Source organism: Ambystoma mexicanum, chromosome 4p (assembly GCF_040938575.1).
Source record: "Ambystoma mexicanum isolate Mex_15411 chromosome 4p, UKY_AmexF1_1, whole genome shotgun sequence".
In the NCBI taxonomy this organism is placed as follows: domain Eukaryota; kingdom Metazoa; phylum Chordata; class Amphibia; order Caudata; family Ambystomatidae; genus Ambystoma; species Ambystoma mexicanum.
The window spans coordinates 39,440,149-39,584,327 of record NC_090927.1 but is presented as its reverse complement, the minus strand read 5'-3'; the positions used below and the strand labels follow the sequence as shown (position 1 = coordinate 39,584,327).

Below are 144,179 nucleotides of genomic sequence, written 5' to 3'. Positions count from 1 at the left end.
CAATTAGCAGAGCATTAGGTTTAGAATGGCACCAGCGTACCAATTAACATCTTGGATCGGAGTAGCGCATAAATTCAGAGTGGCACATAGATTCAGAATAGCGCCTGGATTGGGAATAGCACCTAGGTTCAGAGTAACACTTAGTTCAAGATAACACCTAGATTCAGAATAGCACTTAGATTAAACGTGACATGAGTTTGCAGATTAAGCACAACATTGAGTTTAGCGGCTATAAAAATATGTTGCGTGAGGACACTTTGGGCTGTAGGTCAACAGATCTAGAGGCAAGATCAGCGGAACAAAGCAGATGGTCACAATGCAGTTAAAAATGGCAACTAGAATTGCATAGGGTAACAGAGCAGCAATGAGGCACAGTGCAGTTATATGTTACAGGGCTGATTAACGACACAATAGTCTAAGTACGACTGAGCACCTATGTACTGGAAATGGCAGCAAGGGCATGGCTTGCTCAGAACCTTACAGGCAGACTAAATACTAATGTGCAGATGAGCTTAGATGAGGTTTAACAGTAATATTGAGTAAGTAAAGCAATGCCATGCAGAGGTGTGTAAGGCAAAACCATGCGATATAGCATTCGGAGCGGCAGTATACAGAGTTGCTTAGTCAGTGTGATCCATCCGTACATAACGCCGGACACAAAAGGGTTCCTGGAAGTAGGTAAGGCGGTGCGAGTATAGCACTAGGCTGCATTGTTTATGAAACGATCTGCTGGAAGAATGGGAGGGGCTTCTGGTTGGCTGTTACAGATTTAACTTTAATATTGTTAGTGGGGTGTCTCACCGTACTGTCTTCTGTATTCGTACTGGCTTCTTCATTGTTGCAATCCATGTCAGCCTTGTGATGTGTTGGGACCATATTTGCGCACACATGGGGCCTCATTACAACCCTGGTGTAAAACCATGGTGCTATTAGCACTATGGTTGATGCCGGAATCCGGCATGGTGAATGGGGGAATTACCACCCCATTCCAAGGTTGGCGGGGCGGTAATTCCCCATTCACCATTTGCCCTTCCCCATTCCCATTTCTGCCCCATAGGGCTGAATGGGAATGGGGAAAGGCGGTAATTATGGTACCGCAAATTGCAGTACCATAATTACCGCCAAGGTCCCTTTGCGGGTCCCTGCAATAACGGCTGGTTTCAGCCACCGTAATTGGAATTGGGCGCTAAGGGATTACCGGTACCAGTACCCTTACCGGTACCGTTATTCCCTTGGTGCCTGGGTTGTAATGAGGCCCAGGGTCTTTATTTAGGGATATTGGGCCTCATTACGACTCAGGCATTAAGGGGTTAATTGCGCCATAAAAGGTTAGCGCCATTAAACCCTTAACGCCTAATTACAAGGTCCCTTTGCGGGTCCCGACCTTAACGGATGGTTTTACCAGCCGTTAAGGAAGGAACCCGCAAAGAGACTTTTGAGGTAATTACCGTACCGCAATTTGCGGTACCATAATTACCGCCTTCCCCATTCCCATTGAGCCCTATGGGGCAAAAATGGGAATGGGGAAAGGCCAATGGTAAACAGGGAATTACTGCCCCGCCAACCTTGGAATGGGGTGGTAATTCCCCATTTCACCATGGCAGATTCGGTAAGTTACCGGCGTTAACCATGGTGCTAATAGCGCCATTGGTTAACGCCAGGGTCGTAATGAGGCCCATTGCTTCTCCACTGTACTCGATCAGCCCATCTGCCGGCACATCACTGTGGTGCCCTGCCATTTGTCATTGTCATTTGAGTAACCTCCCAAGGAAAAATACGGTCCTTGTAGACACTGGCGGCATTTTGTGTTGCCACTACATAACGCTGGGTCTAGACCAATGCTCCTCAACTGCACGCTATGTGCCTGGAATGTGCCCTTTAGCCCGTATAGAGCAAGATGTACCAAGCATTGTGCCTCTGTAATTGGGAGTGGATGTGGAACTAAATCCTTAGGAGCCCCTTATGCGTGCGGGATAAGTGCACACACGTAACAGCTTTCATTGATAACATTCCTTCCTATAATGTGCATATCAGAGTACCAGCTATTCAATGTTTCTACATTGTGGACGTCAGAAATAGTGTCAAAGCCCAAGCCCTTTTATAAATCATACATCATTCATAGTTCCCATTTCATTCGTCTAAGAAAACTTGTAGGGGTGGCTGACAAAAAGTGAGCCATTTTGTATTTCCTTTTTTATACACATATTAGCATTTTTTCCAACTGTACATCCCCCACTTTTATATGGCCACCCAATATAACAAACATACCTTCACCCACCGCAACAACCACAACCTGTTTCATACAAAACATGATAATACTACTACATTTCTAGACTAAATAACCTCTTTACTATCATTATCCCTACATAACAGAGAGGTCGGTCAGCCATCTTTGCTTATCCCTGGAGAGGAAAAAAAAGGTTATCAAGAAAGAGAGAGAGAAGAGAAAAAGAAAGAGAGAGAAACAGAGAGAGTGAAAGAGAGAAAGAGAGAAAGAAAGAGAGAGAGAGAGAGAGAAAGAGAAATAGAGAGAGAGAAGGAAAGAGAGAGAGAGAGAGAAGGAGGAGAGGTAAAGAGAGAAAGGGAGAGGGAGAAAGAGATACCCTTTTTCCACCAGGGCTGACTGGGTTCTAGACCTGCAAAAAAATTGACAAAAGATAAAAAAACAAAGAAAAATGAAAAAATGAAAAAAAAGAAAGGAAAAAGAATAAGTCAGGCGTGTGCCACTGCACAACACCACCCTGGCATGAATCCTCAAAAATGTCTCTTCTTTGGCTATGCACTTACTAATCTTTGCCTTGTCTAAGGTGCTCTTCGGACATCTGAGAGATGCACCCAATATCTTACTCCTTCATACAGACGGCGAGAGGAGTACAGAACACCACCTCATATGGACCTTTAAACCTGGGGCTGATCAGTTCACCAGATAATAATGGTCCAGTTGTAATATGGGCAATGATGCGTATGGACCTGTGGTCTTGCTTTCTACAGGGGTGTCACTATTTCTCCCACCATACTGCATGCCACTACCGCCCCTGTGTGCTTCCGTCCCGTCCCCAGGTCAATTATTTATGACCCATCAACATATAATGGGCCTCATTACGAGGTGGGAGGTAAGGGATTACCGGCACCGGTGCCCTTACCGGTGCCGGTAATCCCTTACCTGCCTACTACGAGTTCCCTTTGCGGGTCCTTCCTTAATGCCTGGTTTTTGCAGGTGTTAAGTCGGGACCTGCTAAGAGACCTTGGAGCTAATAACGGTACCGCAATTTGCGGTACCGTTATTAGCACCATTCCCATTGAGCCCTATGGGGGCTCAAATGGGATTGGGGAATAGCCCTGGTGAATGGGGAATTACAAGTCCCTCCGACCTCGGAATGGACCGGTAATTGCTCCATTCACCTGGGAGGAGTCAGAAGGGTTTTGGAGGCAGCCATGGAGCTAATAGCTCCATGGCTACCTCCAACCTCGTAATGAGGCCCAATATTTCCTTCTGTCAATGCATGAGCCATTCATCAGAGTGGAAAAATATATAAAACTCCTGTATATAATCCGGAGTTGCTAAAATAGGGGCCGTGCAAATAGCTTAAGTCCTGAAATTGTCTAGTCATTTTGTCAGTCCATTCAAATGTACTTTTAAGTCCTCTTTCCTTCCCTGAGACTTTGTAACAGTCGACTTGTGTATACTGCGTAGTCTAGGATCCATGCCCTACAATAATTACATAAGCCCAAAAAACTGCTACATTTCCTTCACAGTACTGGGCCTAGGGGCGGCGTGTACTGCTGCCACCCTATCAGATAATTGTTTTGCACCCATTACAAAAATAGGTTGTCCCAAGTATAGTCCCTCCTGTTGGCTGTATTATAGCTTCTTTTTATCTGCCTTCTACCCTTTGTGAGCCAGCAATTACAATAATGCAACAGAACCCCTCCTGCACTGATGTCCCTTTTCACTACATACCAACCGATCATCCACATACTGGATGATTTGTGCTAAGCACCTTACTTCAATGTAATCTGTACAGTGGTTACATCTCTCACACCATCACGCCCTGGCCAGCTTACATCCCCTTCATGCTCACACTCAAGGGAACACTCTTATCCTCATCCTACACTCCCAACTCTGCTCTCTATTGCCCCTCTTCCTCCAACACTCGCTTCAATATCTACCTCCCCACTGTGAGAAACCTGAAGATGTCTCACTTACTAGTCCCTCTGGGATCTGTCATCCAGGTGGCCAGGACACGGCCATCACTATTGGATGGGGGGGCTCCTCTGGGAATGGAAGGGGGACACCGACGGGTGAGACGCAGTATCCCCCTTCTTCCAACACCTTTTCCCCATCAGACCACGTAGGACATTCAGGAACACTGCCCCGCCCCCTTTTTTCCACACAAACACTTTTGCACACCAAGACAACGGACTAACACCAGAGCCGTTTACCTGACATGTCCCAATACAAGGGTCAGGTAGAGTCAGACAATTGACCTAAATCACACACACCTGACTGCCATTCTCTTTCATCATAGGGATAAAAGGTGGAGCAAGAGAGCACAGTACGAGCAAGGCAGACTGCACGACGAGACATCTATCCAGGCATGGTAGTTTCAGAGAAGGAGAAAGGCAGTGAGAATCAAGAGGGTGCAAAAGAGAGAAGTGACCTTGCCCTTTCCTAACCAGACCCGTGAAAACTTTGAAGAAGACGTAAGCCTGAGAACAATAGCCATAGAGTCTTGCAGTAGATGTCAACGGTACTCGGGGCATGCCTACGTTGATAAGCCAGAGCGAGGGAGAGTCCTGCGACCATGGTACCGGCCTTGACTCGAGAAAAGCCAAGCGGTTCATCACAGCCGGTGAGTCGAGAGGAGAACTGATATGAACCGGGCTGTGTTGAATGAAAGTCGCAAAGTGGTATTTTGAGAAAAGCTCAAAGAACTATGAATTTTTAAAAAGGAAGACCAGCTGAAGAGGGCACCGGCAGCACCTTGGTGCTGTCCCGAGAAGCCCTGGTTTATCCCATAAATCGAAGACTACAGATACCAGAAGGCCGTAGAAAAGCCGGCAAGACAGGTCAAAGTGGTCATACAGGAGGTCTAGCAAAATTCCCATATAATCGAAAGCCTTTGACCTATAAACTGTAGAGAAACCAAGGGAAGTGAATCCTGCAGACATATAAGTGAAAGGAACTGTGAAACAGCAAGGGTGAACCCGACAGAGGGACTCAAGTAAAAGGGGGGCAAAGTCCTAAAGTCCTGAGAAACAGTGTGTCGAAAAAGGTAAACCCGGCAGAGGGATGTCCACTGGAACTGTTTAAAAGACAACAAGATTTGTGAAAGCCATACTAAACCTAGTGGAGCGAGGCTAAAAGTAAAGACGAGTCAGTGGCCGGAAGAGGGAGACCCAAGGGTAAGGAATCCTCATCCTAAGGAACATAAGGAAATGAACAATCATTTGTTAAAGGAACTTTTATTTTGTTATCGTGAATACATCAGATTCTCAAAGGCAAGAGACTTTCAAGTGAAACAAGACTTGGCAATGGACAGGCCCTGATAAACTGAAAGCAGAACTGTCATCTCGTGCTGGCGAAACTCGATAGTGTACTGTGCTACACGATCGTACCTTACCCTGTGCTCAAAACGTGGGGACACAGGCTGCCCCATCCTGACATTTTATTTGTGAACACTTCTTTCTTTTCTTGAAAACTATCCCACACCCTTGTTGTATTAGTTGTAAGGATTGGCAATAGTTTTTTTTTAGTATATGCCCTTTTTATTCGACACAACACCACTAGGACTGCCTTATTTTTCATTTGATGGTCGACGCTTGCTCCCATCTTTGATTTAGGGTTACATTAGGAATTTTTCCAACCTGCATACAGTTTAATAAAACCCTTGAACTGTGATAACTTGCATCTGATTTTACTGTTGCCACCATGAGTTCCTTACATATGGTGTCAGGAATGGGATGTGACTGAATTGAAACAAATTTGGGAACCCGACACTTTCAAAAACGTAGTCAGAGAGCCTCTAACTCTTCCATCGCCACCAAGGAATCAATAGGGTTTGATATCTGTAGCATTAGGGAAGCTATTATCCCCTCTGGGAAAAGAGGAATGATTCCTATGGGTTTCGTTCTGATAGCCCCTCTGGGGTGCTACATATGATTAGCCCCAAAATCTGGCTTAGCCTGGGAGTTCGGGATAGATGTCATAGTGGGCGTAATTGACCCTGACTTCCGGGGAGACGTGAAGGTTCTCTTACAGAATCATGGCAAAGTCCCTTTTGAGGTACATCGGGGAGACCAAATTGCACATGGAATTTTCGAGAGAGCTCTGTTCTCTCAATTCAAAGAAAGGGAACCAGATAAATCAGAAAGAGGTAACTTAGGCTTTGGGGAAGCTGATAAATCTCTTAACATCGACGAAAGGAAAGAAGAACCCACCATCTATCCCAATTTAGCCTTTGCCTAGTGAAATGATCCAGCTCTCGCTGAAGCTTTTTTACAAGCAATTCCAGAAGAAGAAGGCATAGAGAAGGGAAGTCCCTTTTTCTTCTTAAAACTTGGGTTAATTTACAGAAGATTTTTTATAAAAACCCAGCTGGAAATACCTAAGAGCCACTAAAATGTTGCGCTAGAGATCGCACATTCCCATCTCACAGGAGGGTATTTGGGACAAGTTAAAACCCAGGCGCATATAAGTGGAAAGTTTCATTAGTCAGGTATCCACGCCGATATAAAAACGTTCATACAGACATGCGAAATATGTCAAAAGCCCAGCCTGCATATCCCATTAGCTGCCTCCCTAAACCCGTTGCCGATCATCGAAGTCCCCTTTTCAAGAATTTGTATGGAGATAATGGGACCTCTAGAAACATCTAAATAATACCCCTCAGCAGATCCTGAAACATCTTCTAATATATTTCTCTAGGGTGGGCTTTCCATAAGAAATACTAACGGACCAGGGTTCAAATTTTATGAGTAAGCTTATGGCCTTGGTCAAAGAGCTACTCCACATTACCACCTTGTGAACTTCTGTGTACCATCCTCAAACCGATGGTCTAGTAGAAAGATTCAATAAGACCCTGAAACTAACTCTACGGAAACTGGTAGACGAGGATGGGAAAGTCTGAGACCGATGTTCCCATGGGCACTATGTGCAGTGAGAAAACCCCCAAGCTTCCACGGGTTTCTCTCCCTTTTACCTACTTTATGGAAGAGAACCGAGAGATGACCTGTACATGCTCTGGTTAACCTGTGAAGAACAAGAGCAGGCCCCCATTCCAATATCACAAACCGCCACTAGAATGTGAGAACACATGAAGTTGATTCAAAACTTAGTTTGTACTCATATGGGAAAGGGCCAGAGCCAACAAAAGGGCAGTTATGATAAAAAAAAGTATATTTGGGATCCTATTCTATCGGACAGAAAGTACTATTCCTCTTATCCACATCAGAAAACAAAGTGTCTTCAAATGGCGCGGACCTTATGAGATAATAGAATGAACTGCAACCTGCAAAATAGCCCAACCAGATCCAAAACAGAAGGTCCACTTATATCACATAAACCTCTTAAAGGAGTGGAAAGAGAACCTGTCAGCCACCCATGCCAAAGTACTAGCCTGCCTGGTTCCCGAAGACATAGATAACTTTGATTTACTTCCTTCTGAGTTATCTACCCAACAACAAGAACATCTAAAAGATGTAGTGGTCTCATTCCCTGATGTATTCTCAGAAAAACCAGGAAGAGTAAAAGGTACATATCATTATATCCGAACCCCTAAAGGCAAAGTGGTTAATCTAAAACCCTATCGTCTACCAGAGGCCCGTTGTAACGCTCACCTGATTCCCACGGAGGCGCTGGTCTTGGCAGGAAGCTGTCTGTGACTCGAAAAGTGATGTGCAGGACTCGATTGGCTTCTGGGGTCGAACCTCTTCGCACTGTGTGTCGGACTCGAAGAGTGAGGTTTCTGCAGGTGAAAGAATATGGGGGTTAATGGTCTGGGTAGTTGAATGTCCCTCTCTCCCTCTCTCTTCCCAGCTTTTTCGTAGAGCCCCCAGGTCAACGTGCTCACCTTATATAGGTGAATGCTGGGCTCTCCATCTGCGTCTGGTGCAGGGTGCTGTTGCCAGTTCCTTCACTGGTGAAACATAGACCTCTTGAATTCAGAGGATGGTTACCGTCGTTGTCTGCACGAGCGGTGAGTTTCTGGACCCCTTTTGTCTTTATAGTCTTTAAATGCGTGGCAGGTTTATATGCAGACTCTATATAATGCTTTTCCCTTATGTATTGCAGGGCTCTTGAGATGGAAGATGAAGTAAAGCGCCTGGAAGTTTGTAAGTATGGCAAGCGCTCTAATTGTCTCTTTCCTTGCAGCTTAGTTCGTGTTAAAGAGACGCCGGAGTATTTGCAGGCGTTTTATTGCGACGAGCGGGATGAACGTAAGTAAATACCTGCTTAATGTCTTTTCTTTTGCCTTTCAGATGTTGGTTTGCAGCGCCGGAGTCCGCGGAATGCCAGTAAGTTGTTAACGATGCTTTGTCTTTACAGGCGGCAATGCAGAACGAAGAAATCCGGAATCCACAGCGTGCCGGTAAGTATGGCAATGCTTTTGCCTTTGCAGGTGGAGATGCGGCGTGACGAAGCGGCCGCAGCCGATGGATCAGGTGAGTAAGTACTGCGTGTAAAGTTCGCCTTGCTAACCTGTTGTTTCTGTTCTTTGCAGGTGCTGATGATGTCTGGATACTGAAATGGTAAGTAGGATTCTTGCAGGTCCAGGATCAGAAGAAGAAAAGCCGGAGCAGACTCGTTGAGCGTTCTGCTGCAGATGCAGAATAACGCGAAGCACGCTTCATCTATCGGGTGTGGTTTAAATAGCCTTGGAGTGATGAGGCGTCTTCTTCCACGGCCCCGCCTAGGTAAGAAAAGAGTTCCAGTTTCCAGAAGAGTTCCAGTGCTGTATCCAGGGAGTGGAGCTGCCCCACCCAGGTAAGAAAGTAGTTTCTGTTCTTAGATAGCTTCTAAGTGGCTGGTAAGTAAGCAGCATGGTCTGCTGCAGGTAAGTCCACCCAAGCATCCTCACACCTATTATGAGCCCGGCGCTTCCAGTGCCGGGACCAATGGTTTTGATGAGCCTGGTGCCACCGGCGCCAGGACAAGGTCCAAAAGGTCCCAGTGGGGACCGGCTGGTGCCTAGGATTAGGGTTAGGGGCCTGCTTCCAAGGACGTTGGGCTGGTCCTGGCTCCTTGGAAGCAGTGATCCTGACAGTACCCCCCCTCAAGGCCCCTCCTAAGCGTGTCTTCTCTGGGGGTTTCGGCTTGTCGGGGTGATTCAGATGGAATTTTTTGACCAGACGAGGTGCGTGGACGTATTCTGAAGGTTCCCAAGACCTTTCCTGGGGGCCGTAACCTTTCCAATCAACCAGATAATATAACTAAGATTTGGAGATTTTGGAGTCTAGGATGTTCTTTACTTCGAATTCAAGTTCTCCATCTACTAAAACCGGTTCTGGGAGTTCAGTCAATCGGGTTTCTGGTTGCACAGGTTTTAATAAGGAGACATGGAATACTGGGTGTATTTTCATATGCGTAGGTAACTCCAATTTGACAGCCACCGTATTAATTATGGCAGATATGAGATAGGGTCCAAGGTATCTCGGGATGAAGGTGCGGGGTCCCTTTAGAGGCAGGTGCTTAGTGGATAGCCAGACTTGATCTCCTACAGCGTAATGAGGAGCCTCTTTACGGTGTCGATCTGCTCCTCTTTTGAATTGAGCTTTAGCTCTTTGCAGATGGGTCGAGGCTTCCTTAAAAGCACGGGTGATCTCCGAGTGCAAGTGATCCACAGCAGGTGCTTCGAATTCTTGGGGAGGATCCAGGTTAGAGGTTCTGGGATGGTGTCCGTATAGTAAGAAGAAGGGAGTCTTCCCTGTTCCAGAATGAATCGAATTATTGTAAGCGTATTCAGCGATCCAAAGAATATCCTTCCAGGGGTTTTCAGTTTGTTGGAGCATGCAACGTAGATATTGCTCTAGAGTTTGATTTGTCCTTTCGGTTTGTCCGTCAGTTTGGGGATGGTGACTAGTTGAAAGTCTTACATCAATTTGGGCTAGACGACAGCAACTGCGCCAGAAGTGAGAGATGAATTGACTTCCCCTATCGGAGACTAAAACCGAGGGAAAACCGTGTAGCTGTTAGGCGACCCTCAGCACATCAGGCCTCCCCACATCAGGACACTGCTCACATTCCCCCAACATCTCCACCCCAGCTTCGAGGCTCAAGGGATTCGGTGAACCCACAGAACCGAAAACACCGTACCTTCTTTGGTGTACGGGCTCGATTACAACCTTTTCTGCATTGGCAACTGCCTTGGAGGATATATCGCAGAAGGGGCGGCGTCACGTCATCACGTCAATCACGTGATACAGTGTGGCGTTCCTCACGTGATCTTGGTGGACGTCACATGACCCAGAGACGTCACATGACCCAGGGATACACAGTATAAAGACCTGGGAGGCAGGACGATCATTGCTTCTCAGCTGGCTTCGGACCCTGTTTGGCGTTACTACTTGCTCCTTGCTACCTCGATCACGGAACTCTATCTTGGACTCTCTTGGACACCCCTTTGTACCTCTGTTTGGAACTGTTTACCTGTTGCCGGATTTTTGGACTGCACATCGACTTGTCTTTGGATCATCCCTGAGGGTCTTGCTGTACTCCTACGCCCGAGTCAAGCCCTATCTTACAGGTGGCCTACCCGTATCCACGCTCACCTGCGGTTCTACCACTCCAGGGACCGCTGTATCTTTTTGAGCCTCGAACCTCCCTACTAGGTTACCTGGGTCTCCAATACACCAGATAGGTAAGACACTTTAGATTCTTTTGTTTACCTTCCAGTATTGTGATTGCCTGGTGCTTAACCTCATTCCTTCTTGACAGCAGCATCGGTGTTCCAGAGGCTCCGTGGATCTGGGAAGACATCTCTCACCTGTGGCCTCAAGGGTCGCACAGCGGGTTTCTATTTGTTCCCCTGTGCGTCACTTGGGGACGGAGGTCTCATCGGTCTACACGACACTCAAGTCAGAACAGACTGAGAAGCCGTATAGTCGTGTTAGACGATGCAGGGATCCACGGACGAACCCATAACTGCTTTAGTTCAGGCAATTACAATATTAAGGGCAGATATGGCCGCCGCGAACACAGTGATCCATCAAAGGTTGGATACCATACAGAGCGTTCAGCATTCCCTTCCTGCAGACCCTGAGTTTGGAGATGGCAGCTCCTCCACTACACCCCCTCCCTTGGCTACTTCTACAGTTCCGACTCCAATAATCCTCCCAACTCCTTCCCCCCTGGCTGCTCCTGAACGCTACCAAGGCGATCCCAAGAAATTCAGAACCTTTGTTAACCAGTGCAAGTTACATTTCTTATGCAGGCCTTTGGCTTTTCCCACGTCCACTGCTAAGGCCGCCTTCGCCCTTTCCCATTTAGCTGGAACAGCTGCCGCTTGGGCTAATCCCCTGTTAGAGAACAATAGCCCAGTTCTTTATGACTTTGATTTGTTGGTCCTAGAAATGTCCCGAGTATTCGATACCCGACACAAGGCACAGTCTAGGGATTTGGAGTTGTTGGAATTGACTCAGGGCAAAAGGACTCTGATAGATTACATCACCCGGTTCAACCAGCTAGTTGCGGAAACATCATGGCCAGAAAACAAGCGGGCGGTGGTCTTTTATAGGGGGTTGAGTAACACCATGAAAGACGCTTTAGCAGTGATCCCTTCTATGCCTACTCAGTATCAGGAATTGGTTGATCTCGTCCTGCAAGTAGACGCACGACGATCGGAGCGTAGAGCTGAATTGGGGGCCCCTTCCTCTCCTACTCTTGTTAGTTCTCCCGCTTCCAGTACTGAAGAACCTATGCAAGTGGGAGGGTTACGCAGCCCTATTACAACATCTGAGAGGGAACGTAGAAGGGTAGATAATGCATGCTTTTATTGCGGCACCTCTGGACATTTCGTGAAAGAGTGTCCTCGACGTCCCAAGAAGAGTCAGGTTTTTCGGATGGCTCGACCTTAGAACCGGAGAACAGGTCGAGTGTCCCATCATCTTCTCCGGGTACCCCTCTTGCCTTTGCTCGTGTTCAACCCATCTCCGTAAAGGCTACTCTATGTCCCTCTACTGGCCTTCTTCATGCAGTCAATATCATTATTGATTCCGGTGCCACTGGGAATTACATAGATATTGATTTGGCCCATTCCCTCAATCTACCCTTAGTGGTAAAAACACGACCAGAACACGTCCAAGCCGTAGACGGCTCCGCATTGGTTTCTGGTCCTGTCAGACATCAAACTGCACCCCTCTTGTTGAACATACAAGACATACACACAGAAACCTTAAGTTTTGATTTGATCACCGCACCTCAATTCGGTATCATACTAGGGATTCCCTGGTTACGTGAACATAATCCGCTGATCAATTGGCAAACAGGCACTGTACTCTTTGAGTCCGATATTTGTCAGGATTACTGCCTCCCGGTCCATCAAGCCCCTGACACACCCTCTCGGGTCTTGGGAGCCTTAGCACAACTCACACCGGCCGTTGACGATCCAGTAGTCATACAGTCCCATACTGTTGGGGGGTTGATGTCTGGGATTCCGCCAGAATATCGGGCTTTCGAATCAGTCTTCGATCGAGGCTCGTCTGAGGTACTTCCTCCACATAGAACTCGAAATCAATCGAATTGCTTCCTGATTCCACCATTCCTTCGGGCAGGATCTACTCTTTGTCTCCTTCGGAGGAACTGGTGCTTAAAGAATATGTACAGAATGCCCTGCGTTTAGGACACATCCGCCCCTCCACTTCACCAGCAGCAAGTCCTATCTTCTTTGTACCCAAGAAGGAGGGGGATTTACGTCCTTGTGTGGATTATAGGCGTCTTAACGCGATCACCAAGAAGGATAGATATCCCATCCCGTTGATTACTCCACTCTTAGATCATTTAACACATGCTTCCATTTTTACCAAACTTGATCTACGCGGCGCATACAATTTAGTACGCGTTCGCGAGGGAGAAGATTGGAAAACGGCTTTCTGTACTCGTTACGGCTTGTACGAATATCTTGTCATGCCCTTTGGCTTATGTAACGCCCCGGCCACGTTCCAACGATTCATGAATGACATTTTCAGGGATATTCTGGATGTGTACATGGTTGTGTATTTGGATGACATCCTGGTCTTCTCTCGTGATCTTGATGACCCTGTGAAACACGTCCGAGAAGTATTAACCCGTTTAAGAAAACATTCCTTATTTGCCAAACCTGAGAAATGTCAGTTCCATAAGACCTCTGTTGAGTTTTTGGGTTTCCACATCACCCCTGGGGCGTTATCCATGAACGATTCTAAGGTCAAAGCTGTCTTAGATTGGCCAGTACCTCAAACACTCAAGTCCTTGCAGGCCTTTTTAGGATTCGCCAACTTCTATAGGCGTTTCATATCTTCCTTTTCTACGATTGTAGCCCCACTCACGGCCCTGACTAGTCCCCGGGTACCATATCAGTGGCAGAGAGAACAACAGGAGGCTTTTGAGACTTTGAAAACCGCCTTTATTACCGCACCGGTACTCCAACATCCCAATCCTGATCTTCCGTTCATAGTCGAGGCAGATGCCTCTTCCTTTGCCCTCGGGGCGGTACTGTCACAAACATGTCCTAATACAGGCAAATTACATCCAGTGGCATACCACTCCCGTAAGTTTTCCAGTACTGAGTCTCATTATACCGTTACGGAGAAAGAACTCTTGGCTGTCATGGACGCTTTCCGTGTTTGGCGCCATCATCTTCTAGGGGCTAAACATCCCGTCACAGTATACTCCGATCATCGGAATCTACAGGATTTGGCCTCTCTGAAATGCATTAATAGCAGACAGGTCCGATGGCATCTTTTCTTTTCCTCTTTTGACTTCCGTATTATGCACCGTCCTGGAACGGCACATGGGAAGGCAGATGCCTTGTCACGTTCCCCGGGGGGGGTCCAATTGCCTACATTCCCCGACACTGTTCTCGGAAAGAGCCATGTGATTTGTCTCTGCACTCCCTCATTGTCACTGATAGACTCGGTTCGATCCTGGACTAGCAATCATTCCGATCAGTTGCGAGAATGGGACCCAGTGTATTCTGATGGACTACCGTTCGTACATGAACGCCTGTTCCTTCCCACACCTGACACACGTAATCTGGCCCTTGAGTGGTCTCATGACGCTCCCTTTAATGCTCACCCCGGACAAGAGCGCACTTTGGATCTTCTCAAACGTTGGTGTTGGTGGCCTTCTATGAAGCGCGATGTTGAATGTTATGTTAGATCATGCGCAGTTTGTGCTCAGGCTAAACATCAAAGGGGTCGACCGATTGGGTTGTTGCTTCCGCTTCCGGTACCTCCTAGGCCCTGGCATACGTTGACGATGGATTTCGTTACTGATCTCCCCAAGTCGAAGGGCTTTGACTCCATCTGGGTGGTGGTGGACACGTTCACTAAAATGGCCCGTTTTGTTCCTTGCAAAGGTATCCCTTCGGCTCCTGTGTTAGCGGATTTGTTTTTTGAACATGTGTTCATGCTATTCGGCCTTCCTTCGGTCATTATATCTGATCGAGGGTCACAGTTCACCTCTCGGTTTTGGAGATCCCTGACGAAGCTATTGGGCATTGATACCAGGTATTCTTCGGCCTATCATCCTGAGACCGATGGACAGACCGAAAGGACGAATCAATCTATGGAACAATACCTTCGTTGCCTTATATTGCAACATCAGACCTCTTGGTTGGCCGCTTTACGGCTTGCGGAGTTCGCATATAATAATGCGGCTCATTCAGCCACTGGTTATTCTCCTTTTTACGCCCTCTATGGCCAACATCCCAAGGTCTTGCCGGTCCCTGATGCTTCTGGTTCTGCGAACCCTGCGGCCACGACATGTCTTAGGGATCTTTCTGCCTTACACGCTAGTACAGTGGTTCATCTCACTGAAGCAAAGGCTGCTATGAAGGCCCGTGTGGATGGCAAACGTCGGGCTGCTCCCCCTCTGGTGGTGGGTTCCAAGGTCTGGTTGTCTTCACGTCATCTTCGCCTAGTGGGTTGTCGGAAGTTGCTACCTCGCTTTGTCGGTCCTTATGTAATATCAAAGGTTGTAAATCCGGTGGCTTTCCGTCTAGTGCTTCCCAGCTCTTGGCACATCCATCCTGTGTTTCATGTCTCCCTCCTCAAACCTTGTCCCGACTCTGTCCGTCTTCGTACCCCTGTTGCGCCAGTGTCCTTGACCTCTCCTGATGTTTTCGAGGTGTCGGCCATTTTGGGCTCCAGATGGTTTAGGGGTAGGATCCAGTATCTGGTGGATTGGAAGGGTTATGGCCCGGAGGAACGTTCATGGGTTTCCGCCTCTGACCTGAACGCCCCTCGCCTGGTAGCCCGTTTCCATTTAGACCATCCATCCTGCCCACGGGGTCGTGGGCCGTTGGGGAGGGGCTATGTTAGGCGACCCTCAGCACATCAGGCCTCCCCACATCAGGACACTGCTCACATTCCCCCAACATCTCCACCCCAGCTTCGAGGCTCAAGGGATTCGGTGAACCCACAGAACCGAAAACACCGTACCTTCTTTGGTGTACGGGCTCGATTACAACCTTTTCTGCATTGGCAACTGCCTTGGAGGATATATCGCAGAAGGGGCGGCGTCACGTCATCACGTCAATCACGTGATACAGTGTGGCGTTCCTCACGTGATCTTGGTGGACGTCACATGACCCAGAGACGTCACATGACCCAGGGATACACAGTATAAAGACCTGGGAGGCAGGACGATCATTGCTTCTCAGCTGGCTTCGGACCCTGTTTGGCGTTACTACTTGCTCCTTGCTACCTCGATCACGGAACTCTATCTTGGACTCTCTTGGACACCCCTTTGTACCTCTGTTTGGAACTGTTTACCTGTTGCCGGATTTTTGGACTGCACATCGACTTGTCTTTGGATCATCCCTGAGGGTCTTGCTGTACTCCTACGCCCGAGTCAAGCCCTATCTTACAGGTGGCCTACCCGTATCCACGCTCACCTGCGGTTCTACCACTCCAGGGACCGCTGTATCTTTTTGAGCCTCGAACCTCCCTACTAGGTTACCTGGGTCTCCAATACACCAGATAGGTAAGACACTTTAGATTCTTTTGTTTACCTGCCAGTATTGTGATTGCCTGGTGCTTAACCTCATTCCTTCTTGACAGCAGCATCGGTGTTCCAGAGGCTCCGTGAATCTGGGAAGACATCTCTCACCTGTGGCCTCAAGGGTCGCACAGCGGGTTTCTATTTGTTCCCCTGTGCGTCACTTGGGGACGGAGGTCTCATCGGTCTACACGACACTCAAGTCAGAACAGTAGCCGAACAATGTTTTCTAAGAATTCTCGGGCCAATACTGAGGCTGATGGTAGACCCTTTAGGGGAATGAAGTGAGCCATCTTGGAGAATAGATCCACGACTACTAAAATGGTAGTATACCCCGAGCATGGAGGTAAGTCCGTGATGAAATCCATGGACAGGGTATGCCATGGACAGGGAGGGATGTCTAGTGGCTGTAGTAGGCCTGCTGGTTTTTCCTTCTGACTTTTATTCTGGGCACACACACCGCAGGAGATTACAAAGTCTCTAATATCCTTTTTCCATGACGGCCACCAGAAATGTCTTTTAATCTTTTCCATGGTTTTGGTAATGCCAGGGTGACCCTCCATTAGAGAGTCGTGATAACAGGAGATTACTTGTTTTTGTATTTTCCCACAGGGTAAATGCAATCGTCCTCGGAAATATGGTAGGTCTTGATCCACTGAAAATTCTTTCCCCTTTAATTGCCAATCTTGTAAATCGCCCGGAGTTAGGAGTGATTTGACCATGGTCTTGATGTCTTCAAAAGATTGAGCGCTGACCAAACCCAAAATTATTTGTTCTGGAATTATGGGTATTGGTTCTGGATTGGTCAAATGTTCATCTACCCCCATCCGGGAGAGGGCATCTGCTTTTCCTTTCTTACTGCCTGGTCGATAAGTAATTATAAAGTCAAATTCGGCTAGAAACAGAGCCCAGCGAAGCTGTCTGGAAGATTGAGCTTTGGCTGTCTTTAGATATTGTAAATTGCGGTGGTCCGTCATTACGGTGACTGTGTGTCTGGCTCCTAGAAGATAATGCCGCCAGGCTTTAAAGGCCGATCTGATGGCCAAAAGTTCCTTGTCTGTAATTGAATAGTTGATCTCGGGAGGCGAAAACTTGCGGGACCAAAAGGCAACAGGATGTAGTTGGTGTGTGACCGGATCTCTTTGTGATAACACTGCCCCCATAGCAAGACTAGAAGCATCCGTTTCCACGATGTAAGGAAGTTCTGGGCGAGGATGTTTTAAAACAGGTGCAGAAATGAATTTAGCTTTTAAATCCTGAAAAGCTTGTTCTGCTTCAGAAGAACACTCAAAACGTTTGTTCTTTTTCAACAGAGCGGTGATGGGCTGGACTATCCGAGAAAATTCAGGAATGAATCTGCGGTAAAAGTTAGCGAATCCTAACATGCTTTGAACTCCTTTTACAGAGGTTGGTGATGGCCACTTGATAATTGCATCAACTTTCTTTGAATCCATATGGACTCCGACAATATGAATCCCAGGAACTCGACTTCCGTTACGTTGAAAACGCATTTCTCAAGCTTAGCAAAAAGATTATGTTGACGCAATCTCTCGAGAACCTTTTTAACGTGTCTCTGATGTTCTTCTTCAGATGATGAATAGACGAGGATGTTGTCAATGTAGACAACAACACACACGTCTATGAGTTCTCTAAGGACATCGTTCATAAAATATTGGAAAGCAGCACGAGCATTACACAGTCCAAAGGGCATCACTTGATATTCGAATAGCCCGTACTTGGTGCGGAAGGCCGTTTTCCATTCATCGCCCTCTTTTATCCGTACCAAGTGGTAGGCTCCTCTGAGATCCAGCTTTGTGTATACACATGCATCTTTGACTTGGTCCAGGAGTTCAGGGATCAAAGGTAACGGGTATCTGTTTTTAACGGTGATCTGATTCAGGGCGCGGTAATCTATGCAAGTCCTAAGGTCTCCTTCCTTTTTCGGAACGAAGAACAAAGCCGATGAAGCTGGAGATTTTGAAGGACGGATAAACCCGTTAGCTAGGTATTGGTCCAGGTACTGTCTGAGGTGAAGGTTCTCTGGCTCGGTGAGGGCATAAATCCTGCTGCAAGGAGGAGTTGTTCCAGGTATCAGATCTATTTGACAGTCGTAAGACCTATGAGGAGGCAGGGTGTTAGCTTGATCCTTCCGGAAGACGTCTTGGAATTCCTGGTATTCGGGAGGTAATTTGGGAACCTCCTCAGAAGAGATTGCCGCCAGTGAAACATCAGACCGAGGATAACAGGTGGTAAAACACTCTGGAAACTGAACCGTCTTTGCTCGCCAATCGATCTGAGGATTGTGCTTCTCTAACCAAGGGATTCCCAGAATGATCTGGAACTGAGGGGCCTTGATTACATCGAACACGATTCTCTCCCGGTGTCCATCTTGACTCACTAGCGTCACTTCTTGGGTGGCATGCGTTACTGGTCCGGAGGCTATCTCCGTGCCATCCACAGTAGTGATGACGTCTTTTAGTGCTTTAGGGACAAGGGGTAGATTCATCCTTGATACCATTTCACGGTCCACATAGTTACCGATTGCTCCGCTGTCAATGTAAGCTTCAATTGCATGCAAACGATCCGGACGTTCAGGACTAATGAGGACCATGGGTATCACGAAATGCGAGGTCACGGGACAGATCTTAACGCTCGGCAAGAGGACCTCTACTCTTGTCGGGCGAGGTCGTTTCCCTGCTCTGACTTGGTGGTACAGGTATCCGCGGCTCCTATAGTCTTCTTAGTTGGTTTCACTGGACAGTCCCGAAGAAAGTGTCCTGAGTTTCCGCAATAGAGGCATCATTGCAGCTGCCTTCTTCTTTCCCGCTCTTTCTGGGTTAAAGGTCCTTTCATGCCCCCTATTTGCATGGGTTCCACAGTGTCAGCTCCCTTATTCGAGGTCTGTGGTTTAGAAAACACTCCGGTATCAAATCTGGAACGATCTGCCTTCCTGTTCTGTAGTCTATGGTCCAATTGGACAACTAAGTCAATATAATCAGAACATTCTTGTGGAGGATTCACAACTTGCGCTAACACATCCTTGAGCTCTCCATGCAGGCCTCTGTAGAAAAGCGTTATTCTCTTGTCCTCGGGCCATTGTGTTTCCACTATGAGTCTATTGAAGGAGGCTATATAAGTCAAGAGGTCTTGATTACCCTGTCGTAATGAGAGAAGTTCATTGTCCAAGGCCTGCCCTTGTGCATGTCTTGCGAACAGTTTCTCCATGCTGGACTGGAAGGCCTGAAAATCATGTAAAACCGGATCATCCTGGGTGACTAACGGGATCGACCAATCTGCAGCGCTGCCACTGAGATAAGAAAGCACGAAAGCCACCTTGGTCTGGTCTGTTGGGAATGCAGCTGGTCGACATAAGAAGTGTAGGCGGCACTGGTTGATGAACACTGCGAATTTCTTTGGATCACCAGAAAAGCGTTCGGGCGGAGCCAAGGGCACATTACCGGGCAGATTGATTTGCACTGGATTTGAAGCTGATGCAGAAGGATAACTCCCTCCTGGAACGGGCAAAGGTGTCTGTCCTGCCTGCGTTTGTAACAACTGCCTAGCAAGGTCCTCTGTTCGCTCCTTGGAAATGATCAGTTCTCTTCTTAGAGAGTTCGTTTCCTGACGAGCTGCATGTACTTCTGCTCTTAATTCCCCGAGCAACTGGGCTAGTCGATCAGTGTCTGAGGTTTCCATTGCGCCTGGGTAGGAGTTTTGTGGTGGGCTTCGCGTTCTGTAACGCTCACCTGATTCCCACGGAGGCGCGGGTCTTGGCAGGAAGCTGTCTGTGACTCGAAAAGTGATGTGCAGGACTCGATTGGCTTCTGGGGTCGAACCTCTTCGCACTGTGTGTCGGACTCGAAGAGTGAGGTTTCTGCAGGTGAAAGAATATGGGGGTTAATGGTCTGGGTAGTTGAATGTCCCTCTCTCCCTCTCTCTTCCCAGCTTTTTCGTAGAGCCCCCAGGTCAACGTGCTCACCTTATATAGGTGAATGCTGGGCTCTCCATCTGCGTCTGGTGCAGGGTGCCATTGCCAGTTCCTTCACTGGTGAAACATAGACCTCTTGAATTCAGAGGATGGTTACCGTCGTTGTCTGCACGAGCGGTGAGTTTCTGGACCCCTTTTGTCTTTATAGTCTTTAAATGCGTGGCACGTTTATATGCAGACTCTATATAATGCTTTTCCCTTATGTATTGCAGGGCTCTTGAGATGGAAGATGAAGTAAAGCGCCTGGAAGTTTGTAAGTATGGCAAGCGCTCTAATTGTCTCTTTCCTTGCAGCTTAGTTCGTGTTAAAGAGACGCCGGAGTATTTGCAGGCGTTTTATTGCGACGAGCGGGATGAACGTAAGTAAATACCTGCTTAATGTCTTTTCTTTTGCCTTTCAGATGTTGGTTTGCAGCGCCGGAGTCCGCGGAATGCCAGTAAGTTGTTAACGATGCTTTGTCTTTACAGGCGGCGATGCAGAACGAAGAAATCCGGAATCCACAGCGTGCCGGTAAGTATGGCAATGCTTTTGCCTTTGCAGGTGGAGATGCGGCGCGACGAAGCGGCCGCAGCCGATGGATCAGGTGAGTAAGTACTGCGTGTAAAGTTCGCCTTGCTAACCTGTTGTTTCTGTTCTTTGCAGGTGCTGATGATGTCTGGATACTGAAATGGTAAGTAGGATTCTTGCAGGTCCAGGATCAGAAGAAGAAAAGCCGGAGCAGACTCGGTGAGCGTTCTGCTGCAGATGCAGAATAACGCGAAGCACGCTTCATCTATCGGGTGTGGTTTAAATAGCCTTGGAGTGATGAGGCGTCTTCTTCCACGGCCCCGCCTAGGTAAGAAAAGAGTTCCAGTTTCCAGAAGAGTTCCAGTGCTGTATCCAGGGAGTGGAGCTGCCCCACCCAGGTAAGAAAGTAGTTCCTGTTCTTAGATAGCTTCTAAGTGGCTGGTAAGTAAGCAGCATGGTCTGCTGCAGGTAAGTCCACCCAAGCATCCTCACACCTATTATGAGCCCGGCGCTTCCAGTGCCGGGACCAATGGTTTTGATGAGCCTGGTGCCACCGGCGCCAGGACAAGGTCCAAAAGGTCCCAGTGGGGACCGGCTGGTGCCTAGGATTAGGGTTAGGGGCCTGCTTCCAAGGACGTTGGGCTGGTCCTGGCTCTTTGGAAGCAGTGATCATGACACCCGTAAACAGATGGAAATCGCAGAAGTCAACAAAATGTTGAAGGCCAATATCATTGAGCCGTCCTCAAGTCCATGGTCCACTCCTATTGTGTTGGTCACTAAACCTGACCATTCCTGGAGATTCTGCATAGACTTCCGTCAAGTTAATGCCATACTGGACTTCGATGCCTATCCCATGCCATGCATCGATGACCTAATTGATCAACTCGGAACAGCCACCTTTCTATATAACCTACATTTAACCAAGGGATACTGAAAAGTTCCCGTCCATGGGCCAGATAAGGAAAAAACTGCGTTTTCAATGCCCCAAGGATTATTCCAGTTTAAAGTCCTCCCTTTGGGCCTACACGGTGCACCAGCCATGTTTCAACGCCTCATGGATAACATCCTACAGCCTTATTCTGATTTATGCAGAGTTTACATTGACAATATCGTCATTTATAGTAAGAGCTGGGAGGACCAGCTCTTTCATCTTTATACCATCATGAAAGTCCTCAGGAATGCTGGCCTAACTGCTAATCCGGCTGAATGCAGATTGGCCCAATCAGCTCTGAAATATATTGGCTTTTTCGTAGGGAATAAGAATGTGCAGCCCCAACATGAAAAGGTAAAAGCTGTCTTGGATACCCCAACTTCCAAGACCAAAAGAGACCTGAGAGCGTTCTTTGGGTTAATAGGATATTACCATAGGTTTACCCCAACTTTTCAGACAAAATGGCCCGGCTGACAGATAACTTAAAAATGCTGAACACCAGAAACTTCATTGGAACGTTGACAACGAGGTATACTATAACATTCTAAAGCAGACGCTATGCCAAAACCCCATCCTAAAGGTAGCCAACTTCTCAAAGGAGTTTGTGTTACAGACGGACGCCTCCCTTACAGGGTTAGGAGCTGTCCTCTCCCAAATTTACAACGGACTAGAACACCCCATAGTATATACCAGTCGTAAATTGTTCCCACATGAAAATCATTACTCTGTGGTGAAACTAAAGGCCCCAGCCATCAAGTGGGCCATTATCCATCTTGGGTTCTACCTATTGGGACAGCCACTCACCCCTGGTTTAGATTATCCAACGCAAAGAGTCCAATCCTTGCGTCATGCGATGGTTTCAAGACCTACAACCCTATTGTTTCACAGGGGAACACCGGAAGAAAAAAGACCAGGGAACCATGGATTTTCTTTCCCGGTACCCCTGTGAAGCAAATGTAGCTACATTGCATGGAGGAAGGGTATGTGAGAAACCTGAAGGTGTCTCCCTAGCTAGTCCCCAGGGATCTGTCATCCAGGTGGCCAGGACACAGCCATCACTATTGGCGCCAGTTCCTGGGGGTAGACCAGGTTCCCCATCCTCTCACATAGGACATTCAAAACACTGCTCCCCACACTCCCCTTTTCTGACAGAAACACTTTCGCACACCACGCAAGAGAACGGACTAATACCAGAGCCGTTTACCTGACGTGTCCCAATACAAGGGTCAGGCAGAGTCAGACAATTGACCTAAATCACACACACCTGATGGCCCTTCCATTTCCCTACAGGGATAAAAGGTGGAACAAGACAGCACAGTACGAGCAAGACAGACCACACGACAAGACAGCTATCCAGGCACGGCAGTTTAAGAGAAGGCGAAAGCGGCGAGAATCGAGAGGGTGCAAAGGAGAGAAGCGACCTTGCACTTTCCAACACAGACCCACAAAACCTTTGAAGAAGAAGACGTAAGCCTGAGAACAATAGCCATACAGTCTTGCAGCAGATGCCAACGGTACACGGGGCATGCCTATGCCGATAAGCCGGAGCGAGGAAGACTCCTGCGACTGTTGTACTGGCCTTGACTCGGGAAAAGCCAAGCGGTGCTTGTCAGCTGGTGAGTCGAAGGGGAGCACTGATAAGAACCGGGCTGTGTTGAATGAAAGTCGCAAAGTGACATATTGAGAGAAGCTCAAAGAACTATGAATTTGTAAAAGGGAAGACCAGCTGAAGAGGGGACCGGCAGCACGTTGGTGGTGTCCGGAGAAGCCCTGGTTTATCCCATAGATCGAAGACTACAGATACCAGAAGGCCGTAGGAAAGACAGCAAGACAGGTCAAAGTGGTCATACAGGAGGTCTAGCAAAATCTGTGTACAATCAGAAACCTTTGACCTATGTACTGTAGAGAAACCAAGGGAAGTGAATCCTGCAGACATATAAGCGAAAGAAACTGTGAAACGGCAAGAGTGAACCCGACAGAAGGATGCCATTAAAAGGGGGGCAAAGTCTAAAGTCCCGAGAAACAGTGTGCCGACAAAGGTGAACCCGTCAGAGGGATGCCCACATGAACTGTTTAAAAAGACCATTAGATTTGTAAAAGCCATAGTGAACCCGGCGGAGAGAGGCTAAAAGTAAAGAAGGGTCATCAGCCGGAAGAGGGAGGCCCAAGGGTGAGGAATCCTCATCCTAAGGAACACAAGGAAACAAACAATCATTTGTTACAGGAACTTTTATTTTGTTATTGTGAATACATCAGGTCCTCGAAAGGCAAGATACTTTCAAGTGAAACGAGACTTGGCCATCGACGCCCATGATAAACTGAAAGCGGATCTGTCATCTCGTGCTGGGGAAGCTTGAGAGTGTACTGTGCTACAATATCCTACTTTACCCCGTGCTCAAAATGTGAGGAGGGGAGACTCAGGCTACCGCATCCTGACATATTATTTGTGAACACTTCTTTCTTTTCTTGAAAACTATCCCACACCCTTGTTGTATTCGTTGTGAGGATTGGCAATAGGTTTTTTTTAATGTAGGCCATTTTTATTTGACACAACGCCACTAAACTGCCTTATTTTTCATTTGATGGTCAACGCTTCCTCGCATCTTAGATTTAGGTTTAGATTAGGCGTTTTTTTCAACCTACCTATATAGTTTAATAAACACCCTTGAGCTGCGATCACTTGTGTCTGTCTTTACTGTTGCCACCATGAGTTCCTTACAATTGGCAATAGGTTTTTCTTAGTATAGGCCCTTTTATTTGACACAATGCCCCATAGGACTGCCTTATTATTATTTGATTATCGAAGCTTGCTCCCATCTTATATTTAGGTTTGGATTAGGTGTTTTTCCAACCTACCTATACAGTTTAATAAACACCCTTGATCTGTGATCACTTGTGTCTGCCTATTCTTGATACCAGGCCTTCTTTACACTCCGGTTCCCTATATACACCATGCTTGTATTTACAAAAAGTGATCTCATATCTGGCACCTCACATAAGTATGGGAGGGGAAGCCCTACTATGAGAACAGGCCATTAGCTATTCGGCCATTTGGGGACCTTTCACCTCAGAAGGGGATAAATACTGCGTCCCTCCTGCATCCCTCCTGCGGAGTCACCACATTCTCTTGATGCCCTTCTCCTCCCACTTGATCCACCCATCTAAAACCACCCTGAGGGTTAGGTTCAGGTAGTGGCTGCCTTCCCCTGGCCACATGGGAGGAGGCATTAGGCTGGGATTCTGTGAGGGCTCTGCAGGATTCATCACAAGGCCCTCGACCAAGGTTACCTCAAAAGGCAAATGTGAATGATCTCGTAACTGTGCCTTTTTCACCTGTAGTATTGTGATCAATGTTGGTTTGTGGGAGTAGTGCGAGGACGAGGAGGCAATGGAATGCTTTACAAATCATCGGAGGATGGACACAGAGAGCAGTAGTAATTGTGTCTGTCTTTCTCTCTCCCATTTTATCCCTTTCACTTTCTATCTCTCTCAAATTGGCCTGAGGCCTGCAAATTCAACATGCTGAGGGATGGCGCCAGACGGTATTCACAGAAAGAGGAAAAGGAACACATACTGACTTGCTGATTACTTGCACATCCCTAAACACTCTTAGGCATCGAAGGGGACTCAAATAGAGGAGTAATAGACAGCAAATAACTTCATATCAAAGGAGTTCTGTACGTTATTTAATATTAAGAATGTTTCATTTTAAAGATATATATTAATTTGCTACTGCACAAGTAAGACCGCAGGCAAACATTTTTTTTCACGGATTGTACGGCAGAAGTGCAAATGTTCGCAACTCCCTGAAAAAGGTGCAAACTTTTGCAATTCTGTTCTTTGTATTTTTTTAATTCTAATTATTTTCTTTATCTGGAGGTTACCCCCCCCCTCCATAGTCTCCATCCCATGAAACCCTTTGTCTGTATCCCGTCCCCCGTCATACCCCATTTTATTTTTACATGTTTACCTTTTCTCCAGCCTTTCCTTTCCATAACAAACCATTCATATCCGTCTTATGTTATTTGTCTTGTATGCTGTGAAAATCACCACTTCCGGCCTTGTCCCTGCAGAGGCGATGCGGGATCCCGCTGAGGGCTTGTCACAGCAAGATCATGGTCTGTGGGTGAAAAAGAAACAGGGTCAAGGAGATCAGGAAAAGGAAACAGTGTGAAAAGTCAGGAAGACAGAAGAATACAGACTTAATTCACAACATAAAAAAGGGGGCAAGCAGGTTTGCAATTATCCAGTGCACTACTCCAAAATGATTAATTCTATGTAATAATATTGTACTAAATACTGCAAATTTCCAAAATTATTTCAAAATCAAAAATGATGTGGGTGCTTATGTGCTCCATGTGAGTGAACGCATGTTGGAGAGTTCCTCTGATGTCTGAGAGGATATGAAAACTGGTGACGAAGGTGGGATTCAACACCTGCTCCGATCCTCCTGATAATGACCTCCAGTCAGTGCTCCTTCTGCTGAGCTGATGACCCCCTCAGCTGAATCCTCTGACAACATGATTGAGGGAGCAGCCAGAGAAAGTGAGGCACCAAGAAATGATATGATATGATATGATATGGTATTTGTAACGCGCCTATACACATGTGTTTCAAGGCGCGACGAGGCAGGGAGGGGGGGACAAGGGGAGACAGACAACGATCTTACTAGGCCAGGTGTCATTCAGATCGCGCAAGTGCAGGGGTGGGGGAGGGGGGAAAAGTGCAAGGGGAAGGGGAGGGGGGGAAGTGCAGTACAAGGTAAGTAGCGTAACGTAATAAATAAATAAATAGGGCCAGCTGGTGGCAAGTGTGAGGTAAGTGCAGAACAAGTGCTGGGGGAGGGGGGGGGCTGTAGGGATACAGAGACAGTCCCGCAGTGCAAAGGGGTTCCAGGGCATCAGTGCAAGTGGAGAGTGGCAGGGCCCAGGGCCGAGGCCGTTTAGAGTGGTCCAGTTGCAGGATCAGTGCAGTTTCAGTGAGGAATTAAATTAGCTGTTCAGCAGGGGAGAGAGAAAGCAGAAGCAAAGAGGAAGGTTTTGAGGTGCTTCCGGAACCGGAGATGGTTCTCCTCAAGTTTCAGGGAGGCAGGAAGGCTGTTCCAGAGGGAGGCCCCTGCCGCGGAGAGAGATCTACCCCCAGCTCGTTGCTTCGAGAAGCGGCTAACCCTGAGGGAATTGGAGGCGGATGAGCGAAGGGCTCGGGAAGGAAGATATTTGGGAAGAGAGAGTTGAAGGTATTTAGGACCCAGGCCCCAGAAGGCCTTGTGGACAATGCAGAGGGTTTTGAACTTTATCCTCGCAGCCACTGGGAGCCAGTGTAGAGATTTCAGTCCTGGAGAGATACGGTCCCTGGGCTTGAGGCCAAGGACAAGTCTCGCAGTTCTGTTCTGGATGAGTTGCAGAGGGCGGAGAGTGGAGGCAGGCAGATTAAGATAGAGGCTGTTACAGTAGTCCAGCTTCGAGAGAACCAGGGCTCGGGAGACAGTGAGCTTCTGGGGGAAGGAGAGGAAGGGAAGAATACCTCTGAGGAGGTGCAGCTGGTAGTGTGACCTCTTGGCGACGTCAGAAATATGAGGAGAGAAGGAGAGTGTGGAGTCGAAGATGACCCTAAGGTTTTTTGCCTTGCAGGTAGGAGCAGGGAGGGGGCCAAGGGAGGCAGGCCAGAGAGCTACAGGGAAGGAGGGAGTGGGAGTACCGATGAGTAGGATCTCAGTCTTACTGGCATTAAGGCAGAGGTCATTGGCGGCACACCATTCTTGGATAGCAGACAGACAGTCAGAGATGAGGGAAGGAGAGGGGGAGGCTGAGGGTAGCCTGAAGATGAGACCTCTGATGAATACGGGCCCAGCGCAGCCGCATTTCGCCGACCAGGCCCATTCGACATGGGGGATCAGCTGGCTCCGGGACAAAGATCAGAAATATGGCTCTGAAGATTTGAAAAAATACTTGGCTGTGCATGATGAGAGTGCCCAGACAGGTTTGCTAGGAGACTACTTCTCAGTCTGGTAGGAGATGAAATAGAGGACCTCATCCCTACATTCCCATCTGATGAGGTGAAAACATACAAGGGACTCAAAGAAGCACTAAGCACCTATTTCGTCCCACAGCGAAACGTTGTTCATGAGAGACACATTTTCAACACGCCCAGTCAGGCGAGTGGTGATATCATGGACGTGTTCTCGACTGCGCAAGCTGGTAGCCCATTGTGATTTCCACAAGTTCACAAATAAGGAAGCCATTAGACTACGAATTATAAGAGGATGTCTCTCGTCCACCTTCGGAAAGAAACTACTATGGGAGCCTCTACCCCTCGTCACCATTCGACAGATGGCTTGGACCGAAGCGAGGGCAGATTCCCAAGCGGCGCAAATAGGAACAAGAAAATGGGCTGTGAGAGAACAAGCATACCAGGGGGAAGAAGCACTCCAACGGTCGAAATGCCATCATGAAGGTACGGGACAACAGGAAGATGTTACAGATGTGGCCTACCATTTCCACATGAGGAAGGAGTAAGATGCACTAATTGTGGAAGAGAAAATCATATGGCAAGAGTGTGCAATGTGCAACCAAATCGAGTGCAAGCAAGTGGCAGCCCAGGTGGCAGACCTGATTACAACACACCTGCATCAGGGTCCAGAAGAGACGTGGATGCAAGAAGAGACCTGGTGAGTCACGCCCGACAGGTCACAGGACGATCTCCGTCACCCACACATACACAGGAAACGATTCACCAAGATAATGCGCCTATAGACAAGTGTTTCAAGGTCCAACGTGCCTACATGATGACTGATGTGGTGACTGCTCTAGAAGGAGACATTGATATTCAAGTGGTGCAACATCCTGCCAAGTTAGTAATCGACACCGGAGCCATCCTAAACATATGCATATCAGAGTTACATAAAATGGTGCACCCTTGACACCGTCAGCACTCAAGGTATTCCAATGGGTCGTAAGAGGACCTGTTCAAAACCATGTTAAATTCTCAATGGAGTTAAGCTACAAAGGACAACTCGCCATGGCAGAGTTACACATTCTTCAGGGAGAAGTACCAGGAAGCAATCTCCTGGGTGATCGATAGCTGTCGAGATGGGAATTGCTGCTGTAACGTATGCCATGAGACATGAGGTGCTGGTCCGAGAACGATTCCCGGAGCTGTTCAAGGGAATTAGATGCTTGAGAGGGGAACCAATAACGCTTCACATCAATGGGTCAGTCACCCCAGTTGCCCAACATCCCAGACAGATACTAATTCACTTGCAACCCCAGGTGGAGAAAGAGATCATGTGCCTGCTAAAGGAGGATATCATAGAGCCAGCCTGCTGTCCCGCTCCGTGGATCTCGCATGTGGTGGTAGTGCCCAAACAAGGTTTATTTGACAAGATTCGTCTATGTGTGAATATGAAGCAAGCAAAGAAAGTCATTGGACGTCAACGACATCCAGGCATGCATTTGGATGACATGATTAGCATGCTAAACGGAGCCATGATATTCACTAAATTGGACCTATACAAAGGGTATCATCAGATTCAACTTGATGAACAGTCACGTTACATAATGACATTTGCGACTCATCAAGGGTTATTTCGCTACAAACGACTTAGCTTCAGGATCTCATCCGCAGCTAAAATCTTTCAGGAGAGCATCAGGAGAGTGATTTGTCATGTTGAAAACTGTTTTAATTACAGCGTCAACATCCTGGTTTTTGGAAAGGACATGGAGCAACCTGACCGAACTCTTCATGAAGTATGTGTAGTCCTATCTCAAGCAAGGTTGACACTAAACCCAGAGAAGTGTGTGTTTCACAAACAATATCTCAAATCCTTTGGACATGTGTTCTTACCAAAGGAATGAGCCCTGACCCGGGAAAAGGTTGGAGGCCATCACTGACCTTGCGCCCTCACATGATGTGAGCGTGTTACGGTCATTCTTGGACATGGCCAGCTATTGCAGCCGATATCTGAAGAACTTTCGGGTCAGGAGAATGCATGGCCTACTTCGATCTGACCAAGTGCACAGAGTTAACGGTCGATGCTAGCCCGGTGGGTTTGGGTGCCATTCTAGCCCAGCATAGTGCAGCGAGAGAAAGTCAGAGAGAGGTCATTGTATATGCATCTAAGAGTATTTCAGAAGGTGAACAAAGATACTGACAGCCTGAGAAGGAAGGACTTGTAGTAGTCTGGGCATGTGAACACTTTCAGATGTTCTCATTAGGAAAATGGTTTACAATTGTCACCGATCACAAAGCACTGACCACCATATGCTGAAATGCCAAATGCAAGATGCTTCTGAGAATTGAGCTGAGGGGATTACGACTGCAGGAATTCAACTTCTCCATAATTCACAAACCAGAGAGAGAATACAATCCAGTGGATTTCATGTTGCGTCACCCCCTCGCAGAACAGAGAAGTGAGCTGTTGAATGCGGAGGAGTACACCTATTTTCTCGCTCAACAGGGACCTCCAAGATCCCTCACGATGAGCATTATGTGATAGCACACCCACAGAGACAGAATCCTACAGAAAGTAAGAGCTCATAATCTCTCAACGGTGGAGAGAGTTGGATGCAGAAGGTCAAAGGGTGACCAAGGAAGACATGCAGGCTTTCAAAAATGTAAAGGAGGAGCTGTCAATGACTGCTGTGGAAATCATAATGTGAGGGATTTGCATGGTCATATTGACCGAGTTACGGCAGCAGGTGGTGGATCTGGCACACGAAGGCCATCGAGGGATGGTTGATTCCAAGCGACAGATAAGAGACACCATGTGGTTTCAGGTATCGATGCCATAGTAGAAGACACGGTATGAAGGTGTCACCTGTCTCAGTGCACAGATAAACCCAATCACCCAGAACCACAGAGGATGTCCGAAATGCCCCCATCAGGAGGAGGTGTGAGAAAGCGACTGCATGGCTCTGGAGAGAGAGGATGCTGTCAAGAAACAGGAAATGAAGACATATGCAGATGAGAGGAGAAGGGTGAGAACATCCATTGCTACAGTCGGGGAGACAAGGTGCTTGTCCGTCGCAGACAGGAGAGAAATCGTGAATCCAGATTTGAACATACTCACTTGGTGATATCTCAGATAAAAGGGTTGATGGTCACGGCCCGATCTCCAAGATGTGTGATCACACGAAACATATCCCAAATCAAGCTATATCGTTAAGGGGCGAAAGAAAAGATCGGGGAGGAGAATGAGCCCGAATAAGAGCAGGATGTATCGTGAAGAGAGGAGTTAAAGGTCCGAGAGACTGGTCCGGAGCCTGAGGTACATGAAAGAACACAGTGGTGTATCAAAAGGCCCGTGTGACTGATAGAAGAGATCTAAAGGTGAAATGTGAGTAGAGCATTTTTTTTGCCCACAAGGGGAAGATGTCATGGCCAGAGAGGACACGGTTAACAAGACGTGACAAGGATTTGTCACGTCGCATGGACCACAGGAGAGTGCGAACATGCGCATGGGCAGGAGAGGTTGCCACGTACTAGAGCAGTGTAAAGGGGAGAAGGAGAATAGATTGACCAATTCCCTCTAGATCCGCATCCGTCATTATTTGCGCGCTTTCCCCTCTGTGTGATTGAACGCATGTAAGAGAGTTCCTCTGATGTCTGAGAGGATATGAAAAGTACCAGAGGGCCACCATCTTTGTAAATGCCCTGGGCCATTACTCATCCCAAACAGTGGTACTTTGAACTAGTAGTTCTCCCTCTTCACCGAAAAACCACAAGAAATCGGGTAACGCCGTCTGTTTGGGAAATCGTAATAGGCAAACTTCTGCTTCTGCGCTTGGAACACTTCAAATTGCTTTTCTTATCCATCAATTACTGTTAGACCATCCTTGTGTTCTTGCTCTTGTTCCTCTGGCTGTGGTCAGATCAGCTCGATTCTGACTGAGTAGGGAGTGTCTTATACTCTATTTGATACTCCCATTATTCCATACTGATGGCCAAGGCATCCGAGGACAACTAGCCCACATCCTGAAATGTGTTTGAGCCTGCCGCTAGCTGACCAACTAGGGTTGTCAAGACTTATGCATCTTGACTGGTGACCTTTCCTTTCCCTTGATTGGACCAACCTTCTCTCTAGTCTTCTGGCCAATTGTGGGCTTTAATGCTTCCTGGCCTTTCACATAACCACACATCTCTGGTGTCTTAGGTCTGTAGGAAGATCTGCTCTTCTTTCTCAGTTTGTCAGTGTGTTTATCCACTTTAAACACCTTGTGAATGTTTTCCTCAAACAGCCTGCTCCCCTCTACTGACATAGCACAAGAGCCTTCTGAGTCCCTGCCTTGTGCCACTCACTTATGTGGGCGTATCTACATCAAAGCCTGGGGCCCCCATTACTATAGCTGTTCCTCTATGGTCATCTACCAAAGGGCAGGAGGGTGCAGTGCAGGGGGAACATAGCAGGCGGGCACAACAGAGTGGAAGCAGGTGGTGTGGGGAGGGCCGAAAGAGGTGAGCAGTAAGGGGGAAATGTGAAAGCGACCTTGCAGGGTTTGGCATACAGATGGCCGCCTTCCACAAGGTCACTCTTTAGGCAGCATCATTTACACATAGATACAAGGAATCAGAATTAGTCACAGCAGGTCAACAGTAGTATGGGGCAACCACTGGCACATCCTCACTCTCAGCCAGCCTCTCACCCACTCCCAATCTGAGAACATTCAGGCACCTCACACACTCAGCATTCCATTCATAGAACACTCATCCAGCGCAGTAAACAGGAGACAGAGGAATACGATTTTGGTATCCTTCAGGATATCACGCTGTTACCTTTCCGATAACACTGACACAATGAGAAGTGGACACAAGTTGGAGGGAACAAACACCTGTCTTTATTCTAACATGTCCCTCATACTAACTCCTCCTCATCTGCTACCTCCCCCACCCTGTGACCAGGCCGGGCCCCCAACACGTGACATGGGTGCCAGCTTTATAGAGACATAACAACCCCCCCTTTCTTAACAAAATGTTACTATTCAGTCCATTTCTTTCATGAGTCTCTGGGGCTTGTTCCTCGCCCACTGGGGCCTTTCCGTCAGGTTCAACTGCCGGTGAACATGCCCCTCCCTCATGAGTGAACTGGCCTGTTCTTCCCTTGAGTCCTCTCCATCTCCTTCATAGGGAGCATCCAACTCTTGCAGACCAGGGGCACTTGTCATGACGATCCCAAGCATCCTCTTGAAGTGTGAGGAATTCCGGGTCATCTCTCTCCTTTCCCCTTCAGCAGTGATGAGAGATCCCTTTAGCCGGGTTGACAGTCAGTGGTTCCTTGCCAAAAGCGGTGGTGTGTTTGTGGGCCTGTGGCTGGTGAGCAATCACAATGTCACCCACCTCTAGATCATTTGCACAAGCTCTCCGGGCCACATCAGCTCACTCCTTCATACTTTCTTTGACACAAATGTCCCGCTCCTGCATCTCAGGGTCTGCGGCATAACCCTCTCCTGGAACCAGGACGTGTGGAATTCTCCTATGTTTGTTCCACCCAAACATCATTTCCAATGGTGCTTTGCCAGTGGTACTGTGGGGTGTGTTATGATAATCTCGAAGTAGCTGATACAATGGGCCTCATTACACGGAAGGCGGTAAGGGTTAACGGTCACCGGTAATGCTACCGGTGACCGTTAACCCTTACCGCCTTACTACGAGGTCCCTTTGCGGGACCCGACCTTAACGGCTGGTGTAGACCAGCCGTTAAAGTAGGGACCTGCAAAGGGACCTTGGTGCTAATTACGGTACTGCAATTTGCGGTACCGTAATTAGAGCCTTCCCCATTCCCATTATGCTCTATGGGGCAAAAATGGGAATGGGGAAGGGCCATGGCGGCATGGGGAATTACCGCCCTGCCAACCTCTGAATGGGGTGGTAATTCCCCATTCCGCCATGGCGGAATCGGTAAATTACCGGCATGAACCATGGTGCTAGTAGCACCATGGTTTAGCACCTACCGTGTAATAAGGCTTTTAACTGGTTCTCCTGTCAGGCGTGCAATTTGAACATTTCTCTTGATGTTACTCATGAAGCATTCCAGTGTTCTGTAGTCCTGCAGCCATAACGGCATAACTCGTCTGTGTGTGAAACCCATGTATTCTGCAAACGTTTTAAGTCCTGTCCCGTGAAAGGAGGTCCAGTATCAGATTTAACTACTCTCGGGATCCCATATGCAGCGAACATCCTGCCCAGCGCGGTATGGTGAGGCAGGGAGCGGTGGAGGGCACCAGTTGTAGATCTGGGAATCGAGAGTGTTCGTCCATTGCCACAAATATTTATTCCCCTCCTTCCAGGGGTCCAAAAAAATCAACTGCTATCTCGTCCCATGCTTTCTCTGGTAGGTCTGTCATGCGCAATGGCTCAGGTCGTGTGTGGGGACTGATGACCGCGCACGTGGGGCATTGTCAGAGAAGCGTTTCCACCTGCAAATCCATCTGCAGAAACCATAATTTCTGCCGTAGCCTCCTCTTAGTGTACACAATCCCACAGTGTCCTTCATGTGCAAGTTCCAAGACCTTCCTGTGTAAGGTCTGGGAAATTACTATTTTGGTTACCTTGAGTAAGAACCCATCTTCTGACCTGGCCAGTTCATCCCTCATCACTGTTAGACTGCAGAGGTCTTCTTGTGCGTCTAGGCTGGCGCACTCTCCCGCCTGCTTGGCTTGTCTTCATTGACCTTACTCGATGCATCTGAAGATGATTTGCTTGGCCTGGTCTTTCTCAGTTTTCTGTGCGATGTGTGCCAGGCCAACTCCCTTTGGGGTAGTTGCTTGTATGATGTAATGTATATATTGGTCTGCAATTGAGGGTGTAGGCATGGAACTCTTACGCAAATGTCTGGCTAGGAAATCAGCAGGATTGTCATCCTTCCCAGGGCGATCAATGATGCGGAAACTGTAGTCTTGAAGTCTCAGACCCCCTCGTGTAATTCTGGGGAGCCTTTTTGCTTGGGGGTTCTCATAGATGAAAAGCAGTGCTTGGTGATCGGTGACCGCGGTGAATGGTTTCCCGTAAGGAATACATGAAAATGTTTGCAATCCCACACTACGGCCAGTCCTTTTTTTCATCCTGTGTGTAGACTTGCTCGGTCCTTGAAAGACTTCTACTGGCGCATGAGACAATGTGACGCATTCCGCTGTCTTTGGGATCAACCTGCATCAAGTTAGCACCTACCCCTATGGGTCTGGCATCCACAACCAATTTGATCCCCCTTGAGGTATTCAAATATGCCAGGTTTTTGGCATCCGCTATGTGTTGTCAAATTGTCTCAAACGCCTGTTGGCATGCATCAGTCCACATGAACGTTGCTTGCTGATTCGTCATGGCTCTCAACGGTTCGCTCACTAATGCGAAATCCTGGATGTACTGGGTACAGTAGCTGGTGAGTCCTAAACTGGAACACAAATCTGAGACATTTGTGATATTTAAAGAATATTTATTCAGCAACAATGGTCAAAACTACTAGCTGCATAGTGCAGTAACTCATCAAACTGGCCCACATTAGCCAAAAAATTGGGCCGTTTTGACTGGCCTACACTAGCATTTTGCATTTTTGGTACGGGCATTGCCCTATTGCCCTATAGGCGAGTCCGAGCCTGGCAGCTCATCCATAAAGGACGAGGGTACATCCACCCAGTGGCCTCCTCACCCATTATGGAGGAGCCGAGGAGCCAGCCCACTAAAACACTGAGCACTCCCTCAGCTGCATTTTCCAGGTGAGGGGGTGCACCTTGGTTGGCTGAACTGTGAAAGGGAAACGCTGCACAACATTTTGACCCATTATTTTAAAAAAAACCATGGGTGGAAAACCCCCCACGAACCTCCATTGATCGGTTCGGGTTCCCTCGCTGCGCTCGGTCGCTATGGCATTTTTGTGGGAAATATTTATGCCCCTCTACTTAAATAATTCACAAGCTCCCACTAGGCCTCGGACTGTTTTGGGAACGGGGTGAGGGAAGCCCAGGGACTGTGGTGGGAGCAAGATGGGCGGGAGCACTTGGATAGTGGTGGCAGCAAGGTGGGGAGAGCCTAGGGTCTGTGGTGTGGTGGGGAGAGCCCAGGGACTGGGTAGGAGTGGGAAGAGGGAACCCAGCAACTGTGATGGGAGCAGGTGGGGGAGCCCAGGGACTATACTGGTAGTAGGGTGCGGTGACAGCGTGCAATAGTTCATAGCCATTTGTACATACTGTCCATTTGGCATTTTTGGGGGGGCCCGGCCTGCCACATTTTGCTCATGGGGGCCTAGGCTAAAAAAGTTTGAATACCACTGCTTTACATGGTAGTGGAGTTTTCGATCCATATGGGTAGATGTTCACTTCAGCAGGTCATACTCAGGGAGCATGTGGGAGACTGTTGAAGACTTCTTCGCTTATGATGTTCACTGTAGCGCCTGTGTCTACTAAGAATTCAGCCGCCACGTCATTTACTTGGAGGAGCAGGATCGGACTTTGTTCATTAGCTGTTGGGTTTCCCAGTGCGTAGAGGTAGCCCCTATTCCATGCTTCATCACAAGGGGGTTCTCTTCTTAAGAGTCTTCTTAAGACGATGCACTGGACCTGATGTCTGTCTGTGACTGTTCAACGAGGTAACAAATGTATCTTTTGGGTCTTTGCCTGCATCCTGCTACTGTTGTCTTGTTCAACCACCATTCTACTGGTGCTCTCTCCTGTGGCTTTCCTTCTTACCTTCTGTCTCTCTGCCATCGATGAGGTGGTTCAAAGGGAAACTTGCTGTTCCTGGGGGTCTCTGCATCCATCTATCCCTGCCTTGTGTTAGTCTCCCAGCGTTTCCTTCACCACGTGCCTGACTGCGGTACATGCAACACACAGCTTTGAAGTGATTGTCTCCCCAACAAGCTGAGCATTGTTGCCCTATGGCTGGGAAGGTGCTTTCATGGGGAAATTCATACCCACAACGATAGCAGAACGGTTCTCTGTTACCTTTGAATGGTGGCATTGTCTCCAATTTGTGGACGTTTTCCGATTTCCTGTGAGAGATTTTGATTTCACTCAAACCCTCCACTTGAAGAGCTATGCCTGCGTCTGATCTTGGCAGGCATAAGATCTAGTCCAGGGATCAAGGCTTTTGTAGCAATTTCTTTCTGAAGTGAGCACATTAGCACCCTGCGATGATCTGGGACCTAAGCGCTTCGTCATTCGAGTAGTTGCTGTAATCACAGTGTTTAAGTCGAATGCATAGCCGCATCACGTATGTGTCCATGCATTCCCCTTTTTGCTGCTTCGTTGTGTGGAACACGTGCCGTTCATAGTCCACATTGGTGTGGGGTGTACAGCAGTCAGTGAGAGCTGTCCTGAGGTTGGTGTAGGTGTCCGTGGATCCAGTTGGCAGTTTGTCAACTATGTTCCGCACATTTGGTCCAATGAACAGGGTTAGTAGGCTATGTTTTTTTTCTTCTTCCAGAGATCCTATGGACATGATCTAGACCTCTAAATCCTTCATCCACCTTCTCCATCTGGGACCCAGATTGCTGGTTTCTGATAGGTCAAAATGGGTGGGTAATTGTGTGATTAAATTATCTTGCAGCCTCAAGGGCAGAGCTGCAGGTGGTGTGACAGGCACTGTCAGCTCCTACTCTCCTGACACGGTGATCCTGTGTCTGGCAGTGGTGGACTGTTGAGTAGCACCTCCCTGCCTGAGGTAAGAACATTTTGCGGCAGGTAACTCACTGCTGCCTTGACTTGCTGAGAAGAGCTTTAAATATTAGTTTTAAATGCTTCGTTCTGGTGTGGTAGCTAATGAGGTGGCTGCATGAGCATTGCTTAGTGCCTTCCCAATCCGTAGCAGTGTATTGATGTGCACTGTGTGCCAGACTTCCTCCCTCGCTGTGATGCTTCAGACAGATTCCCCTGGGGATGCAGAGCCTTCTGCTAGCTTAACGATCATACGCATGTGTGATGAAAGTGGACCTGCGTAGGCGGCTCCGGCCTTGCACTCGCCCAGACAGACATATGCGTCTCCTGCTGCGCCCTGCCTTGATTGCCGCTCTGGCGCTGTTACTCTGTGTGGCAACGATATGTGGCTCACTCTTTCCACTGTACTCCACCTTTTTCGTGCCGGATGCACTTCCTGCCAACTCCCCCGACCCTGGATCGCAAACACGCACAGGTCGACCCTCTCGTCTCCAATTTGGTATCTTTCAGGATATCACGCTGTTACCTTTCCGGTTCACCCACACAACTCCTCATTGATAACACTGACACAATGAGCTGCTGAGCCCTCCCCTCTGCTCCCCTTCCCTCCCCCCCACCTCACGACCCGGCCGGCCCCTCACAACGTGACATGGGTGTCAGCTTCATAGAGATATTACAAAGATCACAACAGGTCTTTCTCCTTTTAGTCAGCGTAGTGTGGACATGATGCACGGTAATTAAATACTCTCACACCTTCATAGTATGTTCCTGGTATCTGAAATCAGAGGAAGACCCGTTTTAAAGGACAAGGAAGTTAGAGAGAAGAGGGATAAGATGCCTCCAAACTCTACCTGCTCATTGTCCTCTTCATCATCATCGTCCGGCCCTATAGAGGACAGCACTGCAGCCCTCTCTTCCAGCAAAGGCATAGCTCTCAACTCTCCCGCTTTTGGCGGGTGTCACCCGCCTTGTAAACAGCTGACTCACCCGCCAAGCCTCCAGCACGCCCATTCATTTCAATGGGCGTCTCACCCGCCAAAACTAAAATCGGGTGTTTTCACCCGCCTTCGCGACCCAAATGGTTGAGAGCTATGGCAAAGGTCCCCTCTACTCCAGCCGTGTCAGCGCTTGGCCTAGTCTCATCACTTCCTGGGCCTAGGGGAATGTCCTGTCCCAGGTGTGCAGCCTGTTGAAACGTTCACCGGCCCTGTATAAATCCATAGCTCTCAACTCACCCGCTTTTGGCGGGTGTCACCCGCCTTGAAAGCAGGGGAATCACCCGCCAAGTCCCTCATACGCCCATTCACTTCTATGGGCCTCTCACCTGCCAAAAAGAAAATCGGGTGTTTTCACCCGCCTTGCTGACAAAAAAGTTTGAGAGCTATGATAAATCACCTGGGCCATAGTATTCCTTAAGTGTCTGAAGGAGACACATAAGGCATAGCGCTCAACCTTTCATTGGCCCTGGGCGGGTGAAAACACCAGATTTTGTATTTGGCGGGTGAAAGCCCATTGATTCCTATGGGCATTTGGGAAGGTTGGCGGTGAGAGAGCTGCGCCAAAAGCGTGTGCTTTTAAAGGTTTAGGAGCTATCCATAAGGTATCCTTTTCCTTTGCACTCTCATCCCCTAGTATTTCTTGTTTTTAGGAAGGGAGCTGCAGCTGTCACAAATTAAAGCCCAATAACAAGGAGTTGATGTAGGTGAACTACATTTGGAAATGTTGTTTCTATCACCAGGTTGCAACAGCGCAGGTAAATACTGGGACGAGGAAGAGTGACCTGGAGGTCATGAGGAACCAGCAACACAGGTCTGCGCATGAGCCATAGTGGAGACGAGTACAAACGCGAAAGGAATGTCACGGTGCGCGTGCGCGATACTGTTCCTGTGGCGAGGCTGTTGTGAGCATGCGCAGACATGAAAACGGCCGTAGCGGTAGCGCTCGCGGGACTCCTGTATCTGCGCATGCGCACCAGGAGAGACGCTCGCTCACGAGGGCGTCGGACCGCACGCGCGCACGGATACGCAGTCACGCGCGCTCTGCTCTCAGGGCAGGTAAGTGAACTGTGTTTAAAGCAGAAGAATATGCAGTGCGCGCGCCCGCCCGTGACTGGCTCTCGCGTCACCAGTGCACGGGAGCGCCCAGGGGTAGGGGGGCAGTGGAGGGCTGCTGGAGCCCCGGCTGACGGCCTGCTGGGCCAGAGGGGCCCCCTTTCTCAGGGCCCCTGTGCATTCTTGGGCTTGTGGTACTGTGTTTAGAATGCGGAAAGCACATGGTAGCTGTGCGCATGCGCCGCGTGAACTGGGGCATGTTCATATGAGGGGGGAGGGGGTAGCCTGTAAAATGAGCAAGTGCTGCTCAATTTAAAATGGGAAGATACTCTCATTAATAGAGCACCCCTTGGAGGGGGTGGCAGGGGATCCTGTTGCAGAAGGCTGCAAAGACAACTCAGCAGGTTTAGGCGGCTGTTGCTGAGATGTTTCATGTTTAGACCTTCCTGTAAATCATGCAGCTTTTTTTCCTATTCCTGCTGCAAAACATGTTGTTTTGACCTGGCGATGGGTACACCTCCTTCCCGTCACTGAGTGTGGGGATCTCTGCCCCCGTAGTGAAAATCAAGATATACACCCATTAATATATGCACAGCAAGTGAACATATCTTAAAGTGAAATATACAAATTTAGTTCAATTGACCTTCCCCTTCACAAGAAAGTGCAAAAGACAAGTCAATCAAACTTTATTTTGCAAACATGCCATAAAAGTCAGAGATAAAAACATACATACATTTTTTTTTTACACACAAAGTTCATTACAAAGCAGGAAAGTACAAAGTATGCAATAAAAAAACAATGAAGCAATAAAGCAAGTCTCTGTAGCATCCAGGAGGGAGATTATAATCCTATTCCTACCAACCCTTACTAGAAACATTGACTATTATCCATGTAACTTTATCACATAGTTACACCGTTTTTCGCATTACTATAGACTCATCCGGTTTGGTCTTAGAAGACAAGCACTATAGACATATTAGGCAACACAGGTCAAGATATATGGGTTTGAGGTTCCTTTGCATAGTTCCAATGCCTCAGCAGGGGAGCGGTCAACAGCTTCCCTGAGCAGAGGGTGTGAAAATCTCACTCTCTATAGTTTTGAGACAGTGCTTAGAAACAGAAAATGAGCCGCTGTCTCATCTCCTGAACCACATACAGGCCTAACCTTTGAACCTCCACCGGCCCAGTGTTTGATTACAGGAGCAATTGGTAAGGTACCAAACCGCAGTCTTACAAAGAGCAATCTTGCATATAGGAGGGTTGGGGGGCGCAGGGGTAAGTAGTTAAGATAACGTTCTAGGCCAAATTCAAATTTAGAGCTGAGATACACCAGACCACAGTGCAATCTGCCTGCATTTTCACTCAGCTTTTTCACAACAATAGTTGCTCTCTTAATTCTTGAGAATTGCCTTTCAAGAAAGTAAATCACTCGGGGGGAGGGGGGAAATTATCGGGCAGAGGAGAATTTCCAATGAATTTGCTGGCAAAGTACATAAGGACGTTTTAAACCTAACAATTTCTAATGACATGGTCCATAGAAAACAAAATCCAAACAGGAGAAGGGTGCTTTAATGACACTTTTATGTGGTCTTGTGGGTAATCTGTTCTGGAAACCTGGCAACCTTGGGTGAAATCTTAGTAGCCAAACACTTGAGCAAGCACATTTTTTTTCTTAATGCTGCCCTTAAAATTAAATCCACCCAACAGGGAATGCAATGCATCTACACTCTGCAAAAGGTGGATGGATGGTGTCCACACACATGCATCCTCGACTTGTGCCCTGAAAATCAGCACAGGCCAGAACCAGAGAAAATAACCCACCAGTCTACAGGATGTTAACCTCTCTTGCCACATCCCAGGCAAACATTCTTGACTCACTTGCCCCTCATCCTTTTCCCTCTGACCCCTATGTTTGGGCTTTCAAAAATGCTCTGTATTATAAAGATAACTTAAAAAGTATAAAAACATAGCAAAGTACTCGCACAAAATATAGAAATATGCTAGGAAAATAGTAAACTACCAATACCCGAATGCAATTCAGCAGAAGTAAAAAAATTGCCGGTGTATTTTGAAAATGTACTTTCAAGGCATGCTTTATATATAATGTGAGGAAAATGGTACCTCAGTAGGACAAACAGAAAGGGAGCCTCATACATGAAAGCAGCACAGCCCGTTTTAAAAACAATATTCATTGATATGCTGGAGGCAGGCAGCTGATGCCTGGGGCAGCCTGTGGTCGCAGGGTCCTGTCCAGCCGCACAGACTGCCCGTTCCTAAGGCCGGCGCTAAGCCATTGATGGTACTGTAGGCATTGGTGTGGGGTGCAGGCATTGGTGATGTTGGTGGCGGTGTTGAGCGGATGCTATTCTGTAAGCAGTGCAGAAGTACTGAGCCAATATAAGGTTGGGCTTTTAATGGGGAGAAGGAGGATTTAAGGTGTACATGGCTTTTGAGTCATGGGTGTTTTGGGCAGGCTCATGGTGGATGGGGGCGATGAGCAGCTTGTCTGAGAATTGAGCCCATTGAAGAGGTCCTGTGTGCCAATTTGTGTAATATCATGTCTGCTGAACGGTTCCATGTCACGATAGCCCTGTCACTCAGTATTGACTTTAGACAAAAGCACCTTTGCACGCATGGACCTAAAGGCTTTTCTTTTAATGGGGAAAGCCAAGCTGCTAGTCCTAGAGGTGCACCTAGATAAAAACCCAGTACTGGTAGAGAGAGGCTATTTGCAGCTGAAGTAGAAGTGGATGGGCTCTTACTATAAGGTGGGTTGGGAGCACATTTATGTAATGTGGACTCTTATGTTTTCAGAAACAGAGCGATTAGCATGTAGGCGCCTGTCTAAGGATGTGGACCAAATGAGGGTCAGACCCTTTATAAAGTAGGGTAATTTAAGAGCTCAGTCATCCAGGTCGGTAGTGAAATGTAAGGAACACCAACTGAACTCAGCAATTGAAAACATAAATCCACCTACATTGCGTAACTCGCCCAAAGAGGACTACTTGGGTAGGACAGCATATTCTAACTCTATGTGGGCTAAAGGCCATGCTCCAAAGATTCTACTCTACTGGGGCAAGTGACTCATAAAGGAAGCGGAGCCCTTCGGTACAAGGTACCTCAGTCAAACCTCTAATTCTGTGCCCTTTACCGTGTTCCCTATAGGGTTCCACGCTGCTCCACTGGACTTAACAGCGATGCAAGTGACAAAGATGGGAGAAGCCATGTTCAGCAGATTTCTTGTGCGGGATGCACTCTTGGCCATTGTACAGTGGGTGTCCATGGGGTGGAAAGTAGAGATAAAATAAAACCTAAAAGAGACATTCCCCCCCCCAGTAAATGATCTGACTCTGCATTATCATAAAATGCACTATTATGTATGTATCTAAGCCCAGAGAAAGAGGCGCAGCGTCTGCATCAACTAGCCTCTACTAGTCCCAATGGTCCCCAGCGATGCATTGCAAATATAAATGCCACCTCTTTCCCATCGTCACGCTGGACTATACATTGGATGCTTGAATCATTAATCCGACTACACCGCGATGGCAGATCAGACATAACGGCAGACGCTATACAATTGATCCGTGCACACAGGGTGCTATAAAAATATAATTTCTTATATTAAATTCTCAACCTAGAAGATAAGGAAGGTAAGAACGACAAAGAATTGGGAACTATTAGGAAACACTGCATGCATGGTTGTAGAGAGAATTGCTTGGAATATCTGCCAGTAGATTTAAAATTGAGATCTGCGGCAGTAGTCCATACTATAGTGTTAGTAACCCGTTCCACCGGCTAGACTGGGGGTAATGGCCCGGCAGTCGAGTTAAAGGCCTGAGTGTAAGTGGGGGTAGATGGCGGGCTGGGGACCCGGCGGCTTGGAACGCTGGCTAGATCGGGAGTATCAGCCCACGTGTCTTGCCTCCAGATTGGCTGGCTCCCACCTATGGGGCGCTAATATAATGGAATCAACTAGGACCGATGAGGAAGTTCCCTTGCTTCGGAACAATAAAACTGAAGACAACCATTGCTTACTGCGACGGCATCAAAGTGACGTCTATTTTGTTGATAGTAAAGAGCTTACGTTAGAAGTTATGAGTGTGTACATAGGCGAGAGTGAAGGAGGCCACACGCGTGTGGCGCAGGGTAAAGAGTCATTGGAGATAGACCAATAATAACATACCCACTCTAAGAGTTTCAGAAAATGTCTTTAAAAGGAGCAGTACAGAAAGAGTTGAGGTCAGTTAGATGGGTGGACAGCTCAGACCAACCTGCTAGTGAGGCACAAGAAAAGAGTAATACGCAGAGTTGAGGTCAGTTAGGCAGCTGATGTAACATCATGGAGCACCTGTCCAGCCCATTAGGATCTGATAAAACAACATCACTGAAACGGGATAAAATGACACAAGGCACTGTTAGTTTATGCAAAATGGCCAGGAACTGATAAATGTGATGAAAATCTCGGCTATTGAAACATTTTGGCAATTCTTGGGGAAAGTAGAAGCTGGACAGGCGATGGATCAGAAGCCCCCGCTTTCAGAGTAGGCTTTGGAGAAGCACTATTCTAGGCTACTTGCCAGTGAAGGTGGAGAATGGGAAATTGAAGAACTGGAAGGGATGTTTTTCTAAACAACCATCTTTGTTGCCCACAAAACATTGCTAAGTGTGACCAGTGAAGTATTCGCCAAAATGTTAAACTTCTTGATTTATAGGCAGTCAAATGTGGGGGATTTTCGTTTTTTCCTATATACTTCAAGTCACACGGGCATAAATTAAATGACCTGCCAATCTTTTAATAACAAATATGAAAAGGAATTTAGATTTTTGGACACAGAAAACCAAAAGATTTCTTTTTTTGGTGTACAGAGATGTTACAAATAAAATCCAATTTCAAGTCATAGTTACCATCAGACAGAAGGACCCGCGATGGGACCTGCAGGAGCCCCCAGTGAAGCTAGCCGTTACCATCAGACAGAAGGACCCGCGATGGGACCTGCAGGAGCCCCCAGTGAAGCTAGCCGTTACCATCAGACAGAAGGACCCGCGATGGGACCTGCAGGAGCCCCCAGTGAAGCTAGCCGTTACCATCAGACAGAAGGACCCGCGATGGGACCTGCAGGAGCCCCCAGTGAAGCTAGCCGTTACCATCAGACAGAAGGACCCGCGATGGGACCTGCAGGAGCCCCCAGTGAAGCTAGCCGTTACCATCAGACAGAAGGACCCGCGATGGGACCTGCAGGAGCCCCCAGTGAAGCTAGCCGTTACCATCAGACAGAAGGACCCGCGATGGGACCTGCAGGAGCCCCCAGTGAAGCTAGCCGTTACCATCAGACAGAAGGACCCGCGATGGGACCTGCAGGAGCCCCCAGTGAAGCTAGCCGTTACCATCAGACAGAAGGACCCGCGATGGGACCTGCAGGAGCCCCCAGTGAAGCTAACCTATTTGTTAATTGTTTTGAATAAGACATATTTATGGTAATATTTATTCTTATTGTGCTGCGGACGCGCTGAATGGATATTTTTATTCATCAGGGAGGGCAATAACACTATGGCAGACTCATTTAATCAATGGCTGCTTAGTGTAGACAGTCACATTCTACCTCCACTATTACCGACGATCATTTAAACCTTTTGGAAGACCATATATCGCAAAAGAGGCAAATTTATAAGACTGGTTAGCAGCTTACCGAGGGTCGGCCCTCTGCAGCGGGAGCAGGCTTAGCTCGGTCTCAGTAAACAAGCCCCAGGCACGCTGCCCAGGCACGCTTTCGAGTTCATGTGCAAGGAGCTTGCCTGTGTCCAGAAGGGGCAGCCAGGGACAATTAGGGTGGTTCAGCCCAGCATTGTGTGGGGGACTCGGGTGGGTGTTTCTGCATTGCTAAGCATGCTGCATGGGAGAGGTCAATGCTGAAAGGGCAGAAGGAAAGGAGGGGGTCCTAACTCAAGTGGTGTGACAAGGAGAGGAGTTTCTGTCCGTGCTCAACTGCGTATGCAAGGGGAGAGGCACTTTGGTAAAACAACATCCAGGGGGCACATATAATTGAGGTGATAAAGAACACACTAGCTTTTATTTTTCCGTTTGCAATACAAGTAAAAACCAATTCTGGACTGGTAACATCATGGTTTGTGCTGCAAGCAAGTTGTCTGAAAGTGCTGTCATCTCATTGTCGGGCCATTCATATTCTAGTGACATTCAGCATCAGACAAGCCAGTATAACATGAGATTTATACTTCTCTCATAGAAATCAAGAATCTGCGTGGGGTAATTGTTAAAAAGGCGTGCCAGAAGTTGAATAAGAATCACAGCAACAGACTTAAAGCAACATCATTCCGAACCTTTGCTTGCAATGAAATCTTTCATGGTAACATTTTGCCCTTTTTCCTTGCATGAGCCTACACACAGCATTGAATAATGCTTTGAGTCTCAGGGTTACATTTCTTATTAATATTAGCATGTTTCATATAGTAAACTACTATTCGGCTCCGGATGAATACTTAGGACAACTATTTGGTATTCGGCCGAATAGTAAATGTAGTATTCGGTACACCCCTACATCGACTACATTGATACTTCCATTTTGGCATTGGTCAGTTCTTAATTGGTAGCTAAATTGCCTAACAGTCTGCTCTCAGGTTTTATGCGGGGCTACTGTGCCGTTTTGGATCTATAGGTAGGCAAAATGATGCTTCCATGGTATCCAGCAAGCACACCTGGAGTAAAACGTGCTGTTCAGTGTTCAGCTGGCTGCCGGTGCACCTACTCTCTTCTTCTCCAGCATGGGGTCTAGCATGAATTCACATGCTCATGAATATTCCCAGTCGTCAGGCTGGGAATCCTCAGTAAAGAAAATATCAGTATCAGTTTCGTTTCTGATCTGTCTTTCTTAGTAGTAACCAATCACTGGTCTCTGGGTCATACTTCCCCCAGCCAATGACTTACCTTTCGGAACACTGGAGGCAGACAGGGTGCCTCCAAGGGATCCGGTGGCGGCTCCTCGACGTACCGCCAGGCGGCCCGCTCCTCGACACAGGAGACCTACAGAGGACACGGCAAGTCAGGAGGATCTCGTCGTCGTCGCCAAGGAGGCCAAGGCGGCAAGGCCGCGTCCAAGCAGGTCTGAACCGGCCGTAGCGTCGGGCCCCTACCTGAGCAACCTGGCGGGAGGCCGGCTGGCGAAGTTCGTCAGCGTGTGGGAGTCCATCTCCACTGACCGTTGGGTGCTGGATGCCCTGGCCCACGGGCACACTCTCGAATTTCAAAAGAAGTGCCCCCGCATTCCTCCCGTGGGCAGGAAGGAAAATCACGTCCCTCAACTACTGTTAGAAGTAAGGGCGATGCTCAAGAAGGGTGCCATCGAGCTCGTTCCAAAGAGGCTCTGGGGCTCCGGAGTATACTCAAGGTACTTCCTCGTCAGAAAGAAGACAGGCGGTTGGCACCCCATCCTGGACCTGCAACGGTTAAACAAATACATCAAGGCACAAAAGTTCAGGATGGTCACCTTCCAGCACGTGCTGGGACAGCTGGAGGAGGGCGACTTCCTGTCGTCGCTGGACTTGGAGGATGCTTACTTCCACATCCCCATTCTAAAAGGACACCGAAAGTTTCTCAGATTCGTAGTCCAAGGGTGGCACTACCAATTCAAGGCCCTGCCATTCGGGCTGAAGTCGGCACCCAGGGTGTTTACCAAGTGCCTTGCACCAGTGGCAGCGCGGCTGCGCCTGCGGGGGATCCACATCTACCCCTACCTGGACGATTGGCTCATCCGGGCAAGGACAAGAGAACTCGCCGTCGAGCACACAGCGGAGACCGTCCAACTGCTCACTGATCTGGGATTCTCCATCCACTACTCGAAATCCCACCTGGTCCCGTTGTAGGTCGCACTGTTTCTGGGAGCCAAGCTCGATACAGTGGCACGATTGGCCTCGCCGTCGGAGGAGAGGACAAAGGCCATCTTGGGCAAGGTGCAGCGCCTGCTGGCCATGGATGTGGCCAGAGTGAGATCCATCAAGTCCCTGCTCGGAATGATGTCCTCATGCAGCTACCTGGTGCGCCTGTGCAGGCTGCGGATGCGTCCTCTACAAGAGTTCCTAGATGCCCGTTGGATACAAGCGATGGGCAGCTTCGAAGACAGGATCCCACTCAACGAGGTTTTCTGTCGAGGGAATCGATGGTGGGGCACCCATGCGCATCTCGCGGCGGGAAAGGACTTCCAGACACCGGTACATCAGGAGACGGTGACAACGGTCGCCTGCCTGGAGGGATGGGGAGCAAACACTGGAGATCTGCATGCGAGAGGCCTGTGGCTCCTGGAGGAGAGGTCACTCCATATCAACATCCTGGAACTCCGAGCAGTGTTCTGGGCCCTCAGGTCGTTCCTCCCGTCCCTCAAGGGCAAGGTGGTGAGGATCTTCACTGACAACACCACCACAATGTTCTACATCCGGAAGCAGGGAGGCACCAGATCCCCAGTCCTGTCCAAGGAGGCCCAGGATCTGTGGCACTGGGCCGTCGCCCAGGGGATGTTTCTGGTGCCCTTCCATCTAGCAGGAATAAAGAATGTCATTGCCGACTCACTCAGCAGGGAGCTGCGCTCGGGTCATGAGTGGGAGATGCATCAGGATCAAGTGGATCGACTTTTCCAGCAATGGGGCAAACCGCAGATCGACCTGTTTGCGACGGCGGCGAACTCCAAGTGCCAGAGGTTCACCAGCAGGTTTCCCCAGCCGAGGAGCATGGGCGATACTATCTCGTTCCCCTGGGATGGCCTGTTCCTGTATGTGTTCCCTCTGTTGCCGTTGCTGCTCCGGCTCATCAACCAACTCAAGAGGTCCCGGTGCAGGATGATCCTCGTTGCACCGGCATGGCCGAGACAGATCTGGTTCCCGGACCTTCTGGACTTGTCAGCGTCCCCCCGCCCCCAGTCAAACTGTCGACGGACGCAGATCTTCTCTCCAGAGAAGGAGGCGCCATCCTCCATCACAACCCGGTGTCGCTGAACTTGGCTCCTGCAGCATTAGAGTTTGGAGGGTACGATATCCCGGCAGGCTGCAAGGAGGTGTTTGCAAAGGCCAGGGCGTCCTCAACTCTGAAGTGCTACGTACACAAGTGGAAGAGTTTCTCTGTCTGGTGCCGTGCATGGAAGATTAATCCTCTGCGAATTACGTCCCCCCCAAGTGCTGCCGTACCTGCTGTCGCTGGCCAAGGCGGGGCTAGCTCACGCTTCCATCAAAATCCATCTCACAGTTATTTCCCGTTACACCAGAACTACGGGACGGTCATCCCTGTGGTCTCATCGCCTGGGGAAGGAATTTATGAAGGGACTGCTTCGATCGTTCCTGCCGGTGAAGGCTCCGGCCCCGGCATGGGAGCTCAACGTGGTGCTGACCAGGCTCATGGGACTACCATTCAAACCTCTACATTCGGCACCGTTGAAATTTCTGTCGTGGAAAATAGTGTTCCTGGTGGCCATCACCTCCGCACGACGAGTGGGAGAGATCCAGGCCCTATCCTGCAAGCCACCATACTTGACTTTCCACAAGACGAGGGTGGTGCTGAGGACGCACCCCTCCTTCATGCCCAAGGTGCCGTCGGACTTCCACCTTGAGCCCTTGGTGTTGTCAGTTTTCTTCCCGTCGCCTTCGTCGCCGGCCGAGGGGAATTTGCACTCGCTGGATGTAGCTAGAGCGCTGAAGTTCTACGTGGACCGCACAAAGAGTTTTCGGAAGACATCACAGCTTTTTGTGAACTTTGCACCTGTGAATCAAGGGAAGGCCCTCTCGAAGGCTTCCATTTCCAGATGGCTCTCCGGCTGCATCATGCACTGTCATCGGTTGGCAAACTGACCATTGCCTGGCCGTCCGAGAGCCCATTCGACCAGAGCGATCGCTGCTACTACGGCGTTCTTGTTGGGTGTGCCCCTGCTGGACATCTGCAGGGCTGCTACGTGGAGGTTGACACACACCTTCACGAGATTCTACTGCGTCCACCGGGATTCCAGGGAGGAGTCCAGAGTCGGCCAAGCAGTGCTGCGCAACCTGTTCGCCTGAATGTGGGCCTGGTGAGGAGGTAAGCTTTGCTTAATGTTGAGTTTATGTAATGCTTAATGTTGAGCCTTGCTTCCTCCCGTGGTTGTGCATGTGTGTACTGCTATGTATTCTTATATTCATCAGCATGTGAATCCATGCCAGACCCCATGCTAGAGAAGGAACAAGTTACTTACCTGTAACTGTTGTTCTCCAGCATGGGTCTGGCATGGATTCAAATGCGAACCCTCCCTCCTACCCCTCTGCGGCTCTTCACTTGGTCATACTGCCACTTTTCGTGCTACCAAATCTGAGGATGGCTGCCAGGGGCGGGGCTTAGGGAGAGGGCAGTCATTGGCTGGGGGCAGTATGACCCAGAGACCAGTGATTGGTTACTACTAAGACAGACAGAACAGAACAGAAAAGAAACTGATACTGATTTTTTTCTTTACCAAGGATACCCAGCCCGACGACGGGGAATATTCATGAGCATGTGAATCCATGCCAGACCCATGCTGGAGAACAACAGTTACAGGTAAGTAACTTGTTCCTTGTTTGGGTTCGTTGCAGAATACTTTCAAACCACCTTGTTTCACTTCTTTATTTTATTTTTATAGCGCAATACAAAAGCCAAGAGACATGGGGGCGCTTAACAAGACGAACAACAAATACTCTTGACACCTCCTTTACATTCTGGGCTTTTCTTGTTGATTTAGAATTTTACCATGTGAAGCAATCGCAATGGCATTGCTCTAAAGGTTAACTCTCTTGGGGCATGCTGGAACCTGAATACCATTTCATTCACCCTCTGAGAGTTGCAACTGGACCAACCCGGCCCCCTGTGGCTTGGTCCACTCACGCTGAAAGATGGAGAGTATCTGCACCTCCCCACAACGCTTACATTTGCTTTAAAAGCCTACTGCTAAGGCCCTATATAAACATAACAAGCTGCATGTTCACCTCACTAACAATCGTCAGAGGGACTGGACGCTCGCAAGGAGGATTTATTTTATTCTCGCTGATATCAGTGAAACATAAATTTGATGAGGAGGTCAGTGTGTGACGTCAACTAACGTGCCTGTGCTGACTGCACCATTACTCACAATTTTTTATTTATTAGGTGTGTGTCCTTTTTTCTGACAGATTGTATGGTTCCTGGTAAAGCTGGAATCCAAATAGGCTATGATTTTGAGAGTTATTGTAGGTCCCTGGTGCATATAATTAAGAGTAGAATGGGTTCTCCTTGCAGATAAGACATCTGTGCACCATTGGACTTCGTTCTTGGTGTGGGTAAAGGAGAGGTGACTAAAACAACCTGATGCATTGTTTTTTAATGGCCATATAAATCAATGGTGCCAAGACTGATGAAAGCATGCAGGCGTCTACTACGGAAAGGCAACCGAAGGACTGATCTTGGGTATTCCTCAGACGATGAGGTCAAAGTAGTTCACCTGCATATCACCTCTTCAAAAAAGGGGCGCATAAGTAGCTTTAAACTATTACTAGTGTGAACAGAATTGCCCAGCACTGTAAGAGGTGATGGTGTAAAAAGGACGAAACTGCCAAAAACTACTCTGAGATTGGCTACCAAAATGGGCCACCCAGCCTCATTCATTTCTACCCTATCCACCTTACCTCATCCCTCTGTACCCCACCCCATTGCTTCCTTCTCTACCCCCACGCACTGTGTTAGGTCAAAATCAGGAGACGGACACAGTGTCATTCTGGTTAACCTCTTTCTTCATTCACAATAAACCTCCCGCCCTTATCCCTTCTTGGCCCTAACCTAGGAAAGGAATGACGAAGGCTAATGGGTGCTAGTAAGGATATCTAACAAGGTGATCTCTGTCCTTACCACTACAACAGCATAAATCGAGGGTCTCTTTCCCCATAGGTGAATACCAATTGGCTTCTGGCCCAGAGATATCTCTTTTTCTCAAGAGGAGGCCCCTGACCACATCGCTCAGCTGGCGCAACCAGGCACCAGATTGTCTCTTCCACCGTAGGCTCGCTTTAAGTCAGTGAGGCTCATTGCGGTTTTGGCAGTATTCTGGTGGTAAATCCACAGAATACCACCAAAGCAAATTACTACTACTGTCACTTGGTCCTACGTATTTACTGCGTGATTACAAGTGGTGGTAGGGTGGTGAAACTGCCCATTTCTGGACTTGGAGCACTCCATGGGCATTTGGGTGGAATTACCGTCAGCAGTAGTTTCACTTCATTTTTGTGTGTGCATATTTTTGATGGGAAGGGGGAGGATTTATCCCCAGCTTTTTGTTGGCAGTTTATCATCCACCTTACCCCCAAACCTATAGTACTATGGTGCGGTAATGCAGCAGTAAAGGAGTACTCGCAAGGAGGCCCAATGTCTTTTCTTCCTTCTTTGGATTTGGTTAGATGCTCTACACCAAACCCAGTTCTCTGATACTCGTGGGTGAATGGGGCTTGAAAGTCTTGTTCCAGGAACTCCACTGCACTCACTTTCCAGTAATGACAATAACCAATTCTCTACTCTTTTTGTCAATTCCCCCTCCCTGGTTGGGTTGTACACTTCAACCTGGGCATTCTTTGTGTTTGGCTCAACTTGGTCTTGAACTATTCTTACCCCACTTTGTGTTCTTTCAGCTCTCCTGCTACCCTGTAGTTGCGTGGTTCTTACCCCTGGTGTCATTTACCTCCAGTCCTCCCCCATCTGGTGTCATTTGGCTTTTACCCCCACCCTGGTGTTTTTTGTCTCTCACCCCACACTGAGGTTGCCTGCTTCTCAGCCTGCCATAGGGTTGGTTTCGACCTTGGTGCCCACCTGCCAGATTCCCTGAGCGTCCGCGTACCTCTTTCTCAGGATGGTGGCATGCTCTCGTTTGGTCGGCTTCTTTCGTCTCGGCTGGAGCAGATGCTTCCTTACCGCCAGCTCCTGGCGGGCTATTGGCGATAGATTTGCACCTTGGTGGACCCAGCTCTCTTGGCTGAGACTCCGGTCTCTGCTTCAGTGCTGAGGCCTCTTTGCCCAGCATTCCGTGGCCTTCACCAAGGTTCAGCACACCACTCTGCATACAATCTTGTCTCCCCAGGTCAGCCTCCTAGGAGGAGGGTTCGCCCTCATGACTGTGTATGTGTGTCTCTCGCTTCACTTCAGCCGATGCAGATTGACTCCCCCCTCACCCCCTTGACAGCGAGAGCGTGTGTTTTAGTGACTGAGAATGGTCAGAAACCACACCCGCCACGCAGTGGTACCTCGTTACATATGTCCATTCCCATAAAACCAACAAACATATTGTAACCTTGAGGCATGGTGGGTAACACATATCCTTATCTAGGGATTGCATGTCTCTAAGGGGGGGAGCCTCCCCCAGTGGGATCCTGCTTTCCCTGTTCCCTAGGGGATGTTAAGCTTAGCAGGCTTACCTCGCTAGTCACTAAAGAGGTAGCGCCCCCTTGGGGAGAACGGGAGACATTCTCTGGATAAGTGACATAATCCTTCCATTGCCTTTGGGCCCTCATCTAAGTGCCCTAGGGGATAACGACTGAAGAAGACTACATTTTCCTATTCTTTCCACTTTCAATAACGTGTCTTTTCTTTGGTATATCCACATTAGAAGTGAAGGCACTGCAGTGAGTCAGAACATTCGGCCTACTAGATAATAGTGCAAACTAGTAATGGCCCATTTTATCACCAGGGCTTCCAGTTCAGTAGTTGCATGGATTTGCTCATGAGAAAAAACCTTCGGCTTGTGTATAATACTGGATGTTGGCCATCATGCAACTTGGACAGGACTGCCCCCAGGCCCAGTTTGGATGCATCCGTTTGCCACAGAAACTCCCCGTTGAAGTCCAGGCATTTTTAGGACAGGTTCATAACAAAGTATCTTTTTCAGGCACTCAAAGCTGTTTTGGTCTTGGTGAGCCCAGACAAGTTGTTGGGTTGGGCAATTTGCGACAATAGTGGAAGAATTGAGAATTAATCTCCTATAACCAGTCAGACCCAGGAAGGCTCTACGGTCACTCTTGGTCTTAGGTGGAAGTGTCAGGGACATTGCCTTTATTTTTTCCATCAGTGTCCGTATAAGACAGTTCTCTATAAAATATCCTCAGTACTTGACAGCGTTTTGGGCTAGATGACACTCTTTGGGATTAACCCAAAGCCCAGCTCTTCTTAAGGCACAAGTGACCCTGCAAAGGTGTTTAGTTGCTCCTCCCAAATATGGCTATGGATCACAATGTCCTCTCGATAATCCCCGATGAACAAGGCATAGGGCCTTAAGATTTTGTCCATCAATTGTTTGAATTTGGCTGGGGTTTTATGCAGGCTGAGGGGTAGGAACCTCCTGTGATATAAACCCTGGGCGTGTGTATGCTGCTCTTCTCCTATCGGCTGTTCTTAAGGGTTCCTGCCAATAGCCCTTTTCGAAGTCCAAGGTGGAAATGATCTTGCCGTTTCCCAGCATCTCGATCAATTCGTCTATTCTGGACATTGGATAGTTATCGAAGGCCGAGATGGAATTTAGCCTTCAGATGTCAATGCAGAACCTGCACCAATTATCTGACTTGGAGACCAGGGACTCCCCGAGGGTTCTAACATCAACATTTTCATTATTTCATCAAATATGATCTTACTTTGGACCTCCATGGATGTGATATGGTTTTAAATTCACTAACTGTCCTCAAGGTGTTTGAATGGATTGTTAAGAACATCTCACGGCTCTCGACCATTCTGGAGTTCAAGGGGAGAATATTCTAAAGCGGACTGCTGGGTTTTCCAGACTGCAAACCAGGCCCATGGTATCATGAGGTCCCAGTTCTTCACCTCTATCTCAACTGACCTTTTCATTATGCATTTTAAGGTTCGGTTAAAGCACTCCACCAACCCATCCGTCGCAGAGTAACAAAGGAAAAGCAGCAATAACGAGACAGAATGCTGCAATGTAGTTACTGAGGTGCAGACCGCAATTGCCAGTCCCTCTTCATTAGTTTGACTCAAATGGTGGTGTAGCCAGTCCCAGCCTCTTGTTGTTCACAGAGACGGAGGCCGGCTTGGTGGCTTGATAGCTTGAGCACCAGAAAGGAGTATCATACTTAGGCCCACTGTCATTGGGCCGCCATGTTATTAGCAACTGAAACATCAGGAACAGCTCGGCTCTGCCCCAGATTCCACTCAGCAAAGAAAAGACAAACACAATCCCACAGGGACCAGCAAGGGCCAGACAAATCTAGTGCTAGCATTGCAAGTGTACCCATGTGCACCAGACGAAATGGGCAGAAGAAAGCCAGCATAGAGGTGGAGTAGGGACTGCAGGGAACTGCGTGCTTCCCGCTGATGCTCTGTGTTTGTAAGGAGCGTGAGCGCGTCACGGCCCAGCACACCACCTCCAACCCTCTCGGCTCCTCTCCTCCTCTGGACACAATACACTGCGGGTACTGCCCGCTCTGCTTCCCGCTAACGTTCAAGGTGGTTGATGGTAAAATTGGTAGCATGAGTGCTGCTCATCACAGCAGCTTCACCACTCTCATCTCCTCTCCCCTGGATACAGGACACTGGGAGCTGCCTGCCATGCTTCCTGCTGACGCTCAGGGAAGTTGTTGGTTAAGAGCGTTCGCTTGAGCACGAAGTGTCCCAACCCAGCACAACAGCCTCATCCTTCTCATCTCGTCATCACTACCCTTGGATGCCAGGCACTGCGACAACTGCATGCTCCACTTCCGCCTGCTGCTCCAACATATATCACATGAGGTTATGGACTGCTCTCCAGGATAGAAACAGGCGGATGTTTTAATGAGTAGTGCAGGACTGGAAAAGGGGGTTTGGTAAGTGGTGCTAGGGCCTTTCCCCTTATCTCCCTTCGATTTCCTCTCTAGCCCAGTCTTCCCTAACCCCAGGTTAGAGCTGCTGACTGGTAACCCCTACCTCTATTTTTGTCTTGGGCTTCAGATGACTCCCTAAGACGCTAGCTCTTTAAACTCCCTCATGGACTCCCTTGCTCCCTACTCTACCACTTAGTGTTCTAAGCGAGTGGTGTCGTGCCTTGAAATTTCTCCAAGATTTTCTTGGTTTCACTCACACCCACTGTTACCTTACCCTTCTACTCTCTGCCTTCTCTCCCCTCCAATCCTCTTTCTCACTGATGTTTCACTCCTTCTCTCATGCCTCCACCTTTTAATGTTCACTCTCCTCTCCCTCCTCCCACTGCAGTATTAACACTCTTCGACTACTCCTCTCACGCTACTACTTTTCATCTTTCCACCCTCCCACACTACTACCACCACCACTACTGCTCCCCTCCTCCCACTCCACAAACAACCTTCTTTCACCCAATACCATTCAATTCTCATTCACTCAATACACTAACTTCTATTCACCTGCCACACATGCACGCACCGACCCACTCACTCTGCAGTTCCCATCATGCTTACTAAGCTAATACCTCACCTTTCTCCACTAAACACCCCCACACACTGCTGCTTCTCCCTTCCTCCCGCTGTTCTCTAGGTACTCCACCGCCTATGACCTCACCAGAACAACCCACATTTCTTGTTTCCTGTTCCTTTTTCATATAGATCTCCCCTCTTTATGAATGGCCAGGGATTGATAGCCAATCTGGATGGCTCCCCCTGCCCTGCGGAGTGCATGTGCATGTCAGAGCTTTGAAGGCTTGCTGCATACTTACCATTGAAGTGCATGTGGTTCATGAGACCCATTCACGGGCTAGGCTACCTCCTCCGTGAGGCGTAGGTAGGGATTTGAATGGGCCCCTGGTTGATGGTTTACCAGGGTTGCAGTCATGTCCTATAATCTTTTAGCAATCATTGCTGGTTCTGGTTGGCTAAACCCTGTATGGGGAGTGTGCTCCGCTTCAGCATCTCCCTCCTTGTGGGAAGCTACGCTATGTCGCGTCTCTGCCGTGGGATTGTGCACGGGCAATACTCTCTCTCTTTTCTGCTGGGTGCAGCAGTCAGATTCTTCAGGGGATGGGGCTTCTTGGCGAGGATTTTCAATGTCCCTTGGCATGGGGACTACCGCTGCAGCCTCATCTGGATGGACAGTACTTTGCCTCTGTCTGTAAGTCCCTGTAAAGGAAAATAAACATGTTTTCAGTATTATCCATTTTATTAAAATGAAAAGGGTTTGGATAAAGGCCTAACTGTCCCTATCTTAAAGAGGGTTTAGCTGCCTAGAAAACTAAAACTAAAGCAAGCTGATGTACGAAACTCATGGTGGCAGCAGTAAAGACAGGCACAAGTGGCCACAGTTCAAGGGTGTTTATTGAACTTTAGAATGGGTGAGATAAATGCCTAATCTAAACCTAAATCTAAGATGCGAGCAAGCTACGACCATTAAATACTAATAAGGCAGTCCTAGTGGCGTTGTATCAAATAAAAGGGCCTATACTAAGAAACCTATTGCCAAATCCTTACAACCAAGTTACAAAATAGTGTGGGATAATGTTCTCAAGGAAAGAAAGGGTGTTTACCAAATGATGTCAGGATGGTATGGCTGGGTCTCCCTTCCCCCCCTTTTTAGCACGTGAAAAGGCGGGACTCTTGAGCACAGCACACTCCTGGGCCTCGCCAGCACGAGGTTACAGCTCCTTTCAATGATGCCAGGACCTTCCGGGGCCAAGTCTATTTCCTGCAAAAGTCTCTTGCCTTGGAAGGCCGGCTATACCAAAACAATAACAAACAAAAGTTCCTTTGGCAATCTTTTCACGTTGGGCGACTGCTCTTTGCCTCTTGGATCCCCCTGAGATGGACGCTGGTCCGTCTTACAATGTTAGCCTCCCTCAATCGGGTTCACTACAGCCTTTCACTCAAAAACATACCACTTAACAGTCTCAATGTCCTTTTCACCAATTATTCATTGTGGACATCCCTCAGCTGAGTTCACATTTGTTGTCACAATGTTCATGGGTACGTTACTATTTTCCCTTAATTCGCTGGCATCCCTCCGTCGGGTTCACATTTACCATATTTCACATAATCTCTGGCTCTTCTCTTTATTTAAGCTCAGGTCTTAGCCCCCAGTCTTGCTTCACACAGTCCTATTAGCATTGGGTTCTTGGATGTGTCCCTGGTTGCTTGTCCCTGATTTGTAGGCATCCCTCAGTCGGGTTCACATTTGCCAATTTCACAGTTCACTCCAATTATGTTTCATAGACTTTCGAGTGCACAAGGAGTTTTGCTCGACCCTCGTCGGACCACTTTGACACGTTGGCGAGGTTGTCATCCTCTCTCAACAAGACAAGGGTAGTGGCTATGTCGCAATACCTGCTACCCTCCCACGTTGATCTTCATAGTTTTAACCAAACAAAACACAATCCACAAAGGTTTCAGTTATAGTCCTTCAAATGAGTGCCCCTGAGATGCCTGACCACTCTACTCTTGAACCTTTTACTAGGGTTTCTTTAAAGTTAAATTACTCAAGTTCGTTGTTCAACAAGGTTGCCGTCTGCAACCTTGCACCCAGCACAGTTCGGTTTCACTATCTGTCTTCTCTGACTCATCGGCTATGTTGAACTGTTGGAGTCTCTTGTCTCGGGAGTTAAGGAGGGCACCACAGTGGCAAGCGCTTCGCCCAGCTTTCACTACCAGTGCGGGAGGGCCCTGTGTGCCGTTGACACCTGTCACGCTACACGCCAGCTGGACTTCCCGGGCTTATGATTTCCTTTTCGGAAGCTTTGCGGATCTGAGGTGAAAATGCCAAGGGCGATTCCCTTCTTGTCGTCCCTCCCGGTCTCTCTCCTCCGTTTGAACTGCCAGTCCAGAATAGCTGCTTCCTCGTGTGTTCGGCCTTGCTCGAAGTGTGCTTTCGTGCTCTGCCTTTTATCCCTGTACGGAAGGGAAAAGGCCGTCAGTTGTGCATACATTTTGTCAATTGCCCGACTCTGCCTGACCCTGGTGTTGGGACATGGCAGGTAAACGGCTTGGGTGTTAGTCCGTTGTCTGTCAAGGTGTAGGAAAGTGTTCGTGTTGGAAAAGGGGGTGGGGAAGAACTTCTGAATATCAGTCGGTGACCCACGTCCACTCCCCGAGGACCCCCCACCTAGGTGATCCACCCCCAGGAACTGGATCCAATAGCGATGGCCGTGTCCTGGCCACCTAGACGAGAGATCCCCGGGGACTAGCGGGTGAGACACCTTCAGGTTTCTCACACTGACCTTGTTTCCGAAATGTATCTGGCCCTCACACTAAAACATACCATCAAAAGGTGCAAGGTAAATGTCTGCTTTAAATTCATCAGAAAGTGGGCAAAAACAAATATGTAAATCCAACAAAACAATCCTTGCATCCAGTGGATGATTCCCTAACCCCTGAACTGTCTCGGGTAGAACGATTAGTGGAAATGTCTCTTTAACACAATGCTTAAGGGTGATGAAAAGTGTCTTTTCCAAGCAATGTCATTGGAAAGGATAGCAGCAGTGTCTTTACTACACATCCGCTTCTTAAAGGTGATGTCCTGGTGTACTCCCCTGCCAGGAATCCCCCTTCTGGGCTTTGCAGATCCCCTGGTGTACTTTCCTGCCAGGTATCTTACCCCCAAAGGCTCACTGCATGATGTATCTCTTTCATCAGGTCGTTTTTACAACTTCCTTCGTATCTTTCAGTCTTTCTCTTTAAATAGAACACAGTTGTATTTCTTCACTGTTTATACTCTATTGGCTCCAGGTATTACTTGTTTCAACTTCCCCCATGTAGGCATCCCATATATGGAGACTTGTTCAAGCTTTGCTTGTCAACTTCATTATTGGTGTTCGTTGGCGTGTGGCAATACTTTTTCCAACCTTCCCCTTATTGACTTCTCATATATGTACAGATGTTACCTTGCAGTTGCTTTTTAAATTTCATTTGCTCATGCCAACATTATTTCCAGCTTTCCCGATATCGACATCTCGGCCATGATGACTTGGGTAAAATCAGTCTTTGTCAGTACACCCCGGGGCTGCCAGTACACTTGGGCAGACTCACCGGTGTTTGCTGGCATCTCATACTCAAGGCTTCAAGCTCCGGCACACTCTGTGGTGCAAGAAAGCGCTTACCGCTCTTGCGGTTCTCCTGCCAGCCTTTTTTTCACTTGCCGCTCCTCAACTTGACCGCATCCCGACAGTCGTCCCTTCGTGGCCGCTCCTCAGCGGTCTCCCGTCGGCATGTCTCTCTCCTTCCAGGTAGGAAGTACCTGCCTCCTTCAGTACAGCCCGCTCACGTGTGTCTGCCTTCGGTTCTGCTTTCTACTGCGCCCGTTCTCCTCCTCCTTATCTTCAATTAGTCTGCATATTGCGAAGGTGTATTACAACAACTAGTCTGCATATTGTGAGGGGTAAGGAATGTGTGACGGACAACTTTGTGAAGATTTTTCAAAAGATGCAATTTTATTAACTCAAAAGGTTTCATTAACTCAAAAGGTTGGATAAACACCTCACTATCCCTACTTTGACCTGAAAAGATGAGAGATCTACCCCCACTCTCTGCTTGGAAAAGCATCTGATATGCAGAGAGTTGAAACTAGAAGCCCCAAGGGCTCTAGCAGGGAGGTACTTAGGAATCTAAGTGACTTCAATCCAGCAATCCAACTAAGTCAATGCCTAGTCTGGGATGCCCAATGGAAGCCCTTATTCATATATTTTTATGTCAAATTCTATGAATCTGGATGATGAACCCTTATATAACGCCCCTCTCTTTGAATCCCCCTGACCTCACTGAGCCAAGAAGTAGGTTTGTTTTGCAAATTAAAAGATTTATTTGAGGAATAATACTCATATATATATATATATATATATATATATATATATATAGCACTCTGAGATTTTTTGGTGTCTATAAAGTCACCTGCGGTCCAAGAGGGGGCGATAATGAGAAACTGTTACGACAAGAGGAGACCAGATATATTATAGACTTTGAGAGCAAAACCCCGATCGGTCACAATGTGGATGAAGAACTGTACACTTTCTTGGGAACCTGAAATGTGCTAATCAGCCTTTCCCTTTTTTACTAGTTCACAATATTGTTCAAGTAGCATAACTCCAACAGGCTATGAACTATTTGCCTGGACTTTGTGTATCTCTCCCAGTCAGCGCTTCAATGGTTTCCTCCCTTTGAATATTGTATTCATGTTTCAGTTTCCTGACCATGTCCCTATGTCTCCTTTTTGCGTTCAGATGCCTTTCTTCCCCTTAGGTTTTTTGCGGGCAGATTTTTTAACTTATATTTTATTTATGTTTTTTTCACATGTCGCCCATGAACATAGCTTATAATGAAATATCAAATAGAAGTGCATTCTTTTGTAATATACAATACCTGTTCATATATGACTGTTAAATAGATTAGATTCCAGGCATATAAGGTCTTCCGAGCATTTATGAATTAAGAGTATGTTGTGCTATGTAGGAGCATTGATTTTAAGTAAAGCACTTGCACTTTAATTGATGGTTACAAGACAATGTCTGGTCATCGAAGTATGCTGCTAAAAGATTGCACTATGCACTAGCACTTTAATACTAAAAAGCTGCTATGCACTTGCACTTTAATCATAAATTGTCTTTTATGCATATGAACCTACATAATGCCACACCATTATTCTGTATAACAAATTTCTTTGTTATGTAGCTTTTTGTAAAAGAGCTTGAAATACCATACCATACCTGCATATGTCCTATTAACAACGTCACTACAATGCTTATTTAATGTTGAATGCTCGAATCTGACTAGGTGTATTACACCTTAACAAGTTTTTCCGAATTATTCTTGAAACTAATATGAAACTAATATGGAATGTATATCTATACAGGGAATCTAAAAATCTATAATTTGTCAGGCCTTGAGCAACATTGTCTATATGCAGACTTGGTTTTCGAATTGCATTTTGCATTGTACAAGATGGCCGAATGTAAAAACGTCATCTTTGTTAGTCACCTTTTCTATGTTCATGAGGTATGCCATGGGTTAAAAGAGCTCCCATAACAGGGTGGAGCTACTGTGAACAAGCCACAGGAGTGTGGCGAAACGCGTCAGGTAGCCTTCTCTCTGCTACTGGGAAGCCGTTTTTCTACTGCATATTACTTTTTGAATTAAAATTTATAACTTTTTAAAAAAACAAACTTTTGGCAGTGATTTATTTTTCGGCGTGCATTTGTTGCTGAACATTGATGGATTTCGTTTACCAAAAGGGAGTGCAACTTCAAAAGGAACTCGACCTCGCGGTCTGTGTTTACCTTTCAATTTCATATATATATATATATATCACACTTTTATGAAAAATATCTGATAGCACACTTATGAATATGACAGTGATCAACAATGGATAATATTACAATAGCACAATTCTTTAATCACTTAGGAGTTGGTATAGAAAGAATAAGGTAGCAGAGAATACTTTGTATGGTTTCAAGGAAATGCAAGATGTGTAAGAATGCAACACAGAAATAAACTCGATATGGTTTCAACAAGAGATAATATGATCACTTTTTCCCTTGTGACAACTCACTCCCCCCCCTATGCAATACGAAGAGATGGAAAGGAGAGCACACAGGTTTCAGGAATACAATCGCAAATGCAGTTCAATTTCCGTTCCCCCAGCAAGCTTAGAGAGATAGAGAGAACCGGTATGATTTTAAACAGGCAAAAATACTTTTGAATATGATTTCAATGGATGGAAAAATATGCTAAAATGATTTTAATTCACTAAAGAAGATTCAGGATGAGTGATAGCTACTTTGGATTAGTTCAGATCAACACTAGCAATGATTCATTAGTGATTATCAGATTGAAAACGAAATTCAGCAGTGGAAATCAAGAGACAGCTATTTTGACAGAAAATGAAATGGAGCTAAATCGCAATTCGCGGCACTTTTTCCGCATGCGTAAATCGCGATTACGGAAAAACTATAATGAATGTTTTGGGTTTGTTGGAAAGCTTAGGATCTTAGCTTTAAAATGACAGTTACATTTTGCTTCTAGGACGTACGCTTCAAAAGTTACGGATGTTTTTGTGGAGGTAGATTTTCAGAAATAAGTCGAGATTCAGAATGACAAATGGCGCTTTACAGATTTGGAATCAACAGGATGGACACAAAATTCTACATGCAGTTCTGGACAGGTTGGATAGCTGGGATAATATTACTTTAAACTAAGAGATTGGTTCTGTACAGTTCTAGACTAAATACTCCTAGTTTTGGAATGGGATGGACCTTGTCACGGATCTGGTCAAGGAGTTGGGACTGCGCTCTCGCCACCGAACGGTCTCAGGCACTGGTTCTGCTCACAGCACGGCCTCTGGTCTGGATCTGGCGGGTCTGGATACAGCACTGCTCTCTCTCGGTCTGAATCTGGTTCTGGCACAGGGTTCTAGCCAGAAGCAACAGCACGGCCCGGCTGTTGAGAATCAGGTTGCAAACGATTTTGAGGCCTGCTGAAAAGAATTCAGCTTTTGGGATTAGGCCTCTGCTTCTCCAAGGTTCTAGAGTTTGGTTCTGGAGTCTAAGTTCTGGAGCCTGTAGTCTTTCTGAATATTGTCTGGATCTGGTCGGGCAGAGTGCTGAGCAGGAATCGGCGAGTAGTAGAAAAATGAGTGTCTCTATCTGGGTCTCAGTGGTTCTTTTTATGTGTTTCCAAAGGGGGTGTGGAGGCTGACTTTCTATGCCCAACCCACTAAGGATTTGATAGGTCAGAGGATTCCCTGTGACCTGACTGGAGAACGGAGTAGTGAGTCAGAATGAGTCATCAGGTGTCATGCTTATGGCTGAAGCTGAAATCCCTCCCCTCTGCTTTTACTTAGAAATCAATTTTTCATAACCAAACATGCTTCCCAGATACACAAGTTGTTGAGAATACATGTACACATCCCAGATTAATCAAGGTACATTCTGTTCCAACTCTGATTTTCCTAAGAGCTTGGGTTCAGAAATGACAACTTATTCACGTGGGTTTCGCAATATTGGTGTTGCACCAAATCTTACACGGAGGTACACACCCTCTCTGAACATATTACTGTAAGTTTTCAATTTTCTAGTACAAACACAGTGTCTACAACATTAATAAATCCCGGGGTTTGGTGTCAGAACATCGTACGGATTTCAGCTTAGTCTCAAACCGTGAGTGAAGGTGTCATTTTAAGAATCTCAAAATTTTACATTTCTGTCAGCTTGATACAATATTTTAGAAGCATTTTCCTTAAACATACATTTGGTGCAATATTAAATCCACAACCCAGTCTGGACCGCCCCTAGAAGCTTGGTGAGTCAGATGGTCACATGTCTTGTTTCTCCCAGAGCAGTGTTGACAGTTACACCTCAAATCAGCATATTCTATTCATCCCAAAGCCCCCATTGTTCCTTCCTCCGGGCTGCAGAGAAAATCTCCTCTTCTCCTGTTTTACATGTCAATGCGATATCCTGTGCTGTTGGTGGTAAGACCAGGTGTGAAGGCTTCCCAGGGAAGCAAACCTTTTGAAGTCTGAACTGCATCAGGCTGCCTTTTAGTCAATTGCAACTTAGTTCCTTGTAAAAAAATATAACATTTATAACTTAAAATAAGAAATATCTCTTTAAATCAAGTCTTTTTCAACAATGAAATCACTGTGTGGCACTCTATATGGCATTTTGATGGAATTCTGTGCTTTGGCATGTTTTAGCTTCTGCAAGACAGCTCTCCTGTCAGAATTAGAGAGCGCCAGCCCCTGTCGGAGGCGAGCACCGGTACTGCACCCATTTTTGACAGCTGTCTTAAGTTAATATCTTTAAAAAGGGGATTTAGCTTGGTAGCATAGGATCCTCGCTGATATTGTACTGATGTGGATTCTTGCAGTAAAGTAATGTGGAACACCCAACAAGAAGTTGGATCTTTTTGGTGGTTTTGTGAGCCATGATTTTAGCAATTTTGACAATCAAGAAAATGAATTCCCAAACAGCTCTGGGTTGCTTTTGGCAATCAGTATTGCTATTTCCAAGTGGTTTCAGGCTACTGTGTGGGTAGCCCAATGGTGGTTTTAGACAGTGATCTCCTGTGCTCACTAAGATAGGCAAGAGTGGATGGCAGCCTATTTTTCATGTTTTGCACTGTGCATTTCCTAGTGATTTTTGGCGAGCAGCATGCTTTCCAGTGGCCATTCTGATGTTTCTGCTGCCGGCATGCACAATGATGTTGCAGGGCTTGGCTGCGTGGGTGAAAACATCCCACAGGAAGAGGGAGTTGGATGTAGCGGGGTCCCAGCCCCAGAAAGCCTTGTGGATGATGCAGAGGGTCTTGAACTTGATCCTCGCAACAACCAGGAGCCGGTGGAGAGATTTTAGGAGTGGAGAGATGCAGTCCCTGAGCTTGAGGCCAAGGATAAGTCTTGCGGTCTTATTCTGAATTAGATGAAGGGGGCAAAGGGAGGAGCTGGGCAGATTAAGGAAGAGGCTGTTGCAGTAGTCCAGCCTGGAGAGGACCAGAGCTCTGGAGCCATTGAGTTTCTGGGGGAAGGGGAGGAAAGGCAGAATGCCTCTGAGGAGGTGCAGCTTGGTTTGCAATAGAATAATTAGTCTGCTTAATATCAGTTTGGTATTCAAAAAAATGTTTCTTCTTCAACTTTACTCTGTTTCTATTATTTTTGTGCTTAAGGCCCCTGGACTTGACCAGTGGGCGGCTACAGTGTGCTTCGGTGTCACAATCTACTAGTGAAATCACTGGGTCTGGTGTGCGCCTCTGCTTCTGCTTTCCTGCGCGGCCTGGCATCCTCTCCATCTCAGCTTTCCGCGCCCGTCGACTGAGCCGCTTCCCTTGTTCCCACGGCTCTCTGGTGCTTGCCTGCCACCGGCAATCGACTGACAATGGGGAAAGCTTTCAAACTGTGTGCTTCCCGCTGCGCAACCTCTGCAGCTGCGCACCTCTTGTGGATCTCCCGCCAGTATTATTTTCACTTGCCGATGGAATTGCTGCTCCACACCTTGATAGTGTCCCCGACAACCTCTCCATTGCTGCTGGCTCAGCGGTCTCCCGTCCTCATTCATTATGCTGTTCCCGGTGTCTCTCCTTCCCGGTAGGAAGCGCCTGCCTCCTTCAGTGTAGTCCATTCACATGTGGCTGCCTTCGATCTCTTTTTCTCCTTCTCTCCTTCCAATTCGAAAAGGCACACCATTTTTAAATGCCCCGTACAGTTGATTGGTATTACAACAACTAGTCTTCACATTTAGTTTGGTGTGTTTTCTGCTCCACATTAACTCCTTTCTCCTTTTCCTCGTCCCAGTACTATAGGTTTTATGGGAGTTGGAGTCCTGTCTCCGCTTTAGATCTTTTTTAAAATTGAGATTGTCAGAAATAGGAGATGTTAAATGAGCAGGATCCTCCCTCCTTGTACCACCCCTAGGGTCAGGATCAGGTAGCGGCTGCCGTCCTCTGGCCATGTGAGAGGAGATCCCCGGGGAATCAGCGATGACTCTGCAGGATTCATCACACGAGACAGAGGTGTTTCAACCATGCAGGCCCATGAAAAGGGTAAGGAACTAGGGCCCTATTTGCTACCCAGCCCGAATTTAAGGGCCAGGGTGTCCACTGAAACCCTCCCATCTCAAATTCCCTGTAGAGAGGGGTTTTCATCCTCTCTCAACAAGACTAGGGTACTGGCTGTGTCGCAATACCCACTACCCTCCCACATCCCAACACGGCCATCACCTTTCTCTACCGAACCTCACCTACCTGCCATCGCCCCTCTCTACCACACCCAACATCATCTCGTTTTTACCCCCACCACCACCATCCTTTCATACCCCACACCCACCCACAAAACCTTACCCCGATCTAATACGCACCCATCGTCATCCCTCTTTTCCCACTTATCCCTCACTGCCCACTCACTCTCATCCCTCACAACTGAATCTGGTATTAATATCCCCAACAAAAATATTGCCGTAAATATGGCTGTTTTCTTCGCCATAGGTGATATTTTTATTGGGGATATTATGTGGGAGCAGGGGTTGCGGGGGTGTCCCCCGCACATTAAAAAAGGATGCTGTCCCCCGCAGGGTACATTGTGAATTTTTGTATCACAATATTTTTGCGGCGGAATTATCACATGGAACCCTCACAACTGCATTTTTTAACCAAAAATCTCATCCTTTTGTCGCTGCACTGACCTTTCCAACCTCACCCTTATCTACCCCCACCAGCCGCCTCACACTCCACCCCTCCCTATGTATCCAACCTTTTCCAGAACTATGCCACACTCACCAACCCAAACTCTTTAGTCATTACTTGCCACCGACCTAGCCTGGTCCTTTTCTACTTCCCTCCCACCCAGCTCCTTCCCTTTACCTTTAACCTCCCAGCCAAACTCATGCATCTACCCTCTACTCACCCTCCGAACATCATTCTCTACCCCCCCACCCCTATCTACCCCTGTCGGGAGCCTGTCAGAGGTGCACCATATAACAGATATGTCATGCACTGTAGGTTCGGGAGGTAACACTTATAGAGGCAGGGTACATACATACTGATCTTGAGAGAAGTAGTCTCAGGAGGTGCAGGGCCAAAGAGCGAGAAAGAGAAGATAAGCAAATAATCTTATACCATCACCCGAGGGCATCAAATCGCTGTAATAACAGTTGATATCATTACCCACTGCGTGGTACTCAATTTATCGACCTCGGAAGGATGAAAGGCACGAGGGAAAAGGAACACTTCTTAGACAGGACTGTGGCGATTTGCTAGGACAGTGGAACACACTGAGAGCTGTATCAAAGAACTGCATGGTGACCTGAGCAAGCTGGATGTAGTTATTAAGTCAAATTATGTGCCAGTGGAAGTGCCCAGGGACTTGTGGGGCAAGGGAAGACCAGATTATTTTACTTGGCCAGGAAGTGGGCTTAACTTGGTAAACCCAAAGGGGAGGTTGCCCCTTCCACAGACCCCACGTGCTCCTTCTGTTTCCTACGGGCCCTCTTCAAGTTGCTCTAAGATTACATGTTCAAGGAAGATGCGTGCGTGATTGCACCAATTGTAACAGAGGAAATAAGTTGCTCAGATCACAAGACGTGGTTTCCTTTCGGAAGAACCCGTCATTCTGTTAATGATGAAGAGTGCACAGCCACACATATGAAATGTAGGAAGTGCGCACAGAGGGGTCATCTGACCAGGTGCTGCAGGCAGTTCAAGAAAAGGGGCTCAATGGTCCCAGAGGTTTTCTGCCGGCCACTCAGATTTGGACGTCCAGGAAAATTATGCCATCCAAGGTACCACCAGAAGGAAAAAGACTCTCACTATTGTCCACATTGATAGAGGGGAAGCCAGTGGACAATGGGGCAGACTATTTAGCATGCAAGCCTGGCACAAACAATTCAAATGTTGTACACAGAGAGTCTGGGGTAGAGACTGACACTTATGGGGAAGTTCCCATTGTTAGAGTTCGAAGCTACACTTGGATTTTAGGACTGCAAAGTCATGGCAGACGAGGAACAGAGGTAATGTGTTGTCCAGGGATGACCAAGCTGAACTCCATATCAAGCAGGTGCTCATGGAAAGGTTCAAGAACTGGTCAAAGAAGCACAACACAGGAACAGCCGTCAAAGGCCGCTTTTAGAAGAACTGTTACTGCTCAACGTGAGAATATGCAATCCCTTCCAGCTCACAGCCGCAAAGCATGGGGCAGCCTGCAACCAAGGGCAGCTTTGCACACTCAAGCCGATTCTAGTCTGCTGTAGCTTGCAGCGCCTGAGTGTAATCCAGGTCCCTCAAAGCTCTTGACTGCCGGCTGCAAGTAAAAACTATTAATTTCTCTTTTCCAGCCCTTTGCCTCTTGGAAAGCATATACCTACTGGAATGCGACTAAATCAAAACCCAGAATGGATCATGAAATGACTTTGGTCCAAAACTGTAGCAGTAAAGCAGGAAAATGTATGCAGGCTAGTTTGTTGATTCTAAAATGGTAGGCTCTGATTGGATTGTTATCGGATGGTAAGGAATGTGATGCAGGCTATACGTGGACTAATGGCTCTTCAGTCTCTAGGATTGATTGCATCTTTGTGTCAAAGCAATTGACCAATGGGCTTGATGGTCTTCAAATGTGATTGCAGATTGAGAATAACATGCAGTGTAAGGATGTAGATTGTAATGTAAAGGGAAATAGACTAATGTGGAATGGTGCTAAGGTTGCGAAGTGCAGTGTGAATCGGGTGCTCACTTATGAGAGGATTAGATGCTTGTGCTCTTCATGATGCTCCTAGCAGTTTAGTGCTGTAATTCGGGCTTCTATTGGTGACACATATGACAACATGCCGGTGACTAAAAGAACCTCAGTAAAGTACCGTGATAGATCTTCCAAGACACATGAGAGAGAGAGAGTGAGAGAGAGAGCGACTGCGTCACGACATCAAGACAGGCTTTAAAGGACCGGTCGATGTTCTGGGTAAAAAGAAGTTGATTGCAAAATTAAAGACCAGTTCCAAAAACTGGGTAAGGGTGCAGAGGATGTCTCCAAATCGTGCTGAATGGCATATTGCTGCGTACCAGGTGGTTGGACATCCTGGCACTGTTCTCGCAAGCACATGCTTGATATGGATCCTGGAGAGAGGTATGTTGCTGCTTCTGAAATGTTATCTGACAGCTGCAGTGGCGGTCTCTGAACATCTAGCTTCCTGGTTCACATTCTCTGCATCTGGTATTGCAGACATAATGGGTCATCTTAAACTGTCGAGGGCCCCGGGCCCTGAGGGGCTAGCAGATGTGGTCCTGAAGGATAATCCCGGTCTGTGTGCCAAGCTACTATAGAACATCGATGGACCCGGTCTAATACCTGAAAGCGGGAGGAAGGCCGCTCTCAATACAGTTTTTAAAGAAGGTTTACAATCTTCTCTGGAAAATGATCGATTATTGCTCTCGCTGATTCGCCTAAACTGAACTCCAGGGTGAAGAATCCAAATATACTAGTGCCACAACAGACAGGATTTAAGAAAAGCCTCACTAAGTGCGCAACACACTATTTGGGCATTAACTGAACTTATTCGGAAAACTCTCCTAAATAAAGAGCAGAAGTGATGCATCTGTTATGTACATTATTCTAGGGCTTTTCATTCAGTAATGCAACAGAGATTATGGGATGAGCTGAAACGGGGGTATTAGTTCTGGTCTTCACTGTTACCTCAGTGATGATAACACTAAACAGCGATGGCTTGCTCTCCTCCCAGATTCCTACCAACCATGCTGTCAAACGGGGGTGTGCTTGCCCCCAGACTATGCAATCTATATGCTACAGATATGGCAGAGGTGCTTGACAATGTAAGTGACTTTCCCCTTCGTGTAGGTCCTACCGCGTTAACTAGGTCATCCTACAGGATAACACCATAATTTAAGAAAGGACAGCAGTTGGGTTACTAAGAAGTTTGTCTGCTTTGTTATTGTAGTCTAAAGGTAATGGGTTAGAGATGAACATCAATAAAACAAAAATGTTTGGACGGTGCTTGGGATGCTCTGCCTTGTATAAACCCATCTCTCCCAAGATACCTGCCAAGTCCCAATTTATAAAGGCTTTTATGTTGGTTAATGGTGGGCTTGTTACAGCTGTATGCCTCTAATATTATTCGGTGTTCTTTATGGTCTGGAAGCTTTTCTAGAAAAGGAAGTGTCATGGAAGGAAACCTCTGGCGCATGGCATTGGCGTTCCCACATTCTATTTCGGTGGAGGCAGTGTGTTGTGGACTAGGGTCACATCAATTCTAACTCAGTGGAAGATGGCAAGAACGTAATTCTACCTCGCATTAGTCACTATGCGAGGTGAAGGTTCATCACTGTTGACTTTATTCTCATAATTAAACGGGAAAAATTCTAACGCCTCTGATCAATGTATCCATGATATTGAACGTTTTAATGGGTCTTTTGGACTGACAGTTGTTTCACCACTTAATATTTCTCTTGCCCTCAGGGAATTAAAAAAAGAATCAATTGTGTGGGATAGAAGTGAGATGATGAGTCTCCTTAAACTAAAAATCTACAGTAGGCTAGGCAGAGATTTTATTTTCCTAAACTGTTTGGCTATTTATTAAAAACTGCAAATGAACAACTTATTGCTTTTATAATGCGAATTTGTTTTAATGTCTTTAGAACCATGGAGAATCTTGGGGCCTGTACACCCCGTTCTTTGAGAGTATGTAGTCTCGGAAAAAAGAAGTAGAAACTGCTCGACATATATTGACTTTGTGTGTGGAACCTTGATATGAATTATGTGAGGGGAAACCCGAGGTTTGTGGATAATATTGAGAACATAGAGCAGGATTATTATTGCTGCTGCTGCTCAATATATTTGGAACGTTTTTGAAAGGATGATTGCTGGTATATAGGATGATTTCTATATGTGATGTTGTGCAGTATATTCGTTTTATAGTGTGCTGTTCCGATTCGCTTTTCACTTGATTTGCTTTGCACTGTGAAGTAAACTGCACTCAGAATGGGCGTGTGTGGCTGGCTGACATTCACCGGAGCAGCCATTGAGGGGAGGCGAGAGTTGGTGTCCTGCTGCACACTGGGACCGACTGTGCTCTCTCCCCATCTGTTGCCTCACCCTGGTTTGGTCCTGTTAGTTGCTGTAGCATTGCAATGCAGCTGTGCAAGCACCTGTGCACTTTAGCGTTGAGGACCAGTCCTTGTACGACCACAGTGATGTTTCGCCGATTTCAGGCAACTGTCTCATGTGTGAAGGTACTGAAACCCTGGGAAAGGGGTGGGTGTCCAAATCATGTCTGGAGTGTCTTAACATCTAACTGCAAAATGTGGGGCAGATTGGTGAAACCGTGCGGAATTTTATAGGGAACATAAGCGAATCACAAACCTACAAACCCACACACATATTTTAATTTTTATAAATATAAACGAGGTATGATGCCAACATGAAATCAGGATATTCATACTTTTGGCTTATACAAACGTACAAAATATAAAACCACATAAGTATGTCATTATATTTCACTCTTATTTCGCTAAACCATATGCACTCAAATACAAAAGGTAATTATGTTATAAACCGAGTCTCTGAATGTGCACCTACAATGGTGCTAGTTGACAGTGGACAGGATTTCAACAAACTTATACCCACACATACCACATCATCCCTCTACAATCCCTACACACTGAATATCATTGCTCCCTACCCCACAACCCACGCCCTCACACAACTTCATCTCTCTAATCCCCACCCCACCTCATTCCTCTCTGCTCCTTACCCACCCAATATGGTCCCTCCCTACCTCTACCCACTCAACGTCATCCCTCTCTCCCTCCACCTAGCCTCCTCCCTCACTACACTCTCATCCCCCAGCCATCTTCATCCCTATTCACTGGCCAAAACACTCCCCCACCCTCCCTCATTCCTCTCCCCCCATGCAATGCAATATATGTAATGCAATTGTCATTTGTATAAGCCTTTCACCATGGTATGGTCCCAACGCACAGTAGGTTGAACCCCCTTGGGGGACTGAAGTCCAGGTATGGGAAAGTTATAGCCAATATGTTGGTAGGTAGGGGTGGCCAAGTCCCTGCTAGCAAGCCGTGTCGAGCTGACATGTGGACATGTGGACGGGTGCTGAGAGGTAGTTCGGGAGTATAGTTCGGGAGTATGCGAGAGCAGGAGAGACATTATGTGTGCAGTTAAACCTGATTCCTAATGAGCGGGATAGTTGCATTCATATGGCAGAGGTGTGGTGCCAAGTGTCTTGGAGTAGTGCTTGATGGTAGATGTGTGCGGGTGGATAACACTGCTGTGGCTATTTACGATAAGCGTTGAGTTCACTCCGTACCTGCGTGTCCTGGCTGGTTTCTTGGTTGCGCAGATGCATCTGAATTTAGAAGGGTGTGAATTCAAAGCACGTATAAATTCTACCTATTCTCTATATAAATGTACCTATTATGATATAGTGGCTGCAGTCTAAAATTCATCGAGATTCAATTTCTTGGCTACATCCTGGGATGTACCTAGATTAAAAAAACATTGGCTAAGCGCATGAAATGTGTCTTATGTTAGTATATTGGTTACCCTCAAAATGTGTCTAAAATGCAACACATTGGCTACTCTACTCTACTCTTAGCCTCAACAACTTTGTCTAGATGCAATATATTAATTATCCTCAAAATGCATCTAATTGCAATACATTATCTACTCTAAAACATAAACTCAATGCAGTACTTTGGCTGCCCTCAAAATTCCTCTAAGCACAATATGTTGGTTATCCTTCAGATTATATTGGTTACCTTTATTACACTAAGTTCAGTACATGGGCTACCCTAGGAAGTATATCTAGTTGCAATACCTAGGCTATTGCCAAAATTCATCTAGATGCAATACTTTGGTGACCTTTTAAAAATTCATCTAAGCGCAATACATTGACCAGCCCTCCTTTGGCTATCTCCCATAGGTGTGTTGAGTGATACTGCAGCGCAATACATTGACCAGCCCTCCTTTGGCTATCTCCCATAGGTGTGTTGAGTGATACTGCAGTGCAATACATTGACCAGCCCTCCTTTGGCTATCTCCCATAGGTGTGTTGAGTGATACTGCAGCGCAATACATTGACCAGCCCTCCTTTGGCTATCTCCCATAGGTGTGTTGAGTGATACTGCAGCGCAATACATTGACCAGCCCTCCTTTGGCTATCTCCCATAGGTGTGTTGAGTGATACTGCAGCGCAATACATTGACCAGCCCTCCTTTGGCTATCTCCCATAGGTGTGTTGAGTGATACTGCAGCGCAATACATTGACCAGCCCTCCTTTGGCTATCTCCCATAGGTGTGTTGAGTGATACTGCAGCGCAATACATTGACCAGCCCTCCTTTGGCTATCTCCCATAGGTGTGTTGAGTGATACTGCAGCGCAATACATTGACCAGCCCTCCTTTGGCTATCTCCCATAGGTGTGTTGAGTGATACTGCAGCGCAATACATTGACCAGCCCTCCTTTGGCTATCTCCCATAGGTGTGTTGAGTGATACTGCATCTGCTGTTCTTAGGTTCCTGATTTTATGACTGCGGCGCGGGTACTCTCCTGTTTTCTTTTGGGAGTTTGGAGTTGTTAGTCCAGTTATTTTTGGCAGGAAATTCTTACTGTCCTTTGGTGATTGTATAGGAATTTGCTCCTGCCGTGGTCCACCGGGGTTGAAAGGCTTGCTCAAAGAGGAGGACAGGGTTAGTCAGGGTTGTAAGGGGAATAGCCATTTCTTGAGGGCCCCCCAGAAAGCCTGGTGGTCCTCTATGTGTTGGATGTTGAGCGGCATAGAATTCCATCCAGATAATGGGGTCTTGGACCAAGAAGTTTTTGCCTCCGATTCTGGTTTACTCGAAAGAGGGGATCGAGAGCAGTGCCTGATCGCAGGTTTCTATTGGGGCGGTAGTGGGTAATTTCCTTTTGAAGGTATTTTGATTGACTATTTATTATGCACTTATACACACGTGTTTAAAAGCGCAACCATGCATGGGAGGGGAAGACATAGGGAACACAAGACAAACTATCTTACTAGATATGGTACATTCAGATTATGCAGGTGAACAGAGACAGGAAGTTCATGGGAGGGGGGGCAATAGGGACCAAGTGCGCCCAGTCCATCAGAGCATGGGTTAAGTGCAGAGAGATACCACTCTCATGGGTCGTAACTGAAGTGCAGTAGTGCTGCAGCAAGTGTAAGGCCTGGGGGCAAGTGCAGGAGACTGGCGAGTAAGCTTGGGACCTGTGTGGCTCTGAAAGTGCGCCAGGCAACCAGTCAGTGAAACTGGCAGAAGTAGAGGAGAGAGAGAGAGCAAGAGAACAGAAATACGTGGTTAGCAGGGGAGGGGGAGAGAGTAGGAGGAGGAGAGGAAAGTCTTGTGGAGTTACCGGAACTTAAGGTGGTCCGGCTCAAGATGGAGCGAGACAGGGAGGCTGTTCCAGAGGGAGGCGTCTGCAATGGATAAAGATCTCCCCTCCACCCCCCAAGTCTCTGCTTGGAAAAGCGTCCCATTGACAGAGTTGGAGGAAGACGAGCGATGGGCTCTGGAAGGTGAGTATTTAGGAAGAAAGTGTTGCAGATAGAGTGGGCCCAGGCCCCAGAAATCCTTGTGGACAATGCAGAGGGTCTTGAACTTAATACTTGCAGCCACGGGGAGACAGTGAAGGGATTTCAGTGCCGGAGAGATGCAGTCCCTGGGCTTTTGGCCAAGGATAAGCCTTGCGGTTCTGTTCTGGATGAGTTGAAGAGTACGGAGGGTAGAAGAGGGGAGGTTGAGAAAGAGGCTGTTGCAGTAGTCCAGCCTAGAGAGGACCAGGGCTCTGGAGACAACCTCTGGGAGGAAGGTACGAAAAGGTAGAATACCTCTGAGAAGGTGCTGTTGGTAGTGGGGCTTTTTAGAGATGTCTGTGATGTGAGACGAGAAGGATAGAGTGGAGTCAAAGATGACCCTCAGATTTTTTGCCTCGTTGGTAGTTGGAGGCTCAGGGCCATGGGAGGACGGCCAGAGGGAATTCAGGAGCAGGGGTCCCGATGAGGACAATCTCTGTCTTACTAGCATTGAGGCAGAGGTCATTTGCAGCACACCATGACTGAATTGCCGACAGTCAGGTATAAGTGAGGAAGAGGCCGAGGGTAGCCTGAAGGAGAGCTGCGCGTCATCCGGCTAACACTGAAAGTTGTAGGTGAAGGTTGCCATCATAGGTGCCAAGGGGGATAGGTTGGATCCCTGGGGGACACTGCATGTAGAGGGAGAGGAAGGACCCCAATTCCACCTGGGATGGGTGGTCTGAGAGAAAGGAGGTTAGCCACGGCAGGGCCTGATAAGTGATGCCCAGGGTATCGCAAAGACGTGCAATCGGGGTTTTGTGGTTCACTGTATTGAAGGCAGAGGAGAGGTTGAGTAGAATGAAGACAGAGGGAGAGTTAGAATTAAGGTTTGAGAGTAGATTTTCAAGGGTGTTGAGAAGAGCAGTTTCCGTGCCTCTGGATGCTCTAAAGCCAGACTGGTGGTCATGGAAGCAACCAACAGATTCAGTGTGAAGGGTAAGCTGAGAAATAGCTAACTTCTCAAGGAGTTTGCCCAGACAAGGAGTGATCGAGATCAGGCGATAGTTTGCCGGAATGGAAAGGTCGGCAGAAGGTTTTCTGAGGCGAGGGTGCACAAGGGAGTGCTTAAGAGCAGTGGGGAATACTCCAGTGGCGAAGGAGAGGTTGGCCAAGGCTGGGTCGAGAGAGTCAATGTTGTCCTTGATGGTTTTGGAGGTTCAGGTCCACCTGTTTGGAGGAGATTTTCATAGACCGGACTCGTCTAGTGACCTCCTCAGGTGTGACGGGGCAAGGGAAGAGAGAAGAAGGAGTGGGGGTGGCCATGGGCGGTACAAGAGTTGTTGGGGTATGGGGTGGTGAGGAAGAGAGGGAGGATGGAATGTCCAGTGCTTTTGAGGTGTGCAGCCAGCTCTGAGCAATGAGCCTGGGTGGGTGTGATGGATTAGGAGGCTGCGGTAGGGTTGGCTAGTTCCTTAGAGACTTGTTGGCCGTGTTATTGGATGCCGCAGAGATGCAGGCTTCAGTAAAGACTTTTTTTTTGGAGCGGATTCAGAGTCTATACTGCCTTTGAAGGAGGTGGCAGGCCAGTTTGTCACAGGGAGCGCCCGAGGAATCCCTTTTCCGTTCGGCTGCCATGCACTTGTGTTTAAGGGCAGCAAGTTCGGAGTCGTACCAAGAGTTGCACTTTTTGGTAGGCTTCAGTCGTACCCTCATGACAGGGGCAATAACATCAAGAGTGATGGAAATGGAGAAGTTGAGGTTGGAGAAGCTATGTCGGGGTGGGAGTCATTCGCAGGAGTAGAAAGAGCAGAGTAGGTAGAGGCAAAGGCAGCTACTGACACTCTTTTCACGGGCCGGATGATCGTGTAGACGGGAGGTAGTGTCGGGTTTACCAATGCAAGAGGAGAAGAGCGCTTCAAGTGAGAAGAGTGGAGGAGATGATTACTGCTTCACTTTCTCTCCATTAGGACTCGCAATGAACATAGAAAAGAGGGGGAAGAGAGCACAGAGGGCAAGAGAGGAATGCAGGGCGAGCTGTGCTTTCATTGAAGAGGGCAACTTAAATATCTATCTTTGCTACGCAAGTGTTCATTTGATTAGCAAACTGTCAGAATTGCATAGCAAATTGCTATGCGACACTGCTTATTTTATGCCTTGCAATGCCATGACGCAAGTACATTTGGGAGATGGGGGTGGTGTTTCTGATTCCTATTTGCCAAAGAAAGCCCAAACCGCTCTGCCGACAAGAGCTAAGGCACTGCAGGTGGCAAGCTTATTTTGTGGGGGAATGGGCCTTTACTTGAAGCGCTCACACTTTCTAAATCTTTTACATGCAGTAGTGCCTTTGCGCTTCATTAACTGAGATCATATCAGAATTGTGGGCATATGCGAGAACACTGAATAAGTCACTTCTCTTGTGTAATTTTCTCTGAAGACGTACTCCACTATACCATGCCCCATCGTGAGGCTCTTTACAAACTGCGATATGCCTGTACTTGAATTGAATGTCTTCAATTGGCATACAATTTATCTCCCGGTCCATGAGGTCACGAGCAAGGCATGGCTGGAGAGGGAGAACAATGTGTGGCCCCAATGCAATTTCAATGTTGCCTCAAATAAAAAATAGCCACATGGAAGCTGGCGGAGGAGAGGGGGTTGGAGGGTAGGACTCTCATTGGGCCTGGTTAGCCACCCTAGTGGAAGGGAAGGAGACTTCCCACCCCTAACCAGTGGGCTCCCAATACCTTCTTGCTTCTCTCTTGGAATACAGGGGGACACTCCCATCTATTCCAGTTGGATGTCCTCCTGGAGTATATTGATGGGTTTAGTGTTCTTCTACTCCAAGAGACATGGTTAACGGACCCATTGGTGGTAGGTGATTGGAGCTTCCTAACACAAGAAGCAGTGCAAGGGCTGTCCAATGGGTGGTTTGGCCCTGGGGGTAAGCAATCCCACGGGGTTAGTAGAAGTACTGTCCCCATCTGTTAATATCGTCATGTGCAAGATGACTCCGGACCCAACAAGGGCCCATATTCAACGGCACAAGATTCTTCTTATTGGTATCTATGTCCCGCCCTACGTGGGGAATGTTAACCTACTACTCCAGGAAGTGGAAAAAATCCTACAAGAGTTGAATTTCGGGTGGCCGATCCTTTTGTGTGGGGATTTCAACGCCACAATCCCGATGTTTCCCTCCAGCCAGTCAGCTACTAGAGATTATGAGCAGGATGGTGGCTCCTCCAGGATTCATTGTTGGGACCTGAAATGGGCATGCCTGCTGTTCAAGTATGGCTTTTCTATGGTCAATGGCGCATGTGAATCAGACACCTCGTCAAACTTCACCAGGGTAGGCAATGGGGGGGGGAAGTATTTTGGACTACCTATTTGTTCCAATTCCCCATCTGTTGTAAGGGACATGTGCGTGTATCACTGTTTAGAAACAACCACTTCCGATCATGGCACTCCTGAATTTTAAGTGCCGTCTCAGGGTGCTGGGCCAGCTGGCACTTTAAGTGTGAATTGAGGCCTAAATCGTATTTCACGGAAAGATGGTAACTTGGCCAGGGCAGAGGTAGTTGCACAGGCCTCCCAGGCTCTTTTTGTACTCACGACTCCTCCAAAGAGTTGTCTTTCCGGATAGAGGAGGCCAACGTGGTCCTCTGCCAATTTGCCATGTATCTTGAAACTATTTGGAAATATTCACTTGTCTCTATTTTTTCTGCAGGAACGATGGGGGGGGCGCCCACAGGGGTCATCACCGGCATCCCTGTGATAAAGAGATGAGGAAAAGAAATGAGAGGAGAACTTGGAGCCATCGCAAACTTGAACCTACTACCATTAGGGTGTCCAGTCATTTGATCGAATACAAAGGATCGAATGACAAAGTTCGAGTCAAAAGGATCGAAAACATTTCAAATGCATTTTTTTTAATGTTTCGGGTTTTAAAGCCCATCAAATTCAGCTATAACAAGTCGTTAAAAAAATCACAGGCTATTTATGTGCTGTAGTCGCTGGCGAGAGTTAGTTCAGGTAGCGCAACTGAAGAACACCAGAGAATTCTGGAGAATTGTAACTAGCAGGGACTCTAAAACCAGGGATATAAATGGGGTCACTGAGCCTATTTGAAGGAGGAGCTGGGAGGAAAACAGAGTGATGCCCGGGGGATGACGAGGCTTTCAGATAGGTGGGTCTCAAGTTTAAATCAAGAGGACATCCGGCCGATTATTGGGGCCAACAAGTCCTTGCAGGTGCCGGGACCTGAAAGCATTTGTAGCTCTTTGGTAAAGGCAGAGCCAAACTTGTGGGCTGGTGCCTTGCACAGAGGTTTCTGCAGCATCGAGGTACTACAGAGTATTCCATCGGCAGGATAGCATAGTTGTGCTTATCTTAAAGAAAGGACAGCATGGTGATCCAAGAAATTCCTGCTTACTTCCGATGATAGATGTGCCAGCAAAAATCTTTGCCCGGGTTTTCTTGAAGGAAATGGAGGAATCGTCTGAATCCCTGAACATCATTCCCCTCAATCAGATGGGCTTCCGCAAGAACTCAAGCACCACTATTAACACGCCCACCCAATCAACTGTTCAACAACTGGCAGGTCTGACTAGGAAGTGACCAGTCTGTGGCATTTATTGATCACCCTATTGTATTCTAACACCAGAGTCAAGGTCAGATTGGACCAGCGCTGGAGACCGGGGGGGCCTTCGTCTTGGATACTAACGTATGAAGGCCTGAAACAAGGCTGTATCCTAGCCCCCATACTGTTCAATCTTTATACAGCTGACTCGGAGGGGGCCTTAGATAACTCGGTTGTCATCCCTCCAAAATTGGGCAACTTTCCAATTGAATGGCTGGGTTATGCAGATGACCTAGCCATACTGGATTTAACATTGGGTGGTCTATAGGCATCCCTGGATAAGTTGATTGAGTATCTTAACATACACGTGTTAGTCATCAACACTTCCAAATCTAAAATAATGATTTTCAACCAAGGTAGATCCAAGAAAAAGGGTTGGGCTCAGTTAGACCAGAGACTACAGGGCAACCTATAACAGGACCAGGTCCAGTTATGATCTTATTCATTACTGGGTGGGATCAGCACCTTTGCAAGAAATGGAGGCGGATTCTCATCTGGCTTGTTGATGCAGTTTACCAAGCCATGATTCCTCCCTCCTACTGTACGGTGTTGAAATTTGGGCACTCACACAACTGGGGGAGATCAGTAAGCTTGAAGGGTCCCTTATGAAAAGCCTATTACGTCAGCCAAAACATACATGAAAATGGTTGTGCTGGAATTTGAAATTCTGTCAATTGAATGTAAAATATCTCTGCTGCTTAATGCTCTATTGGAAACTAGTTAATTCCCCGGTGAGCTCTCTCTTGGCCCTAATCTTTGTGGCTTGTACAACTAGAGTGGCTCTTATGCCTTTGAGCACCGTCGCAAAGGCATGCGTATAGTAGTAAAATGGTTGCGCCATGGCCCTGGGCTCCCACTGGATCTTCCCCTGCAGGGCTTCAAGAAAATCACGAAAAGGCATTATATCTGGGTACGGGTCAGAACAATCTTTGGTTAATCTCAGTATGAAAAGGCATGCGAGAGATTTTGTGGCCTATATTCAGAAATGGAACTGAATTCCTTCCACCAATCCAGCAGTTTGATGGCAATTGTCTGATATGGGACTATCTGGAATTTAACGCTGTTAAAACTGGGGAAATTAAGGGGATTTGGAGCCAAGCAACGGGAGCAGGAAGTGATTGTCATTTATGTGGGGGGAATAAGCTGCAATTAGTAAATCATCTCCTGTGTAAATGTGCATCACTCACTGCTTGGAGAGCTGCTTCCCTACATTTGGTGTGAGTTAGGGGGGATCATTCCCCAGACTTGATATGGGATGAATTTATGTATGGGTATAACCAGGCTATGGAGAAAAAATACTTGTGCTTTCAACGTTTTTAATTGAAGCTGGCAGTCCAAGCAACCGCGATGTTCTTATTGGATGATGCATTTTCTTTTCACTTTTGTTTGTGTAATGGATTTTAGAAGGATGAAAACATAACTAGGAATCTGCTTGTGAAGAGTTGTTTTGTTAAAGCTGTAACACAATAAAAAATATATATATTCAAAAAAAGCAGTGGGGACAAGACAGAACCTTGGGGGACACCACAAGAAAGCGAGTAGGCGGAATATAGAAAAGGAGGTGGGGAAAGCGATTGGCCCCTGTCAGTCAAAAAGAAGTTAAACCAGGCCAGGGCAGGGCCAGAGAGGCCAGTTAAGGCCAGGCGGGACAAAATGATGGAGTGGTCCACCGTATCGAAAGCAGTTGAAAGTTCTAACATTATCAGGGCTCCCACTCCACCCTGGTCAACCAACATGGCCAAGTCATCCATAACGGACACAAGTACACACTCTGTACCCTGCCCGGGCTGGAACCCAGACTGAAAGGGGTCAAGAAAAAAAGAAGTTTCAAGAAAAGAGGAAAGAAGAGGTAAAACCAGAGACTCAAGCAAGTTTATGAGAAATGGGACGAAAATTAGCCAACACCGAAGGATCCAGTGAGGGTTTTTTAAGAAGCAGAATTAACCGTAGCATGTCTGGCCTACCTAGGGATGGAGCCCGACTGAAAAGAGGCATTGACTACACTAGTACAATCTCTTCTCTCAGAATGACGGGGTCCGAGGGAGCAGTGTATTTAAGTCGACTGCCCGCCATAGGCACTGAATCTTTGGAGAACTCTGGGAATCTAGACCATGAGCGTAGCGCAGTCGGAATAATCTCCACAGGGCAAATGTAAAATTCTGTAACTTCAGGTGAATGCGATCACGAATACCCATGATTGTAGTGGTTGAAAACTCTGCTAATGAGTCGCACAGAGTTTGCGTCGGGCGCAGACTCAGAGTGAAGCGAGCTGTTGAGGAAAAACTGCGATCAACTCCTTAGACTGATTTAAATGCTGATTCATCCTTACCTGTGAACAAGCTCTGCTTAGCTAGCCGGATAGCAGCATGATATTCGGCATTAAGCAGACGAAAGAATAATCTCTTGGTGGAACCATAAGACTCATGCCACTTATGTTCGCACGCCTCAATTCCAAGTGAGCTTCCTTGAGCTCAACAGAGAACCAAGGCTGAGAAGGCAGATCACGAGACTGTGTGAGTCTGAGTGGGGCCGCTTGATCCGTCGAACTGCCCTGTGCCCTAATTAACATATCCCTGTGTTGGTCTGGCCAAACCCCCAATCAGACAGAGATGTGGGAGTTGATTGTGATGTGTTGAATAGTAATGCCAAAGCACTGCATTTGTGTGTGAGGGTGGATGACACAGGATTACTAGGTCGAGACTTTAAAGCATGTGTCGAGGAACTCTCTAGCCAGAAGTTGATGTCACCTACCACCAGCAGGTGATTGGATGTTAGGACGAGCTGTGGCAGAGAAGTGTTTCATAAATGCTATGGGGGCACACTAGGATGGGGGAGGTGGCATGATATGTTTATGAAGCAGCTGGAGGAGATTATGTTAAGTGACAGTGGAATCAGTGCCCAGCTGGGATTGATGGGAAGATCAGCGGGTGATGCTTGAAGTGATGGTTTGTGCACTATTGCCCCACCTCCTCCCCAGGCTCATTGTCTGCTGCAGGTAGTACCCAGGTAGAATGAGATGGGGTCAAGGGTGCAGATGACATGGTACACCAGCAGTCTGTGATCATAAACGGTCCAGGTTGGGATCTGGCATAGTTCTAGCTAAGACATGACTTGAAAGCTGGCGGATCTGAGGATAATGAGGTCACATCAGTGTGAGCCGGATGACACCAATAGGCGAAAGGTGCTTCAGAGCATTATTTACTTAACAGGAGGCATTAGCAGTAAACAGTGCACCTGGATGATGCCATTGGTTGGTGTATGGAACCCCTGTATCCTCATGATGGGGATCAGAGAAGGTCAGGTCAGGATAGATCCCAGGAGGTGCAAGTGGATCGATTGTGTTTTTGGTGCAGAGTAAGTGTGACTTCTCTGTCGACTCCTCTAGCCGTCCCACTTTAAGAAATTGTTAGCTTTTTAAACTTTGTCTCAAGCCTCCAATCTCCACCATGATCCACAACCCTGTAGACCATGTACAAGAAGCAAGACCTGGTATCGGGACCCAATATATTATAATTCAAATCCTAAACAGCCAGTATTTGTTAAATTGTTTTTGCTGGTTTGAAATTAGAAAGATAATAATGTTTCTTTTCTCTTTTACAGCTGATTGAAGCGTTCACAGAAAAGGCACAAGGGTACCTAAGTAAATGCTTAACAACTCAATCAGCAGGGACCGGTTTACTTGGAAAGAACGTGAAGATGTTACAGTTCTGGGGATAAACCTCCAGTCTGGCCAATAACTGGGAGTGGCGAAATCCATTCAATGGGAAAATGATTTCCATAAGCAATCTCAGGAGTGTCAGTGAATCAGAGAAAGAAAGGCTTCTTACAGGTAAATAAAAAGCACACGTGAGCAGGAGGCCCAAACCAAGTGCTTTTCAGAAGAACAGTTCAGAAGCTACAGCTCAGCTATTTGAAAAAAGAATGCAAATGGTAGAAAAGCCTATCAATTTACTTCTTTTGAAAAAAAAAACACTGTATCCATCGGAGATTCCAGGCCTGACGAAGACCTTGTAAATGTGCTATGGTTCAAAATGTCCAGGATCTGGGAGCTATATAGCTCCTGCTTGTAACCAGGAAGAGCCTGGTTTGCTTGACACCTATGGCTACCAGGAGCGACTTTTGGCTACCCAGACGTACTTGTTCTTTACAACTATACCTATCTGGCACTAACTATGCGTGTTTGGGAATGTGTCTAAAGGAGCATTAGTCCACGTCTATACGACATTTAAACCATACTGGGTCATCACAAATAAAACCAAGTTATAATTGCCTCCCGTGAAAGATAGATCTGCAACTCTCACAGTGCTATCTCCTCCGAGCAGAACTGATGCAGAAAGGTTTTAACCAATTTAAATTGCTCATAGAAGATATGAGCTCATTAAAGGCACTATATTGGGTGCTATGACCTTTTATAGAAGAGTGCTTTGAGAAAAAAAGATTGGATATTATTCGAACATGTTTTGGCTCTAGATTGAGCTTTATTGCGATGGAATTCTTGTAGAAATTAACCCCCCATTTAGAAATAAAACCCTAGTCAAACTAAATGCCAGAAAAGCTTTATTTGGAAAACCAATCTAACACAACATGAAAATACCAACACAGGAGAAAAGCTGTGTCACTGTTCTGCATATTGTAAAATCTGAACATGAGAGAAACCAGATGGCAGAAAAACCTTATGAGTGCATTGAATGTCAGAAAACCTTCAAACAGAAAAGCAGCCTAACTACACATGAGAGGACCCACACAGGAGAAAAACCTTATCAGTGCACACAATGTCAGAAGAGCTTCATTAGGAAAAGTAGCCTAACTAAACATGACATAACCCACACAGGAGAAAAACCATTTCAGTGCACACAATGTCAGAAAAGCTTCAATCAGAAAAGCAGCCTAACAAAACATGTAAGCATTCACTTAGGAGAAAAACCTTTCCAGTGCACTGAATGTCAGAAAAGCTTCAATCTAAAAATCACTTTAACTAACCACGAGAGGATCCACACAGGAGAAAAACCTTTTCAGTGCAATGAATGTCAGAAAAGCTACAGTCTGAAAAGCAGCCTAACTGATCATGAGAGGATCCATACAGGAGAAAAACCTTACCAATGCACTGAGTGTCAGAAAAGCTTCAGTCGGAAATGCAAATTAACTATACATAAGAGAGTCCACACAGGAGAAAAACCTTATCAGTGCAATGCATGCCAGAAAAGATTCAGTTGTTTAGGAAATTTAACTAAACATGAGATGACCCACACAGGAGAAAAACCTTTTCAGTGCATTGAATGTCAGAAAAGCTTCAATCAGAAAAGCATCCTAACTAAACATGAAACAACCCACAGATTAGAAAAACCTTATCAGTGCACTTATTGTCAGAAAAGCTTTGGTCAGAAATTCAACCTAACCCAACATGAAAGAATTCACACAGGAGAAAACCCTTATCAGTGCACTGAATGTCCGAAAAGCTTCATTTATAAATGCAGTCTAACTAAACATGAGATATCCCACAAGGGAGAAAAACGTTACCACTGCACTAAATGTCAGAAAAGCTTTGGTCAGAAATTCAACCTAACCCAACATGAAAGAATTCACACAGGAGAAAAACCGTACCAGTGCACTGAATGTCCAAAAAGCTTCAATCAGAAAAGCAACCTAACTAAACATGTGACAACCCACACAGGAGAAAAACCTTATCAGTGCACTAAATGTGAGAAAAGCTTCTATCAGCAAAGCAGCCTAACAAAACATGAGATCATTCACACAGGAGAAAAACCTTATCAGTGCACTGAATGTCTGAAAAGCTTCAATCAAAAATGCAACCTAACTAAACATGTGACAACCCACATAAGAGAAAAACCTTATCGGTGCACTAAATGTCGGAAAAGCTTCTATCAGGAAAGCAGCCTAACAAAACATGAGATGACCCACATGGGAGAAAAACCTTAAGTGCACTGAATGTCGGAATATATTTTGTCAGAAAACCCCTCTTACTCAACATGAAATAACTCGCAGAAGAGAACCATTCTTGGAGCACACTGATTTTCAAAAGGTGTTTCATTCAAAAAAGGTGACTAACTTGGCATGGAAGAGTCAACGGGGCATTCATGAGAACAGTGCAGAAGGAGAAAGAAGATTATTAACTATCAAGAGAGGCTCACAAACCACAATCGGAATGTGCTTTGTGGGGAGGAAGTTGATCCGATACCAGGCTCCTCCCAAATTATGATAGACAGGATGTACATTGCCCAACCAAAAGACGTTTAGAGAGGTCAGCCGCAAGAACACTGAATTCAGAAAATGTGATGCATATAAATCACACATTTCACTTCTGCAAGAGAACGGAGTGCATGGGGGACTATGTTTAATGAGCTTAATTCAGAAAATATCCAAAATTAAATCGGACAGCTTTGAGTTCCTTGCTTACATGAACCGAGGTGATGGTTACTGTTTATATCAGAGGAGCTCTGTGGCTGTGCGCTGTAACTATTTAGGAGTGCAGAGCATTGATGAGATGAGAGAAGGTGTGTGAAATGTTAAAGACAACTGCACCCCTATGCACTGGTCATACACCTTCTGGTCACTAGGTGGCGGCCGCAAGTCATGCAACACACGCTTACAGTACATTACCAGGATCACTTGCCAGTTTTCACCTCATTAATGCTCAAATTTTCCCAATATTATTAAATATTAGAAATGTTGCCATGTGCTATTAATGACCTCTCACTCCTCCAAGATGCAAATTGATTGGTCGGAGACACACATTCTGATTCGTGAGGACTGTCCTGTTTCAGCTTCAAAATATGATGACTAGGAAGTGTTTTTCCTGCAGTAGGATACCTCTGGGCATGCAGACAGTTTTTCCTAAGGTTTCCTCAGCTACGTTTTCTATTAACATGGTAACTATACGTAGTAGGATGTCTGTCCATGATGTGCTCACATTTTATTCTTCCATTTTGATTGAGATACAGTTCAGTAAAATCAAACCTTTACAATGCTTCATTGAATGTGAAACTGGATACCATTGTGAATAGTAGGGTCATTTCGTTGTGAAAAAAAGTATTCCAAAATCTTTTGCAAAGTCTGTTAATGAACGAAAAGGACAAAAAAACATAATTTTTTAAAAATGCTTTATTTGATTTAGTTGGAAAATCAACTTTTCAAATACAAATTGTTTATATACATCACAAAAATACAGATTACAACATAAAATCATAAAATTAACAATGAGAAAAAAGAACATTTAATTTTCTTTTTACAATTGTTCAACTTAAATTCATTACATTAATCCATCAGATGATATAAAATAAACATGATCTGTAACTACATATTAACACAATCAAATTGAGTATCCTTTCAAGATATGTGGTCTGTTGGTAAAACACAGTGTAGAAATTGAGTTATCGCTTTCATAATTATCATTCTCTCTGTCAAAAATAACATACGCCAGACATTAGCTTCACCTTCATCGTTGTATAAGCATAAAAGTTTTTTAAAATATAGCGTTCTTTGAACATTCAATTTGGGACATGATGCCAATAAATGCTGTAGAGTCTCTGTTTTGGTAATCACCTTGCAAAAGCGACAATAGTTCAAAGATGGTAGGATAGCCTTCCTTCGGGCTAGAATTTCCCTTGTGGGCCAGAGATTTAACCTGCATCTTAAGAATTTATATCTTATAGCTGTGGAAGGGCACTTTATTAGATAAGGTGCCATACGCCGCAGCCTTTTATAGCCAAATTGATCACTATTGAAGTTCTTATAGTTCATGCAGTTCGCTCTGTTTTTTATCCAATCCCATTGATATAGTTTCACTTTGGCACGGGATGGATTGTCCAGCAACATGATTATGGTAATATCAGCTTCAGCCATGGCATCTACAATACACTTGCGCCATTTCGTAGGAAAATAATTAGAAGATCTGTTGGGCTATCGCACTCAAAATGTTATTGGCATCTGTTCCCAGCAAGCATTTACGTAATAAACTGCACATTCACCAGAGTCAGCGCGCTGTTAATGAAACCAAACCCAGCTCATGACGAAGAATCGGCATTGGCGTGCAGTTTGGTAGCTTTAAGGTTGTTTTCCAGACTCGAGCTTCTAAAGTATTCCACATTTTTGTTTGGACATTTGGCATTGATTCTGCTCCATACAGTAACACTGCGATGGCTTTTTGTTCATAGAACAGTAACACATGTTTATAAGTAAATTTGCCATATTTAAAGACTAGAATATTTGCCTGTGAAACTAGTGTGTTCATTTTGTTTTCAAGATATGATAGATAAGTCATGTTCGTCGTTTTGTTGTACACAGTTAAAACAAGATATTTGTATTCCGAGATGGTTTTAAGCGCTACCTTTTGCAAAGACCATATATAGTTACTTTGCTTTTGTTTCCTTGAATTTTTACAAATTAGAATCTGGGATTTTTCAAGATTGATTAACAAGTTATTTTATTTGCTTGGACGAAGTCAGCCAATGCCTTCAACAGGTTCTGGAGGCCTTTTGCAGTTTGTGACAGAAGATCCGATCATCAGCATAGAGCATCCACGCTATATGCTGGTTTCCCAATTTTGGAGGGTCTGATATAACTTTAAGAAAGACTCCCATGTCAAGTATAAACAGATTAAACAATATCGAGGCCATTGTACATCCTTGTTTCAGGCCACGTAAGGTGTTAAAGGCTGCTGGTAGTAGGCCTTCATAAGACAGTCTAACTTGCATGGAGGTGCCAGTATGCAGTTGTTTAATTAAAGCTAATAATGACGGGGGACAGCCATAGGCCTCTAGTTTGACATATAATAAATTCCTATCCACAGAGTCAAAGGCCATACGAAAACAATCGATGAATGCCAGGTATAAGGGTTGATTTCGAATGACACTTTGAGATTGTGTCATATTAAGTGTAATAAGGTTAGGCGCTGTTCCCAACCAACTGACAAAACCCGCTTCAAGTTATTTTCTGACCAATTATTGAGCTCTTTTAGGGTAATTCGACCAAATATTTTCCCAGGGGCATCTTACAGTGATATTGGCCGATAACTAGCCGGATTTGCTCGATCACCCTTTTTGTAAACAGGTATTGTAATCGAGCATTTCCAGGATTTAGGTATTTTTTGAGAGACTAGTATATCATCAAACATTATCATTAAGATGTCTGCCCACATTCCAGACCCGGAGCTCTTGTGTGACTACTTTTATGTATATAATAAAGTATGTCATCACAATCATAATTGAGGCTAAAAGGTAGTCGCCCCAATAGACTTTCAACTGATATATCAGAGTCTGGTAGACTGTATAGTTTTTGATAATAGTCGATCCACTCTTGTTCTTTAATAGGATTAGCTTGTACTGCCACTTGACTTCCAGCAGATGCTTGATTTATTAAAGCCTATATTTGAGAGGCATTTTTACTAGATAGTTTCCTCAGCATATTACTTCCATATTCTTGATACGACCTGGATTTCATACCTTTAAGCCAGTTCTTGTATTTCGTCTTAATCTGTATTAGCGTATTAGCTCTGCTATCAGATGGTAGTCTTAGGGCTTCCCGCTTCAGTTGTCTCACCATTGTTTTCATTTTTTTGACTTCATGGTTGAAAACATGCAGATGAGGAATTTGTTTTGATTTCATCAGTACAGAATTTGGTTGGAATAGTTGCATCAACTCCAGGTACACAATACAGGATTTGTGTTCTTCATGTTTAACTTGCAAAGCTTCAGCAGCATAACATGTCCTAAAAGCTTTCAATGTTGGTTCTGACCATTTTAGCGTATTTCGTGCAGCATTGACAGTTATCTTCCCTAAGTAAGCATTACATGGAGCTGTCTCCTTCAAAATTCTGTGTATCCACGAGAGATTTAACATATTGTGGTCACTTAGATCAGAGTGTACCACTTGAAAGGTCGATACTTGAGAAAACAAAACCATGTCTACATTTATGAAGTCAATAATGGCTGAAAAAGACCCTCTATGCCAGGTCGCTTGAGGAGGAATGTCTGACGACAGGAAACCATTAAGCATGAACAGATTTCTGGATTTCATTAATTTATTCCATTTAAGTAATCTCGTCCGTTCTAGGAATCGATCTGAATCAAGACAGTGTAGATTAAGGTCTCCTGCTAATATTATATGGCAATAGTTGTTTTTTTGAGCCTCTAAATCCAGAGCTTCTGCCATGGATTCCAGAAACCTGTCGTCACTCACTCCACTCGGATTCCAATATACATTTATTACTGCATATACAGTTTGATTCTTCCGTAGTTTGATCATTGGAGAAATGAATTTGGGGAGAACCAATTTTCAGGATTTTGTTGTAGACTCTGTTTGATGGCAATGAGTAGACCAGAGGTGGGTCTTCCAAATGTAGCCTTTTTAGCAGGAACTAGAAAGATCACGTAGTTATTCCAGAAAGGTAAAGTTGAAAGCCAGGTTTCTTGTAATAGAATGATGTCATATTCTGTCAATGTAGAGTCTTTATTGTTAATCAGATGCTTAAAGCCTCGCGCGTTCCAGCTAACTAGTGACAAGGTACTGAGTTTTACAGGCACTAGCTAATTCTGAACCTCTATTGAACCACATTTACAGAGAGTATTCTTTGTAATCTGATGTTTCTCAGCATCGTTCACCAGCAAGGTCACTTAGGAAGATTGACCATTGGCTTGATTCTCTGAATATGTGGGCCCGTTAAAAGAACAAAACCTAGTTCAAAGAGGTTTGATCTAACAGCCCAAATGGTATTAAGTACCACTCTAGAATTCAACCATAAGGTAACGGAGGTTCTCTTCGATAGGTCCACAAATTCAACCAATTCCAAATCAATTGTTCCTATGTCATCAAGGGCTGGAATTTCACTAAAAATTGAAAGTACCGAGGATCGATTCAGACTGTATTGGGTGTAAGGCAACGGACAACACATCAATGTAAGTGAATGAATTGCTGGCCTTTTCATTGGTTGAGTCATTGGTTTTACGAGGTGTGTCGTCACATTCAAACCCTGTCTGGGTTGTTCTTTTCGAGGTTCTGTCTCTTCTATCATTTGAGATAGAGTTGTTTTAATTAGTTGTTTAAGATCAAGGCGAGACATGGGGTGGGCTGTTGAGTTTTTAGAATTGGATTCAGCTACTTGTTTCTCTAATACTTGAGAGTGTTCCTTCTCAAGTGAGGAGGTGTTTCGTAAAATAGACTTGGGTTCCTGGTTTATATGGACCCCTTCGGAGGTATGATCATTTACATTGATTTCAGGGTTCATAATATCTTTGTCATATGGACAAAATCTAAGAGCTTTTTGGATCGGGAGGGCAGCCATATAGGTATCCACTGTGTGTTGTATTTCATTCCGACGCAATGCCAGTGTGTCAATCCCATTGCTTGGTCGCTCTAGATCAATGGATGGGGATATGCTCTTATCAGATGTCGCTGTTACAGCGACTACCAATTCATCTAGTGGTTGATAAGCTTGCATCAAGGGTCTGGTTGCTTCTTTAGTGAGGATTGTAACATGTATTTTTTTTAAAATAACTTTGGAGGCTGTCGCAGCAGCCGATTTTGTTTGAGACAGAATTTTAAGAAATTGTTTCCATTGTGATGAAGAAATTCGTTTGAGATTTTTGACATTCTGGGGCTTTTTCCCCGATCAACTTTTTTCTTATTTGAGTTAGCTTTCAGATCTGAGTTCTGATCACCAGGCCCTGAAAACACGGCATAATTTGTTTTGGATTTTGTCGTTGGTACAGTTTGATTCTCAGTGTGATTTCCTTTGGGAGTTTGTGTGATAGATTGAGCATTTGTACACTGTTGTTCAACAATTGGGGTTGATATAAAAGGAACTGCAGGGGTTTTCAGGGTTAATTTATTAATTTCCTGGACGCCTTCTTGTATGAGTGGTTGGATATTTTTCACATTTGCTGCCTGTAAAGGCATTTCGATTCTTTCAAGGGCTCGAGATCCTATTTGGCATGTTTGTTGCCAGGTCAAGATTTTCTCTAATTGTGTATCTTGGAAAGCTAGTCTGGCATTTAGGGTGTCAAACAAGCTTACCAAGGATTGAATTGCTAAATTCATCGCAGTAAGTGCTATTTCTGTTAGCCCATTTGTTGGGGTTATTTATTCTGTTTCCTTAGGTGGAGGGGATGGAGACTTTTCTAGTGAAGTAGTTGAGAGAAGCTTAGGAGATGGTGCATGAGGCTTCGTTCTCCGAGGAGTTGGGGCAGCAAAGGATAGTTATTTGATAGATTGCAAGACACCAGAGTTCAAGAACATGTCTGGTGACTTAGATACATTTTCGGGCAATGTTGATGAAACCCCAGAAGCGTCAGGATCTAGATCAATGACTATCGGCTCCTCAGGTACACTCAGCCCGGAGTTGTTTATAGATATAACAGCAGCACCAGTTAGAACACTGCGAAGGAGAACACTGTCAGTAAGAGATACATTTTCTTTTGCAAAAATAACATTCAGATTAATTGACATTTGATTTCGCATTTACATTTACCTTCTCAGTAATGTCGGCATGCTTTACTGAATTCTGATTGGATTTAGCATCTACTGTGTCAGCCGTGGTGTGATCTAACAGATGGGTTCCCACAGTCCGTAATGTAGGTAAAATAGGGTTCATTTCTCTTAGAATTTTACCATGCACGGTAGTGTCCTGACAGAAGGACCGAATATCTGTGTTCTTGATTTCGTTTTTCCGAAGTGCAGCCTTAGTCTGGGCGTTTGTTAATAGAGGAGTGGAGGAGGAGCGAACACGTTTCAGAGTACGCTCCGGGGAGGTCAATGAGATGCCATTGGTAGTGTTCCTTTGGATTGCTGTCCGGGACGGCATACCTGATTTCAATGAGGCAACGTTTTGTTTCATTTTAGCATTTGGCTATTACACACAGACCTACAATGAGACGTACGGGCAAGCACCGCTCAGGACTGCAGAAGCGCAACAAGCGCAGCAAACCGGCACTTTCAGGTACTTGCTTCGGTGCGCGCGCCTTTTGACTTATGTAGCCCCGCCTGCAGGGGTTAGGCAGCAAAGCCTGTAAGTAGATAAAATAGAAGTAAATACTAACTCCTTATAGGCGTTATGGCAGTTTTGATGCAAGAGAGAGATTATTCACCTTCTGGTAAAGATAGTCCACAAAACAGTAGAAAAGTATTTGGGTCCAAACAGAGTAACGCGGCCAAGCGGTACTTTCAGTACTTGCTTCAGTGCGCGTGCGTGGTGCGCGTGCCTTCTGACTTATGTAGCCCCGCCTGCAGGGGTTAGGCAGCAAAGCCTTCTGGTAAAGATAGTCCACAAAACAGCAGAAAAGTATCTGGGTCCAAACAGAGTAACGCGGCCAAGCGGTACTTTCAGTACTTGCTTCAGTGCGCGTGCGTGGTGCGCGTGCCTTCTGACTTATGTAGCCCCGCCTGCAGGGGTTAGGCAGCAAAGCCTTCTGGTAAAGATAGTCCACAAAACAGCAGAAAAGTATCTGGGTCCAAACAGAGTAACGCAGCCAAGCATAATAATCGATTGGATTGTGTAACAACTTTGATCCTTAAGAGTTCCAATTTATTGGAATCCGTGGAAGAAAATATACAGAAGCCATTATTTTCCTTTTTCGAAAAGGCAAAACTCTTTCTCAGAAGTTTGTGGAGTATTTGTGGAGTACTAAGAATTGATATGCAAGTCACACAACTTTTGACTTTACTGTTCATGTGAAATGCTCCACAAATCAAAGGACGCATACAATGCATCAATGTTGTGGCATATGTTCCAAAAGGATTACTAATTTCAATCATGATGGTTTGTACTTGGGAATTACATGTCCATTTTACATATTAGAGTGTGTAATGTAACGTGTCTCTTGTGATGTCCATGTAATAATATCTATGTTGGAAAGACTTCTCGACAAGTCATTGGGCCTCATTATGACTCTGGCGGTAGCCGTGCCGGTAAACAGCTGCCGCCAGAGTAATTTTTTTCCCGGCACCTGGCAATGGGGACTAACCGGGGCATTACAGCCCCGGCGGTCCCAGTAATTCCCCATTGCCAGAAAATATTACTCCCCATTCCCATTTGAGTCCCATTGGACTCAATGGGAATGGAGAGGCGGATACACGGGCACCATTCGGGAATGGTGCTGGTGCATCTGTCGAGGAACGGCACCCGCTCGCAGAAACCTTAGTTTGCTGGTCCAGAATTAACGGTACCGGCAAGCTTACCGGTACCGTTGTTTGCGGACCGGCAAACTTGTAATGACGCCCAGTGTACCGAGTAATGAACAGCACTCTAAGATCTGCACTGACAGTTTGAACTCTCACATGATTTCCCTTTTTATCAATACATTTCATGGAGCAGACACATTCTTTTTGAAGGTTTAGATCATAAATTATCCTTTTAAAAGAAAAAATGTACAATTTAAAATTCTTTTAACATTGATTAAATGTGTTGGAAAAATGTGACTTTCATTTTCTATATTGCAATTTATGTTGATTCTCATTCTGATAGGATGGGATCTTGTCATATTATAAATGGCTGCATGGAATTGTGGACTGAGGGTGTTAATCTTGTTTAGTTGGTAGTTTATTAATGTCTAGTCCATCAATTCTAGCAAGGATGCAGCTTCATTCAGCATGGACACAACTGGATTAATGTTTCATTTGCATACGCTCTTGCGTCATTCGATAGCGCAAAAGTGTTGTGGTGAAGATGCTATTTCCATACTGAGCGCTTTCCCACCCAATCATTAACGGAAAGCTGTATCACCCATCCTTATTGGTAGAACAGTAGGATTAATGTCATGCCACCCAACCAAATGAGGGATGTGGTATGATAGGTTATTTATAATGCGCTTACCCAGAGGTTTCTAAGCGCGTACCCGGGGATCGAACCTGTGGTGCTCCGTGTAGCCTTGCTTCCAAGGCGAGCACGTTGCCCTGAGCTATCCTCCCGAAATGTGGAAATACGTTGGACTTGACAGTCTGAGGAGCCAGGGTTCAGACGCAGACACAAAGAGATCATAGTTTAGGCTATAGACTTTTACTCAAATAAAAGGGGTTGGAAAATGCCTTGCTGTAACCTATTCTAAGAGGCGTTTCCTTACCTCAACCAAAACAAAGGGTCTGTCAGTTGTCAAGATGTTCAAACGCAAAATGTCCTGTGTCCGAAAAACTATTCTGGCCCTCGCATTCTAAAATTAATTCTAAGGTGAAAAGGGTAATGTCTTTGGCCTTGAAAGTGCACAAACGTTTAAAAAGGAAAGGCTTAACTCCTACGCAAATGTTCCCAATGGATAAAGTTTACAATTCCAGAGGATGGCCCCTGGATTTCTCATCAATACACTTTAAACTCTTAAGGCTATGAGTCTTCCTTGGGCTTCTCTGGTGAACAAAACAACTTGTATGCAAAACAACTTAAATGCAAGTCCCAAATTTGTAGGATACCTGATACTCCCCTGCAAGGTTTGTCCTCCAAACTCTTTACTCACAGTCTTGGCTTTGCCTGGTTTATCCTCCTACCAGGGCTTCCTCACTTGACACACTTCCAAACCTGTGTATATGTTAAGATGGCTTTCTGAACTCTGACCTGGTGGATAGAGGTTCAGAAGTCCAGCCTAGTTTCTTGGTACAGGGTAACCTCTGGACAAGCCAGACAAATCAAGGTATCATTGACGGCGGTCAAGACTATGGGCCTGATCACTACTTTGGCGGTAACGCCGGCGGTATTACAGCCGGCGGTATTAGCCCTACCGCTGAACTCCCCGGCGCTAATAGCGCCGGATCACGAGTTCGGCGGTAATGTAATTCCCCATTGAGCCCATTCGGGAATGCCCATTCCCCATTGGGCTCAATGGGGAAAATTCACGCTCTTACCGCCGGCGGATTTCCCGCCGACGGTAATAGCGCACATTTTCGGCGGATTTCCCCCCAGCCAAGAGCTGGGGCGAAATCCACCGAAGTCCTGATTTGGCAGACCCTTAAATCCGGCGGTAATATCGCGACCGCCGGATTTAAGGGTTACCGCCAAAGTCGAGATGAGGCCCTATGTCTCAGGAGGGGTGAGGGTGTCTGAAAGACCTCAATGAGCACACAAAGCAAGGACACTTACAACTAACTCCCAGTCAGGTGTATATATATCAAAAATACAATACATTTATTACAAGGCCTTTGAGATTCAACGCACAGTAAGAAAATCACAGTAATACTTCTAAGCCAACACAATCCTGTCAATATACACATAAACAAGACCAATGGGGTCTAAAGGGTTAATCCACAAAATGGGTCCACAACCTAAAAGGGGAAGGAAACGGGCAGTGCAAATAGTCTTCAGTTCCTTCTGCATGAAGAACAATCCTAACGGAAACGCAGTCCAATCCCTAAGAAGAGTGGAGTATTTTGGACCCAGGCCCCAGAAAGCCTTGTGGACAGTGCAGAGGGTTTAAAATGTAATCCTTGTATCCACAGGGAGCCAATGAAGGGATTTCAGAGCTGGAGAGATACAAGTTGTTAGATGCCGCAGAGACGCACGATTGAATGTGGACTCTCTTCTTGGTGTGGACAGTGAGTCGGAATTGTCTTTGGAGCAGGCGACAGGCCAGTTTGTCAGAGGATGAACAAGAAGCCCTCCATGTCCTCTCAGCCGCCCTACACTTACGTTTATGTCATACCAAGAATTGCACTTGGTTTTGGACTTCAAGCGGATCCTCATGACAGGCAAGAGCATCAAGAGTAGCAGAAATAGAGGAGTAGAGCAGGGACAGAGCTGTGTCAGGGTGTGAGTCTGCCTGGGGAGGACGGGGTTGGGGGAGGTGTCAGCAAAAGCCTCGACTGACGCACACTTCATGGGCCGGATGTCTGCGAAGGTGGGTGGCAATCTTGGGGTAGATATGGCTTGAGGGGAAGAGATGGAAATAGGAGAGGAGGAAGTGATCACTCCAGGAGAGAGGAGTGGTGAGGGGAGTATAAAGGGGGAGTGTAACGCTCACCTGATTCCCGTAGAGGCGCCGGTCTTGACTGGGCGTATACCGTATCTTCAAAGGTGATGTGTAACACACCGCTGGCTCTTTGGGCTGGACCTCTGTGCACTGTATGTCTGACTCGAAGGGTAAGATGTCTGCAGATAGAAAATATGGGATTAAGGAACTGGGTTATTGAATGTCTCTCTCTTCTTCCCTTTCTCTTCTCCTGTAGAACCCCAAAGGTTAACGCTCTCACCTTAGGTAAGTGAACGCCGTGCTCTCCATCTGCCTCGGGGCAGGGTGCTGTAACCAGTGTCTTCACTGGATAAGGGGAGCAGGCCTCTTGACTTCAGAGGACTGCTGTCCGTCGTTTACTGCACGAACGGTAAGTTTCGAGTAATTCTAATGTCTTTAAAGTCTTTAGTAATGATGTTTCTTGTTTTGCAGGGTTCCGGCGATGGCGGATGACGGGCTGAAGTGAGTTGAAGATGGAGCCCGTGTGATGAATCGAAGCGCCTGGAAGCACGTACGTAAGCGCTTGTTGCCTGCTTCACGATGCGCTCTAACTGTCTTTTTATTTTGCAGGTACAAGTTCGGAGCGGCTGCAGGGTGCCGGAATACCCACTGGGTTAGATGTGGAAAGGAGTAATGGCACGTGAGTATTAAAGTTCCCCAATGTCTTTAAACGCACCTTGTTTTGTCTTTCAGATGCGGGATGCAGCGCCGAAGGCCTCCGGAGCGTGCAAAGAGTTGGTAAGCTTTTGTCTTTCAGATGCCGGAATGCAGTGTGAAGACCTCCGGAGCGCACGTAGAGTACGTAAGCCTTTGTCTTTCAGATGCCGGAATGCAGCGCGAGGCGTTGGTGACAGCCGATGGACCAGGTAAGTGAAGAGCTGTCACTGAAGACCGTAATGCTAACCTGTTCTTTCTTGTCTTTATAGGTGTTGCTGAAGACTGGATTCAGGATGGTAAGCCTTTTTCCTTAGGCCCAGGATCAGATGCAGAAGACACGATGAGCGTTCTGCTGCAGAGGATGCAGAATAACGCAAAGCAAGATTCATCCATCGGGTGTGGTTTAAATAGCCTCCTGTAGTGCTTAGGTGTCTTCTTCCACAGCCACGCCTAGGTAAGAAAAGAGTTCCTGCTTTCCAGAAGAGTTCCAGTGTTCGGAATCTAGGGAGTGGCTCCTGCCCCACCCAACAGGAAAAGTAGTTCCAAACAGAAGAGGATCAGAGGCTCAACTGGAAGGCAAGTAAGCAGCATGGTCTGCTGCAGGTAAGTCCACCCAAGCATTATGAGCCCGGCGCTTCCAGCGCTGGGACTGGGCATATTTATGAGCCTGGTGCCACTGGCGCCAGGACTGGGTCCAAAAGGTCCCAATTGGGACTGGTTGGCACTCGGAACCTGGGTTATGGATCTGCTTCCAAGGGAGTTGGGAAAACCCTGACCTTTTGGAAGCAGAGATCATGACAGGGAGGCCAGAGGAGATCAAGACATCAAGTGTGTGACCAGCAGAGTGAGTCGGGCCAGAGGGGAGGATAGAGAGGGAGAGTGAGTCACAGAGGTCACGAAAGAGAGCAGATGAGGAACAGGGAGAATCAAGATGGATGTTGAGGTCGCCGAGGATGAGGAGTTGAGTGATAGAGGCCAGGAGGGAGGAGGAGAGGTCTACCCACTCAGAGAGAAAAGAGGTGATTTGACCAGGAGGCCGGTAGAGAGTAGCAATAGTAAGAGAGTGTGTGGGAGAGAGAGAGAGCCTGCAGACAAGGCATTCGAAAGAGGAGTAAGTCTGAGTGGGGATGATAGAGGCAGGAATCCACTCAGGGAAGATCAGGGCTAAACCCCCTCTTGGCCAGTTGGATCTGGGGGCGGAGAGGATCTTGTAGCCGTCAGGGAGGAGAGTGTCAAAACTTGTGACAGAGCAGGCCGTGAAGCACTTCTTGGTAAGACTGAGGACATCAAGGTCAGGTTCTTCTAGGAGGTGGCAGATGTCAGAGGAGCGTTTGACAGCAGAGCGAGAGTTGAGTGTGGCAAAATGAAGAAGGTTGCCAGCCTCAAAAGACCGTTCGGGGAGGGGTACAGATCAGAGGTATGGCCTGTGAAGGTGTGGCAGGAGCTTGAGATGGGGCAGAGAAGGGAGGAAACGAGGGCAAGATAGCCAAGGGAGGAGAGTAGGGGACAGCTGTAGATGAGAGGAAGTTGATGAGGCGAGGGAACCACCTATCAAAGAGGAGGAGATTAACCTGAGGGCATTGCACCATGACAGTGCCATTAAGGTAGACATTAATGATGACTCTGGAGGAGGCAAAGGAATCCATGAGGACTTCCCAGCGGGTGCCACTAATAATGGCAAAGGAGGAGACAGGACAAAGCACAGAGATCATATGAGGGGTTCAGAGAACTAGCGAAGGAACAAAAAAGAGGATGTCAGTGAGGGTTCGTCTGGCAGAGGCACTGGAATAGGGGTGTAACGTAACGGTACACCAGTGTACCGGTAAATTACCGGGACCCTCCTCATTTAATCACAATAACGTTGACCTTGTACATACCGGTTTACCGTGTGTGTTCAGCATCAAAGCAGTTTTGTTTTGTTTTCAATGGCTTCCCCTTGCTCAGATGAACATGTGGGCGACAGGCAAGGCAGCAAAGCAGATTTGTTCAGGGCTGCACACGCAGACAGTGAAGTTCTGACCACTTTACTATTTTGTTTAATTTGCATGCAGCTGCCTGTCACTTTCAAGTAAGCTAACACCCTCACTGAGCAGAACAAACAGATAAGCTGATGTCAACGAGGCGAAGCTGCATTCTGCAGGAGGCTCCAGTGAAGAATGGAATTGGAACCTCACACCACAGCTGTATTGCTTGGGCCCTCTAGTAATCCTTTTCTTTTTATTTTCCACACAAAAATAAACACTTTCTGCATGACCAAAAAGCCTCTCATGTGGAATGTGGAAAGGGTTGTTGTGCGATGCTCAGAGCCTGTGTGTAAAGAAAGCTTTGTATTTTTTTTCCATTTTGTTTTGCTTTCATAGCTTAGTGAAACAGAATGTTATTTGAGAGAGAGACACAAGTCGGCAGGCCCGTTGCACAGCAACCACCCTGCCAGCAGGATCATAAAGCTATCAATTTGGTCCAGGCCCTTTGAAAACTCCACAGAAAAGCACATTAACTCCTGTCCTGCAGCACACTTTGCAAAAACTGAGTGGTGGTCAGGGGCCAACCTGCATTGTTTGGGCAAATGCCATTGCAGTGAGTCTTGCCACTGTCTCCAAGGTTTGGAGTGTGGACACCGCAGAGTAAAGTGCTACATATAGTTTAGGAGAGGCCTGTGGTCGACAACCTTAAGGATAGTTCTTTGCTTCTGCTCCCTCAACTACGTGGAGGGCTCAGACCTGCATGCTATCGGTTTACACCCATTACAAAAGTCCAATCCAATCGTACTGAAAAAGGCGGCTTTATATGCGAACATGAGCTATGTTGTTTGTTCCTTTTACATGGCAACCATCGGCATTTTGAAAACATTTCTGAAGTGCTGTTAAGCCTATAGCCTACTTTCGAGGCATGCAGACCATCCCAAAAAGAGAAGTATGCAATTGCACGAGGTCCCAAACCATTTTAGTAAATAGAATATGTCCCATGTACCGGTTTTCACACTGACTGAACATGCACCAAACATTTTAAATGTTTGCACGTCATGGTTTCTTTGGCCCCACGTTTGGGATGACAGAGTGATTGCCAGGAAATATCCATTTACCAGCTGTTTTGTTATGGGTAGCTGCAGATCTGGTTGAAGATGCACGCCTGCCCTTTTCAAAATGTTATTTGGGAAGCCCCATTCCCTACAGCTGGAAAAAGCAGCCTGCATATGTTAACAAACGTAGTGTTGGTTTATGATTTTCAAAATCAAAAGGGCAGTGAGAAAATGTGAACTATGTTTTTTGGGTACAAACAGTTTCCGGTGGTGCAGTTTTGTATTCCTGAAGCACATCCCTGATGACAAAAACAATACATTGTAAGGAATAAAAAGGAACTAGTTCATTCAATGCAACATAAGGCGTCTGTGTGGTTTGTAAATTATTGTGGATTATATAAATTACATTTTAGATTGTAACAGATTATAATGGATAACATGTTTTCTAATGCATACTACAATGGGTGAAGTCCCAGGTTTTATCATTGAATTTGAATAATCTCCAAATGTATCACTGCTGCACCACACCCACTAGCCGAAAGCAGGGTGAAAATGGTCTGTGATTATTGATCACCTTTTGGAGCAATTTATCTTTGGCCACCAAATATACATTTGAAGTGACACAGCTCAGCCTGTGCCTTGATTTTGTGGTGTGTAGATTATCAAGGGACATTAACTGCAGAACAAAGAAAAGCAGCCTAGTTCTGGAGCTGAAACCCTAAATGACCACTTAAGCAATGCTATAAGCTTTCTTTGAAAGCGTACAAGTCCCACAAAGGCTTCAGGGTCTACTTCAATAGAAAGGGTTGAAGTTCATGCCTACCTATACCCTCATCCAGACATGTGTCCAACGTGGGAACAGGGCTTCTTTAGCCTGGTGATATGTGCAGTCAGTTTTTGGTATGCACTCAGTGCAGCCAAAGTGCACTCAGTAAATGAAGAAGGGAGTTTGGTTTTTCCCAATTAACAATTGCCCACTTTTGTCACTTACACTAGAACATTTATATACAAAGACAATTTCTTTTTTTGTGGGGTTAAGTCTGTTAAGAAAAGTTAAAAACGGTCACAAAGTATTAACTAAAGATACTTTAACATGTGTTCTATACCGCGATAACCGTGGTATACCGTTGCTTGTCAAGAAGGTTATCATACCATCCATAAATCCATACCGTGACACCCCTACACTGGAATAGGTATCAGCAATGGGGAGACCTGGGTTGGAGGCCAAGATATCCTTTTTAAATTTCTTCTTGCCAGACTTGGTGAGAAGGGAAGAATAGTTTATAGAGAAGCAGTTACAGTAGATAGGAGAAACAGATAATGCCATGGGCAGGTAGAGGGAGGAGGCAGTAGGAGAAATATGCAAGAACAGCGGTATGTAACAGTCACTGGGCTAGCAGGTTACAATTGAGGGTCAAAGTAAAGTGAAAAACACACCCAAATGTGACTTTCAGAAACACCCATATTTGATTTACAAAAACACCCAAATTTGACTTTCAGAAACACCCAAATTTGACTTTCAAAAACACACCCAAATTTGATTTACAAAAACACATCCAAATTTGATTTTCAAAAACACACCCAAATATGACTTACAAAAACACATCTAAATTTGACTTTCAGAAACACCCAAATTTGATATACAAAAACACACCCAAATTTGACTTTCAGAAACACCCAGATTTGATTTACAAAAACACCCAAATTTGACTTTCAGCAGCAAATGCTAAGGTACCAAAGGTAAAATAAATGAGGTATGGAAATGAGCATTAGAGAGCATACAGGAAAAACAGTTGGAAAAGGTAGAGGGGAGAATGAAGGTCCATGAAGGGAAAAGAGAAGGTAGGAAGAAGGAGAGATCTAACCTATGGAGAGGGAAGTAAGAGAGTCAAGTTAGTCCAGTTTCATAGCTGCGGGAGCTTGCAGCCCTCGGGATGGTCAGGGTGTGATAGTAGCTTCATGCAGCAGACAGGGAGCAGTGGCCTTAGAAGTGGGCCTTTGTAGAGTGGGCCGGCTCCCGCCTCCCGGTCCCACCGATTATCTGATTAGATCAGAGTTAGCCTATTGCTCAAATGTACTTGTAATGCTGGTGCACGCGGTAATGCAGATGGGCAAAATGGGGTCTCTTCAAGTGTCTGTAACAGCTCAGGAAGGTGGGTGAGGTAATGCAGAATAAGTTCCTACTATTCGTGGAGGGTATCCCCAACAGGGCAGAACAGGTTCCAGAGTTTGGGAATAGTTTCCACTAGCAGTGGAAAGGAGGGGCCCTCAGGGGCCACTCATGCGTAAAAATGTATGGATGTGATGGGGGCCACCGGTTAGGGTTGCAATTACCCACCAACCCCCAGCGCACTCCGGACCAAACTTTGGCACTCGAGTCCACTTCGGTTGCAGGTTCAAATGCGGCAATCTCGTGACGAATATACAGCGTTGATTCCCAAACGGGACAGTGCTGATTCCTCCGCTCCTGGTGGATGGACCAGGCCAGTTCCGCTGTAGCAGGCTTAAGGGCACAGTGGACCACAGTGGCAATGAACTTGCAAAGTTCGTCACCACGGCTGGGTGACACGGTAACAGCGTATACTCTGGTTCGGGCACACTCACTTTACTCCAGACCTGGGAATGCCACGTGTATGAAATTAGGTGTGTGAGTTCCGTGAACACAGAGCTTGCGATGTACCAAGTTTCAAGGGCCTCCTCGAAACGGCGGCGGTATCAGGGCAAAGGTCCTGCGCAAGTTGGTCAGCCCACTGGTTGGCCCACGGACACTTCCGAAAAGGCTTACTTGCAAGTTTTGATGAAGGTGCCAAGAATAGTTGGTCCCACTATTCTAATGTATCGAAGCATCTTCGCAGACCTTCTAGGACGACCAGATGCAGTGGGGTCCCACCGGACGACAGCAGGCTCAGGGTGCCAAACCTTCCAGCGGGTCCTCGACTCGGCTTCTTAGTTTCAGGATACTTGGATCCTATCCTTCGTTCAGTGAGAACTCCAGAGATCATCATGGTATGGGTATTTGGACCCTTCTCTTATCCAAAATCTCTTTTGTGCCAAAACAAAGAGGACCCAATGGGAGATCTGCTCAAATACAGGCATACCATACGTGGACCAATCATGGACCACGGTGGTCCCAGGCATTCACAGCCCACCAGACTCTCTGGCACCCAGGATGTTTATTGGAACTAGACAGTCCAGCCCACATCCTGGGGGGGAAGCCCACGAAAGCTTAGCACTTTGCGGGAAAATGCATGCCCAAATAAGGACTGACCCGGGTCAGCTCGACCTGGGGAAGGTGAAGGGGCAAGATGGCCAAAGGACAGAACAAAGAACCTCATGGCGTGGCCATTTTGGAGCCAGGCCACCTAACCGTGCCAAACGCAGTAACCACGGTTTACCTGGCAGGAAAGGGTTAAAAATACATGAAAAGATAAGCTGCCACGAGCCCTGTCCAAGGCACTTCTCCTAAAAATTCCTTTGAGAGTAACTAGTGCCTTTAGAAATCACAGGAAGACCCAAGTGCACTGTAGTGGAAGGTACATTGTGCACTTGTAACATGTTTCAGAAAAGTTGCAACATTGACAAGGACTAAGAGAAATAAAGTCTCCCAGTACTGACTGTTTGTAAGAGCATGTCAGTTTCCTCATAACGAAAGTGAGCGAAAAGCCCAGTGGAGTGCAGCAGAAGGCTGTGCTCCTCTGGTAAAGTCAGACTATGGTGGTTAAATAAAGCAAAAAGTTGGGGGGTAGACAACGAGAGGGAAAATTACACATGGAATGGAAATGTTTCCTAAAACTCGCCCCTCCCAGACCAAGGACAGGGGGAATTAATCCACCCCTGGATGAGTTTCATGTTCAGGTCGGTTAAACATTCTGGTCAACCCATCAGCATTGTTATGTTGGACACCTGGCCTATGCTTAGTAGTGAAGTCGAAGCCTTGCAGACTTATGGACCACCTAAGCAACTTTGGATTCTCTCCCTTCATGTTCATTAGCCACTTTAAGGGCTTATGGTCAGTTTGCACAGTGAAGTGGGTCCAATAGAGGTAGGGCCTCAGCTTCCTTAGCGCCCACACAACAGAGAAACATTCTTTCTCTACTGTGGACCATCTGAGCTCTCTGTCCTTAAACTGGCGAATAATGAAGCCAATTCCTTACCCTTCTCATCTACTTGTGATAGTACAGCTCCTATCCCAGTGTCAGAGGCATCTGTCTGCACAATAAAAGGTCTTAGGTAATCGGGGGCCCTGAGAACAGGGGCCTGGCACAAGGAGTCTTTTAAGCCTTTGAAGGCCTTCCCACACTCCTCAGACCAATTTACCTTCTTGGGTTTCTTAGGAGTTGTGAGAGCAGTCAGAGGGGCAGCTATGGTGCCATAGTCTGCCATGAAGTTTCTGTAGTACCCAATGAGTCCTAAAAATGCTCCAACTTGGGTTTGAGTAGTGGGGGTAGGCCAGCCGTGTACTGCTTGAACTTTACTGGATAGAGGCTGTATCCTCCCTCCACCTACTTCATGTCCAAGGTAGAACACTGAACCTTGTCCAAGCTGGCACTTACTGGCCTTTATGGTCAAGTGAAGAGCCTGTAACACAATCCAAATGTTTTTCACATGGTCTTCCCAGGTGGCACTGAAAACCGCTATATCATCCAGATATGCAAGACAGAATTCATCCAACCTATTAATGTCATGATTCACAGGCCTCTGGAAAGTGGCAGGGGCATTCCTTAACCCAAAAGGCATTACCCTGAACTGGTAAAGACCTTCTGGTGTTTAGAAAGCTGTCTTCTCCTTGGCATGTTCTGCAAAGGTTATTTGCCAATAGCCTGCAGTGAGGTCAAATGTGCTGAGGTATTTGGAAACACCCAAAGTATCCCCCAGCTAATCTGTTCTAGGCAAGGGGTGACAGCATTCAGAGCCCTGTAATCCACACAGAACATCAACTCGGAGGTGCCTGCCTTTGGAACCAAAACCACAGCGCTTGACCAATGTCATGTTTGCACCAAGGTGTCAAACCAGGAGAATGTGAGAACAAGGGGGAAAATTGCCTCAGCAAATGTTTCACCTCTGCTTGTTGATCAGCAGTCAGGTGAGGGGCCACTTGGACACCCTCGAGCTGTCTGGAGGACTGCCCTGGAACAGGTCAGGGAGAGGTTCTGACTCCTCCTCAAAATCTGAAGCCAGCAGCAGTGCAGCGATTTCAACTCTTGGAATGAAAGCCTTCAGTCTATTTACAATGGAACACTTTTGGAGCCTGTCCAGGCCTTCCAAGGTCCACTAAATAGTTGACCTCACCCAGTGACTCCACCACTGTGTAAGGTCCTGACCACGTGTCCTGCAAAGCTCTAGGCCTTATACGGTTCATGATCAGGACTTTCTGACCTGGTGTGAAACGGATGAGGCAGCCTTCTGGTCATACCAATGTTTCACCAGTGCTTGTCCTGCCTTCAGTTTCTCACTAGCCTCCTGCCTTCAGTTTCTCACTAGCCAGACCCATTCTCCCTCCTTTCGGAGCCCTAGCACATAGCTGGGGAGCAGGTGTGAGTGGATCTAGGTCACCTGGCCTAAGCCCGCCCATCTGGTGCCTCCCTGGTTGCCACTCTTTTTTACCACATAGCAAGCCCCGCCCATCTGGTGCCTTCCTGGTTGCTGCTCTTTTTCACCACTTAGCAAGCCTCGCCCACCTGGTGCCTTCCTGGTGGCCGCTCTTGTCCATACTTAAGGAGCCCTCCAGCCTCTTTTCCTTTGCAACTGGGGAGCAGGTGTAAGTGGATCTAGGTCACCTGGCCTAAGCCCCGCCCATCTAGTGCCTTCCTGGTTGCAGCTCTTTTTCGCCACTTAGCAAGCCCCGCCCACCTGGTGCCTTCCTGCTTGCTGCTCTTTTCCCTACTTGAGGAGCCCTCCAACCTCTTTTCCTTCGCAGCTGGGGAGCTGGTGTAAGTGGATCTAGGTCACCTGGCCTAAGCCCCCCCCACCTAGTGCCTTCCTGGTTGCTGCTCTTTTTTGCCACTTAGCAAGCCCCGCCCACCTAGTGCCTTCCTGCTTGCTGCTCTTTTCTCTACTTAAGGAGTCCTCCAGCCTCTTTTCCTTTGCAGCTGGGGAGCAGGAGTAAGTGGATCTAGGTCACCTGGCATAAGCCCCGCCCATCTGGTGCCTTCCTGGTTGCCGCTCTTTTTCACCACTTAGCAAGCGCCACCCACCTGGTGCCTTCCTGCTTGCTGCTCTTTTCCCTACTTGAGGAGTCCTCCAGCCTCTTTTCCTTTGCAGCTGGGGGGGGGTGTAAGTGGATCTAGGTCACCTGGCCTAAGCCCCGCCCACCTGGTGCCTTCCTGGTTGGCGCTCTTTATTGCCACTTAGCAAGCCCCGCCCACCTGGTGCCTTCCTGCTTGCCACTCTTTTCCCTACTTAAGGAGTCCTCCAGCCTCTTTTCCTTTGCAGCTGGGGAGCAGGTGTAAGTATGTTACTACTGACTTCTACAATTGTATACGCTCTCCCCTCTTGCTTCTCTACTCTTTTTGACTGCTTACTCTCTGTTCTCTCCTCCCATCTCCCTTTTCCTATCTCCTCCCCTCCTCCCCTAACTTTCTTCTATGGACTTACTCTATCTGAATTGCCCCTGGACCTAGTATGATAGCAACCTTGTCTGTCACTCCCCCATCCCTTTACTGTTCCCCCCCTCCCTCCAGCACTATCTGAAACGTTGTCAGGCCTAGTACGATAGTCGCTTGTTTTGTTCCTCCCCTCCCTTTCTGCAGCCCTCTCCCTCACCTTTTGTTTTTCTCCGGCTCTACCAGAAATGTCGTCGGGTCTAGTACGGTAGTCGCCTGTCTGTTCCCATTTCCTTCCCACTCTCCCCTCCCTTCCATATCTATGTTTTAGCTCTTGCACTATGTCACGGATGGCACTCTATTAAGAGTGGCACAGGACTCCCAGGAAGGGTTTGGGTGGTTGTGCCAAAGTAAAGTGGACAGATAAGTACACACACAGCTGAAGGAAAAGAGAACGAAGAGTAGGCAAGTGTAGCAAGGAAAAAGGTACAGAATGGATTCCCTCTTGGGGTGTATGCAGATATAGGAAAAAGAGTATTCCACGAACCTTAGGAAAACTCTAGCCTTCTGCACAGTTTGCTATAACAGAGGCCCACACTGTTTGCTCATGGCTTGGAACAACAGCTATGGGTGTCTGTAACGCAGAAACGAGACAAGGGAAGGGGCAGAGGTTGCCTGACGGAAATCAACAGACAAGCTCTGTACAAGGGGTCTACAAACAGTACAAGAGAAGACACTAACAGATAAATCCAGGGAAAAGGAAGTCGAATAGCAAACTAGCAGAAAGATATGAAGGGAAAGCCGTATAACAGGATTGGATAGGGAGAAAGAACTGAGGGTTGAAAACAAGGAAGAAAGCAAAGGAGCAGCAGTCAGGAAACAGGGTAACTGCAATAACTGAAAGTAAATAATGTAGGTAAATTGATGTGGATAGCAGAGGACGGTAGGGTACAAGGTTGAAAGCTCAGAAAGCAGGGAAGCAATGAGCAAGCCCAAAAGGAGCAGGGCTGACAGGAAGGAAGCCCAGAGGGAAAGGGCTTAAGGCAGCGGAGTGAAGCAGGCTGCACGGCAAGGAGCCCAGAAGGGCCAGACAGCAAGGAGTGAGCCCAGAGGAGTTGGGCCGCTGACTGTAGAAGGCTGCAGGGGGACTGTTGAAGGCTGCTAGACTGAAAGCCCAGCAGACGAAGACTGTAGGTTGAAGGCAGCGGAGCGTGATCGGCTGCAAGGCAAGGGCTGAAGGTAGCAGCGGAGCGTGATCGGCTGCAAGGCAGGAGCCTGGAAGGCAATGGCGGAAAGTAGCAGCGGAGCGTGATCGGCTGCAAGGCAGGAGCCTGGAAGGCAAGGGCGGAAGGTAGCAGCGGAGCGTGATCAGCTGCAAGACTGGAGCCTGGAAGGCAAGGATGGAAGGTAGCAGCAGAGCGTGATCAGCTGCAAGGCAGGAGCCTGGAAGGCAAGGGCGGAAGGTAGCAGCGGAGCGTGATCGGCTGCAAGGCTGAAGCCTGGAAGGCAAGGACGGAAGGTAGCAGCGGAGCGTGATCGACTGCAAGGCTGGATCCTGGAAGGCAAGGACGGAAGGTAGCAGCGGAGCGTGATCGGCTGCAAGGCTGGATCCTGGAAGGCAAGGACGGAAGGTAGCAGCGGAGCGTGATCGGCTGCTATGCAGAGAGTCTGGCAGGGCACTGGATCAAAAGCGGGTGTAAAGAGGAACCGCATACAAAGATCCGTAGCTCGAAGCAAAAAAGGTGCTGGAAGGACTCTTAATGCAAGAGACTGAGCCCCTGCAGGCAGCAGCTTATATACCGCCCTGCCCAGCACAGAGGCAGGCTCATTGGTCACACCTGGATCAGCACACCTGCAAACAATCTGCCTCCTCCCTCTCTGTTCCTGAGCTGGTGGGAGCAGAGCTGATCCCTAGGGCTTCTGGGGATTGTAGTTCTGATGATGACCAATAGGAATAGCCAGGAATAGATGGTTATAGCCAAGTGCATTGTGGTAAGTGAAGTTTGTTGGAAAAAATAGAAAAGTACCTGTTAGGATACTTACCTGGCCTTCACGTCGCATCCGTCCCCGGATGTGGCAGTTGTACCCATATTACCGGCTTGGGAAGCGTGGCTGTAGGCAGCGGGCCGGCGCTCGACACCTTCGTTTGCATGCGCGAACCTCGCGGGTAACCAGGAACGGGCAGACAAGCTTGTGTTCCAAGCCTCGTTCTGGTGCCCGCTCGGCCACTACGCATGCGCAGCCCCGCTACCATTCCAAGCCTCGCTTTCGTGCCGGACGCTGTAAATAGCGTCCGGCCCTCTACAGATCGCGTCTTAATGCGGTTTGTTCCCCACTTACCGTTGCTTGGTGCCCTTGCATCAGGTTCCTGCTCCTTGGCTCCTGCTTCCTTGTCCGGTTCTCTGGCCTCTCGGGCTGCCTTAGCTTCTGTTGGGTCCCTTCCTTGCAGTTCCTGTCTTCCAGTTTCCACTCTCCTCCTGGGTTCAATTCTATTGGGATTAGTTTCCCTTGGCTCTGTGGCCCTTAGGAGGTTGTGGGTTCCCCCTCCTGGCTTTCTCCCCTCTCCTTGGGCCTTCCTGTTCCCTGGGTTCCACTCCCTTCCTGATCTCCTTGTTTGCCTGGATCTTCCTTGTCTGTTTGGCTCTGGGTGCCAGCCCTCCTGATTATCAACTGCCTTGAAGGATTGTGCCTGGACATCTTTGAAGACCTTCTCAATCCTCCAGTTTGTGAACCTCTACCGGACCATACCAGCTCAACACCTCATCACCTCCCTGTCAGTGCTTGCACTGTCCCGACGTCACTTTAATCTGCAGGGAGGTGAGCCAGTGGCGTTGGGAGGTGATTCCAATCCATCCCTGTTCCATTAGGGTTGGGTCGGGGTCGCTTCCTAGCGTTACAATTTCTGCATTCTATTTGACGGTCTACCAGTCAGGCGTCACCGGCGAGACCAGCAACTGAAACTTCAGGTACGCAGCGCTCCAGAGACGCACAGCTTAACAGTACCAAAGTCTCGCAAATGGGAAATAAGGTTCATATTGATCGCCAATGTATGCGCCCATGGCGCAGGCATGACAGGATGCCCCTCTCCAGGCTCCCTGAAGGTTGACCAACAAGAAGAATGTCTGTCACAACGTGAAAGAGTCTCATTCCAAAAAGGCACATCATGAGGCACCAAAAACTGTTTAAGGTTGCAAGGTGAGAGTCTTAAAGGACGGAGACAGTGGGCCTCATTCCGACCCAGGCGGTAAGGGGTTTACGGCAGCGTAAACAGCGCCGACCCTTACCGCCTGATTCCGAGGTCCCTTAGCGCCATGGAGGATTTAACACCTGCTTTTAGCAGGTGTTAAAATCCATGGCGCTAAGGGACCTTGTTGTTAATTACGCCACCGTGATTTACGGTGGCGTAATTAACGCCTTCCCCACTCCCATTATGCCCTATGGGGCAAAAATGGGAATGGGGAAGGGTAAATGGGGATTGGGGACTTACCGCCCCGCCAACCTCGGAATGGGGCGGTAAGTCCGCCAACCACCATGGCGTAAACGTAGTTTACGCCATGGTGGTAAAGGTACGACCCAGGCGGTAACTTACCGCCTGGGTCGGAATGAGGCCCAGTATCAATGTTCTGAACCTTTGAGGTAGAATTCAGAAAAGACAAAGTCTTTGAAGTACAAAACCCAACAGTGTTTTTAGAGGAACTGTGAAAGACTGCTGCAGGCTCCATGGCAAATCTTGCTTTGAAAGGCAACAGTAAGGTGTTGGAAGGTGGAGCCAGAGGTACAGCAGAGTTGGTTGCTTTAGGAAGGTTTTCCAAGGCATCAGACGAGGCAATGGCAAAGTCAAGATTAGCTGCAGAAATTTCAGGAGTCACAGTGGCGGGTTCTCCATGATTAGTAGGAAGGTCAGAAACCACCGCAGCAGGGAGATCATGAATGACTGTAGATATGTCCGATGCTGTAGCAACTGAGAGTGTGGGTGCCGTAGAAGAACCAGCGAGCAGTGACGCACCTAAGACTGACAGAGTAGAGTCGGGTAGTTTTAGTGCTGCAGAGGCACCAGCAGGAACAACCGGAGCTGTAGTCCTAAAAGAAAAATTATCTGACTTAGCAACCGGTTCTGTCCGTGCAAGCAGAAAGGAAGGGGGTGCTTCTACTGCAGAAAGAGTGATGTGAGATGCTGCAACAGTAGCAGATTTAGAAGGAGGAGCATCAGAGATTGGGTTAGCAGATACAGTAACCGGCAGTATGATAGATGTGGGGTCAGGATAGGATAGGCGTTCTGAAGGCTGATTTTCAAAGTCTGGTGTGCTCAGATTGCTAAGTGGATCTGGGTATTGACTGATGGAAAGGCTGTATTCCAGACCGGTTCTGGGTATTGTTCAGAATTAGAATCGTGGTCTGGTGTACAACAACCTGAGTTACTATGGCTGGAAGGTGAAAGAGCTGTGTCAGACTTTAGAAGGGATGCATATGCTAAATTTAGGTCTTACATCTGCTTGGTATAAGTCTGTATCCTTTTCTGTGTGGCAATTTCAGGCCTAATCATATCGATTTTTAAAGACAGAATATCGGGTGTAGGACATAGTGTCAGAAGGTCTGGAATATTGTGTCCCTTCATTAAATTTTTACTATGTAAATAAACAAATTCATCATAGAGATCTTCGGTCTGTCTTCTAAGGCGTAGGAGTTGTTCTTGAAGTAGATAAGTACCATTAGCCAGATCTAAAGGTTCAGAATCTAGTGTAGCAGAAAATGTGGTTGTAGAAATAGGAAGACTGACCTTAAGGTTATTGTGGTTGGTAGATACTGGGGAAGTATTAAGACAACCGATGGTCAGTATTGGTCTTTTGTACCCAGGACTAGGTGGACTAACCTCAGGATACATAATGCAGTGTCCTGTCAAATGAGGGTTTCCAGTAGACTGGGGAGCTTGCCAAGCAGATCTTGAACATATCACTCTAGCAACAGCGTACTCTGGTTTAGAGACTCCAACAATGAGTGCTATATCCTTGGCTGTAGCAGTGTTAGAAAAAATGTCAGAAGACGCAGGAGTGTCTTTCACTGTTTGGGCTAACAAGATCTGTAAGAATTCATTATCTTGCTGTAGCTCTTCAACAGATAAGGACTGCAGATCATAGTAGCAAATGTCATAATAATTATACATGGAAGAAGGGTCAGCAAGCCAGTGAGTGTAGTACCGTGCTTGTAAATCTTTGTTAACTAAGACGAGACTGTCTTTTAGACTAATGTTCTTGTTTGCTGACTTTAGGGATCCTAAGGATTTTTGCAAAGGTTTCTTAACCCGAAAGGAAAGCATCTTTGGTCTGTGTGTGCCTTTCCTGCCTATGGAACAAGACATTTTTGGCTCTTGCATTCTGTCACGGATGGCACTCTATTAAGAGTGGCACAGGACACCCAGGAAGGGTTTGGGTGGTTGTGCCAAAGTAAAGTGGACAGATAAGTACACACACAGCTGAAGGAAAAGGGAACGAAGAGTAGGCAAGTGTAGCAAGGAAAAAGGTACAGAATGGATTCCCTCTTGGGGTGTATGCAGATATAGGAAAAAGAGTATTCCACAAACCTTACGAAAACTCTAGCCTTCTGCACAGTTTGCTATAACAGAGGCCCACACTGTTTGCTCATGGCTTGGAACAACAGCTATGGGTGTCTGTAACGCAGAAACGAGACAAGGGAAGGGGCAGAGGTTGCCTGACGGAAACCAACAGACAAGCTCTGTACAAGGGGTCTACAAACAGTACAAGAGAAGACACTAACAGACAAATCCAGGGAAAAGGAAGTCGAATAGCAAACTAGCAGAAGGATATGAAGGGAAAGCCGTATAACAGGATTGGATAGGGAGAAAGAACTGAGGGTTGAAAACAAGGAAGAAAACAAAGGAGCAGCAGTCAGGAAACAGGGGAACTGCAATAACTGAAAGTAAATAATGTAGGTAAATTGATGTGGATAGCAGAGGACGGTAGGGTACAAAGTTGAAAGCTCAGAAAAGCACGGAAGCAATGAGCAAGCCCAAAAGGAGCAGGGCTGTAAGGAAGGAAGCCAAGAGGGAAAGGGCTTAAGGCAGCGGAGTGAAGCAGGTTGCACGACAAGGAGCCCAGAAGGGCCAGGCAGCAAGGAGTGAGCCCAGAGGAGTTGGGCCGCTGACTGTAGAAGGCTGCAGGACGACTGTAGAAGGCTGCTAGACTGAAAGCCCAGCAGACGAAGACTGTAGGTTGAAGGTAGTGGAGCGTGATCGGCTGCAAGGCAGGAGCCTGGAAGGCAAGGGCGGAAGGTAGCAGCGGAGCGTGATCAGCTGCAAGGCAGGAGCCTGGAAGGCAAGGGCGGAAGGCAGCAGCGGAGCGTGATCGGCTGCAAGGCAGGAGCCTGGAAGGCAAGAGCGGAAGGTAGCAGCGGAGCGTGATCGGCTTCAAGGCTGGAGCCTGGAAGGCAAGGACGGGAGGTAGCAGTGGAGCGTGATCGGCTGCAAGGCTGGATCCTGGAAGGCAAGGACGGAAGGTAGCAGCGGAGCGTGATCGGCTGCAAGGCTGGATCCTGGAAGGCAAGGACGGAAGGTAGCAGCGGAGCATGATTGGCTGCCTTGCAGAGAGCCCGGCAGGGCACTGGATCAAAAGCAGGTGTACAGAGGAACCGCATACAAAGATCCGTAGCTCGAAGCAAAAAAGGTGCTGGAAGGACTCTTAATGCAAGAGACTGAGCCCCTGCAGGCAGCAGCTTATATACTGCCCAGCCCAGCACAGAGGCAGGCTAATTGGTCGCACCTGGATCAGCACACCTGCAAACAATCTGCCTCCTCCCTCTCTGTTCCTGAGCTGGTGGGAGCAGAGCTGAGCCCTAGGGCTTCTGGGGATTGTAGTTCCGATGATGACCAATAGGAATAGCCAGGAATAGATGGTTATAGCCAAGTGCATTGTGGTAAGTGAAGTTTGTTGGAAAAAATAGAAAAGTACCAAAGTCTCGCAAATGGGAAATCAGGTCCATTTTGATCGCCAATGTATGCGCCCATAGCGCAGGCATGACACACTATCTGAAATGTCGTCAGGCCGAGTACGATAGTTAACTTCACATCCTTACTGTTCATGGCCTGTAAGAACGTCGTTGTATTTTCCCTTGTTCCCTCCCTTGCCTTGAAGCACATTGAAACACATTGGGCCTCATTACGGGTCGGGCAGTCCGGAAATAACAGTGGCGGTAAACCGTCCGCCACTGTTAATTCCGGTCTGACCTGGTGGGTTTAACACCGCCCGCCTGCAGGCGGACGTGGAAACACCATCACAAGATGGTGCCGGTGTTTTCACTTCCCCATTCCCATTGACCTATGCGACTCAATGGGAATGGGGATTTACCGAATTCCGCCTCTGGAATTCCCGGGACACCAGGGTTGTAATGCCCTGGTAATTCCGGGAGTCACGGAGGCGGAATGGTAATACGATTCCGGCGGTAACCGAGCCGGAAAAACCAGCTGGTTGCCGCCGGACTCGTAATGAGGCCTATTGTGTATAGGCGCTATATAAATAAACTATCATGTCATATATCATATCATAGTCTACTACGTTGGTAGTGATGGGGGAGTGGGAATCTCCCATCCCTCATTGACTATTGCTAACGGTCCCCTCACAGGGTGACCAAACAGAAGTTCGAAGGGGCTGAAGCCAACACCCTCCTGAGGAACCACTCTGTAGGCAAACGGTAATCATGGCAATAGAAGATCTTATTTTCTTCTTTGGGCTCTACCAGAGCCCCTATCATGCTTTTTAAGGTTCTGTTAATCCTTTCTACGAGACCATTGGTTTGTGGGTGATATGCCGATGAAAACTTATAGGTGACACCACCTTCCTTCGACATGGCCTGCATATACATTGACATAAAGTTGCTGCCCCTATCAGACACAACTTCTTTAGGGAAGCCAACCCTAGTAAATATGCCAAGTAAGGCTTTTACAACTGACTTGGCAGTCACAATCTTCAATGGGATGGTCGACCAGCACCAGGATAAACCTATTGCCTGAAGATGTTTGGGAGTCAAGGGGACCAACAATGTCGATTCCCTACCCTCTCAAATGGTACCCCTACAACTGGGAGTGGTACCAGTGGAACTTGGATTGTTGTGCCACTTTTTCCAGATAACTGGCAGGTGGCACAACTCCTGCAGTGACTTTCTACTTGCACCCCCATCTTGGGCCAGTAGAAATGCATGGATAACCTTTTGGTCGGTTCTCTTGATGCCAAAGTGACCAGCAAGGGGCACTTCATGCGCCAACTGCAGGAGGAAGGGTCTTACAGCAAAGGGAACCACCAACCTCCTATGGTCTCCTTCTGTAAACTGTGTAGGCTCACTCTAGAGAAGCCCACCTTCCCAGTAAATCCTATACTTCCTAGGAGGAGCACTCTCATGCTGGGAGCAGGCCTCTCTCCTTAGGCCTTCCCGAGATGGGGGCTTGCGTTGGCCCTTACTGAATTCAATCCTGTCAGGACCACCTTCCACTAACAAGTCTTGTAGTTCAGGATGGTCATTGGGATCAAATACTTCAGGTAACACCTCTACCGCATCGGGTCCTGGTGTTTTGCCAACTACCTCCACCTCAGTGGTAGGTGAGTTAGGGGAAATGTTTTCTTTCCCTCTTCTGTCTTGACTCCTTTTAGCCTTGGGTTTCCCCTTTGTCTTGGGCAAGGCATTGGACTTGGCCAGTGCAGCCCTTGTTTGTGACTTTTTTCAGGGTCTCTCTGCTGTGTCTCCCTCAAGCCCTAAAGCTCTGAGACCATTCCCCAGCAAGACCTTTCCTGGGACATCTCTCTGAATGCTCACTGGAATCCTGACCACTGTACCATTTATAGTACTATTTACAGGCATTACTGGGAACTTGAGAGGTGGGCCATCAGCCAACTTGGTGGGTAACATAGGAGCTCTGGCAACTTCCTCTGGGTCTACTAAGGTAGAATCCACTATAGTTCTGCTGCACCCACTATCCCTAAGGGCAGGAGTGTCTACTCCATTAATCAGCACACTCTCCTTAAAGTAGTGCTTGGTATTATCAGGAATCCTAGCATAAGCCTCTGAGACTTTAGGATCCCAGGAACCCAGGGAAACTAAAACTACCTCAGCTTCTATCCCACTGGGGAAGGAGTCTGAGGAGAAGGATGCCCCTGTAATCTCTTCTTCCTCATAGAAGGAGAAGGCCAGATTAGCAGAGTGGACCCCAAGGTTTTGACCTTACATCTGGGGTCCCCCTTCACATGGTCACTTGCTCCACAAGCCACACAAGATCCACTGGGTCTTGGGACATAGGGAGGCTTACTGTAACCAGAATTCTGTTTTGGAGGATAACCTCCACTACCCTGTGTGTTCTCTTGTGACTCACCCTTACATTTCCTTTTGTGGCTATTTTGGGACACAGTTTTATCAGATCCACCACCCTCCTTATCTTTGGACGTTCCCTTCCTCCTGCTTACCAAGATGAGTCTTGTCCTTATGGGACACTCTATGTGACACCCACAAATCTGCTGCTATGGCCAGTTTCTTAGGATCTAACTTCTTTGAATCTGCCAAATGCTGCTTAAACTCAGGGGAACAAGATGCAAAAATATGTTCAAGCATGACAAGACATATCATACCCTCAAAGGTTTAGACCTTATAGCCTTCAACCCAGCCAGTCAAGTCCTTTAACGAATCAGTCATATATGACACCCAAGTACTTCTCTTTCTTTTTGTACTCTCTAAACCTCTTCAATTATTAGGCTGGAGCACTTTAAGATGAGAGTTTGTGTCACAACTCAGAGGTTGTTTTCTGGTTGTTGCAGATAATCCTTCCCCTAGGGAAGTTCCTTTCACTCAAGGAACCTTGGGTCTTTATGGTGATGTGCCAAAGACTTCCCTCCCAAGAGCTCAGCCTACAGGGATCAATACACCTGGCAGGCCGGGGGCTTGAGCGAAAAGGCCGGAGCAGAATTGTCAGAGCTAGAGGGACAAAGAACAATACAGTTGTTCAGGAAATGCAGCCAAGTTGTGCCGGAGAATAAACAGCCAACACCGCCCACAATTACCCACTCTTACCTGCTCCGTAGGAACTATATACCAGTAACCTACTAGTATCGAAGTGCAGAAAACAAGGAGGATGAAGGGTGAAGGGAAGGTGTGCCAGTATCCTCGGAACACCACGGTGAAAGCAGCAGGGCGTTCCAAAAATGTTCAAAGTAATCCAGTGTCAATGCAGCAGAGCGTCCCAATTAGGTTCAAAGCAATCCAAAGTGAAAACAGCAGAGCGTCCCAAAAAAGGTTCGAAGCAATCCAAAGTGTAAGTGTAAACAGCAGAGCGTCCCAAAAAAGGTTCAAAGCAATCCAAAGTGTAAACAGCAGAGCGTCCCAAAAAAGGTTCAAAGCAATCCAAAGTGTAAACAGCAGAGCGTCCCAAAAAGGTTCCAGGCAACAGGAGTGGACAAGGAAAGAAATGAAATGATCAGGGAAGCGAAACTTAAGGATTTAGAAGTGGGAGGTCAATAATGGGTAAGCCAGGTTCATATAATCCAAGGGGGACAATCGAGGGAGGCAGGTGTTGGGAGGCAGACAAGGACAAGGCAGAGACAATAACTTGATTCAAGCGCCGGGTAGTCAAGGATTCAAACGGGTATCCGGGAACAGAGCTCGTAACTAACAGCAGTTTAGGAGCACTCGATCTCCGGATAGATGGGAGTTAAATGTAGTTCCCAACAAATGAAAACACAGCAACGTCATGCGTGTACGTCACGTGGCTATAATACCAAGAGTTGTGGGAGTTGTAGTTTCAAGGAGTTTTACGTGCCGGATAGCGCTCAGACAATCGCCAAGGCAGTTTCCAATTTAGCCGAGACGTGACAGTACCCCTCCACAAAGAGCGCTCTCTCCTGAGTCTTCGCAAGCGTTGAGACCAAAAGGCACGTAACAAGCGGGGTGCGTTCAAATTAGAGGCCGGTTCCCAGGACCTGTCCTCTGGACCATACCCCTTCCAATCAATCAGGTAAGACCGAACCCCACGACACAGGCGAGTGTCCATGATGGCACGCACCTCATACTCGTCCTCCCCATGGACGTTAACTGGGGTGGGGACAGCAGGTAACCGTGTGCCAGGTACAAAAGGGAGAAGCAAGGAGACATGGAATACCGGGTGCACCCGCCAATGAGATGGAATCTCTAGACAAACAGTGACAGGGTTAAGGCGCCGTAGAATCGTATAAGGACCCAGGTAACATGGCAACAGTTTCCTTTTACCCTTAATGGCCAGATGTTTTGAAGAGAGCCATACACGGTCACCACAAGAATACGAAGGAGCCGGTGCGCGTCGCTTGTCAGCCTGCATTTTGGTACGACGTTGCGCAGTTTGTAAATGGGATAACACTGATTTACGGATGGCAAGCAAGGAATCCTTCACGGCATTAGCTGCGGGAAACTGCTTTAAAGAAGGCAAGACAGGCGGCAGAGTCCTTGGGTGCAGACCATATAAAGCATAAAATGGAGACCAGCCAATTGATGAATGTATAGAATTGTTATAGGCAAATTCTGCTGCTCCTAGTAGCGAGAACCAGTTAGACTGATGTTGCAGACACAGACAGCAAAGAAACTGTTCCATAGTGCCATTGGTACGTTCAGTCTGGCCATCCGTCTGAGGATGGTAGGCCGAGGACAAGCGGGCATCGATACCCAAAGAGGAAGTAAGGGAGCGCCAAAAGCGCGAGGTAAATTGAGACCCCCGGTCAGAAATCAGAACCGTAGGAAGTCCAAAAAAACGTACCACATGGTCAAAAAACAGACTCGCTAACATAGAAGCAGTAGGTATTCCCGAGCACGGTATAAATCGTGCCATTTTGGTGAAAACATCCACAACCACAAGAATGGTGGACATGCCCCCGATACAAGGGAGTTCCACCACAAAATCAAGGGTGACCGTATGCCACGGATACGGGGGTAATGGCATGCTCATTAGAAGACCTACGGGTTTGCCCGGTTGTCTTTTGCACTGTGTACATATGGCACACTTGGAGACATATTGTTCGGTGTCCTTCTTCATACCAGGCCACCAGCACCATCGGTGGAGAAGATCATAGGTTTTAGCCCGACCAGGGTGAGCTGCCAACGAGAGATCATGGGACCATTCGAGAGCTTTTCGCCGAGTTTGATTATCAGGCAGGTATAGTAGGCCTTTAACATATGGAAGACCGGTGATGAGTTCGGCGTCCAACTCCTTAAGAATAGGAGCATGATCCTTAGCCCATCTTCTTAACCCATCTAGGATGGACGGAGAAACCGAACAAACACACACTACAGTCCCTGAGGATAATAATGGGGTTGACTGTTTCATAGTTTCCATATCTGTACCAATACGTGACAATGCGTCCGCCTTTCCATGTAACGGACCGGGGCGATATGTCACCATGAAATCATACATGGTAAAAAACAAATGCCACCGTATTTGCCTAGCATTGGTGCATTTCACATGGGACAATGCTTGGAGATTCCGATGATCCGTATACACAGTAATGGGATGCTTAGCACCTAATAGATGATGTCTCCACTCATTAAATGCCACCTTAATCGCCAGTAATTCTCTCTCCATGATCGTATAATTACGTTCGGCTGGCGTAAGTTTCCGAGAATGGAAAGCCACCGGATGTAGTCGATGGGTAGCTGGACAAATTTGCGACAGGAGGGCCCCCACGGCAATTGCAGAGGCATCGGCTTCCACGATAAATGGAAGGGCCGGATTAGGGTGCTGCAAGACGGGAGCGGTGGTAAAAGCCTCCTTCAATTTGTGAAATGCAGATTGCGCTTGTTCATCCCAAAGGAAAGGGACGTTTGGACTAGTCAACCGAGTTAGTGGCGCAACTATTTCGGAAAAGGAAGCGATGAAACGTCTGTAGAAGTTAGAAAAACCCAAGAATGATTGGAGGGCTTTTACTGAAGTCGGGACAGGCCAATCCAGTACTGCCCGGACCTTGGAGGTGCACATAAGCACTCCCTTTTGAGATATTTGAAATCCCAGGAACTCTACAGACGATGCATGGAACACACACTTCTCCAGTTTTGCAAAGAGGGAGTGCTCTCTTAGACGGAGTAGGACAGAGCGTACATGTTGTATGTGCTGAGATAAGGATTCTGAATATATCAGGATGTCGTCCAAATATATTACGACGTAACAATCCAACAAGTCCCTGAAAATATAATTAACAAAGTGTTGGAACGTCGCTGGGGCATTGCAAAGCCCGAAGGGCATTACACAATATTCATAAAGCCCGAATTTCGTCTTGAATGCGGTTTTCCATTCATCCCCCTTACGTATCCTCACCAAGTTGTATGCTCCCCGTAAGTCCAACTTGTTGAAGATGGTAGAGGAGGTCATTTTATCAAGGAGCTCCGTGATAAGTGGCAGTGGATACTGTTCTTTTATCGTGCCATTATTGAGGGCACGATAATCCACACATGGGCGTAAATCCCCTTCCTTCTTAGGTACGAAGAATATCGGGGAGGCCGCTGGTGAACGGGATGGACGTATGTGTCCCAAACGCAAAGCATTGTCCACATAGTCTCGCAGGTGTTCTTCTTCCTTTTGAGTAAGTGAGTAGATACGACCGTGTGGAATGACTGCCCCAGGTACGAGATCAATGGGGCAGTCATAGTCTCTGTGTGGAGGCAGTTTTTCTGACAAGCCTTTATCGAACACATCCGAGTACTCTCGGTATTCCAATGGAAGTACAGGGACCGGGATAGAGGATAAGGCACTGATGGAAGGAACACTAGTCATCAGGGCCAGGCAAGGAGAGAAGACTGCTGCCTCGTGAGACCCAAGGCATTTCTGTATGCAAAAAGAGGAAGAGAACCGCACGGTTTGTTCAACCCAATCGATTACAGGATTATGGGTTTGCAGCCAAGATAGACCCAGAATCGTACCGAACTGGGGGGCCGTAATAAGGTCAAATGTGATAGATTCTGAATGACCTTGTAAGGTGGACATTTGTAGTGAAGTCGTTTGCTCCGTAACTTGTCCGGATATCAAACGGGAACCGTCTACAGCATGTATGTCCTCAGGTCATATTTTGGGAATTATGGGTAGTCGGTAATGTTCGGCCAACCTAGAATCCATATAATTCCCACTAGCCCCTGAGTCTATCATTACAGGCTTGGAAAAAGATTTGATGCCAGGGGCCTTGAAACACATAGTAAGATACACATGTGAAGACGGAAAACACTCATCCGAGCCCGGGTACATTTGACTCATCCTAATGGCCCGGTTTACGGACGAGTCCTGGCGTTTCCCACCGGTTTGGCGGGTCTTTTAGGACATAACCGAATATAGTGTCCTGACTGGCCACAATAGAAACATAGGTTATTCAGTACCCGTTTCTCTCGTTCAGCCTTGGACAATGGACCCCTGACGGCCCCAATTTGCATGGGTTCGGCTTCGCCTTGAGAAACAGGAGTAGTGCCATCTGATCGGGAAGAGGTACGAATATCAGGATACCGACATTCGCCCCGTCTTTGCCGAATCCGAGCATCAACTTGAAGAACCAGGTCGAGTAACTCGAGAAAACCAGGTGGAAGGGCGGGCACCACTGATAAGGCATCTTTTAGATCATCCGACAAACCTTTGTAGAAAACAGCCGCTTTCTTCTGTTCTGGCCACGTGGTCTCAGCCGCCAACTGGTTGAAACGAGCCAGGTAGGTCAAGAGATCCGTCTTGCCTTGATTAATAGCCAAAAATTCCAAATCCGAGGTTTGTGCTTTATATCGCATATCAAAAACGCTGTTCATGGATTGAATTAGCATATCGAAATCATAAAGAGCCGGATCATTAGCTTCCAGCAAAGGATTAGCCCATGCTGCAGCAGTGCCACCTAGATAGGAGAGAACAAAGGCCGCCTTAGTGGTAGCATCTGGGAACGCCAAGGGACGACAAAGAAAGTGAAGGCGACATTGATTCACGAAAGTCCGATACGCTTTGGGATCCCCCAAAAAGCGTTCGGGTGGGGCCAAAGGAAAGGGCCCAGGAAGGACAACCGGAGCTGGAGCTGGGGGGGATACAGGAGGAGGTGTTGCTGCAGCGGCATCACCGAATTCCTCATCATGGGGTAATGGCTGCACGAAGCTCTGTAATACATCCATGCGTTGATGTAAGGTCACATGGGCGGATGCCATATCGGTACGCAAGGCAGAAAAAGCCTGCATGAGAGCTGCCATCGGGTCTGATGCAGCCTCCATAACCAATAGGCGTTATAGTAAGGCTCCTAAATCTGTCACAACTCAGAGGTTGTTTTCTGGTCGTTGCAGATAATCCCTCCCCTAGGGAAGTTCCTTTCACTCAAGGAACCTTGGGTCTTTATGGTGATGTGCCAAAGACTTCCCTCCCAAGAGCTCAGCCTACAGGGATCAATACACCTGGCAGGCCGGGGGCATGAGCGAAAAGGCCGGAGCAGAATCGTCAGAGCTAGAGGGACAAAGAACAATACAGTTGTTCAGGAAATGCAGCCAAGTTGTGCCGGAGAATAAACAGCCAACACCGCCCACAATTACCCACTCTTACCTGCTCCGTAGGAACTATATACCAGTAACCTACTAGTATCGAAGTGTAGAAAACAAGGAGGATGAAGGGTGAAGGGAAGGTGTGCCAGTATCCTCGGAACACCACGGTGAAAGCAGCAGGGCGTTCCAAAAATGTTCAAAGTAATCCAGTGTCAATGCAGCAGAGCGTCCCAATTAGGTTCAAAGCAATCCAAAGTGAAAACAGCAGAGCGTCCCAAAAAAGGTTCGAAGCAATCCAAAGTGTAAGTGTAAACAGCAGAGCGTCCCAAAAAAGGTTCAAAGCAATCCAAAGTGTAAACAGCAGAGCGTCCCAAAAAAGGTTCAAAGCAATCCAAAGTGTAAACAGCAGAGCGTCCCAAAAAGGTTCCAGGCAACAGGAGTGGACAAGGAAAGAAATGAAATGATCAGGGAAGCGAAACTTAAGGATTTAGAAGTGGGAGGTCAATAATGGGTAAGCCGGGTTCATATAATCCAAGGGGGACAATCGAGGGAGGCAGGTGTTGGGAGGCAGACAAGGACAAGGCAGAGACAATAACTTGATTCAAGCGCCGGGTAGTCAAGGATTCAAACGGGTATCCGGGAACAGAGCTCGTAACTAACAGCAGTTTAGGAGCACTCGATCTCCGGATAGATGGGAGTTAAATGTAGTTCCCAACAAATGAAAACACAGCAACGTCATGCGTGTACGTCACGTGGCTATAATAGCAAGAGTTGTGGGAGTTGTAGTTTCAAGGAGTTTTACGTGCCGGATAGCGCTCAGACAATCGCCAAGGCAGTTTCCAATTTAGCCGAGACGTGACAGTACCCCTCCACAAAGAGCGCTCTCTCCTGAGTCTTCGCAAGCGTTGAGACCAAAAGGCACGTAACAAGCGGGGTGCGTTCAAATTAGAGGCCGGTTCCCAGGACCTGTCCTCTGGACCATACCCCTTCCAATCAATCAGGTAAGACCGAACCCCACGACACAGGCGAGTGTCCATGATGGCACGCACCTCATACTCGTCCTCCCCATGGACGTTAACTGGGGTGGGGACAGCAGGTAACCGTGTGCCAGGTACAAAAGGGAGAAGCAAGGAGACATGGAATACCGGGTGCACCCGCCAATGAGATGGAATCTCTAGACAAACAGTGACAGGGTTAAGGCGCCGTAGAATCGTATAAGGACCCAGGTAACATGGCAACAGTTTCCTTTTACCCTTAATGGCCAGATGTTTTGAAGAGAGCCATACACGGTCACCACAAGAATACGAAGGAGCCGGTGCGCGTCGCTTGTCAGCCTGCATTTTGGTACGACGTTGCGCAGTTTGTAAATGGGATAACACTGATTTACGGATGGCAAGCAAGGAATCCTTCACGGCATTAGCTGCGGGAAACTGCTTTAAAGAAGGCAAGACAGGCGGCAGAGTCCTTGGGTGCAGACCATATAAAGCATAAAATGGAGACCAGCCAATTGATGAATGTATAGAATTGTTATAGGCAAATTCTGCTGCTCCTAGTAGCGAGAACCAGTTAGACTGATGTTGCAGACACAGACAGCAAAGAAACTGTTCCATAGTGCCATTGGTACGTTCAGTCTGGCCATCCGTCTGAGGATGGTAGGCCGAGGACAAGCGGGCATCGATACCCAAAGAGGAAGTAAGGGAGCGCCAAAAGCGCGAGGTAAATTGAGACCCCCGGTCAGAAATCAGAACCGTAGGAAGTCCAAAAAAACGTACCACATGGTCAAAAAACAGACTCGCTAACATAGAAGCAGTAGGTATTCCCGAGCACGGTATAAATCGTGCCATTTTGGTGAAAACATCCACAACCACAAGAATGGTGGACATGCCCCCGATACAAGGGAGTTCCACCACAAAATCAAGGGTGACCGTATGCCACGGATACGGGGGTAATGGCATGCTCATTAGAAGACCTACGGGTTTGCCCGGTTGTCTTTTGCACTGTGTACATATGGCACACTTGGAGACATATTGTTCGGTGTCCTTCTTCATACCAGGCCACCAGCACCATCGGTGGAGAAGATCATAGGTTTTAGCCCGACCAGGGTGAGCTGCCAACGGGAGATCATGGGACCATTCGAGAGCTTTTCGCTGAGTTTGATTATCAGGCAGGTATAGTAGGCCTTTAACATATGGAAGACCGGTGATGAGTTCTGCGTCCAACTCCTTAAGAATAGGAGCATGATCCTTAGCCCATCTTCTTAACCCATCTAGGATGGACGGAGAAACCGAACAAACACACACTACAGTCCCTGAGGATAATACTGGGGTTGACTGTTTCATAGTTTCCATATCTGTACCAATACGTGACAATGCGTCCGCCTTTCCATGTAACGGACCGGGGCGATATGTCACCATGAAATCATACATGGTAAAAAACAAATGCCACCGTATTTGCCTAGCATTGGTGCATTTCACATGGGACAATGCTTGGAGATTCCGATGATCCGTATACACAGTAATGGGATGCTTAGCACCTAATAGATGATGTCTCCACTCATTAAATGCCACCTTAATCGCCAGTAATTCTCTCTCCATGATCGTATAATTACGTTCGGCTGGCGTAAGTTTCCGAGAATGGAAAGCCACCGGATGTAGTCGATGGGTAGCTGGACAAATTTGCGACAGGAGGGCCCTCACGGCAATTGCAGAGGCATCGGCTTCCACGATAAATGGAAGGGCCGGATTAGGGTGCTGCAAGACGGGAGCGGTGGTAAAAGCCTCCTTCAATTTGTGAAATGCAGATTGCGCTTGTTCATCCCAAAGGAAAGGGACGTTTGGACTAGTCAACCGAGTTAGTGGCGCAACTATTTCGGAAAAGGAAGCGATGAAACGTCTGTAGAAGTTAGAAAAACCCAAGAATGATTGGAGGGCTTTTACTGAAGTCGGGACAGGCCAATCCAGTACTGCCCGGACCTTGGAGGTGCACATAAGCACTCCCTTTTGAGATATTTGAAATCCCAGGAACTCTACAGACGATGCATGGAACACACACTTCTCCAGTTTTGCAAAGAGGGAGTGCTCTCTTAGACGGAGTAGGACAGAGCGTACATGTTGTATGTGCTGAGATAAGGATTCTGAATATATCAGGATGTCGTCCAAATATATTACGACGTAACAATCCAACAAGTCCCTGAAAATATAATTAACGAAGTGTTGGAACGTCGCTGGGGCATTGCAAAGCCCGAAGGGCATTACACAATATTCATAAAGCCCGAATTTCGTCTTGAATGCGGTTTTCCATTCATCCCCCTTACGTATCCTCACCAAGTTGTATGCTCCCCGTAAGTCCAACTTGTTGAAGACGGTAGAGGAGGTCATTTTATCAAGGAGCTCCGTGATAAGTGGCAGTGGATACTGTTTTTTTATCGTGCCATTATTGAGGGCACGATAATCCACACATGGGCGTAAATCCCCTTTCTTCTTAGGTACGAAGAATATCGGGGAGGCCGCTGGTGAACGGGATGGACGTATGTGTCCCAAACGCAAAGCATTGTCCACATAGTCTCGCAGGTGTTCTTCTTCCTTTTGAGTAAGTGAGTAGATACGACCGTGTGGAATGACTGCCCCAGGTACGAGATCAATGGGGCAGTCATAGTCTCTGTGTGGAGGCAGTTTTTCTGACAAGCCTTTATCGAACACATCCGAGTACTCTCGGTATTCCAATGGAAGTACAGGGACCGGGATAGAGGATAAGGCACTGATGGAAGGAACACTAGTCACCAGGGCCAGGCAAGGAGAGAAGACTGCTGCCTCGTGAGACCCAAGGCATTTCTGTATGCAAAAAGAGGAAGAGAACCGCACGGTTTGTTCAACCCAATCGATTACAGGATTATGGGTTTGCAGCCAAGATAGACCCAGAATCGTACCGAACTGGGGGGCCGTAATAAGGTCAAATGTGATAGATTCTGAATGACCTTGTAAGGTGGACATTTGTAGTGAAGTCGTTTGCTCCGTAACTTGTCCGGATATCAAACGGGAACCGTCTACAGCATGTATGTCCTCAGGTCGTATTTTGGGAATTATGGGTAGTCGGTAATGTTCGGCCAACCTAGAATCCATATAATTCCCACTAGCCCCTGAGTCTATCATTACAGGCTTGGAAAAAGATTTGATGCCAGGGGCCTTGAAACACATAGTAAGATACACATGTGAAGACGGAAAACACTCATCCGAGCCCGGGTACATTTGACTCATCCTAATGGCCCGGTTTACGGACGAGTCCTGGCGTTTCCCACCGGTTTGGCGGGTCTTTTAGGACATAACCGAATATAGTGTCCTGACTGGCCACAATAGAAACATAGGTTATTCAGTACCCGTTTCTCTCGTTCAGCCTTGGACAATGGACCCCTGACGGCCCCAATTTGCATGGGTTCGGCTTCGCCTTGAGAAACAGGAGTAGTGCCATCTGATCGGGAAGAGGTACGAATATCAGGATACCGACATTCGCCCCGTCTTTGCCGAATCCGAGCATCAACTTGAAGAACCAGGTCGAGTAACTCGAGAAAACCAGGTGGAAGGGCGGGCACCACTGATAAGGCATCTTTTAGATCATCCGACAAACCTTTGTAGAAAACAGCCGCTTTCTTCTGTTCTGGCCACGTGGTCTCAGCCGCCAACTGGTTGAAACGAGCCAGGTAGGTCAAGAGATCCGTCTTGCCTTGATTAATAGCCAAAAATTCCAAATCCGAGGTTTGTGCTTTATATCGCATATCAAAAACGCTGTTCATGGATTGAATTAGCATATCGAAATCATAAAGAGCCGGATCATTAGCTTCCAGCAAAGGATTAGCCCATGCTGCAGCAGTGCCACCTAGATAGGAGAGAACAAAGGCCGCCTTAGTGGTAGCATCTGGGAACGCCAAGGGACGACAAAGAAAGTGAAGGCGACATTGATTCACGAAAGTCCGATACGCTTTGGGATCCCCCAAAAAGCGTTCGGGTGGGGCCAAAGGAAAGGGCCCAGGAAGGACAACCGGAGCTGGAGCTGGGGGGGATACAGGAGGAGGTGTTGCTGCAGCGGCATCACCGAATTCCTCATCATGGGGTAATGGCTGCACGAAGCTCTGTAATACATCCATGCGTTGATGTAAGGTCACATGGGCGGATGCCATATCGGTACGCAAGGCAGAAAAAGCCTGCATGAGAGCTGCCATCAGGTCTGATGCAGCCTCCATAACCAATAGGCGTTATAGTAAGGCTCCTAAATCTGTCACAACTCAGAGGTTGTTTTCTGGTCGTTGCAGATAATCCCTCCCCTAGGGAAGTTCCTTTCACTCAAGGAACCTTGGGTCTTTATGGTGATGTGCCAAAGACTTCCCTCCCAAGAGCTCAGCCTACAGGGATCAATACACCTGGCAGGCCGGGGGCTTGAGCGAAAAGGCCGGAGCAGAATCGTCAGAGCTAGAGGGACAAAGAACAATACAGTTGTTCAGGAAATGCAGCCAAGTTGTGCCGGAGAATAAACAGCCAACACCGCCCACAATTACCCACTCTTACCTGCTCCGTAGGAACTATATACCAGTAACCTACTAGTATCGAAGTGTAGAAAACAAGGAGGATGAAGGGTGAAGGGAAGGTGTGCCAGTATCCTCGGAACACCACGGTGAAAGCAGCAGGGCGTTCCAAAAATGTTCAAAGTAATCCAGTGTCAATGCAGCAGAGCGTCCCAATTAGGTTCAAAGCAATCCAAAGTGAAAACAGCAGAGCGTCCCAAAAAAGGTTCGAAGCAATCCAAAGTGTAAGTGTAAACAGCAGAGCGTCCCAAAAAAGGTTCAAAGCAATCCAAAGTGTAAACAGCAGAGCGTCCCAAAAAGGTTCAAGGCAACAGGAGTGGACAAGGAAAGAAATGAAATGATCAGGGAAGCGAAACTTAAGGATTTAGAAGTGGGAGGTCAATAATGGGTAAGCCGGGTTCATATAATCCAAGGGGGACAATCGAGGGAGGCAGGTGTCGGGAGGCAGACAAGGACAAGGCAGAGACAATAACTTGATTCAAGCGCCGGGTAGTCAAGGATTCAAACGGGTATCCGGGAACAGAGCTCGTAACTAACAGCAGTTTAGGAGCACTCGATCTCCGGATAGATGGGAGTTAAATGTAGTTCCCAACAAATGAAAACACAGCAACGTCATGCGTGTACGTCACGTGGCTATAATAGCAAGAGTTGTGGGAGTTGTAGTTTCAAGGAGTTTTATGTGCCGGATAGCGCTCAGACAATCGCCAAGGCAGTTTCCAATTTAGCCGAGACGTGACAGTTTGCTTCAACATTGCAAAATCTACTCTTTCAGCTTTTGACATTTCCATAATGGCACTGCAGCCAGAATGGGGAAGTCTGCTGAGTAACCAGGCAATCTTATCAGCATTGTCAACTTGTTGAACTTCACATGCATACTCAAACGCATTCAACCGTTCCATAATGTCATTCTTCTCATCATACACAATGAGCAGATCTTTAGGAAATCTTCTTGGATGACAGGAGGACCCAGACCCATGTCCATATCCCTTGGATCCATTTGAAACTTGAAGCTTGGCCATTTCCAACTGGTGATCCCTGTCCTTCTGTTTTTCTGCCTGCTCTACTTTTAACTTATCCATGTGAAATTCAAGTTCCTTCTGCCTAAACAGCAGCCCTTTCTTCGTGAATTCCAGCATGGCCTCAGCATCAGAGCTTGCAGAGGAAACATTGGACATTACATCATCCACATCCAGGTCCTCATGGGCACCATGGATGAGGGCAGCGACAGAACGGTCAGTTCTACCAGTGGGAGCAGTCCCGCCTCCTTCTGCACTCTCATCAGAGGTTATGGCACTGAGTTGCAACTCTTGCGATTCCATGATTTTTCTGAATCTTTTCCAAAGTTGTACCTTGAGCTGGTAAACCTCTCTCAGTACACATATTTCTCAATGTTTCTGACTTAGAAGCATTTAAGGTTATACATGTACTTGTTTACATTATATTAGATAGGTCTATGGCCTTTTACATTTATCACTACAAAGTTACTATGTGTCCTGGGTAGGGGTAATCTGAAATGCCTTCATTAGTGTGCAACACTGGATACCTTCAGTCATATCCCATTGCTGCCACCAATTTGTTGAAACGGTTTTCTGAACTCTGACCTGGTGGGCAGAGGTTCAGAAGGCCAGGCTAGTTTCTTGGAACAGGGTAACCTTCTGGACAAGCCAGACCAATTATGGTAGCATTAGCGGCGGTCAAGACTAGGTCTCAGGAGGGCTGAGGGTGACTGAAAGACCTCAATGAGCACACAGAGTTAAGGACACTTACAAATCACTCCCAGTCAGGTGTATATATATATATATATTACAAATACATTTATTTCAAGGCCTTTGAGATTCAACACACAATAAGAAATGCACAGTAATACTTCTAAGCCAACACAATTCTATCAATATACACCTATACAAGACCAATGAGGTCTAAAGGGTTAATGCACAAATTGGATCCACAACCTAAAAGGGGAAGGAAACAGGCAGTGCAAATAGATTTTAGTCCCTTCTTCATCAAACACAATCCTAACTGAAAGGCAGTCAAATTCCTCGGAAGTGTGGAGCCTATTGCTCAAATCTACTTGCAATGGTGGCGCACGCGGTAATGCAGATGGGCAAAACAGGGTCTCTTCAAGCGTTTGTAGCAGCTCATGAAGGTGGGTGAGGTGATGCAGAATAAGTTCCCACTATCCGTGGGGGGTCTCCCCAAGAGGGCAGAGCAGGTTCCAGAGTTCGGGAATAGTTCGCACTAGCAGTGGAAAGGAGAGGGGCCCTCAGGTACAACTCATGCGTAGAAATGGATAGATGCGCTAGGGGCCACCGGTTAGGGTTGCAATTACTCACTGACCCCTGGCACACTCTGAACAAAACTTTGGCAGTTGAGTCCACTTTGGTTGCAGGTTCAAATACGGCAATCGCGGCTCTGCGGCTTTTTTTCTGTTTGGCCCACGGACACTTCTGAAAAGGCATACTTGCAGGTTTTGATGAAGGTGCCAAGAATAGTTGGTCCCACTATTCTAATGGGTCAAAGAGTCTTCGCAGACCTTCTAGGACGACCAGATGCAGAGGGGTCCTATGGGACGACAGCGGGCTCAGGGTGCCAAACCTTCCAGCGGGTCACCAGCGGTTCCTCGACTCAGCTTCTTATTTTCAGGATACTTGGATCCTATCCTTCGTTCATTGAGAACTCCAGAGATCGACAAGGTATGGGTGTTTGGAGCCTTCTCTTATCCAAAATCTACTTCATGCCAAATTGCAGAGGACCCAATGGGAGATCTGCTCACATACAGGCATACCATACATGGACCAATCATGGACCACAGTGGTCCCAGGCATTCACAGCACACCAGACTTTCTGGCACCCTGGAAGTGTACTGAAACTAGACAGTCCAGCCCACATCTTGGGGGCGCACACTCAAGGCATGCAGAAGCCAGCGAAAGCTTGGCATTTCGTGGGTAAATGCATGCCCAAATAAGGGCTGGCCCGGGTCGGCTCGACCTGGGGAAGATGAAGGGGCAAGATGGCCAAAGGACAGGCCAAAGAACCTTGTGGCATGGACCTTTTGGAGCCAGGCCACCTAACCGTGCCAAACACGCTAACCGCGGTTTGCCTGGCAGGAAAGTGTTAAAAATACACAAATAGATAAGCTGCCACTAGCCCTGTCCAAGGCACATCTGCACTTCTCCTAAAAATTCCTTTGAGAGTGACTAGGGCCTTTACAAATGAAAGGAAGACCCAAGCACACTGTACTACTTGTAACATGTTGCAGAAAAGTTGTAAAATTGACAAGGACTAAGGGAAACAAAGTCTCCCATACTGACTGTCTTTAAGGGTATGTCAGTTTCCCCTTAACAAAGTGAGCGAAAAGCGCAGGGGAGTGCGCAGAAGGCTGTGCTCCTCTGGTAAAGTCAGACTATGGTGGTTAAACAAAGCGAAATGTTGGAGGGTACAAAACTTGGGGGGAAAATTACACATGGAATGGAAATCTTTCCAAACATATATATTGTATTCATTCCATTCATCCCCTTTGGAAATATTGGGTTTCGTATTACCTTTCGTGCATTGCATTTACTTTTATTTTTCCTTGGCAAGGTTCCCGAAACGCCCCAGTGTCCCAGTTTCCCTCCTGAGGACTCCCCGGCTTTTTGTGATGTCTTTCAGTTCTCCTGCGGTGAATGCAAAGCAGCGATTTGGAGTCCTGTTTCCTCTTCCGGATTCACTGACTTTGCTTGGTGGCATCTACAACCTTTGCTGCTCCTGCTCGCCTGCTGTGTTCTTCTCTGTGTCTGAGCGGTGTTGATGCTGCTCTCCGATTCCTGCAATCACCAGGATGTTTGCTCTCTTCTTCTCACGGCTTCTACGTGGCAAACCGGTTTCTACAGTCTTCTTCCTCTGGCCTTCTCCCCGTTCGGCTGGTTCCACTGGCTTCTCTGCCGCACTGTAGTCCCTTGATCGATACCGAGAGTATAAGGCTTTTCCCGGCAGCATCTCTCCACTGCCAACTTATCAGGGTTTTTTAATGTCCCGGCACCTATCATGCACTCGCAACAACTAGAGCGTGTCTTGTGCTTCTCACCTTTACTGATCCTCATTACTCCATTCAGCTTACTCATTGCAGTACTTTCACATGCATGGAAATGGTAGTCCGTTCTTGGTGTTTTATGTGTGGAACATTGGAAGTTATTCTTCGTAGCTTACATGGGTGGGTGAAGGGAGCCATGACAATTTGCCATCAAGGCACAACGAACGGAAAGGGCATCCCTAAAAGGGAAAGGAGGATGGCATTTCTCACCTGCAGGGTTTGGATCAGAAGGCGTCTGCCTCACCCTGGCCACATATGGAGAGGTTCTCCCCACGCAAGTAATGAGGACATTGCCAGATTCACCACACAGGTAATATATGACTATGGTCTTGGTGTTGGCAGGACATCATTTCTATACCGAGAAGTTAGATTGTGATTTGACGGCTGCCTCGTTTTCTTTATTTTTCTGCTTTTTTACCCATGGATGGTAATTTCATCAGTTAATGTAGGAGGCCAGTATGTTATCAACTATGGGGGAAGATGTTGGCGGTCATTCTGATGGTGAGGGGGTAATGTTACCCCTTCTTTTTCCCAAAAATTGGTACAGCATTTTCCTCCTCCCAGTGTACTTCTTCTTAATTTAAAATAGGAATGTGGTGAAGATGAGTCTAATCTAAGGAGGCCGGCGTGCTGAGACCGGCCGCCGGGTAAAGGAGCTGCTTCTAAAGGGGAACATTGTATAATGTAAGGAGGATGCTTTGAAGAAGTCTGCTTACAGAAAAGGTTGCACCATAAACCCAAGTCTGTTTACCTTGAAGAAAGTGAAGAGCCTATTATACTGCACGTTTTACTCTGGACAAAATGATGAAATTAATATGGATCAGATTTAGAATGTATTGTGATGTGTAATTCATGTATGATAATGTTTTGTGTGCACTGTGGGGGTCATTTTACATTAAATGCAACTTGATTGCAGGTGATTGGCAAATTTAGCACGTACTTGCGTTTGGGTGCACGGTACTTGGCAAGTACTTACAAATTACTGTCAATTACTCCTCTACATTGACAGAGATTCTGTTAGAAACACAGACCACTCATTTTAGGTTTTATTCACTCTACGTGTTTTTTATTTTAATTTTACCTGCATTGGAAAAGGCCTCGCACACACAATGTATATGATTGTTTATTTTGAGGTCCTAGATTTATTTTATTTATAGCATATTTATAAGGTGCCTATACACAGTGTGTTTCCAGGCGCCTCAAGACAAAAGGGGGAGGAGGGTCAAGGAGACAAAAACAGTAACAGTCCTACTTGGCCTTGTGACATAAGGATCATGCAAGTGCAGTGTGGAGGGGTAGGGTAGTGGGCAGGGGCAGGGGGATGGAGGGCCCAGGGTTAGGCAAGAGCTAGGGGGAGCCCAGGAGGGCATGTTTCAGGGGATCACCGTCTTGTGCGTGGAAGGGGGTGAACTGTACTCGGGAGGAGTGCCAACCTTCCAGACTGGTCAGGGAGGGCCCCCAGAAGGGCGATGCTGGATTGGGTGAGGGCTGAGGTGGAGTGGGCGAGGGGGGGCCAGGTGCTCTGTACGACTTATGAGGGACCAGGCTGACAGTCATAGCAGAGAGACCGGGGAATTAGCAAGGCAGGGCGAGAGGGAAGGACGTAGAGAAAAGCAGGGGCTTGAGCTGCTTTCGGAACTTAAGGAAATCTGGCTCAAGCCTGGGAGGGGCACAGAGACCATTCCAGTGGGAAGCTCCTCCCGAAGATGGAGATCTGCCCCCCACACTCTGCTTGGAGAAACGTCAGATCTGCAGTGAGTTGGATCTAGAAGACTGAAGGGCTCTAGCAGGGAGGTATTTAGGGAGTGAGAGTCAGATGTAGCGGGGTCCCAGACATCAGAAAGCCTTGTGGATGATGTAGAGGGTCTTGAATTTGATCCTTGCAGCCACCGGGAGCCAGTGGAGAGACCTTAGGGCTGGAGAGATGCAGTCCCTGGGCTTGAGGCCACGGATAAGTCTCTCAGTTCTATTCTAGATAAGTTAGAGAGGGAAAAGAGCCTAAAGAGTCAGATTGATGAAGAGGCTATTGCGATAGTCCAGCCTGTGGAGTACAAGTGCTATGGTGACATTGCGCTTCTGGGGGAAAGTGTGGAAAGGAAGAATGCCAATGAGGTGGGGGAGCTGTGAGGGGAAAAGGAGAGGGAGGAGTCGAAAATCACACCAAGGTTTTTTTGCCTCACAGGAAGGTGAGAGGAGGGGGCCCAAGGAGGGCAGCCAGAGCGTGGGAGGGAAGCAGGGAGCACGTGTTCCAATGAGAAGGATCTCCGCATACTGGCAGTGCTTTAAGTGGGCCGGGGCCTGCCGGGGCCGGGCCCCGGCAGTCTCCAGAAAGTGGGGCTGAGCCGGGGCCCAGCCGGGGCCCCCCGTCCCACACAAAATTGCCGGGATGCATTATCCCGCCACGGCCGCGACGGGAGATGCGCCCGTCATTATGTCGGCCAAGCTGACAGAAGTGCCAGCCAGCCACAGCTAAGCTGAGGCTGGCTGCACTTCTGTCAGTTAGTGTAACTCCCTCTGATGACCCCTCATCAGGGTCATCAGAGGAAGTTACTGTCCCTTTGTTTTCCCTCCTCAGGTCACTGACCCCCGCAGGCTCCGTGATCTAATATGCAGATTAAATCACGGAGCCCGCGGGTTCACAGAGGGTGAAAGACGCCTCGGGCTCAGTGATCTATCTGCTCATAGCAGATAGATCACAGAGCCCGAGGTGCCTTTCTCCGTCGGCAAAGCTTCATAAAAGATGCCTTGAACTGTGTACGTTTCAAGCTATCTTTTATAAAGGTAGAAATATTTCTATGTTTATAAAAGACGGCTTGAAACGTGCACAATTCAAGGCATCTTTTATAAAAGCTTTGTCGACGGACAAAGCCACCTTGCGGTTTGTTTTATCCGTCATCAACGCTTTATAAAAGATGCCTTGAATTGTTTACGTGTCAAGCCATCTTTTAGAAACATAGAAACATGTTCCAAATATCTATGTTTATAAAAGGTGGCTTGAAAAGTACACAAACCATAGTAAGGTAAGCACACAAGTGTGCGTAATTTACTATGGTTTGTGCACTTTTCAAGCCACCTTTTATAAACATAGAAATATGTAACATTGCTATGTTTATAAAATATGGCTTGAAAAGTACACACACCATAGTAGTACGCATACAAACATATAAATGCTCACATACATTTATATATTTGTTTGCGCACCTTACTATGATTTGTGCACTTTTAGGCCATGCCCACAATGAAAGTCACGCCCCCAAACGAGGGCCCCCCCTCAATTTCTTACCCCACTTAAAGCACTGCATACTGGCATTAGGTCAGAGATGATTGGCCGTGAACCATGCCTGAATAGCAGTCGGCATACGAGAGGAAGTAGAGGAGGTAGTGGAAGGAAGATTGAAGGAGAGCCGAGTGTCAACAGCATCACCCTGACAGCGAGAAGAGAAGATATAGATCAAGTGGGCCGGAGGGGCAAGGTAGATATTGAAGAGCCACAGCAATGGAACAGAGCCCTGAGGGATGCTGGAGGTAGAGTGAGAGGTGGAGGAGAGGAAAAGGCCCATTTGTACCTGGGAAGATCGGTTGGATAGGAGAAGGTCAGCCAAGCCAGTGCCCGGGATGTGATTCCAATTCCAGGCCCCAGGACAAGTTGTCTGAGCATGTGCTTGAGGGCTGCAACTTTGAAGCACTTCAATTGTGTAAAAGCGCTTTACAAATAAACAATTAGAATTTATTTCCACTCAGCAACTCCACACTTGTATTTCACGAGGGAGGTCGGAGTCGCGCTTAGAGGCAGGCATCATGCGAAGCCCCATGACGGGGGCAAGAATTTCCAGGGTGTCGGAGATAGAGAGATGAAGGTTAGCAAGAGCTGATTCAGTATGAGGGTCAATAGCAGGGGTAAAATGCAGTGACTGACACTCGCTTCATCAGTCGATTGACGGAGAAGGAGACTGGTAGTGCATGCAGAGGCATAGCCGGGGAGCCAGAGCACTCCAGATAGGAGTAGACAAGAGCATGGTCAGCCCAGGAGAGAGGTGTAGTTGAGAGGGTTAGCGATAGGATGTCTGTAGAGATTAGCGCATCCAAGGTGTGTCTGGTTGAGTGGGTTAGACCAGAGGGAAGAACTGTGAGGGAAAGGGAATCACAGAAGTGGCGGAAAAGTGCAGTGGCCATATCAGGGGAGTCCAGATGAGTGAAGCTGATTGCCCCCTTTAAAGGTCTTCCGAGGAGGGATACAGGGGTGGGGTACAGCCATCAGTTGGGGAAAAGCGACTAAGGGGGTGGCAGAGAAAGGAGTAGAAGGAGGAAGTCAATGAGAGACGGGAGACGTCTATCCAGAAGGAGGAGATTGGGCTGAGAGCCCTGGGCCATGACAGTGCCATTCAGGTAGACATTAATGATACACCTAGAGGATGGGAAGTGATCCAAGAGCACTTCACCATTAATGGGTGAAGAAGAGAAAGGGGAAAGGACAGAAACCATATGGGGAGTCCATAGGTCCTGGGATGGAGTGACAAAGAGGATGTCAGTGATTGTCGTCCTGCAGGAAGCGTTGACATAGGTGCCTGCATTGGGCAGGCCTGGTTTGGAGGCCAGGAGACCCTTCTTAAACCTTTTCCTATCAGGGGGTGGGCTGGAGAGGGGGGGCGAGAGAGAGAGAGAGTGAGAGAGAGAGTAGCAGTTAGAATAGATAGGGGGGGGTGGAGATAGCCATGGAAGGAGGTGGCAGGGAGGTACCAAAGGAAGAGAGGGGGCACAGAGAAGCCGCACAATGCACAAACAAACTCACCAGGTGGTCTAGCAGCAAAAACAGGCGTGAAGACACCAGAGCACGTCGTCACCACAGGTCACTGAGCGATGACTTCCCAAGAGCGTGAAAAGGCAAGTATGAAGGCACAATCCGAAAACTCAATGGGGGTGAAAAGGGAGTATGTTTTAACACACTAAGGGCCTCATTACGACCCTGGCGGAATGGGTTAAACGGCACCGTAAAAGGCTGCGGCGCCGTTCAACCTGTTCTGCCACATTACGAGGTCCCCTCGCGGGACACGTTAAGCACGCCTGCGAAAACCAGGTGTGCATACCGGGTCCCGCGAGGGGAAGAGGGAGCAAACAACGGGCCATCTCGTAATGGCCCGTTGTTTACTCCCTCTCCCATTCCCATTCAGCCCTATGGGGGCTGAAATGGGAATGGGGATGGGGATGAACCGTGTCCGTGTCCTCGAGTGAGGAATTACCGGGCCATCCGAACTCGGAATGGTCCGGTTAGTCCTCATTCCGAGGACACGGACACGGATGCGGTTTTGCCGGCAGCCATGCCACCAATAGCAGCATGGCTACCGGCATACCTCGTAATGAGGCCCTAAGTAAATTCCAAAACACCCAGCATTGATTTTCACGTGGAGGTGAAAAGGGAATACATCTTAACACATTCAGAGCACAGATTAATACACAGGATAGATTAGGCAGGAAAGGGCTAATGCAGAGTGAGTCACACATGCATAGAGGCAGTTGAGGTAACAAGACAGGTAGATTAGTGTTTTGTAAGAAGGCCAGTACGCACGCAGGCAGATCCACCAAGGGAGCACTTGGGGATGAAAAGTCAGGTAATAACTGTCTAGTAGTTCGATCAAGGTGCGGTTCCGGTAGGTAGCAGCTTCAATAAGAAAGCAACAAGATGGTGTGGGGAGGAGGATTTGGAAAAGGAAGCTGACATGCTGAGCTCAGCCGGGAAGGGTTGGGAGCAAGGAGGAAGAGACCATACGCGCAGCGACAGCCGTGAGGACGGGAGATGAGCAGGATAGGAATAGGTGCGATGCGAATTCAAAGGAAAGAGCATGAGCGAGACAGCATGGCAAATAGGGTTGGGATTCTGGAAAGCTCCGCAGGCACATAGAAATTGCGAGCCGCAGCAATAGTGCTCACCTTCTGTCAATGCTGAGGTTACGAGCAGTGAAAGGGGCAGAGCTTCGTGCAGTCGTGGAAAGAAGTCAGAAAATGCACGGGATACGTGTGAAGAGAAGGAAGGGCACCTGGCAGTCCGAGCCACGGCTGGATAGGCCAGACAGGAAACACAAGGGCCTTGAGCATGGGCCTTGCGCAGGGGGCCGGCCTAAGAGTCTTGCAGAATCAGTGTATTTGGTAAATACTTGCGGGCCCTTTGTACTATAGAAAAGACGATTAACATGATATGCTATTATGTGGCATTAGTTACTTACTCTGGGATCAGGCCATTTTTAGGGCTTCATCAATGGTGTCAATGCAACGTGTTTATACATTACAGATGATTAGCACGGGCCACTGAGAATGGTGGTCAGTCAAAATCGATTTTTTTCAAAATTATATATTTATTTTGGGGTCCGGAATTAAAAAAAAATGGTAAAAAAAAGGGGGGGTTAGGGGGAACCCCCCATTTCGAATAAAAAACGTCATTAAAAAAAATTCGACCTTTTTTTTCGGCCTTTTTTTTCGAGATTTATTTTTTCGAGATTTGTAAATTCGGTATTATGACCATAAACCACTGAGAATGCCACATTACAGCAATGAATCCACGATCATGCTAACAACATTATTAAATTACATTTTCTTAGTGCTTACAGGACCTTACCTTATTTTCCATGCTATGAATATCAAGCAATGGGATTTTACATTTTTGTTATCCTCAGGAACCAGAAATACTGAATTAGCATTGTAGAAGTTCAAACATTTTATGTGCAGGTTATAGAACAATTTACACAGCAAGTGTACCCACTGAACTATCACTCCAACACCATGAGCCATGGCAAAGGCTTCTAAAGAGGGCCTATGTTGCTCAGCACACAGTAGAACATGTTGCAAACGGCTGTAATGTTATTAGGGCGTGTGCAGGCAGAAAATGCACCCTTGCCTGGGGCTTTCTGTTTAGAGGTTAGAGCCTCCAGTCAAAGCTGGCTGATTTGCTAGAGCTGGAAGCAGTTATGAGAACAAAGGAGAGGCATAGAATGTGGGCTACTTCTATGTTTGGAGCCTGGCTATCCCGCTTTCTGATTGGCTAGAGAGCTGGAAGGAGAGTATTAAGGAGATCCGAGTGATGGGCAGTGTCAAAGGCAGCAGACCGGTCAAGGAGAATTAGGATAGAGGATAGGTTTGAGTGCTTAGCAGAGGCGATGAAGTTGGACACACTCATGAGAGCAGTTTCCATGGTGTGGCCAGAAGGTAAACCTGCTTGCTGGGTCTCAAAGGTTGTGGATGTCTAAGAAATTGGTAATACGGTTGAAAACAACAATTTCAAGCACTTTAGAGAAGTACGGAAGGAGAGACACAGGGTGAAAGTTAGCCGGTAGGTTTGGGCCAACCCCTTGGTTTTTTAGGAGTGGGATGACTGTGGCTGTTTTGAAAACGGAGGGAAAGAAAGCAGAGTCGAACGACAGATTGAAGAGTGCAGCGAGGTGAGAGGCCACTATAGGGGCAAAAGACTTGACTAGCTGAAGACCAAGAGGGTCTGATGGGGCACAAATGGGGTTAGCCTTCATCAATAGAGATAGCACTTTGTCAGTATTAGTGTGACTAAAGTGGGAGATGGAGACAGAGGATGATGGTAAAGTAGTCTGAGAAACCAAAGGGTGTGTCACTGCTCAGTCCTCTGGGAACTGTCCTCCAGGTGGCCAGGATACGGCCATTGCCTTTGGATCCAATTCCTGGGGGTGGAGCAGTGCAGGAGCATCACCCGGATGAGGGTCCCCTGGGGAGTGGGGCACCCAGAGGAGAGACGCGGTATCCCTGTTCCCTGCAGAACATCCTCATTCCATGTACTATCCAGGAACGTTATCCCCCACCCCCTTTCCTACACACACTCTGCTGCATGGACAAAGCACTTAAGGAAAAGACAGACTCACACACAGCCAGTCCGTTTGACATGTCCCAACATTAGGGTCAGGCAGAGTCAGGCACTTAACCTTAATAACTCACACCTGAATCCTGTTACCTTTCCCCACTGGGATAAAAGGCGGAGCATGAGGACAACCGAAGCGAGCAAGGCCGAAGGGCAACCGAAGCGAGCGAGACCAGCAGAAGGGAAGGGCAGGAAATCCTGGGAAGGCAACGCGACTATGGAAGCAGAGCAGACGGGACCATCAGACGAAGTCAAGGCTGTGGTCCTGCCAGCTGCGAGGTGAAAGTCGCTGCAGAATCCCAAAGGGGTAATTCCCTGCCACTGCAGAAGGTCACAGCGGTACCTCCTTCATGTGCGGCGTGAGGACTTGAAAGGAGGCTAGCCGCGATGGGCCAAAAGCCTTGACTGAATGGGAGGTCTTGATAAACTGTATCAGCCGCTGCCGGTGAGTGAAAAGGGAGACCGGCTTGTAATGATAAATAAAAAGGAAATTAACATTTGAAGTGCTTGTTGGGTTCTTGAGAAACCGTGAGTGAAAGCACCTTGTAGCAAGAATAAAGAATGCCAAGAGAAGCTGCGAAAGAAAATAACTAAGAAAGGAGGCGAATAGTCAAAGTAGTCGTACGAGGAGAAAGTCAAGGGTACAAACCCCCTTGTACAGTCGAAGGTCTTTGACAAGAAGTGAAAGGAACTACAGATACCAGAAGGCCTCGGGAGAAAAGGCTGGTATAAACCTTTGAACTGTATCCAGTATTGTGGGTTGCATGTACAACGCAGCCGTGAGAAAGAGAAGCTTGATTGTGGAAAGTAAACACAATTGCTACAATATAACGGTGTGGCCCGGCGTGACTTGATCGCCTATTGGAAGTCTCTGTATCGAACTGGCAAGTACATAAAAGTGAAAGCTTGAAAGATTGCAAAGTAACAAGTGTAATGCTGGCGGTTTGAAGGCTCGCACCCGATCGAGGTTAGCCAGGACTGCCTACAGAGGAGCCCGGAGGAGGGAGACCGGAGTGAACCGGTAAAAGTGAACCACATATTTGTTTAAAAAGACATTAAGAGTTCCTGAATGCTATATGCTAATAGAACTGGTAAAGTTAAGTGAACTGTGATTTGAAGGATACAGTGAAACTGACGGAGGGATGCCAAGTGAAAGCAAGGCAAAGTGAATCCTGCATTTTGATAAAGTGACTAAAGAGTGGTGTAAAGACAAAGGTAAACCCAAAAAAGGGGTATCATGAGAAAGCCGCAGAAGAGGAGAATCCCACATGGTGAGAGCTTGGGAAAGGTCTTGTGCTGCCAAGCAAAAGGCATTGATTCGAGGGATCCTGCCTTTTCGGAGGAAATGGCTTCCTGATGCCTACAGTCTCAAGGGGTGCTCAGAATCAGGCCACTGCTCCGCCTTGTCCTGTGATGCAACGTGGGGAAGAGAGTGCATTAGTTCATTAGTCCTGAACTACCGAAACCCTTTTGGACATTTCAGTTTGCATTACACTCTTTTGTTATATATATCATTGTCCTGCACCCTTTTTATTATATAGAGTAAGGATTTGGCAATATGTTCATTGTATAGGCCATTTTGTTTTGACATGACACCCCTAGGACAGCGTTTTCTTTACTTTGATGGTCGCAGCTTTCTTCCATCTTAGATTGAGGTTCATATTAGGCATTTTTCTCACCCATATACTCTTCAATAAACACCGTTGGATTGCACTCCTTGCGTCTGTCATACTATTGATAACCATGCCTTCCTTATAGTAGGCAGAGTGTAAAATGGAGGAGGAGGGAGTGTGAGGAAGTTCAGGAGAGAGTCTCTAGTCTTGGTGATTTTTGCAGCAAAGTATTCTGCTAGGTCATTAGCGGTGGGAGTGAAGTTGATAGTCCTAGACTTAGGAGGAGTGAGTTTAGGGTGCCGTGTAGCTGGCGAGGATGGTTGGAGTGGGATTCAATGAGGGTGAAGTCGAATTCCCTTTTAGCTCTATCAAGAGTGGAATTGAGAGAGTTCAGGGCAGAGAGGTAGAGTTGCAGGTCCTCATGCAAGTGCGTACGTCTCAATTTGCGCAGGAGCCGATGCATGTCTGTGCGGAGAGAGCGTATGAATGGGGTGAACCCTGGTTGAGGATGCTGAGACTTAGAGGTGCAAGTTAGCAGTGGGAAGTGAGAGGAGAATGAGTCATATAGTAGGGATTGGAAGCTGGAGAAGGCGTTGTTGGAAGAGGTATTGGCTGTGAAGGAGGAGAGTGAGATATTGAATTCTCTATATTGTGACTCTTGCCTAACACACATGTTTAGATCACTAATGTATTCTTTCCCCTTCCCAGAAATGCACACACATACACCTGTGATCATGTTCAAAGGTCACCCTGCCATGCATTCAAGATGCGTCAGTTTCCTTTTTGTACACACATTATTTTAAAAGAACACGTTTTAGAGGTGATCAGAAATGTGTTAAGGAGCTATATTTAAAATGTAACAAAGGCATTTTATTACTGTCTTTTAATTGGACACCAACCCTCCCAAATGGAGGTCATATAACGTGTTGCTCTGAAGGCTACATGGCACACATGTTTGATTGCTGTTATTGTCCACTGTTTTAGGGACCATTTGAACTCCGCCAATTGGTTTCCAACAATACAGTTCCAGCCCAAGGAGGTGATTTCCTAACTTATATCACCAAATTCTCATACCTTTTTTTTTTCTTTGCACAAATGAACAGATGCTCTGGCCTCATTTCCACCAAAAAAAGATGCACCCTCTTCTGAAAGTGCATTTCAATGTGTGCATTTGCGTGCTTTTTTCACCATTTTGCGCATTTCTGTAAATTGGGAGGCATTCCTGTAAGCGCATCCCAAAGACACACATGGGAATGCGTTTTTAAAATGATAACTAAACAAAGATATTCCCCTGTGCCTGCTTGGGGTAGCTGCAGGGAGGTGAGCATTGCACGCCCTTCCTTGCTTATTCTTTTGTTTTTTCTTTAACTAGAACAAGCAGCTGCTTGAACTCATGGGGTCCCCCTTGCTTTTCTGTCTCTCAAACAGGGCTAGAAATGCTTTTTGTGTTGGTAGCCTCTCACAAGCCTTGAAACGCATTCTCCGCGCCCGCCTGGGTGCTGGGAGCCTGTCATACATTCGTGTCATGCCCTTGCACCTTATGGATTTCATTCATTTTTGAGCATCCGAGCAATAATATTTATTTCATGTATATTTGCCCACTGCCACAGCCAAGGGATCAACAGAGAACTCAAGGTCCCAGTGTTTTGCTTCCAGAACAGACATGCTCTAGAATTAGGCGCAACTAAGGTGCACTCTAGCAAACCCTGAAACCCCTAGAGAAAGCCGGCTTCCTGGAGGGCTGTGTGCAAGGCTCTTCCCTTAGTCACTCAGTCTTTTGGCTTCTTTTTTGGCTCTTGTGGTTGGATGCTTGCCTTGTCAGGGTTGTTGTTCCTCTCTTGAAGCCTGTGGTGTGCTGGTCCTCATGGACTTGGGCTGGGTATGCAAGTCGTTATCCAGGCTCACCGGCGCTGGTGCTGGTCACAGACTCTTCCACCTTTTCCCCTGGCTACCTTCCTACCCCTTAACTTAGATTCCTCCTCTTCAGGAATTCCTCTCCTTCTCCTGCTCTTGGTTCCTCCTTTATGGCACGCTCTGCTTCTCTCCACCTACCCTACTGCTGCAGTCTTTGTCGCTGCTCCTCAATGCTCCTTGCAGAAAGTACTCTCCAATTCCTCCCGCTGGCTCTTATTTTTCCCATTACCCCACTCCTCGTTTACTTTGCCACTTCTTCCCATGTTGGCATTCTCTCTATCGCCCCATCCCTGTCGCTTCTTTGCTGTCCATGGTACATACGCTCTGTTGGTCCCATTCTTGTTTCCTTGTATTTGTATTTGTATTCCTTTATTTGTATAGCGCGCCGGACCCAAGGGCATCCTTGTTCTGGGTTTTTATGTACCAGCAGAGAGCTTTCCTTTGCAACCTCCCACAGACTGGGTTCATGGGCAGACATGTAGTCTTGAATTCGGCATTGTCTGCCACACATGGCACAGCTTTAAGTGTCCAAGCGCTGGCTGGCAATGTGCTCTTCCTCCACATATATTTTCATCCTAATAAACACTTGGCAGCATTTGTGTGTTATGATACATAAGAACTACACTATTATCTAAGTTGACATTCATTGAATACATTGCAAGGGGAGGTAAATGGGCTTCCATCTCCTCTGGGGCCAGTTTCTGCAGATTTCCTGATATTAACAAGATTCTAGTAGATTTCTCTCTGCTTAGTCGTCCGTACTTTACCACTTTAAAGGTGACGAAGTAGTGGTCCGGACATGGGCAGAGGAACATGATAGACTTGCTGATCCCCGTTGTAACAACCCAATCCAGTGTATTTCCTCCAGTATGCACAGCTCTTTAAGTAGAGAGTCGACTCGACCGTGATCAGAAGCACCACCTAACCACATGTTCAAGTCGCCATGAATGATAAACATGATGAGGGTTTCAATAGGAGGAGTAACAGCCTGGTCAGTTACTCAGCCAACTCTGGCATCCGTATAAGTGATCTGTAGAGCAGAGCAAAGTTGATAGTGGTATTAACATCGGGGTGAACTTAAATGTCTGTGGTCTCACAACCCTCAGATCCCACAATTTCTACTTCCCAGGCCTGTAAAACCAATGTATAGATGAAAGCTACTCCCCCACCTCTGCCACTGGATCTGTGTGATTCGCCCGTGTGTAAATTACCCACGACGGAAATGTTTGCATGGGAAATGTACACAATACAAAATGTTCGTACGTTTCCTATGCTAACATTTCCATTGCAAATCAACACCAAAACCATACTAACATACACCCACACCCACAACACGCCCCCACCCACCCCCCAACATACACCCACCCACACCCCACTTACCTGTCATTGTGACACGCTGTGTACCTGCATCGCTGGTCCCCTTTCACTTCTTTTCTTTTTTTTTCTCTTTTTTATTTGGGGCAGCTGCAGGGGGTTCCCCCAAAGACCCCCACAAAAAAGGCTGTGAGGGATATCCCTCACAAGCTATCACTCACAAGCTATCAAGC

General features: G+C 47.2%; 1 protein-coding gene across 1 annotated transcript; it reads left to right on the top strand.

The window, feature by feature from the left end:
• The first annotated feature begins 39,192 nt into the window (after window positions 1-39,192).
• On the top strand, window positions 39,193-86,257 carry LOC138452938 (zinc finger protein 135-like). The gene is made up of 2 exons (XM_069605305.1): window positions 39,193-39,316; window positions 82,542-86,257. Exon 2 carries the CDS (start codon window positions 83,526-83,528, stop codon window positions 84,876-84,878), a length of 1,353 nt encoding a protein of 450 aa, XP_069461406.1. The 5' UTR covers window positions 39,193-39,316; window positions 82,542-83,525; the 3' UTR covers window positions 84,879-86,257.
• Window positions 86,258-144,179: the final 57,922 nt, after the last annotated feature.

Excerpts from the sequence above, each read along its gene's own strand:
- LOC138452938 (XM_069605305.1), top strand. The coding sequence starts at position 83,526 with ATGAAAATACCAACACAGGAGAAAAGCTGTGTCACTGTTCTGCATATT.